A 144,179-nucleotide genomic window follows, 5' to 3' on the forward strand; every position below is an offset into this window, starting at 1 on the left:
CCAATTTTTCCCCTCCCAGATCCTCCCTAAATTTACATTATCTATGCCCTTGGCAGCATTCCCCTATATTACAACCTTTGTCATTTCTATCACTCTCAATGGCTGCATTTGCTCTTACCCCCTGGGGTTTTATTCTCATTTAACTTTGACACATGTCTTCATTATCTCACTGAGAGGAACTCCAGGGGCCTAGAAAGAACTGCTGGAAATGGCTCATACAGTTTCCCAGAGGTGGTAACAATTGAATGATGCAAATTTTACCAAGGAGAGAATTATTAGATCTTGAATGAGAACAGCTGTGAGGCACTCTGATACTCACTGATGAGAAGGAAGCCAGTTCTGGGCATAGATCAGGCCTGGGAGAAGTTGAGTTAACCCTAGGGGCCCACTATTGGGCTGACTATCTTCTGAAGGCCCAGTGTTTTGAGGTACATAACAACTCTACCTGATGCAATCTGGACTTTGATTTCAAAGATGTTCTATCCAAGAGGACAAATCTATGGACATTTCTTGGAAGGAGTTGGGTTGCAGTTATTACATAAGGTATCGATGGTACAGTGATGAACATGACATAAATCTCATGAGGCTCTCAGAAGGTCATGATTAGTCTCTATCTAAATAGCTATCCACAGGAATCCTGGTTTAAAAACTTTCTGGAAATGAATCCACATAAGTAGAGTTGTGTTCTATGTAGATATTTCAGAGAAGATGTTTATAAAAATGTCTATGTATTAATAGAAGATATTGAAAATAATTCAGATTATTATTGAATTTTCAAAATCCTTATAACAAAATACTTAATTTTACATTTTTAACTTAATTGGGTATTATTGGTCATTTTTAAAGGTAAGTATTATCTGACTCTTATTATAAACTACAGGTCCAGTGCACAAATTCATGCATGGGTGGGGTCAGGCTGGCCTGCCCTGATGGGGGCCCATCGATCAGCCGCCTCCTGCACACCCTCAAATGGGGATGTGCCCACAACTAAGGTATATGCCCTTGACCAGAATCAAACCTGGGACCTTTGAGTCTGCAGGCCAAAGCTCTATCCACTGAGCCAAATCAGTTTTGGCTTACTTTTTTATTATTAGTGTAGGTATAAATGACTTCAAATTACAGTGATTTTTGTCTTCTTATAAACAATTTCATTGTTTTACATATATGTATATATGTATATATGTATATACAGATACATGTATATGTTACAATAATATCATATCTGTTTACGTGTGTTTGTGCATGTATAATATATGGTGACAGTGACATATATATACTTTACCTTTTTCAGTTTGTAAAAATTGATGTATTCTCAATTTTGAGAGTCTTTAAATCTCTAAAGATCAATGCTTTTACTTAATGTTATAATTTTCAGTAAGTTTGTACAGTCAATATAATATTTTTTTTCCATAATGGGCAAGAGAAGGCCAGACCATCCAGTTACCCTGAAGAGTAGTTGGGGTGTGCACAGAGGAGCTGTTGTCACCCACCTTATCACTTTAAAAACAAATTTGAGTAGATTCTGTACCCAGTCTTTGGGAAAATAGACATAGTAGGGAAAGAATTCCCCTTACTGAATCTGAAATGGTGCTGATTATGAAGTTAGCAACACTCCAGACAACAACACCATATTGGCTTGGTGACAGTGCTTTTCATGGGGTTGAGGAGTTATGTGCTCTTGGATGATCCCACTTAACAACTCCTTGGGCACTGATTGGCCTTTGGATATAGAATAAAAGCAGTTGTCTGGGCATTTCAATATCATGTTTGCCTTGGGATCAAACACTATAAATTGGAGATATCCTGAGAGAGAAGTAATAAACTAAGAAGAATATTTACTGTTAGTTTACTTATACTCAAACTGAGATGGGAATTATAAGACCAAAACCAGAAGGATGTCTGGAGTTGGCATGGAGCAGGACCAGATAAACATTATACACAATATGAGTGGCAAGACTAGAACCAAAGAGTGACAACAGGAATAAACACTGGCTTTCTAGAAAGAGGATGCCAAGAACCAAGTGGAAACATACCAAAATTAGTATCAAGAAATAGAGCTAAGTTAGAAAGCTGAAGGGAACATGAGACTCGGGACATTAAATGGGAGCTATGGTGTTGGATTTCCTTAGAATATGACTCTTGGGCAACAGGCTTAAACCTGTCCTTCTCCATGCATGCCATTAACACTCCTTAACGTGTGGCACCAATAGAGTCCCATGTGGTATTTCTCTCACATCAGTAGATAGCAGCCTTTTCTGGAAGCCTTGTTAAAAAACATAAATGTCAGTGTCCAAAAGCTGATCTACTGGTTAGAGAAAACAAACCTACTAGTTTAGAGCCCTTTGTAGAAAAGGCCAATAGTAAATATTTTTGGCTTCAGGGACCATTTGATGGTCTCTGTCACAATTACTCATCTCTACCATTTTAGCATGAGTATAGCCATACATAATGCCTAAGTAAGTAAACATTACTGTGCCCTAACACTTTATTTTTTTATATAAAAACAATACAGGTGGTATGTTAGATAGTTTGGCCATGGATCATGGTTTCCTGATCCTAGTTTAGAGCATTGTTATTCCTTTCTCTATCTCAGTGGCCTAATGCATCTTGAAGCAAAAATTAGGAAAACAGAGGCCTTCTAAATAGAAACACAGATGTTTCTTTTAATAACTTACAGTTTTGCAGATAATGTTCTTCTTGCTGCTGAATTTCTCTGTGTATAAAGGTTGCTGAGATATGGATGTACAAAACTGTGCCAGCAAATATAGTTTCTTTCGGAAGCTACTGGAAAGGAATCTCATTTCCCCAAGTAACTCACTCGCTTGCTCTCATGTCAGAAATTCTACCTTCCGTAAATCAGTTCAATTCATAGCAGTGATATGTTTCTTGATACTGTATGCAAACTAAAGAAGAGAATAATTGTTCCTCCTCTCATGGGGGAAAAAAGCAAATTTTCTTTTGACAGCTTAAATACTCCCAAGAAGGTAAGAAATATTTATCTAGAGGAAAAATGGGTTGAAGACAGAAATATGAAGATTATTTTGACTTAGCATCAAGCATTAACAGCTAAGTGTGATTGTTTAAAAAATTGTGTGTGTGTGTGTGTGTGTGTGTGTGTGTGTGTGTGTGGTGTATAGGACATAGCTGGGAAGGCAGTGTTTCAATGCATGGAGAGCTTTGAAATGAGACATTTCCAAAGGCACTTAAGTTGAAACATGGGTCTTCCATTGAGGAATCAGCTCCTCTCTCACTGCCCAGTCGGGTGTAATCAGTTTCTTGCTTAGCATTTGCAGTCACAGGATTCAACGTTGCTTCTACAAGACTCTTTCAGGGGATCAGCTGAGAGGAAACTAAAGCCCCATTGCTGTCTGTTAGCCTCTGTTGGCCTGGGACTCCTGTGGATTTGCCAGTGTCAAAAGTAGAAAAATTACCAAGCTAATGTTTGCTTTTGGGAATTCTTAAGTCTAGTACTGTGACTTACCCTCTCTGTTCCTCTTGAGCTTTGTATATTTTGTGTCTTCTGCACTTTGGCCCTGTTCTGCCCAGAACTCCAGCCCTTGGTCAAGTCCCTCTTTTTCACTAAAACTTAAACTCAGTTTGTCTTTCATAGAAGGATATTGTGTCCTAAGGAGGGACTTAACTTCTGGGAATAGCAAATTTGCTAAATCAAATGAGGATAATACCTTTTCAAGTTATTTGCATTTCCTCCCAGTTAAGATATTTGCATTTTATTGGACGTTTCATACTCTTTCCTCAGAAGCATTTGCTGATTGGAAATTTCATTAGGAAATAGTCTTGTAACCACCTCTGATGGAAAGGTTTTGGTTTAGAATATATATTTAATTGAATACCAGGAGACCTAAGTTTTTGTCCTGTCTCAAATTGCTAAATTGCTTATAAAACTATGTTCCCATTTTGGATCTCAGTTTTCTCTTTCTATAAAATTATAGTTTGGAATTACATGATTACTGTTTAAAATTCCAGGATAAGCTAATTTACACTAACATATTAATAACTGACAGCAGTTTAATTCGTTCATTATCCAGGTACAGCAGAATTTTGAAAGCTCTTAGACACCAAAGGTTCTATAGCACTTTCATTTTAGACACCATTAACAATGTAGAGAACTTTCCAGTTTCCTTCAAACAACACCATGTAGGCTGCAGTAACAAATGAGTCAGACAGAAAGATGAAAGTGTTATTTTTTAAGGATGGATACTTGCTATGATTTCTGTGACTAACTAGGAAATATAGAGTAGGAAAAGACCTAGAACCAAAAGCATAATCAGGCATGCTTTACATGCTGAGATTTGGAGTGGGAAAGGGATGATACTTCTGAATGTATCCCCCAAAATTTCCACAATGAGAGAACTTACACTTGCTTGTTTATGGCACTTAGTTGCATGCAATCTAATCTGTACATTAATCTACATTCTCCTTCCCCTTGTTCTACAACCCAATAGGCTCGTGACTTACTGGATATATGTTTTAATTTTTTTTTTATAAACAATCATGCTTAGCTCTAATGTATGATGCAGGCATAGAATAATCTCCACCATTCTGTCTTGAGCCTATTTCTCCTCTCTATGTATGGCTTCCCACGTGAAGATAGGAATAATTTTTCTCTTCTTTAATTTTGCCTATAGTTATCTTCTCTGCTAAGACTCTTCACTGAAATGACTGTGTATTTTCTCTTAGTTGGAAGGTACACTTCTTACTGTGTTATTCAGGTTCATTGCAACCCTTGTCCTCATTCAACAGATAGTGGACAGCCATGCTAGTCCACCAAGTTCCCACCTCACAAGAGTCTGCATTTTGGCAGTGACAGACAGACAACTGACAAATAAAAACCCACATACCAAGAAAACCAGCCTACATATAGTGTGTCAGCTCATGTGAGTATGCTCTAGAGAAGAACAAAGCAGAGGAACGGACTAGAGAGCAATGAAAGGCGGATGCTGTTTTGATGGGGAGGCCAGAGGAAGCTGCACTGAGCAGGGGACATTTGATCAGATGTACTGAAAGTGAGCTGGGGCATCATGTGGGAACTGGACCAGAGAATTTCTGGCAGATATGATTTGTTCCCATGAACTGTTCCTAACTTAAAAAAAAAAAAAAAGTCCTCATCAGAGGATATTTTTCCATTGACTTTTAGAGAAAATGGAGGAGAGAGGAAAAGACAGAGAAGCATATTGATGTTAGAGAAACATGTTTGGCTGCCTCCTGCATGCACTCCAACAAAGGCCCAAGCAGGGAGGAACCTACAACCAAGTGCGTGCCCTTGACCAGTATTAAACCTGGGACCCACTGGTTCGCAGGGCAATGCTCTAAACACTGAGCAATGCTGGCTAGGGCCTGTTCTCAACTGTTAATGATCTTCCCTGTGTGATTTAGCTCTTCCTGCCTAGACATTCCTCTTTTTACTCATTTTAAGTATCCCCTCCTTGGTTTAGAGGCCCTTCCTGGTATTTACAGTTGATCCTCATTCTTTGCAGATTCTACATTTGCCGATTCTCCTACTTACTAAAATTATTTATAACTCCCAAGTCAATGCTCATGACGTTGTTTTGGTCATTCACAGACAGTTATATCGCAAAGTAGAGAAACATGTGCATCACCCTGTGGGCAAACTCTCAGCTAAGGCTGAACAACACAGAGGTCTACCTTCTCATTTCAGCTCATATGCTGTCAACAAGTGTCCTTTTCAGGGACTATTTATTATAACACTTTTACATTTTGTTGGTGACTTACTTGTCTAAAATGGTCCAAAGCATAGTGCTAAATCACTGTCTAGTCTAGAGTTGTTAAACAAGACAAATAAAAAGGCTGGCGGTGCCTCATGGAGAAAGTACATGTGCTACCTAAGCTACTATCATGCATGAATAATCATGCTGTTGGCTATGAGTTCAATGTTAATGAATCAACAATACTTACTAAATAAGGTGTTCTTAAATAAAAGCATATATAGCACGAGGTTTTTCATTGATTAGTTGATGAAAATGTTGTGACCAGAGGCTGGTGGTAACCTAACACTGTTTTTTCCCTGAGACCAATGGCTCAGTATTTGTCAAATCAGTGTTCATGATGACTTTTATGGAACATCATGACCACAAGTACTAATAAAATTCACCTGTAACTTCTAGGTCTTGGCTCTGTAGTGATTTCTTTTGGTGCACCTCATATTTTAGTGTCCATCTGTATGTATCTAATGCTGCATTATATTTGCTTTCACCCTTTTTACTATAATAATTCCTTTTTGCATTTCTTTGATCCATCTCTTTGGCCAGCTTACAATCATTGAGCATCTACTACATGCCCTGAATGGGTATGGAATTTTCATTGCAAAGACTCTGAAAAGTAAGCATTAGGAGACCCATTTTGCAAATTAAAACTGAGGCTCCAGAGGTTCTGTGATTTGTCCAAGGTCATGGTGCAAATAAAAGCTGAGGAGTCTGGATTTGTTCCAAGGTTGGCAGAATTGAAGCTTTTATGTCTCACCCAGTTCTGAGTGCCTGAGAGAATCTTGGTGAGCTGAAAGGAGCCTTACACTAAGAAGACAAAAGAAGGATGGGAAATCAAGGACAATTCCCGCTTTTGTGTTGGTTGGTAGCAAAGCTATTTTTCTGCCTGGAAGAAAGATGAAAGTTCTGATATTCACATGCTCACCCACCAGGCACCCTTAAGAATTCCCATCCATCAGTTGGCAAATGGACACATTTTAACGAGCACAATCTCAACCGAGCAAGTTCTGGCAACAAAATATGCCGCCACTAATGATATTCAATTGTTCTAAGAAGACAAAATGGTCTGAAGTGTAATGAGATGCCAAACACACAAACGCACAGAACAGGCTGCTCATATTTAAGTCCTTATGTTTCTTGAAGTGAAAACTCATTTTAAGAAGATTATGGTGCATATATTATAAAGTGGGATGATATTCCACATTCATGCCCCACTGGGGCCTTGACTGTATTAAAAAAAATGAAAACAAAACCAACAACAACATTTTGTTCCCACACAAGTACTTTGCTAATAGGACATGTGACACGGTAGTCATTTGTTTGGGTTATTTTTATTGCAGGCTTTATGGATGTGTTCACTCTTTTGATACACAAAGCAATCAGGAAATTTCTAAACCAAATCTCTGGAAGTGAGAATACCCTGGAAACAAGGGGCACAGAGTCAGGGCCATTGGATTATACATATGGCTGATGGGGGGGGGGGGGTTGGGGAGGGTTGAGAGAGCAAAGGGAGGACATTTGGGTTCTGGAGACATGTTCTCTCCACCTTGCGCTTAGAATAAAACAATTTCTACTGAGGCAAAGCCTGATTTTTATCCTTGACCAAGTTCTATTCAGCATATTTATTAGTAGTAAAGATGATTTTAAACATTTTAGTATAAGTACTTGTAAACGCCTTTGTTGTAATGAAACCCCTCTGAAAAATATAAAGAAAACATGAAACAAATAATAAAGGTTGAATTAATGGTGTGTTTTCCAAATAATTTAGATCCTCCTTTTCCTCCTTCCCCTTCTTTTTCATTCCCTTGTCCCTTTTCTTAGCGGCATCCCTGAGGAGGCTTTTGGAACCCCCCCAGACTCTAAGAAATTGTGTGAAAATCACTGATTCAGATTAAATGATAAGTTTAAATGTCCATGGAAGATGGACAGAATGATAAAAGAAAGGAAATGTCAGGCAGGGAAAAAGAAAATACTCTATATGTTTCAAAGAGAGAGAGTAAATGGGGCTGGTGAGATACCCCCGACATTAATAATTTTATGAAACACCAACTCTAGGGCTGGTGGAAGGAAAGAGGGGAAAGGGTGTTATCAGAGACTAAGCATAGACCACATAGTCAGTACCAGAACCCTGGGGAGGGCCTCATGTTTGAGAGCAAAGTCATAGCCACTTCCTTAGATGCCACTAGAGACGAAGGTGGAGCAAGGGAGAAAGGCTGCTTCTTCCACATCCCCATATCTGATCCCACCAATACCTCTTACTGGATAAACCTGGCAGTAAGTCTACTGGAAAAACAGACTCCTAGCTCTGGCATTACTGAACAGATCTGAGAAGAGCAAGTATGAGATTAAAGAGACAGGAGGTCGATAGCTGGCCCCGTCCACTTATTGGGCTATTCAGCATTCACCCATATCTATCTGCTCCTATTTGTACTTCTCATACCACATGCTTCTGCTTAATAAAATCCAATTCTCCATGGTATACAGGATGATGCTAATACTCTCTCCCAAAGTGAAGATACTGACTCCATCCATCAGTCTCTGTCTCTGCCCTGGATCAGTAATATTAGTTCCTCTTAATTTCAGTTACAAATCCCATCTAGATGCTATATCACTTAAAGACTAAAGTGAAACTATTATTCACATTCTATATAAAGTGTAATAAGGGGAAAGAGCAGACAAAATTGTGTGTTTATGTGTGTGTGTGTGTGTGTGTGTGTGTGTGTGTGTATGTGTGTGTGTTGTTTGGGATTTGGGTAAGTAACCATAGGGAAGGAAAAATGTTCTGCTATAGTCAGTGTTTCTTTATCTTATTATTATTTCATTGTTGGTGCTTACAGTTTCTTTCTTCCATTATCCATTCCAAGTTTCCCCTGTCCTAGTCATTATCTCAAGTGGTTGCAATGCTATACCTTTTGGGATAATTCAAATATTTCTTCCTGTAGTAGTTGAACTCTCTTAATTATCTTACCTATATTGAGGTCCTTTATTTTTTCATGACATTTTTTTTCCATTATTTTGAATTCTTTAGTGGTACCCCAGAGAGCCACTAGGTTCCAAACATAGTTTTTCCTTCCTCCTTTTTAAACAATGACCCCATTTCTTTTTATAATCACAACCAGGCCATAAGTAACTCTCTTATTTACCTCTTGAGTTAGGCATGAGAAACCCAAAATGGCCAGGTGGAAACTTCAACTTCTACTCCCAATGGATCACTGCCGTGCCAATTGATGGAAGCAGTCCTCTTAGAACACCATAGCATAGAGTTGCTGTGATGGGAAGCAAAATTCTTTGGGTGGTTTATTAGGCATAACAGTGAGATCATTAGTCCCCCTTCTGCTTCCTTCTTCATTTCCAAACTCACATACTGTCACTAGGAGAGAAAGAATATCACTTATTGGTCATTGGTTTAGAGGACCTATCACATTTTGAAAGTGCATTTGCACTTGGTCATTTTATCATTTTATGTTCACCAAATATATCGGGGGGAGAGAATATTGGCATAAAACCAGTATTTGTTATGAAATTAGCCCATTGTTATACTTTTATGTTAAAATTACTTGTTTGAGCCGGCACCGGTTTGGCTCAGTGGATAGAGCGTCAGATTCCGGACTTAAGGGTCCCAGGTTCGATTCCAGTCAAGGGCATGTACCTTGGTTGCGCATCCCCAGCAGGGGGTGTGCAAGAGGCAGCTGATCGATGATTCTCTTTTATCAATATTTCTGTCTCTCTATCCCTCTCTCTTCCTTTCTGTGAAAAATCAATAAAATATATTTAAAAAATTACTTGTTTGGTTGAAACTAAGGTATTTCATTAATCCATGGATTGTGGTACTAGGAAAAAGAAATGTTTTTAGCAGGAAGGAAATTTTTTTATTTTATTAGAATAACATTCTGTTCTCTTGAGGGCATGCCACTGTTCCCAATATTATAGAAAAATATCTGATATAATCATACTGCTGTCAGATGGCTGGGATGGTCCCCTTGAGAAATGATGACCTGATGGGCCTGTTGGAAGGTTAAGCACTCAGCAGTGATGGAAGCATTTTTATGTTTTTTTTTTTTTTTTTAGCGATATGAGAGCTCATGCTGTTGACCCACATATAACTTTCCATTTCTGCTGCTGAAGCTATTTCAATGGGGTACCATTGAATAAGCATCAGGGTGGCTGGGCAGAGACTGGCTCATATCCACAGGAAGGCTCATCTTGCCTACCGGATATGTGATAACTTTCTCTGCTCCAGGTACCCTTTGGTGATCAATCACATAGAACAAATATATCCTCTCTGCTCTGCTCATCCTGGGAGGTCACCCCATGCTTTCCCCCTGAACACCATATATCCTTGAATTTTTTTATTTTCCAACTACATACTTCTCAAGCCCAAATGTTATCTGTTGTTTGTGAATCAAATGTACATTCATACCTTTAGCCATATTTCCACCCAGATTAAGTAAATAATTATATATACTTCCGTAAGTTGGGCAAATGAGAATATTTTCTTTCACTGCTATCTTTCAGGGACATTCATAATCAGGACTGAAGTACAATAGTCACTTATGATTGATGACAGCCTATTATAGAAACATCTGTGAACTAGGCCTGAATTGTTTTTTCCCCTGTAGCCTGGTGGTTGGAAATAGCCATAAGTGTATAGGAGTTAAGTGAAGAAGTGATGACAGAGAGCACATTGTGTGGAAGTGCCAGGACATTCTGAGCCTCCTGCTTGTGTAATTTACTTGTACCTTCAGACCTACAACATCTCTCCTAGTATATAACGCATCTGCTTTATGTTAGAATGCTTGCTGTTCCTTATCCCTAAATTTATGAATTAGTAGACTGGAAAAAACCAAGCTCACGATCTAACTCAGGTTGCTAATTATACATATTTTTACGCACACTGTCAGAAAGACTTACTATCTCTACTATCAATTAAAGATTTAAGAACTCTAACATCAATTCTAGATTTTTTCCCTAGAGGCTAACAGCATCTTTACAAGTGTATATTATTTGTTCCAAAGCCCCAGGGAAACTACATTATGATTTGTCTATTGGTGCTTCCCAGAGAGTCATTCGGCATTTCTATTTGCCATAGTTATTCTTAGTTTCATTGGAAAGACTGGACACTAAGGACTAAACTGTAGAGCAGCATCCACTGTAACCTGGGTCAGGTTCAGAACTCACTCGTACCTGGAAGTCTTACAGCTAGTTAGCAAATGGGTTAAATCGTACCATCAAATGAGATGTAGGTTGACTACAAAGAAGCCAAACATGCATTGTGCTAGTTTCTTAGTGATAGGCAGTATAAAGAGAAACTCCACTTGACTCCTAGAAATGTCATTAGAGTTCTAAGTCCATATATTTTATGGGGTTTATCCTCTAACCTCTGATACATTTGAATGTTATTAAGACACCCATAGTACAGCAGGTTCTGGGATAATGTCCTTGCAATATAACATTGATGAGATGCCTTAGGAAACTTACTCTTCTTTATATCAAGATGGTAAAACTGACTTTGTTGTATTTTGTTTAGATTACAGTCAGAGAACATATTGAGGAATTAAAGTGAGGGCTTAATCTAGTTGCTTCTGCCTATTTATCAATCAGCCTGAGGTATCAACATAGTGGATCAGCATGACATTCCATGGTTTTCCCTGCAGGCTAGTTTATGACAGAGATCAGGTCTCAGAATTCTGGAGCAAGTCAATTGAAGAGTATTTGGCTAACCTGTCAGGGAAAAGCTTTCTGTTTCAGGTGAAAAAAAAAATATATATGATTTATATATATATATGTGTGTGTGATTTATATAATCATATATATATGATTTATAAATAGATGCATGCCCAGTGCCATGGAGATTGGAGGATTTTGTTTTGTATAGAGAAAGATAATACATCTGAAACATCAGTTGCTATCTGAGCTACCACCTGATTTATTTGTGGTAATCTACAGGCATTTCCCAAAATCTAGGCATCTTTTGTACAGCCAAAAATTAGTGGTTAAATAGTTAAAATAATTATATGATATAATCACAACTTTTGGAATTTTCAGGTCTCTTGGTACTAACTATATCAACCAAGGTCCACCCAAGATCATTGAGGTGACAGACATATACACTTCTACAGATGCTGCCAGAAGCCAAGTGGAAAAAAGTAAGAAAATTTTCTTCTCCCCTCTTCCCATGTTCAGATTTCTCACTAATGCTTCCTTGGGGAGACATAATGAATTGGCAAAGGAAACTGGAAATTTTAATTTATAGGCTCCTAGCATCATAGAGGATAGAAAAGTCAGTGTGGGGGTATGAAGTACTAGGTAAGTAACTGACAGTTAGTATTCACATAATAAATGAGTATTGGCATAGACCTTATGAAATAGTTATGTGACTTATAGGTGTCTCTGCTTTTCCTTATGGCATATGGTACAGAGAAAGAGGACAGTAAACATGATGAATTGTGCTGAAGGCTAAGGTGTGGTGAGAGAAGCTATAGTGCAGGTCCTGGCACATTGTCTCTTTCCTCAAACCCAGGCAGTTAGAACCATGTTACTACAATACATTGGTATTGATAACATTTGGTGACATGAGGTAGTTAAGATGAGATACATCCCAATATAAATGTGGGACTCTAGGAGGGGTCTTTAGTTGATGTGAGAAGTCATGCGTTGGCATCACTTCATTAAAAGAAGCAGGCCCAGCCAGCATGGCTCAGCGGTTGAGTGTTGACTTCTGAACCTGGAGGTAAAGGTTCAGTTGCTATTAGGGCACATGCTTGGGTTGTGGGCTCAATCCCCAGTGTGAGGTGTGCAAGAGGCAGCCAATCAATGATTCTCTCTCATCATTGATGTTTCTCTCTCTCTCTCTCCCTCTCCTATCTTTCTGGAAAAAAAAAAAAAGAATAATAATAATAAGAAGAAGCAGTGGTTTGAGTCAAGGCCAACCCAGTAGGAACCATCAGGATATTGTGGCTTAGAAAGAACTTATTCAGACAAAAATGATGTTTGTCAAGTAGTACTTCTCTATTATAATAAGACCAGTGACCTGTTGCAGGAATATTCCTGAAGACTTTCAGCCCACCGCTGTGACCTCTCCACCCCTCACCTCTTCCCCTGCGGTGGGCAGGGTGGGGTGAGGCGAGGCAGGCAGACGGGTGGAGCGTGCCTGTGGCCACCACCACCACAACCACCATTTCTGTGGTCATGCGCACCACCACTAATGCGTGCCTCACCCCGCACACCGACCCACCGAGCCCACCACCCCTGTGGCCTCTTGCCCCCACCTTTGTGGCCACGTGCCTCCTCTGTGGGCCTCTCCCTGCACTGCCCTACCTGCGCTGCCAGTGCTTTCCCTCCAGCAGCCACAGCCACCTTGCTTTCTACTTTGCCTCCCTCTTCCTTCTATGCTGTCTTCAGTCTTCATGCCTCCCTCCCTCCATTATGCAAATTAACTGCCATCTTTGTTGGGTTAATTTGCATGCTTGCTCTTATTGGCTGTTGGGTGTGGCTGTTGAGTGTAGTGGAGTTATGGTTAATTTGCATATTACTCTATTATTAGGTAGGATAGATTAGATCTGTCCTATCTTACTCATCAGTGACCTCCACACATTAAGAGCAAGATTTACAGGTACAGTTTACAAATGAACATGAGAATGGAAAAATGTATAGAAATCACCCAGCATATTACATGGTAAAAATGAAAAATATTTAGTTGGAGAAAGACTGAGGTTCATTTATTTATTCTTTTGTCTTGCATTTCATTTTTCCCCCCCTGATTTTTAGTCCAACTTTAATAATTTTTCCTCCAGGACTCTCTTTAATGTTTTCTTTAGAACACACAGGTGTTCATTAACAATTCTCTCAGTTTGTGTTTGATTGGACATCTCATTCTTTTTACTTTCACTTTTGGAGCTCATTTGCATTTGGTTTAGAATTTTATGTTGGCAGGTGTTTTCTTTTGGCACATCAATATCATATTATTACCTGGCTTCTGTACCTTCTAATGAAAAGCCAGTGTTCTCTCATAGTTTCTCATTTCACAGTGATGGCTTTTTTGTGTGTGTGGTTTCTTTGTAGTTTTTATTTTTATTATTTTTTGTTTTTTGTTTTCAAAGGTTTTACTATGACATGGAAAAGTATATATTTTTTTGTAGTTTTGTTTAGCATTTATAGAGCTTTTGAAATCAGTGGCCTCAAGATTTTTATAATTTTTGGAAAATTCTTGGATCTGATCTCTGCATTTCTTTTTACTTCATTCTATTTTATTTCTCTTTATAGCTTATAGTTACATATGGATTACAACTTTTTACCAGGACCAATCTCTCTCTTTCTAACATTTTCTATTCAGTTCTCTCTTTGTTGTAATTATTTCCTACTAATCTGTCTTTCACTTCATTAATCCTCTCATCAGCCATGATATAATGGCTATTAACCTCATCTATTGAGTTCTTAATTTCAGATATTGTAATTTTCCATTCTATATGCCCATGTGATTCTTTCTCATAGTTTCCAGTTCTATAGTAAAATGCTCTACCCTATCATCTACTTTCTGAATGAATCAATCAGTTATTATAGTTTAATAGCCACATCTGATCACTATAATACCTGGAATGTTTCCGAGTTTGTTACTATAGGCTCTTTTTCTTTATTTTCATTTATGTTTTGATTAAATGACAAAGTTTTTCTTTTAGTTAAAAAAAAAAGTATAAAGAGTTTGGCTAATTTTTCTTTTTATAGAGAAGATGACTTTTTGCATGGACAGGGAAGTCGGCATTAATAGTGAACAGTCTGAAAGCTGAACTTCAGAGTTTGTCTGTGCTGATTGATATCTCTCATCTGCTCTACTCCTAACTACAGTTCCTCAGGATTTGCCACTGAGATCCTGGGGTGATTGTCAGTGAACCTGTTCCTAGGAAGGTATGAACTCCATTTTGTTCTACAGAATTATGAGATCATTGAGTGTTCTGTTGAATTTTTTAGCTACTTTTCTGCTCATCTACTTGCAAATATAGAAGGTCATGCTCACTCTGCTCCATCTTGTTTTTCTCAAGGATCCTAGCCTTTGAGTCTAGCTGCCTTGACAGGTCCCATGTCTAATGTTGGTCTTTCCAGCTCTGTGAAGTGGCTGAAAGACCTGTGGGTTCCTTTTCTCTTCTAGACCAACTATGACTATATTCTCAGTATCTTACCTTTTACTACCTAACATCTGGCAAATTCCATGTGACCTTCTTCTAACCAGGACTTTGGCTCCTCATGTCCTGCCTAACACAGAAACTTTCCAATGTATTTGAATAGATTTTATTTGTTAACATTATATCCAGTTTTTTGTTTTGTTTTGTTTTGTTTTTTGGTTGCTTTCAGGAGAGTGTTGCCATGCTTCGAGATATCCTGTCATAGCTGGATGTAGAAACTGGTGTGAGGCTGTTTTGAGCAGATATAGGGAAAGCTGTGGCTTAGGCATAGTCCTGTTAGTTGCCGGATATGTCTGTGAAAGGACAAAAGACAGAAGGAACAGTTGGAGTATATTTTCACCTTCCATTATATTGAGAGAAATAATGCCTTTACCTTCCCATTAGATCTATGGTCTAGCTGAGGAGAAAAATATGAGTGTGCATAGCCATGTGTTCATAGAAGTCATACCTATTCTTTAAAAATTCTTGAGGCTTTTTGATGGCTTGGCTTATTACTATATTTTTGTAAATATTCAGTTAGTACTTAGAGCAAATATGTATGCAAATCTCTATAGATGGCCAATAGTTCAAAGTCATTAATTATATTGTTTTTAAATTTAAAATTGCTGTTTTATTTATCTGCTGTTCTATCAAATATTGAAAAGTGTGTATTGAATTTAATTATTTTCATGTTTATTAACATTAATATGTGTCCCTTCAATAATTTCTCTTTTTAAAAGTGTTATGTGAATCTTCTAATGGCTAAGACAAATGTGCTTTCACTTCTCTTAGTTTCCCTATTCTAACATCTATCTTATTGAACTTATCAAGGCCTTTAATTCTAGGTTATTACTGAGATTTTGCTTGTTTTCTAATTACTTTAAGAGCAAAACTCAATATCAATATATTTGATATATTATATTTATCACATCATATATCATATATTATATTATGACATATATCATAAAATATCTATATATAATATATGATACGTATCTTATATGTGTGTGAGTATAATATCATTACCTGGATTAATCTTTATTGTCATCTAAATTTTTTATCCTAAACTTTTTTCTATATAGCTCCTTGTGTGGCAAGCTTCTTAAACCTTCTATGCCTTACAGCTCCTATATTTGAACTAGAGGCCAGTGCATGAAATTGTACAGTTGGGGTGGGGTCCCTCAGCAAGGCCTGCACACTCTCATAGTCTAGGAGCCCTCAGGGGATGTCTGATTGCTGGCTTAGGACATTCTTAGCACTGGCTCAGAAGTGGGAGAGGATTCTGCCACCACTGCTGCATTTGCTAGCCATGGAACTGGCTTCTGCCTGAGAGACACTCCTCCTGTGGGAGCACACTGATCACCAGGGGACAGCTCCTGCGTTGAGTGTCTTCCACCTGGTGGCCAGTGCGCATCATAGCAACCAGTCCTTCTGCCTTTCAGTTGATTTGCATATCATTAGCCTTTTATTATATAGGATGGTAGTTCAGATGGATGGAAATTCTAGGTTTAAATGCTTTACTTTTTCTTTTTAAAAATGTTTTTATATTAATTTCAGAGAAATGAAGGGAGATAAAGAGAGAGATAAAAACATCAATTTTGAGAGAATCATTGATCAGCTGCCTCTGGGGGTCAAACCCAGACTGGGAATCTAATCCTGATTGGTTCATAGGTCAATACTCAACCACTGAGCAACACTGGCTGAGTTAAAATGTTTTTCTTATTGGAATTTCTGAATTTTATGATAAGAGAGGTTGGCATACACAAATGTTGATGTTGAATTAATTATAAATCAATATGTAAATGATAAAATTTCTTAAAGAATACACAGGGAAAATTATTGCTAACTTAGGGTAAGCAAAGACTTAAGACACAAAAATCTCAAAACTTGAGCAATTTTATAAAATAGATATAATCTATCTATTTGTTAACTATTAATGTCAATTGTGCTTTTTGAAATACACCTTTAAGTATTAGGGAATGAAGCAGTAAGCTGCAGACTAGAAGATTCACAATTTTTATATTAAAAAGGTACTCGTATCCTGAATATATAAATAATTCAAATAATCCAAGAAGATAAATAACCCAATTAAAAATGTGCAGAGGATTTGAAAAGACACTTCATAAAAGAATATATGAATGGCCAATAAGCATATGAAATGATGCTTAACATCCTTAGTCATCAGGGAAATGAAAATTTACAGCACAATGAGATAGCACTACAAATCCATTAGCATGGCTAAGATTTTTTTTTTTTTAAGTCTGATAATACCAAGTTTTGTTGAAGATTAGGTGCAACTGAAACTCTCATACATTGCTGGTGACAAGTGTTAAATGATACAACTCTTCTGGAAAATAATTAAGCAGCTTCTTAAAAGCTAAGCATTCACTATATGACTCCACAACTTTACTCCTTGGTATTGTCCCAAGAGAAATGAAAGGACATGCCTGCCCAAAGACTTGTGCATAAATGTTCATAGCAGCTTTACTCATAAGAATTCATTAAGATGTAAATGAATAAACACAATTCTGGTATAGTCATTGAATGGACTTCTACTCTGTAGTAAAAGGAACAGGCTCATGTTATATAATAAATGTAACAACATGGATACATCTCAAAAAATTATGCTGAGCAAATGAAGCCAGACACAAAACAGTATATACTGAGTGCTTTCATTTATGAATATAAATCTAAACTTATGTGATAGAAAACTGATAAGTAATTGCATGGATTAGGAGTAGGGATAAGATTTAACTGACAAGAGGTTCAAGACAACATTTAGGGGTAGAGAAATGTTGTGAATCTTGTCATGCTGGTTACATAAATGCATATGTTTGTTGAAACTCAGTGTACTATAAATTTGTATAAATTGTGCATTTTATATTATGGAGTTTCACTTCAATAAAGTTTATTTAAATAAAAAGTTCTTTGGCATGCCAATTGTATTTTTTTCCAAAGGAAATAATTATATAGAAAATAGAGATAAACATAGACTTTATTTATTCCATTATTCATATGAGAGATAAACCTTAAAAACAATATACATGATTAAAAATAGTGATTATTTTAGTAAGTTTGGCATATCAATATAATGCAATAAAAATGATAATGTAGATGTATGCTAATTGATATGCAAACTTACTCTGAACACTTTTATATTCATTATTTAATTTCAGCTTCATAAAAATAGGATGAATTTCTAAGTAAGTTTTTGGACATGCAAGAGAACTACAGCTTTGCCCTTGCCATTTGGCTCAGTGAATAGACCTTCAGCCCTTGGACTGAAGGGTCTCAGCTAAGATTCTGGTCAAGAGCATGTACCTTGGTTGGAGGTTCCCTGACCCTGATTGGGGTGCATGCAGGAGGCAACCAATCAATGTGTCTCTCTCATATCGATGTTTCTCTTTGTCTCTTCTACCTCTCCTTTTCACTCTCTCTAACAATCAATGGAAAAATAACCTCTGGTGAGGATCAACAACAACAAAAAAAGAACTATAACTCTGAGAAAGTGACTTGTTATATGGATTATAATTGAATGGAGTCAGAAATGAGTGGAAGAAAATAAGGGTGGAGAATAAGGGTCTAATAATCTTCCCCGTCTCTGGTGGTGTCAACTCCTCTATGCAGTTGACTGTAAGGGGCCTCAATTCCCTTCAGGACCCAGCTCAGGCTCAGGGACAGGCTGTCCTATCCATGGAAGAGGCCATTCCCCACCCAGTGAAAATGTTTCTACAGCAGGGCCGGACTTTCCTAGTTGCTCTCAGGAAAATGGGGGCTCTGAGATTAGACACAATTATCATTTACACTTCATGGCTGGAGGCGGAGCTGGGGGTAGAGCAGGCTGCAGGAATGATAGGAGATAGGGATGCAGCTATTCTAAATCTATAATACAACAATATTTTTGGACCTGTTTCACTAAGTATTTACATTTGAAATTTATTTGCTACTTTATTTTCTTTCTTTGGAAAAGTATTTTAAGTTCTCTGGATCTAATTTTCCTCATCAGCAATGAAAATGAAATAATAATGATAATAACTGTTACTGTATTTATTTCATAGGATTGTTCTGAAGATTAACTATGTTAAACACATTAAGACTTAGGGTAGTAATGCTGGAACCTAGTATTATCTCAAGGAAATGAAGCCACTGTTACCTTCCCTAACATTATTTTCCAGTGGGTGAAATGTTTGAATAAGCCTATGAATTAAATGCAGATAACAAAGAAGAGGTAAATCTGTAAGTTTAATATCATTATATGACTCTGTATCATTGTGGACAGAGCTGCATGTCTATAGATTATTATGCAGACTTGGTCATTGAGATTGAGAATAAGAATCCCCATACCTCCTCCACTGCCCCCCCCAACACCCCTCAGCCACACACACACACACACACACACACACACACACACATTCTTGACCTTGAGATGTTGGAGAAGAATCAGTACTTCAGAGAGTAGAACAATGTCTAAAGCATTCCTATCGAGGAGGTGACTGTATGAGAGGTACAGCCTATCCAATCTAGAAATTTCTATTGGCTGGAGACCCATATCTTCCAGTTACCCAGAAATTTTGCTGAAGCAATACTGGGATCCCAGTTAGGTTTCCACTCTACTTGCCTGTCTGTGTCCTAGAACTTCAGATAAGAAGTATTCTGCTTCCTAAGAGAAGTTTTTCAAACTAGGACAGCAAAAGCGTTTCCAGTATTGTGAGTGAGACTGCTCTGGTGCATGGTGCCCAGCACTTGCATTCCTGCCTCTTAGGTAGGATATAGGAGCACTGTGCCTCAGACTGAAAGACTCCCTTTCTCTCTTTCCCTCAAGAATTTATATTTCCTCACCTGGATTATTCCAGAGTCATCGTTCAGCCTTTCCTGTATGGTTCCAGGGGCCTTTGTGCCTGATCTGGTCTGAATAATGACATTTGGTACTTAGTATATTCAGTCTGGCTCTCCTTGCACTCCGTCTCTTTACACATGGAGATATTCAGGAGAATTATGTTCTTCAGGTGCATAATGCTAAGACTGTTGAGAGCTCCCCCAGAGCTCTCTGAGGGGAGCCCACCCATTACCTGACAAAATAGAGGAATGTTAACAGAGAGGAAGATGGGATAATGCAGCAGAGACTGGGGTGAGTGCTCATGCTTGCATGGAAATGGAAGCCACCTTATGCTCTCCCATCAGGAGTCCTGGAAATATGCCCCTAGCTAATTCCTGAGATGGCACTGTCACAGCTCCATGCTCCTGTCTTTTAATTTTTAACCCTGCTTTTTTTTCATTTGTGCATTACTTTAATCATCAGAGATTTATCAAAATGCTTTTTTTTTTTTTTACATAATGGTATCTAGTAAATGCAAAAAAACACACAAACCTTTAAAAAATAAGAGCATGCATTTTTAGTTGGAGGAGCTCACAGTCTGGTGAGAAATAAGTATTTTTTTATATTCAGAAGTAAAAAAATATAATTGATATAGGCTTTCTCATCAGTTACTTAAAGGGGTAATAGAAGGAAAGATTAATTCTGATGAAGAAAATCAGGAGAAACTTCAAAGAAATTAACCCTTTGATTGAGATTTAAAGAATGGATAGGGATTTTCTAGATGAACATGCACAGTAAAGGGAGATAGAGGGAAACCATTCAGGGCAGAAGGAACAAACAACATGTATCAAGATGATAAGACAAGAGACATCTGCTGAGTTAGAATGGCATGGTGTTGATAACCACCAGAACTGTGAATGATAATTTTATGTGTTAATTTGATCAAGCCATAGGGTGCCCAGATATTTGGTTAACATTACTCTGGATATTTTGGTGAGGGTGTTCCTGAAGGACATTAACAGTTGAATCAATATATTGAATAAAGATTGCCCTCGATAATATGGATTGGTTTATCCAAACTATTGAAGATCTTGATAGAATTAAAAGGGTGATCCCAGCCAGCATGGCTCAGTGGTTGAGCATCAACCAGAAGGTTGCAGTTCAATTCCCAGTCAGGGTATATGTCAGGGTTGTGGGCTTGATCCCCGATATAGGGAGTGCAGGAGGCAGTCAATCAATGATTCTCTCTCACCATTTGTTTCTATCTCTCTCCCTCTTCCTTTTCTTTTCCTGCTTTTAGATTCAAACCAGAACTTATGCCTTTAGTTCTCCTGGTTTATAGGGTTTCAGACCTGCACTGGAAGGGAAGGACACTATTATCTCTTCTGGGTCTCCAGATTGTTGACAGAAAGATCTTGGGACTCTCATGAGCCAGTTCCTGATAATAATAATAACCTAATCTCTCTTTGTATCTACACAATCTTGGTCCTGTTTCTCTGGAGAACATGGACTAATACAAGGACACTATGTGTCTTAGTCTTCTTGGATTGCTATAACAGAATACCCCAGACTAGGTGACTTAACAGAAATTTATTCTTTCACAGTTCTGGGAGCCAGAAAGTCTAAGATCAAAGTACAGACAAATTCAGTTTCTGGCTTCTTGGCTTATAGATGTCTTTATATGGTGTTTCCTCAGTGCATGATCATGGAGAGAGAGAGAGGAAGGAGAGAGAGAGAGAGAGAGAGAGAGAGAGAGAGAGAGAGAGAGAGAGAGAGAGAGAGAGAGAGAGAGAGAGAAAGAGAGAGAAAGAAGAGAGAAGAGAGAAGAGAGAAGAGAGAAGAGAGGTGTGTGAGCTCTCTGGTGTCTCTTCTTATAAGGACACTAACCCATTGAATCATGGCCTAATGCCTGTGATCTCATCTAATCCAAATTAGTTTCTTAGAGACTCTCATCTCCAAATATAGTAACACTGGGACTTAGGGCTTCAACATAGGAAATTTCAGGAGGACACAATTTAGTCCATAACACTGAATGAGGGTGGTGAGAGAAAAGTCTGCATAGGTAGGCCCAGAACAGAATGTGAAAGACTTTGAGGCTCATGCTAAGAAATTTTAATGGTTAGCTGTCAGTGATGGGGAGCTATTGAAGGGTTGTAATTGAGGAAAATAAATGATAAAACTTTTGTTTAAAAGAACATTGAGTGACTAGTCAACCCTGGATTATTCTGCGCACACTTGCCAATGAATATTTTATAAAAAGAAATTCAAAATGAGTGCTCATAACTGCTGGGAAGAACTAAGACAGTCATAAAGCCATTACCAAAATATTGGAGGCATTTTATTATCTATACAGTCCATGCAGTTGGACTGAAAAAAATTGTGGTCCATTCAGGTAGCACCACATGAATGAACATCTCAGTGCTGCTCATATGCTCCTGTCTAGGATTTTCTCTGTGGGCTCAAGACCTAATGTCTATAATACCAAATAGGACCTATGCTGGTCATAGAATGAGGAGATTAACCCCAACTCACTGCTTCAGTGCAGCATTTTACAGAAGACTTTGTTCCCCTTCATCTTTATTTTTTAAAAATTTTTATTGAATTATTACCTGGTACATATACCATTGCCCCCCCCCCCCCCAAATGCCCTCCCTTCCCAAAGTTTTGTGTCCATTGGTTGTACTTATATGGATATATACAAGTCCTTCGGGTGGTGAGCTGGTCCGGAGGTAGTGAGTTATCACAACATGGTCCCCTTCATCTTTAGATAACAGAGGAGAGTAGGGTAGTAGTAAAAAGAAAAAAAAAAGATAGCTTTAAAATTTTGTATTTTGATTGGTAAATCTCAAACATACAGTGGCAGAGAAAAATTCATAACAATGCACACTGGGTATTTTTATTGTTTATTGTTTTTAAATGTTTTATTTACTTATAACATATGATGTTGGTTTTAAGGCAAAAGGGTAAGATATTAATCATCTCAAAACATATCTTGCTGGAAGTTGGTTCCACATTTGACATTGTTGGATTGGATGTCAAATTGCCATCCAATTGGAGATTTGAAAAGGGATTTTGCTGTTCTTCTTCTTAGTTTTTTTAATAAGCACGAGGTGAATAGGGAGTAAGACTAATAGAAATTATACATCATGTCCCTTGAAAAGAGTTGGATTGAAGTAGACTCCATTCACTCAAGTTTGGAATAGCAAAAGAGAACACTAAATGCTTATGTTGACCTGGAGCAACTTGGCATCTATGAAGGCAAAAGCATATAAAATATTATCCTGAACTTTAATAGTAAACCAGAAAAATTCAGATAAACCCCTAACATGTTTAATAAAATATAAGACATAGCCTATATAAGATAAGTAAGAACCAAAAGGACTTAAAAGGATAAAATCAGATAAAAATAAATAACAACAAGCATAGGAAGGTAATTTGCATAAGCAAAGAAAGGTTGACCAAAAATTAGAAATTGCAGTGGCCTGTTGATGATAATGAAATGCAGGATTAGAAATTTCTTAATGAGTGATGGGAAAGATAAACTCAAAAACCTTTTTCTAAAATGTATGTTATCCTGTTTTGATAGCCATTTTGGAAGCCGATTTAAACACAAGGTACAGATACTCTACTGGATGGTATGGATGTATACATTTGTTTATAGTTTATGAAAATAAATAAACCAAATTTCAGTCACTGTGTCCCAGTGACAATCAAGATCACTTACATTTATTATTTAGGACAGTGATTCTCAATATGCGATTCCTGGACGAGCATGGGTAGCGTCCCTCACCTGAGCACTTGTTAGAGATGGGACTTCTCAAGCCCCACTCAACCTATTTAAATCAGAAACTCTGGGAATGAGGCCAGATAGTGGAAATTTTAACCAGTTATGCAGCAATGCTGATGCAGATCTGAGAATTGCTGGATTAGGAAAGTGACTGCATTCTTACCTGATGAAGTGCCCCCAGGCAGCTTCCCTGGTCACCTGTTAGCCCTTACCTGCTACTGCACCAAAGACATACAAAACCCAGAGAAGTCTGTAAAGTAAGGGTTCTGCTAGTGGGGGATCATGTGTACCTCAGATTCCCTGCTCCCAAATGAGAGAAACAAGAACAGTTACATAGATAACTGATTTTCCCAAAGAAGGTCATCAATTGAATGTCAAGTGCAATAAATAAATAAATACAAATAAATTAGAAGAGATATTTCCTAAAGTGAAGGAAGACCTGCATATGCAGATTGAAAGGGCTTTCTGCAGTACAGGCATAGTCAACCAGCAGACTCACAACTAATTAATTCTTGGGCAAAATAAGGTACATCAAGAAAAAAAAAAGGAGTGAATAATGGAATGAGAGAGTGTGGGAGCAGGGTAGGGAGAGAGGGGAGGTCTGTCTTCAAGATTAATGGGTCAGATCTAGTATTGAAATAAAAAGTTAGGTTTACATAGGAAAGATAGGCACCTCTCTCTCCAAAGCTGTCAGTAATGATATGCAAAAGATGCAAACTTAAATGAGATTAAGAATTTGTAAATCACAACCTATTTACATGGTTTATGCTCATTTAGTGTTAGCTCTTTATTTACTCACTAGAGGCCTGATGCACAGAATTTGTGCATGTGTAGGGTCCCTGGCTGGCTATCAGGGCTGATCTGTGAGGAACAGGCTCCCCATTGGCACCTGCCTTGTCTGGCCTGAGACCTGTGGATTAGGTGCATCTCCTGTGTTGAGCATCTGCCCCTGGTGATCAGTGCACATCATAGTGACTGGTTGTTTCACAGGTCATTTGGTCAATTTGCACATTAGGCTTTTATTATATAGAATTATCACAACACTAAGCACATGCATAGTGAATATCTGACTTCCCTGTGGAAGGAGTAACACTCCAGGGACTAGAGTCTGATTAACAAATGTTTACCCTGGAGAAAGAAAGCAAGATCTGAGAACATGTGCTAATGGTAAATGCCCTAACTGGTTTGGCTCAGTGGATAGAGTGTTGACCTATGGACTGAAGGGTCCAGGGTTTGATTCCAGTCAAGGGTACGTGCCCACTGTGAGGTAGAAACTTAGGAAGGCTCTCCAGAAAAGGGGTGTAGTCTAGAACTATAAAAGAGGAATAAGATAGGCAAAGAGCAGAATGGTAACACCATTTCAGGGAGGAAGAATCATACAGCTCTAACCAGTTTGGCTCAGTGGATAGAGCCTCGGCCTGCGAACTAAAAGGTTCTAGGTTTGATTCTGGTTAAAGGCATGTAACTTGGTTGTGGGCACATCCCCAATACGTGGTGTGCAGGAGGTAGCTGATCGATATTTCTAACTCTCTATCCCTCTCCCTTCCTCTCTATAAAAAAAATCAATAAAAAATATTTTTAAAAAAAGATCATGCAAGGAAAATCAAGCAGAGAACAGAGATTAAGTGTAGGGGGAAGCATTGAGGTTAAATGAAAATATTTTGTGTTTTGAAACTTATCCTATAGGCAATGTAGTACCATAGAAATTTAAAGATGCCCTTCTTTTTATAAATTTCCAATGATGGAATAGCAATTTAACAAGTTCTGTATCAAGTGATAGGCTCTCTCATAGCATTCTATATTTGAATATTATCCATTCAGCAAGACATGATTACACTCTTGCTGTTTCTGGAAGTTATACAATTACCTTGATATTTTTGTAGCATTAAATATATATTTAAACATCCTTGTTTTCTTTCTCTTCCCTTTTTGGGCCGCTTTTAGCAGTCTGAAAATCAGCTTTCATTTTGACTGCCGCTTAACAGAATTTGATTAAAAAAAGTAAACTAATTACAACGGAAATGCGGCCCTGCGAAGCTTTAAGAAAACACATTATTTTGTTTTAGGGTTCAGTTACTATACATTCATTTATCATCTTTATAAGAGATGTGCAGGCGATGATGAATAGGCTCTGGCTTTAAATCAGGAAATGTAAATTATCCTCTTTCTTTCCTTTCTCTCTCTCTCTCTCTTTAAACAAATAATGAATACTAGTAAATTTGAAGCTAACTGATGTGCCAAGAGCTCAACGATGATGTAATGCTATGAAAGTAATGCAAGGGCTACCCATCTGATAATCTGAAGCCAAGAGAACTCATGGTCCAGGAGATGCACTACCTACCTGGAGAAAGGGTTGTGTCTTGTGGTTGCACACAGTTTGGTCCAGTAGATGCCCACCCCCCATGCACTCCAATACAGACTTATGTGGTATTCTTCCCCTATCCACTTAGACCCAATTACAACTTCGAGGAACTTGGTAAAGGTACAGGTAGCTCTGCTATTGCTTTATAGTTGAGCCTCCCTCGTTCCAAGTAGCCTTGCCCTTGAAAAAATAGCAAGTTTATTCCTTAAGACTTCCCTCATCTGGACCTTATCTTTTTATCATAAGGATTTTTCCTTTTCCCCCATCCAAACAATATTTGTCCTTCACAAGCTACATTGTAAAGGCTTCCCTGATTGCTTTAGATCATTATCAAGGATATTTCGAATATTGCAAAAATTTAATATATGTATTGTGAGAAATGGGTGCACTTATATGCAATAAGCTCAATATTTTAGGCTGGCCAAAAAATAAAGTTTGGGTAGCATTTGAATGGGAGAGAAATGGGAAAGCATATTTCTAATAAAATATACACTGAGTGGCCAGATTATTATGATTTCTGAACACATAATAATCTGGCCACTCAGTATACATATATATATATTAGAGACCCGGTTCATGTATTCGTGCGTGGGTGAGGTCTGGCTAGCCTGGCCAGGAGGGGACATGAGTGGTTGATTGGCCTGCCTGCTGGTCGAACTCCTGGTCAAGGAGACAACTTACATATTAGTCTTTTATTATATAGGATATATAACGAGTGGCCAGATTATTATGTGTTCAGAGATTATAATATATGGCCATTCAGTGTATATAACACACACACACGCGCACACACACGCACACACACACAATCAAAACCCTCAAGTGTATAGTGATACTATGGACAAAGAGAGATCAATTCTGACTGATAGTCATTTTTATATGCATATAGGAGGGCAGATTTTTAAGAAAGATAAAGCTCAGGATACATCTCAAATTTACATTACACTTATTTGGTATAGAAAAACAAACCTTAGTTGAGAGAAAATAGCAATATGAGTGTTGGATTACTGGATGCAGAAAGTTATGCATACTTATTTATATTTTCAGGGGTTTTGCAGTATTTACACTAACTTGCATATAGGCTGTTTAAGTTATTTGCATGTATTCTGTAAATTAATTTAAAGTGCAATTTACTTACATTTGGGTGGCATTTATAGATAAAGACATTAACCATAGACTCACAGATAAAGTTATGTGTACATCATTAATTTCCATCATCAATTATTTATAAATTATGCCAATTTGTTTTTTATGCTAAAATTTCACACATATACTGCTTTCCTTTTTAGAAAAACACACAACAACCAAGTGTTTCCATTTGCCACAACACAGAGAACATATTTGCATACTTTCTTTTTAATTTCATTAACTTTTTTTTTTCTTCTCACAGTCTTTCCTTTGCTTTTCTTATATCGATACTTTCTATATGGTTGCTGAGGCAATGATTAGGCATATTGGCCTTGGAAAAATAAAGAGAAGAAAAATATGATGCTTTGTCACTTTAAAATGTAATCCATTTCCACCAACATATTAAAAGTCCAAATATTTTATTGCCTAGGCACAATCTCATTTTTATTGCCCCAATCACAGCTCATTGGCCAGGATATGCTGGGCTGAGGAGTGAGCTGGTCAGCTAATGGCCTCCCTGCTGCTAAAATTAACTAATTGTTAAAGTAATAACCATGGACCCTTATGGCCTATTTTAATAGTCAGTGGCAATCTGGGAAATTATTTTGCTGCTCTCATTTCAGTAAGTCCTCCTGTTGGCTATTTGTACCCTCTCTATTCTCTTAAATGTCCTCTTGGTGGGAAATATTTCAATGAGAATCTGCAGGGAGCTCTGGCTAGTTCCTCCAAGTTGCAATTGGGTCCCATTGTTTCTTCTGTGGATAGGGGAAGAATACCACATAAGTCTGTATTGGAGTGCATGGGGGGTGGGCATTTACTGCACCAAACTGTTTGTTCCAGTCTCATCTTCCCTCCTCTGTAACATGTGCCTCTCACATCAGTTTGTTTCACATCTTGCTCTGTCCTATCCAAATGCTATCCATGATTTTGCCTCCGCTTTTGATGGAAAATCCAGCCCTCATCCTATCTAATAAAAGAGTAATATGCAAATTGAGCATCACTCCAACACACAAGATGGCTGCCCCCATGTAGACACAAGATGGCTACCACAAGATAGCCAGTAGGGGAGGGCAGTTGGGAAGGACCTGGCCTGCAAGGGAGGGCAGTTGGAGGTGATGAGACCTTCAGGGAAGGGCAGTTGTGGGGGGCCAGGCCTGAAGGGGAGGGCAGTTGAAGGGAACCAGGCCTGCAAGAGAGGTCAGTTTGGGGCAACCAGGCCTGCAGGGGAGCAGTTAGTTGTCGATTAGGCTGACAGGGCAGTAGTTAGGGGGTGATCAGGCTCCAGGCAGAAGTGGTTAGGGGAAATCAGGCAGGCAAGCAGGCAGGCAAGCAGTTGGGAGCCAGCAGTCCTGGATTGTGAGAGGGATGTCCAACTGCCCTCGAGGAGTCCCAGATTGGAGAGGGTGCAGCCTGGGCTGAGGGACACCTTCCCCTATACATGAACTTCATGCACCAGGCCTCTATATAATCGCTCCTTTCCACATTGGAGGCCCAAGTAAGAGTTCACCCAGTCAGTGTCTCGGCACAATATTATTTTCAATATTGACCTCTCCTCTGATATTCAATATTGACCTCTCCTTTGATATTACAAGACATTTTAACAAGTTTTTGAACTTCACATTCTTCTTTCCCTGGTTGCTATTTCATGTGTACAACTCCTTTATTTTCAGCTAGGCTTACATGTAGAGATGATTCTGTACATGTTCCTGTATCTCACAGTATCCACAACTGTGTTGAATATATTACAAATGTTTAGTAAGCACACGTCGTATTAAATAAATTAGATGTGGGGATTTCAGAGTTATAGCTGCTATCCAAGTGTCCTCTGGGGATGTTTTAAATCCCTGTATCCTCAGAGGAAGAGATGCCTCCACTGAGAACTAAATCTTCATGAGCGTTGTCCTAAACACATAATTAAAATGACCCCATTGAATGGGAATTCTTTATGATAGAATTTTTAAAGGCCTTAGATAATAACACACACACACACACACACACACACACACACACACACACACAAAACAAAACAAAACTGTTCTAAAGGAACTTAGTCTTCAAAGAAGGTGGATGTTAGGCAGAATTCTAGGACAAACATGCTTAAATGTAGAATGGAGGGAAAGATAGCTGATTTAGGCAGTTCACCTATTTTGCCTAGATGGCCTGAATTAACTGCATGTTTGCTACTTCGTCACTGGAATATGTAAAACCTCTGCTGGCTGACTATGAGTTTGCATACTTGCAACATATTATAATATTTCATATACACTTAACCTAGTCACTAATTGGGGCTTTGGAAACCTTCTCACAGCTCTTTTTAGTTGTAGCATTGTGACAGTTTTTTATTTTATGACTACTGAGACATGATTATTGAAAGTTTTTATGTGTATTCATAATAGTATTATGTTGATGCTAATGTTTTCAGTACTTTACTTAGAAAAAGTCAAGTCAAACTGGAAACCAGTTATAGATTTAAGTTTCTATGCCAGTCATGGCATGGTCTGTTAAGGTATGAAAAGCTTCTTACGATTATACATTGGGTTAGTTATAGTTAACGATGGAATAGTCACATTGTAGATGAATGCCAGGTTCCAGTCAAGGTTGGTGCGCCTGCTTAAAAAAGTTCAGAATTCAAGTGTCACGATTCTTACATTTCACGAAAACATAAAATGAGGGTGTAGATTAGAGGTGTATTATTATTATTATTATTTGCAATTCCCAAAAAAGACCTCTTCATAGACTTGAAGGTTAATTTAATATTGAATTTCATTGAATGTGTTTGAAAAATCTTCTCAAAAATCACGGTTAGGAATTATACAAACTGAGATTTGTATCCTGACTTCTCCACTTATCAGCATTATTTCCTTGGAATATAATTACAAGTCCACCAACTTCATTTTTCAAAATGAAGGCTAAAATAGGAGTGGTTGTTCTTTCTGATCTGCTTTTGGAAATGACAAGAACAAACCATGAGGATATTTTGTAAAATAATCTATAGTCATGGAATGTGGACCTACATGCCTCTGCTCTGCAGCAAAGTATGTGCATCCGTGCATGGGATTTATGATATCTGTTTTGGTTGTTTACATGTCTTTTTTTTTCTTCTTTGTTAACTCCAACATTTCATCTGGGTTAAAACAATTGTGATGGAAAAACACCTATTCAGCATTTATTTCATATTATCATCTTCTTAGTATTCATATAGGGGACTCAGAGATTAAGAGCAGAAAGTTTCAAGTCAGTCAGAGCTGCTTTCAACCTTGCCACCATCAACTACACATTATATCACCTGGAAATTCTTAGCACCCTCTCTAAGCCTGGAGTCATTCATATGCAACATGGGAACGATAGAAATTCCTACTTCATAGGGCTGCCGTGGGGACTCTATGATGTCATGCTTCAGGGTATTCAGCACAGAGCATCACACATAATAACAACAGGTGCTTAAAAACACTAGCTATTATTCCAGAATTATTACTAAGGATGACTAAAACAAGTGACACTTTGGCACATGGCAGACATTCACTACGAATGTGTCCTGTGAGGCACTGCCACTCAGCAGGGACCTGATTAATGACCAGGTGGACCGTTATCAGAGGAAGGACAGAAGCCACCAAAAAAGGCTGCCCCCTGCCAGGAGCTGTGGCAATGAGCACTCTCCAGGAGAAATCATCACCAGCCTTCCTTTGGGAGCATCAGGGCCCTGTGAGAGGTTTAAGAGGGGAGCTGAGGAGCTTTGGGGGTGGAGGGGAGCTGGCTCGGGGATTTCAAGCCTCATCAAAGAAAACTGAGTTCTTCATATCCAGATATGAAGTCTTATGCTGAGGAAACTACAAACAGTTTCCTACAAACAGAGCCAGGCCTGAGATGTCTGCAGTGTGAACTCAGGAAATGTCAAACCAAATTCTTCTCCAACTTCTAGAGCCTGGAGAGCATTGTTGAGAGGCAGGACAGGACACCCCAAAATATCAAACAGTGGCATATTGATTACTTTGAATGAAAGTTAGTTGACCAGTAGTGGGTTCCAGAAGGCCAAGTGACCCTCTGTTGTCTCACACATGCAGCGAATAAATATCCCCCGTGAAAGGTGCCCTCCTTGCTCCAGGGGCTAAGAGACACCTCCTCTCACTTGTTTAGGAATCCAGGACCGAAAAGCTCAAGCCAAAATTTGTTTAGTTTCCTCACTATTAAATACCCAAACCTTGCTTATATTCCTTACTAATGAACACTATTTTTGTCCTGTCAATTCTTCATAAATTTATTTTCTTTATCTAAGAAGCATAAAAAGATGGCTCGTCCATCATTTCTCCGAGCATCATCTATGATCTCCCTTATGAATATAGTAAATTAGCTTTTCTCCTGTTAATATGCTCTTGTGTCAATTTTATTATTAGTTTAGCCATGAGAACTCAAAAATGGTAGAGAGGAAAATTTTCCCCTCCCCAACAGCACCCAATAGAATTCAGAGAGCACAGGTCAGCAATTCTAGGTCAAACGAGGCTTTCAGATTAGAAAAAAGACATTGTTGTGAGTATGTGAGTGAGTGTGTGAATTATATTAATTTTTTTCAAGGCCTTAATTAAGTCTTTCTTTCTCTATGATTTATTTTCCGGTAGATTGTTCTTATGTCTGCCCCACCAGTTTCTATAGTACTGATTGTCTATCACAGTCTGACCTCTCTCTAGGAGAGCTGAGCTGAATTGTTACTTTAAAATCTGTATTCTTTACTCACCTAGATGGTAAGTTCTCTCACATCTTTTCTTCACAAGTCCACCAGCTGTAGCTGACCACAACCGCCCAGCACCAAGCAGGGCCATAGACCCTTCTTATGTGCTCATTTCAGAAACAAGCAAACAAAGCAAAAAAGAAGAAAGGAAAAAAAAATTTGTGAAGCATGTGCTAAACCATCCATGTTGCTTATCCTTTTCTCTTTGAAGGTAAAGCTAACTTTGGGAGTTTGCGGGGGAAGGTGGCCCATCTGGTTCTGTGACATTTTTCTGGAAATACCATAAAAACGAAAGTGAGAAACGTGCTACAAACTGAACCGTCATGATCCCCTCTCACATCTGAAAGGGAGATTGCGAGAATAATGAGCATAAATCAAGGCTGAGCTTGTCCTGCCAGCATCGAAGCAAAACAGGTTTTCCTTTAAAAAAAAAAAAAACATCTGCCATAAGGGGATTTAAATTGGGTACTCCTGTTTTTAGAAAATCTCTATTTCCTTACAGGATGTCGGCTTTGATCACTAATCCCTGGAAAATGTCTTTAAGAACTACTCCAATTGGCAGAAGTACCAAAGAATGGGCGTGGGCAGGTGCAGGAAAGAATTGAGGGGGAAATAAAAACCTCTTTCCCAAGCTGATGTATTATTGTACAATAAAAAACAACAACAACTCCCAAAGGCTCTTGGCTGTAAGGATCCCCTCTGCGAATTCTGGAACAGTGTGGTCCAGGGACTCCTTTAGGAAATGTCTCTTTTGTGGGTCAGCAGTCTCCCATCCTCTCCTCTCCCTGGTCCATAACCTTAATTCGCATTTGCCACCCAGCAGCTCCGAGAGGCAAGCACATCATGTTACATTTTCCTTGCCTCTCAAACTGGGACTCCTACTTCTCCCCAGCTTTGTGTTGTCAGCAGAACGTAATGAGTTTACCATCGGTCTCTGGATCTGAGGTAATTATCTGCAGGAGAAGGAGCTGAGAACCTACCAGTAAAGAGAGAAGCCCATGTCCTGCAGGGTGGGCTGCTGTCTTAACAGAGCATCAGACTTGTCAAATCGGTGCAAATGAAATTGACACGGTGCTCTTCCAGGCATCCCCATGTTTTTTGACATCTTGGAGCTTTTTGGGGCAGTAAATACCTTTGGAGTTAAAAAAAAAAAAAAAAAAAGAAATGTGCCAAGGAAGCTCAAAGGAGCCAGGCACAAGGACAGGGAGGATCTCCAGGAGGAGCCATTAACACCAGCTCTGAGAATGCGAAGGTTATGTTATTACCAAAGTTCGGTTTTGGCCCTCTCTCAGCAATTTCTAGTTCTGTGCCACGGTGACAGAGGTGTCCCCAGGCCTTAGTCATGAGACCTTGGGAGCACTTTTTTTTTTCCCCTGCCTCCAGTTCCATTTGTTTATTTATTGTAACATTTATGAGCTCAGTCCAGGGAAGCTGCTGGGCACAGGAGCTTCAGCTGCAGCCTGAAGGGAGACAGAGGAATTCTAATCCTGACCTTTCCCTGATGGGCCCGGTGCCCTTGGCCAAGTCATTTAACCTCAACACACTGGGGCCGTTGTTTATAACTGAACAGGGGAGTGAATGAGCCCTGGATCACCTTGACAGCGCGTCAGGAGGAATAACTAATTAATGATTGTAAAGCACTTTGCAAACAGAAAGCGCTGTACAAAATGCTTAATATTAATAATAAAAGGCATTCGCTGCAAGCCTCTAGGCATGTGTACAGAAATAACGACAGCAATTAAAGGAACATGCTAACAAAACTCATTAACCCCCAAACCTCCTTCTCACTGAGCTTGCCTATTGGAGCTTCCTGGCTTTCTTACGACTGCCAAATGGTGCAAGGAAAAGGCTGCGTTGGAAAGGCAAGGAAGTGTGCTCCCCCTCTCCAGGCAGGTTAGCACATCCTCATTCTGGGGGCCATCAGTCCTGGAGCCTCTGTCTCCTTCTAGCCTTTCCTGCCACTGCTCCTTTGAGTAATTCACTTGGGTTGCCATGTTCTGGCTCCTACTTTCTATGCATGATGTATGCTAGATGGCTCTTCTCTCTGTTCTTTATGCTTTATTTTCTTCCATGTGTATGGCTTTTCTCTGCCTAGACGATATGCTGCTTGAGGGCAGCATTTCCCTTGCATTAAAACCTCTTAGTTCCTAAAGGGGAATAGTGCAAAGGGTGTGCCTTTATGTGGTCCATGGACCAAGGGACAGAGACCTTGACAACCCCCCCCCCCCCATTACTGATTAGGTAAGGGGCAGGGTATTATTTGAAGCAGGCCACAGACACTGATTATCTTGTACCTGGCAAGTTGGCAACTACTGCTAAGCATCTCAGTAGGTCTGGTAGGGAGGAAAAGGGTTATGACACTGGGGGGAAGAGTAGAATAGAGAAGAAAAGACTTCTGAATTAGTGGTTCAGAAAACCTACAGCTGAAAACGGGGAGGAAAAGAAAGCCAAGATTGGGAAAGTCATTTCAGGAAAAGAGGGAGGGGATGAATATGCTGTGCCTCTGACAGTGGAACACAGAGCCAGGCCTGAGGTGAGTCACAGCCATGAAGGGACAGAGAGTGGGAATGTCATGCTTGGCTGGAGAACTTGGAGTGTTGAGAGTGACACTGAGGACTTTGTGGAGACAGGCTGGGCAACTCATAAAAGAATAATTTATCTTTCTATTTTCTCTTTGTAAAAACAAAGGGCTAATTGAAAAAAAAAATAGGTCTTTCTCCTTCCCATCTTTTTTCTTCCTCTTTACTAAGCCACCATTTTGGTTTTAAAAGTTTCTCTTTAACTTTTAAATTTCATAATACACCTTGTCTAGAATGCTGGCGTGTGTCAGAAATTTTGTGCTACAATAGCATCTTTTGCAGAAAATAAAAGTGGTATGTAAACCACATTCCTGAGGCATTGTGAATCAAAAATTAATCTGATTCTATCTTGAGCACAATGTTGTAATACAGGGTTGTGATATGGAGTGCTAGATTGATAATTCAAATGTTTTCTATAAAAAGTTGCCACATATCTAAGAAATAGAGTCCAATTTACAAACTCCAAATGTTATGTGAAGCAACTAAGCAAAGAAAAAGTCAGACATTATATTCAACTTGTTTGTTTAAAAGAGATTCCCTGCAGAGAAACTTCTTCATAAGGAAGGGATGTGCATCTTAGAAGAAATAGCCCAGGCACTCCTGGGGAGGGGCTGTATGGCTCAGAGCTGGGGGGAGGAATTTGCTGTGAAAAGTCAAGTATATAGGGTACCATGCCTGTGAGCAAATGTTTATTCAAGGGAGAGAGAGGGAGGAGGCAGGAGGAGAGGGAGGCAGAAGATAGTTGCCCACTCACAGTGCTGAGTGACACAGGATATGGAGAAAAAGATCCAGTCAGAATCCTAATCAGCCGGCAGAGTTGGGAGAGTGGGGTCTGGAGAATCTATCCTGGTGAGGTATATTTTGAAGAATTGTCTTGATTTTTGGCAACCCCTCCACCATGATTCCCTCCTGTGGAGAGCTGGACTGATTGTGAACAAGCAGTTTGGGAGATTATTAGTCCGGAGATAACTTGGGGGGGGAAATCCTAAAATTACAAGAAAAAAAAGCCAAGGAATAATACTGAGGGAGCACAAACTTCTATTTCATGGCCAAATCAAAACCTACCTGACTAGGAAACTTATATCTTGCCTCAAAGTCTCTTTCTTGAAGGCTGGGCACAGCTTAGAGAGGAGATGGTGGAATGATGGTGCATTCTGGGATCTAGTTATGCCACATACTCATGGTGTGTCCTCAAGTAAATCACTTCACATCTGTCACATTTTTCATCTGTAAAGCTAAGCACATGAGTTAGTCTGTAAAATTCTTTCCACCTCTGATATCCAATGTAGTCTATGATGTTGACTATCCAAAGAACATGTCACACACCCACTTGCTCAGTTGCTGAGAAGCTGACTAGGGTGACATTTCTATTTCACTGAAACTATTATGAGTTTACTAAAATGTGTAACTTTAGGGTTTCACCCCCATGATATGGAGTGGTCACAGTCAAAATCCACTCAGCAACTTCTGTAAGCCCAGCCCGCTAAGTCCTGACAGAATGACCTTGTCCCTGCTCTTGAGGAGCTGGTAGTCCAATTGGGGAGTCACATATACACATAAAAAATGAGAAAAGATCAAAGAAATCATTGGACCCTTATGTTTCATTGCCAAATGAGAGCTGTAGACAAGAATGCTTTGAGTTTAATGGAGCATGAGCTTTCTGTGGGCTGAATGGCCAGAAGCAAGGGACAGGTATAAGTTGTGCCTTGGATAGTAAATATTCTATTCCCATCCCAATAGTCCCTTCCATTGGGGATGGAGCCTGCAACCCAGACATGTGCCCTGACTGGGAATTGAACCATGACTTCCTGATTCATAGGTCAATGATGTTCAACCACTGAGCCACACTGTCTGGGTGCTTCCTGACGCTTGATTGCTAGGTGATAGCTTAACAATATCACACATGTGCACACAAGGTCCAAAACTGATACAATGGGGCCCTTAGTGAATATTTGTTGATAATAAAAATAGTGGACATGAGGGATATGAGGAGTTCAAAGCCAGAAGCCACCAGTTTAGTGGGATACAACCTGTGAAAACATATTCCAAATCTCTGTTCTGTCATTTACCAAAACTCTGAATTTGAAAAAATCTTTTAGCTTGATTTGAATTTGGGGTTAGATTTATGCCTTCTCTACTATATTCTAGTAGACTATGGTTAAAAATAGCAAAGTTGGAGGGAAAATGAGGGACCAGCAAGAAGATTCTGTGTGTATAGGACATCACTGGCAGAAGAGATGCTTCAAAAAGGGTAACTGTTGGGTGTTGAACAGAGATTCTTGATTTATTCCACAATTTGAACTAGAGTTGGCCTTTCTGAAATATTCTTTCCACTTCAGGAAAATCTAGTTTTCCTAAATGGGACTATCTTTACTCCAATGTGCATTTCTGGCTCCTTTGTAAAAAATTATCTGTCCATATACATGTGATTTTATAGCTGAGTTCTCTATTCTGTTCCATTGAACTGTATACTGTTTCTCTGCCAATACCATACTCTTTTGGTTATCATAGCTCTGTAGTATATTTTGAAGTCAGGTAGCGTGATACTTCTAGCATCAATTTTTTCAGGATTGCTTTGACTATTTGGGTTTTTGGTGTGCCTCCATGCAAATATGATGATTTATTGTTCTATTTCCTTAAAAAATTACATTGGAATTTTGATGGGGATTGCTTTAAATCTATATATTGCCTTTGGTAAAATGGCCATTTAAACTACTATGTTGATTCTTCCAATCCATGAACACAGGATATTTTTCCATTTCATTGTCTTTTTAATATCTTTTAATAATGCTTTGTATCGATAATTTTCAGTATATAGGTCTTTCACAATATTTGTTAAGTTTATTCCTAGGTATATTATTATTTTGGTTGCTATCGCAGGAGGAATTATTTTCTCCATTTCTTTTTCTGAAGTTTTGTTGTTGGTATCCAAGAAGGAAATAAATTTTTGCACATTGATTTTGTATCCTGAAACTTGACTAAATGTGTTTATTTTTTCCATTAGTTTTTTTTTTTTTGATAGGAACTTTAGGGTTTTCTTTATACAACATTATGTTGTCCACAAAAAGTGATAGCTTGACTTCTTCCTTCCCTATTTCGATGCCTTTTATTTATTTCTCTTATCTTATTGCTCTGGCTAGAACTTCCAATGCTATTTTGAATATGAGTGTTGAGAGTGGGCATCCTTGTCGTGTTTTTAATCCTACAAATGAAACTGAATTGCAGTTTGTCCCCATGTACACAAATTAATTCAAAATGGATAAAAGAGTGAAACATATGACCTGAAACTATAAGTCACATAGAAAATATAGGTACCAAACATATGGACCTGGGTGAACATTTTATGGACTTGACCCCAAAGGAAAAGTAGGAAAAGGCAAAAATAAATGAATGAGACTATGTGAAACTGAAGAGCTTCTGCACAGCAAAAGAAACAGACAATGAAACAAACAGGCAGCCAACCAGATGGGAGATGATATTCACAAACAGTAGCTCTGACAAAGGTTTAATTTCCAAAATATGCAAAGAACTCCTAAAACTGAACACCAAACAAATAAACAATCTAATTAAAAAGTGGGCAGAAAACCTTAAAATACACTCCTCCCAAGAAGACATACAAACAGCGAATAGATATATGAAAAGATGTTCAACCTCATTGGCAACTAGGGAAATGCAAATTAAAACTACAACGAGATGCCGCCTTACCCCAGTTAAAGTGGCCATTATCAAGAAAAGCAACAAGTGTTGGAGAGGTTGTGGAAAAAAAGGGAATCGTCATTGACTGCTGGTAGGAATGTAGACTGGTACAACCACTATAATAGGCATTCTGATGATTCCTCAAAAAATTAAAAATAGAACTACCATATGACTCAACAATCTCACTCCTGGGTATATACATAGAAAACTCGAAATCATTTATACACAAAGATATATACACCCCTCTGTTCATTGCAGCGTTATTCTTGGTGGCCAAGACTTGGAAATAGCCAAAGTGCCCTGCGGTGGAGGACTGGATAAAGAAGATGTGGTATACGCACACAATGTAATACTACACAACCATAAGAAAGGATGGAATAGAGTCATTTATAACAAAATGGATGGACCTTGAGAACATTGTGCGAAGTGAAATAAGTCCAACAGAGAAAGCTAAGAACTATATGATTTGATTCATATGAGGAATATAAATTTAAACTTATGAACACAAACAGCAGTGTGGTTGTTGCCAGAAGGAGAGGAGGGGGTTAGGGGACAAAGGGGCCCTAATATGAGGTGACAGGAGATTTGACTTTGGGTGGTGGGCACATGGTCCTATATACAGTTTGTGTAACTTGGTAATCCACACATGAAACCTATATGTTCATGTTGACTAATGTCACCCCAATGAAATTTAATTTAAAGACAAAAGAAAATCTAGAGTTACTGCACTCCACTTTTTCAGCAAATACATTTCATCAGTAACTGTAATTACATTGTGCATAAGTACTAGACATAACAATGACAACATAATTTATGGCCCAAATCAGAAAACTATTGAGAATAAAAGAGGTGCTACTAATAATTGTAATGGATAACAGTTGAAAAATCAAGCTTGTTCTGAGGAGGCTGGGAGTATGATAACTCTGTTCATAAGATATTCTGTCTCCTCAACACATAATTCTTAGTTTTTCCAAATTAGGAAGCTGTATCCATGTACCCTCTCTAGATATTGAGGATTTTATTTAACAAAGAAACAAGCAAACAAAATATTTAAAAAGCCACCTTTTAGAAAACAGAATTCCTAGAAAACAAAGAATGCTAAAAGTCACAAACTTGAAGCTTAAAAAGTTATTATGAAGAAAGGTAATGAAGGACAAATGTATGCACTCATATACAGGAAGGAAAGTTTGTACACACACACACAGATACCTTTTTCAACATAAAATCTAAAACAATGTGGTGGTAAATTATAGCCTGTGTGTCTGTGTGAGTGTGTGTGCAGAAGCATGAATCTCTATCAGTCACCAGAGGAACGTGATTTCTAGATGATAGAGAGAAAAGGAAAGATTAAAGCTCTAGAGAGGCAGGGTAAGGAAGAGAGTTTGGCAATGCATGTGTAATTTAAAATTATAACCCAATACATGCAAAACAGGAAGTGGGCAGCATTTTAAAGAGGCAGGCAGATAGCATCAGCTCATTAGTGGTTCCATTGCAGTGTACATTGGTTTGCTTTCTCTGCTAACACACAAAAAGAAAAAGAAAAAGATAAAAAGAGTGTTATATGTGCATGTGGATATGGAGGAAGTAAATTAAATAAACAGAGCCCAAGTTATTTTTAGGGTATTCTGACCATTAACTCATCCTGGAAATTAGTGACAAGGATTATTAAATGTTTCCATCTTTGAAATTAGCCACTGAACTTCAAATATAATTGATTCCCAAGGTATCCCTTCAGTAGGTGAGGAGTGTGGTAGGGTCAGAGTGAAAGGAGTGAGAGCTCTTTGCAACAGCTGGATGGGTGACAGGAGGATCTATGATGTTAGCAGAGCACTAATGTCAGTGATCAGAGAATTTTGTTCCCTTTTGGAAATGATTAGGGCCCTATTGCTCCTGTCTTAGATATGAAAGACTTGAAATGCATCAGTTCTATGTAACTAAGATTGAATGACAACTCTACGCATGTAGTTAGCAAAGTTCATTGAGGAGGAGAGAAAGGCACCAAATTTCAGAAAATTTGAACCACAAGAATCAAGTACCTTGATTGCATTTGATAGCACTTAATGGGAAACTGTACTGAAATGGGGGGGGGGAGGGAAGGAAGAAAGAAAGAGAGAAATGCAATGAGAGTTGGTGAAAAGGATCAAACACAATAAAAAAATAAAATAAAAAACCTTGGAATTAAAATTTCCCATTTTATCCAGTTAATAGTAGAAATTATATAAGGAAAGACTATTTCAGAAATAGGGTGAAATTTTAGAAGTAGAATTAAAAGAGGAGAAAAGAGGGAAGATAATTTGCTTTTGTACTCTAAAATATTTCCAGCAATCTTTTCTTGGGGTCTATTTGATCTTTCCTTTCCTCCCTCTCCCTCTTCCTCTCCTTCCCCTTCCACCCTTCCCCTTCTTTCCCCTCCCCCTTCTCTTCTCTTCTCTTCTCTTCTCTTCTCTTCTCTTCTCTTCTCTTCTCTTCTCTTCTCTTCTCTTCTCTTCTCTGTTTATTAAAAGTGGAGCAGGATTTCCTAGGGAGGACTTCTCCATGGAGCTTGTGTTGTAATCACTGAATTGAGTAATATGAAGGGTAAATGAGTTGTGCTATTTGAGAGTCCCCCTGGATAGACTGGAAAATGGAATGAAAGGTCCTGGACCTGCCAGAAAGACTAGTAGGGGTCATGGGCCCTGGCAAGACTGGCAGGTCAGCCAAGAAGAAGGAAGTCTTTGTACAAAAAGCTCAGGACTACAAATGAATGTTGACTTTAAATGGCATTAGGGAAATGGGTTTTGGGTATCAGACCCCTCTTAGTGACCATAGCCTGAGTCCTACATGTCTACTGTGGACACATGTGGCATATGATGATGACAACCAAGGAGTAGCTATTGGACCTTGTTATCTAGTTCTGTTCCTCACCTCCCAGAAGTTTAATTTTTTTAAAACTATATATCTTTAAAAGGAGCATCCATTCTGCAGTGGAGTAGGGCTACCACTATCCCCCCTACTACCTAATATTGGACATAGATTTTCAATTTATAGAAGTTACTTAATTATTGACTCTTGTCTGGCCATGCACATGCAGTAAGGCCTCACTGCTTGGCTTTATGGAATGTTCTGGAGCACTTTTCTCCCTACTTCATTCATGATGATTTTTCTGAGAATGAAGAAAGGCAAAGGCCCAGAGTGATTCAATGAAGGTACATATGGTATTCATTCTGCCGAGAACAAATATGGAACAGGAGAAAAAGTGACAGTCGCACCATTTGCATTTGGTATGTAAATTCAAGATACATATTGATTTACATGTATAATTTAGCAACCAAAAGGAAAAAAAATAAAAAAGAAAAAAAAAAAACCCTCTAGAGAGCTAAGTAAACATGAATACCCACCCCAAGCTAAAGGCTGAGCTCATGGTGGTATTTGTGAATGGCACTGTGTGGCAGCGCATCTCAGCACACAAATGTGTACAAACTTCCAACTGTTGCTAGGTTAAACAGCACCTTTCCCAGGAAGCATGTTAATTTAGCAGCTTCCATTGGTCCCCAGGGCAGAAAACCCTTCTCACCACCTCGTAGGGAGGGTGCAATGCATGTTCTATTCCTGTTCTTTCCTTCATAAAATCTACTACCTTTAAGTCTTTTAAAAACATTTTCCCTTTTATTTTGTTGCCATGTATGAAGAACTTGAACATACATTTCCCCATAATCTTCAAGTATGGATCAAAATGCTTTAGTTGGCTCCAGTTTTGCCCAAACTTATTTCTTCTTCTCACCAAGCTTCCCCTTATTCCCAGCCCCTAAAACAGAACCTGTAGGGAGAATACTGCACTGTTCGGTGGATTCCTGAGTATTCCCACAACCATACTCTTGCTAAATCTGGAAGCATCTAAGAGAAAGTCCTTTTGTTCATCCATCAAATTCTATTAATTTCTCAAGCTTGACTTGGACTTGATCACTTCTGCCATGCCCTTATAAAAGTTGAAGCTGGGCTAATTTCTCCTTCCAATGACAAGTCATGGCACATGTGGGCTCAAGCTGTACTCTTAATCTCAGTCATACACAGTTGTTTGAGACACTTTAGTAACTTCTTAAGTGTTTTTTGGTTTCTCCACCAAAGATTATGTTACTGAGGGAAGGGATTTCATCTTATTTTTCACAACAGACTCCATGTGGTGCAAAGATGGGCATATTGATAATGATAATACAATGCTGCATTAAATTGGGAAAAAAAGTTCCTAATTTTTACTTCTTGTTTATCAGTACTTACAGTCCATAAGAGAAAACCTCAATCATTGACCATAGTTTTAAATGGTTTAGCAGTGGAATGTAAAGAGTACAAGAAGTATGTATGTTCAAGTGCGGATTCATGAGTTTATTTATTTATTTCTTGTTCTTACTATGCTGTAATGATTTTCATGAAGATCTATTATTTGTAATAAACAACAACATGTGTATATTCTAATCAGTGTACCTGAACCTTGACACTATTAAAACCTTGGGCAGGACAGTTCTCTGTTAAACAGGACCCTTTCTTGTATATTGTACAATTTTTAGAAGCAATGATGGCAGTAGTGTACCCAGCCCCCATGCCTCTGCCCCACAATAGTTTTAAATATCCAACAGCTTTCTTTCACCTCAACAACTTGCTTCTGAGTGAGCTCTTTCTACTGGATGGGATTTGGATGCACACCTGCACTAGATAAAGGGTTGTGGAGGGGTTTGCATCTGATATCTTGGGCCATGGAAAATAGTCAGTCTGTCATACCTGAATGAATCCCTCAGTTCTGTTTACCTATGGGAAAAGTCCAGACTGATTGGTGTTTTGTATTTTAAGCTAGTTCATACCATCAAGGTATTCCCCAGTTCAAAATCTCTAGTGGGTTTTTACTTCTAGTTGCACCGAGTCTAAGCTCCTTTGACAAGATATCAAGACCTTTAATTATATCACTATTCCCCCCATATTCTGTCTGCTTGTTATGGATCAACATCCTCACTTCCCTTTCCAATGTCCACATGTCCAGGTGCTCCAACTGTCCTTTTAAGGCACAGCACAAGTTTAACTCCTTCCCCTATCACTGAAACCCTCAGCTTATTTTTCCTGGACCCCTTTGGCATCTGTTTTATGTGCCATTCAAATCCACTTATGAGAAAAATTACACGTTCCGTGTTAATTTTTTTATGTTTATATTCATTTTCTCAACAAGATTATATAGGTTTTAAAAGATAAGAATGTGTCTTCTCATACATCTTGTCTCTGCATTAGGCACAGGTCATATACTCAACCAAGATGTTGACTTAATGGTAATTCATCATCAACCTTCATGCTCCTTTCACCATGAAGGGGCCAACCATTTCTGTTCTCACTACCAGTGGCTGCTAAATTTCTGCAAAATCCTCCAGTCCTTGACCTGTACTTTGTTTATGGTCAGAAGTGAGCTACAGGATACACATTAATAGTCACTATTCAAAAAACAAACAAACAAAAAACACACCAATTCCTTCAATAAGGTGAAGTAGCATGTCATATTCAGTCAGTATGATGCAATTTCTTAATTTCAAAGGAGGGCAAAGATTACAAATAATCATGTGCTCTTGAGAAATACACCATCAATGAGCACAAATTAATAGTTTGGCCTTGGTGTGGGTTTAGTTGGGCGACTGTATCAGAGACATGAGAGCACATGTTCTTGGGTAAAGTAGATTTAAGGATTTGTAAGAAATAACAAGTGTGAGAAGTGGTATATCCACATATTTAAACTAGTTTTTTATTGGATATTTGTTTTCCTTGGTGATGAGGATAGTAATATTTTCAGTGATCATAGAATTTTGACAGTTTTCAGTGCACTCTGTTGTGCTACATAAAATATTCAAAAAACAGAAGGTATTACTGCAGATCTATAAAACTATTGGAGTCCCAAGAAGATTTTTACTTAAGTATATAATGAGACCTTCATAAAATATTTTAAGTCTTTCTGATGCCCTTTAAGTCATTTTGATTTTAGAAGTCACATAATACAGATGAGAAGAAAAGCCCTGAATTCTACAGTTTGCCAAATTTATAGCATAGTAGTGAATTATTTATGAAAACTTTTAACATGAAACTGGATTTTTCTTTGCTTAGTATCAATTAATCAATTAAAATGATAAAAATATATTGAATATCTTATGCACTAGTCATGATAGGTGCATAGTTTCTTAGAGGATTTTAGAAATATCAACTTCACGTAAAAATTAACAAATGGAAGTTTTTGCATGAGAGATAAATCTAAAGGAAAAAAAACACTACAAAATTAAGTGGATATTGGTTTTGTACTATTTGGTTGTTTTTAATGATCTTATACATTATGAGTAGATAACATCATACTGCCCATTTTTATTTTTTATTTCTCTCATGGGTGGTAGAAATCATGTGTCTTCTTAATAACCTGATTCATTTGCTGTTCTGTTATTATCTTTCTGGAAATTTTCAGCTTTCTATACCTGGCAGAAACCTGTGACCCTGTTTACTTACAACTGACCTGTTACTCTCCATATTTCACAGTGACATTTTTGTTACTAATCAGTCCTTGTTAATGGAATTTGACCCATTTTTAGCATTAATGGATATAGTACTCACTGATTATTCTTGCTATTTTTTAAAATTAATTCCAACCACTTAGGATTTCCTGAATTCCAAATACCTTGCCCTTGGATAAACTTAAAATTAGGTGATTTTGGCTTGTCTCTCTTGCTCTAAGGGACCATCATTTGGTCCCTCACTCATCTTTCTCAGAAGTTGATTGTTCTATAAATGTAGATGAGAGTGTTCTAACAATAGGATGTAAGGAGATATCACTTACTTTTATTTTAGAAAGAAGATCATGTTAGGAGAGGTGAAACCTTTAGCAATCAAGGTCATCTGCTACACTTCAATTAGGTGCACTTCAATAATTGCCTCGAAGAGAAGTTTCTCTGCAAGAAAATTTAATTTAAAACAATTAGCAAAGGAGGTATGCTTGGTGGGTTTTTATTTTTCTGCTAGGGTTACATTTCCTCACCAAGGGTTCAGCATACATGTGGCCATCACTATAAGTCTGGCATCAAAACTTTGGAGCAGTGAGCATGATAGAGCAGCTCACATGAGGAGATGCCCCTGCTTGACTCTTGGCTGCCATTTAGGTCCCTACCACATCAAGATCATCTTAAATTAGAGGGAATAAGCACATCAAAACATTCATTTATTAATTCAAAAGTTATATGAGAAAGGGATCTATGGGGAATAGAATGATTCCTAATGCTAAGTCCCATTTCCCAAAGAGCTTTCAAAGAGGCCAACTCATATACTAGGAATCATGAGTTTCTCCAAGGTAAATTCTAATGTGTTAGAATTTTTATTAGCTTTGTGATTTGGGGACAGGTCTGAATCAGGGTTCATTGTTAAGCAGAACAGTCTTAAAATTTGGAGAGGACCATCAAATGACAATGAATGAGCTTGCTTATACTTCACCCTTTGCTAATTAATGAAATTTTTATTTATGTGTTTATATTAACAAAAAATGGAAGAAAGAAGAAACATTTGTTATCATGGGACTATGGTATATGGTGGATTATTTTTTGGTGTGTGTGTGTGAGGGTTTTTTTTTTTTTGTATTTTCTGAGTTCTTTTTGTGAATAGTTACTGTTTTTGGAATCTAGGGGAAAGTATGATTTTTAAAAAGACTTCCTTGAAGAAATAGAAATTCATGCCTGAGGCCATATGCTATGAGAAAGACATAGCTGATGCATTTCAGGATATTAAAGGTCTGAGAGACTTTGTGGTTTAGCTGTCCCACATACACCCTTACAAGAACAGTTTCCTCTTGTTTATTTCAGCCAATTTTTATGTGTCTAGCCCTGTACCAAGAACTATAGGTCTAATTAAAAACAGTGGAAGTTCTTGATCCTCATTCATGGGAAATCTCTAAAAGGAAAATGATGGGCATCCAGTAAAAATTGTGTTGCATTGCATGATAGCAGCAAATGCCAACTTTTGTGATGAGGTTCTATGGCTCAAAAAATACAGAGAAGCCAAAAGCAGACCGAGGTTGCTGAGCTCTGGTTGATAATATTGTTCCAGGGTAAACTCACCATTTAGGCTAATCAAACTAAGACGTTGCTCTCCTTTTATTCATTAATTTTTATTAAGTAAATTATGCATTGAGTATCAGGCACAATCCCCAGTTCCCTCCCTTTCTCCCTCTCTCCCTCTCTCTCTCTTTCTGTCTAAAAAAAAAAAAAATCAATGGAAAAAATATTCTCCAGTGAGGATTAACAAAAAAAAAGTGAACATGATGGAAATGCTATCTACCCTTCCAGAGATCACAGCTGACCTTTCTCTGTTTCTCTGTCTAGCTCTCCCTCTCTCCCCAAATTGTAGTGTGATGAAGTATAAAATAGTAAGGTGGCATATTCTGGGACAGAGGGTACAGATGTGTGCTGCATAATATTTGAATAGAAAAATGTTAAGTTTTCAGCCACTCATGGTCAGGTTTTCTTTATGTACTTTTAAGAAAAAAATATAGAATGCCATGCGAATGCTTAGTGAAAACATCACAGCTAAGCCCCATTTCCTAGGATACACGCTTCTGACTTTTATAACACAGGAGGAATATCAATGTCTTAAATCTTTAGAATTATTTTTTTCACTCCTCTCAAGGGGAAAGAGAAGGTAAATAGAAAGACTTGTTGGCTGCAGTGGCCACGACTGGAGATAGTAGGCTAATGTAGCCATGATATCCTGTAACTATGAAGTGCCAGAGTTCCTCCTAATAAGCTTTCACACATCCTACTGTCACTGTGTCTTCCCACATCAGTTACTGGAATGCAGGAAAACATAAGCTTCCTTTATATTCTTTTTACTCTGGTTCCTTCTCTATGTGCTTTGGTTTCCAGAACCAATGACTCTTTCTCTCTTGGTTCTGTTTCTCCTTCATAAAACCTGTTTCCCATGCTCTTTAGTCACTCTATCATTAGCACAGTCGGTGTCAGTTTGGAGTAATACATCCCAGGGAAAGGTGAATTTTAATTCTAACTAAATCCTTAAATTAAAGAAAAATCTTCCTGATTAAATAAAGAACCATGATTCCTAGGGCCCTTCTAGTATTGTGAGCATTGAGCTGCATAAAGCCAAAATGCTCTTGAAAGAGTCACATCTTAAAAGATGGTCCCCCCCCCCCCCCTTCAGATTTTGGAAATCATATGAGCTAATCCAGATCAGTCAAAATGTTATGATTTGGTCTGACTCGACCATTTTAGATTATTTTTCTTGGATCACATACTGAAAATAACTACTACTTCCAGACTTGACTGAGTCAATCCACCAGGAGTAATACTTATTAGTGATAGGCTGATAAATAGCCGAGTTCCTTTTTTCTAGAATAACTAAGATACTTTATCTTTCTTTTATTGCCTTTTGATAGTAGCTACCATATTTATTTGAGATTATTTATCAACGTCTCTTTTATTAATTTTGTGAAAATGTTTGACTAAAACAAGATTGAATTTGTTTTGATGTTATTTATTTTTTTATTCTTTAGTTCTTTATTTTGAATTGTTAATGGTACATAAAGAAAGAATTCAAAAACTGAAATTGTAACTTTAGAATATCAAAAACAAAATAGGAAAGGCCACACTAGACAAATGACTTCACCCAACACTTTGTTTTTTGCTTTTTCCTGAAAGCTATTCTTTAATCTATAGAAAGCACAGCCATGAATTGGTATCCAGATGGGCTCTAATTCAAGAGTTAACCAGGGAGAGGTCCAAGTATCCCAGAGCTATGGAATAACAACTTTTCTTGAACAGATGGCAGAGCCATAGACCTGGGAATTCCTAAAATGCAACCAAAAGGAACATTTTGTTTTAGTGCAAATGTGTTAAATATCAACATTATTATAGAGGATGCTCTTCAAAAGCTAGCTTCAACATTGATATGGTGTGGGAACAATTAGAACTCTTCATAATGCCTAATGCTCAAGTGAAAAGGTGTGTAAAGTGGTCTTTGAGGGGATAGCATTAGGCCTAAGATAGGAACAGGTGTATGAATAAACCAATATAATCATATTCTGACCACTTCAAGATCCTTGGTCATGGCCAAATACAAGCATAATCCTCAAGCAAAATATTGGGCTTGTGCTGCTCACCACCCCCCACTTCCCTCTGATGTACAGGCCAGCTCCTGAGTAAAGGATTAGGAGGTCAGAAAAGGTAAGGTCCAGGTTAAGGTCAGGCAACCCTCTTATTGGTTTAACAAATCATAACTTAGGTCTACATCTTTCTTAGGCAACAAATGATATGTTATTTACTAATCTACAAAGAAGTGTTTACAGAATGGCTTCTACCTCTTTTCTCATGCTAACACTTTAACTTCCCACACTTTTAAATCTCATTCATTAAAAACTCTCACAGTCTTTTAGATCTCTGAGAGAGACCTTTAAAAAAGCACAGAAATGTAAAGGAGGGGGGTACTATATCAACTAAAGGACTTGTATGCATGCATGTATGCCTAACCAATGGACACAGAAAACAGGGGGGGGGGTGAGGGCATGAGTGGGGGGAATGGAGGGACTTCAGGGGGGAAGATGACATTTATCTAATAATTTAATCAATAAAGACATTTTTAAAAGCACAGGAATGCTCTATTATCAATTCTTGTTTTACTTACTATCCATATAACTCACTGGGTACTTTTTCTTGTGCTATGAAAGTCCCATGTATGCTTTATCTGCACAAATCCATTTCTGGGCTCGTGAAGCCAAATGAACTCAGATGTATTTTTTTTGTCTTGGTTCCTTTCTTTCATCATGTAGCACAACAGGTTAACATATGTGTGTGTGTGTGTGTGTGTATTATATATGTATATTATGTATTATATATGTATATTATGTATTTATTACAAAACATACACATTTATTATTTATATCCATATAGATACAGAACATATATTCTTCAATAACCAGTAGGTATGCATTACAGGAAAGTCAATTATGTCTCAGTATGAAACTTTAGCAATTATGACAGTTCAATAATGAAATATAATTTTCTTTTCCAGGTTTTGGTGTATTCCATTCATCCATCCATCATTATGTTGACTTTCCCTAGAGATAATAAGATGGAACTGCCTGAAACAAGTGCATATTATTTCATCCTGGTCAGAGATTTTCCCTCTTACCAAGGTGAGTTGTACTAACTACCTGGAAGAGAACTTCAAAATTCCCTTTATTGCTTTATAAAGCTTAGAGCCTAAAAAATAGGTGAGTAGCTTGTTCCTTGTTTTCCTTTTTCTGATTTTCCTCACTGCCCTTTGACTTCTCTTAATTGTCTAGATCCCCAAAAAAGGTACACTAGAACTTGTCCCAGGGCCCCTAAGTTAGCATATCCAATGTCATTTACTGTGGAAAAGAGACACTAACAACATATTCTTCTAATACTTACCATTAGCTCTCATAAACATTTTGTTTTCCTCAGAAAATAACCTCTTTCATCCTCAGTTCTTGGATGTCCACATGTAGAGAAGAATGGGAGAAGCCTGCAATGTGCTTCCTCTTGTTCAAGTTATTCAAGTTTTTAGTAGTTATAAAGACTGATTCTCATTGACAATGAAGGTTCCTGGGGCATTACTAAACATGAAATTTTGGAGAGGAGTAGGATTTGTTTGGAATAAGGGAATTAATGCACATTTATAATGCATAATTATAAATTTCACTGGAAGTATTTAAGCACAAGTTTATATGGTGTGTGTGTGTGTGTGTGTGTGTGTGTGTGTGTGTGTCTAGGAAGGGGTTGATACATTGGTGGGAAAGTTGGAGAGAATGCATATTTTGTCCAATGGGAAATTATGTGTGTGGTCACTTTATTGCTCCTGATTCATATTTATTTAAATTTCACATCCCTATTTTCTATTGTATAGACATATTTATCTCATTTGACAGTGACTTTGACTTAAATTCATACTTTGTGAATCACCCATACTCATAAGGTTTGGTGTAATGACACAAAAAAAAATTTGAGTGGGCACAATTGCATATATTTAACTGGACATTTGGATTTTTCAATTGATTCTGCCATTCAATGGAAAGATCCAGCAAATGCCCCTAATTTGACATTGTTCATTTTGAGCTATTTTTTCCTCTTGTATCAACTATTGTGGCTAATTAGGCAATAGATTTGAATCTTCATGAATTTTTTAGGCTGATATGTATTCCTTCCCAGGGCTAATTTGCTATTATCAGAGAAATGATCCTGGTGTACATTGTTGGTAGTGTCTGACCTTATTCCCCTATTCAGATTGAAATTATTGAGGGATTGTGGCCAAGGAGATCATTTGGTAAATTATCTCTCAGAAAACAGGTCCACTTTAGGAAGGGCCTTCTTCTTGCTCCCCTTTATCGTAGCCTAGTTTTTGCCTCTGCAGGCAAAGGAATATGATCCAATGAATTTTTTACCCAGAATTTTAGAAATTTAAAACATTCAGTAGAACTCCTAGTTATAAAACTTGAGTAGAAGACTAGAATAACTCAATTCTATGAGTTTTCTGTATTAACAATGAGAGAGAGTTGGCATACACTAGTATAGGACAGATTTCTGTATAACTGAATGAGAAATAAGGAAAACTGCTTTATAATGTGATTTTCTGTAGGCATATTTGGGATGTTGGAAGCATATAGGTTTCCTTGGATGGCAAAATAAGGTCATCCCTTATTCTCTGAACATATGGGGGATAGGCAGAGTACTAACCCACCCCTGCAAGTTGTTTTCAATTATAGCTGATTAGTGGTTGGAATTATTAGGAAGAACCGTATAACTATGCCTGTTGAAAAGTCATTAGTACTAATTTCCATAAATTGGTTACAATTTCCAGTAAGAAAATACCAATTAATTCATTCACTAAAGATTGTAATGAGTTGGCCCAATGGAAACTGACATGGTGGTACGAGCAGAAACATAGTATTAAGCACTTCAAGGTTGTAGATTACTCCTGACAGTCCTCAGTACTTTGGATTTTCACAAAACCAGAATTAAGTAAATATTTATATGTAGAAAATATTCTTTATAAGACATTAAGAGAATGTCTCAAAAAAGATAGTATTAATCCCCATTTTTTCTTTTATCAACTTTTTTTTCTCTAACTTTTCCTTGGAAAGAAACAATTTGTTATTTACCCCCATTTCTCCCTCATGATTTACATACAATTAGGGGCTCAGAAATGTTATCTTTCCAAAAGAAGCTGCAATATGGGAATAAAAGGATCATTTCACTTATGGGTATACATACTTTTTAATTAAAATTATTTTATTGCTTTTGTTTAGTAATTAAAATTTACAAAGTTACTTATCACAAATATTTATTAATATTAAGTTGTTTTTGGCATACACCAGTAAATTGCAAGCAATTGCTTTACTCTGCATGTGTAATTAAAGTGACTAAGTAATTATATTTTTTCATTGAGTACAGTTGACACTATCACATTTTTCTAAGTTTTGGTTCATTTTTATTTCCATTAATGAATGCTTCATAGAAGCCAAGATAAGGGGTGTCATTTAGTAAGGTGGGAAGCTGCTTCTCTCTCTGTGCTTTTGAGAAATATAAATACTGTGGGCTATGTTTGCATTTTTAGAATCTTTGTTTCCCTAGATGTCTTTATTCTTCTTTTATCTACTGGCCCTGAACATGCCATTATTATCTGGAAGGTTATTTAAATATTTCTAGAATGCATATCTTAACTAAACTTCACTTTATATATTTAGAATTTTATTCAGATTAGAATAAATTTGTAATATGTCTATTCAATTACAACATTAACCCTGCAGAGTCCTTATCATATCTTTCTCTTTTGCTCTTCTTCTGATATTATCTATTCCTTTGCAGTGGTTCTAATCATCAGCAAATGACCCTTAAGAGTCCCCAGTGTGCAGACTCCTAGCCATGTGTGGGGACTTCTATGCATCTCAATTTATAGTTCTTACCTACTGATCAGATGGTAAGGGAAGGCTGAATCAACATAAATGTTTCTTCCCTCAATAAAGGAGAATGAAAAGCAAGTACAAAATAACACACCTTGGAGACATCTGTCATTAGGGTTCCTTGGTGAATTTCTTGGACAATGAAGGCAGAGCCCTGGTCTCCAGACTAAATATGTTCCTTGAAAAAACACTAGCAATCCTTCTCTTGGAACAAGAGAAATGGAGGGAGCTCTCCTGATGCTGTTTAGAATAAGTCTTTAGTATCAAGAAACTTGGGGGTAAACGAAGAATTACCTATAACCCAGACTCCTGTGGCTAAGATGGAGTAATAGGGGCCAGATTTTCCCCTCTTTCTGAACCAATCCCTTGGGGGGGAAAATGTCAAAATTTATAAAACAATGGTTTCTAAGAACCTGGACTTCTGACTATAGATAGTGATCCATAAAAATGGGAAACACATGAAGTAAGTCTTACAATTTCTCAAACTGACTGTCTTGAGAGAGTTCCAGGCCCTGGGATAGAGATGGGGAACCCAGATGGAGCCTAGTGGACAAATGAATTGAGAAAGTGGGTGGGATTTTGAGGAAGTCTAGGTGGCTAGAGTTTCATATAGGAGAGAGCTATGCAGGTAGAAGGATCTGGAAAGCCATAGAGGGTGACCCTGTGGGTTCAGCAGAACACAAGCTAGTATGTGCTGTAAGGAAAGTACTCTGGGCCAGGGAAAGAACCACAAGAAAGGATTATAGGATGGAGCACCTGGTGCTTTTACAGGTTTAGCATATTGTCTGTTCCCACCAGCCAGGCCAGAAACATCAGCAATGCCCTCTTTGGTCAAGTACTCAGAGGAGTCTTTTCTCTTTAGTGAGGAGGCAGCAGCCTCAGAGTAAATGCTGCTATGGCCATGCCTAGAAATTCTTAAAAGTCAATCTCAAAAGAATTAAGCTTTTTCAGGGAACATCATAATGCAGATTTGCAGGACCCTGGCTTTTGGTGAAGTGGGTAGAAAAAAAAATCTTCATTGTGGAAAGTTCTGCAGGGCTTTCTTTGATGACTGGTGAGACATAATGGCCATAATGGCAATGAGAATTCATACATGCAGGCCATCACTAGCCACAATGAGAATCCCTGCAAACTTTAACCTGCCACAAACAGGTGATCATGGAAAAACTTCCACATTCCAGGATGATTAATAAATATAAAGGTACATAGACTCACTCTTCAAAAAAACAAACAAAACAAAACAAAACATAAAACAAAACAAAACAAAAAAAAGGAACAACAAAAGTATACCTTGTGAGAGAACATGACCCAGAAAAAATTTGCCACAGTTCAGCTGGAAAATGTGATAGAACATAATACCAAGGATTTTTAGTAGAAAATAAATACATCTATCAAATAAAAATATAAGGTACACAAACTCAGAGGTATAAGAGGTCCTATAAGATATAGCATGGGATGGAAGGAGATGGTCTCAGGACTGGAACAACTTGGAAAAGGAAGAGAAAAAGAAAACCATCTCACAAAGGAGAAGAGACTATGAAGAAAACAAACAAACAAGCAAACAAATAAAAAACAACAACAGAAAGTGTTAAGAGTTTGAGAAAAACAATGATAAATTCAGTGAACAAAATCATAAACAATGAAATGGTAATATAGGTTACAAACAAGAGAGTTAAGCATAAGTCTGAAGAGTATACTAAAGGGAAGAAATACTATTGGGGAAAGTCTATTTAAATACTCAGGAGTCTTATCACAAAAGTTTTGAACCTTAGTCAATGGTTTTTTTACTTCTTTCAATACACAGGACAAGTTTGGTCTTCTCCAGAAAGGCTGAGTTTGACTAACTCCACACTGAACTTGCTGTATCCTAACAGCCCCAAATGGTATACATTGCAAAGCATCTTTCCTCCACTTATTACCCTGGTTTTGTTGTTGTTCTTAGCTTGGATAATTAAGCAATTTTATGAAGAATAGGGCTTCATCTTTCTCCTTTCATGTCCCCTTCTGCACTCTGCACAGACTCTTTGCAGAGTCAGTGCAATGTAAACAATGGAGTAAATACATAAAATGCAAATTTCCTTCATGCCTCAGTACAAGGGTCTCTAGGTGCTGATTTGACAGTTCAGTGCTGTTGCTGAGGGAATGCTGGTTAGCCCTCTCTTCCTGATTCTCTGTTGCTCTGTCACATGAATAACTGAAGAAGGGCAAATATTTGATCAAGACATCCATAGTTAAAATGTATTTTTTTTTCTTCATTGCCAACTATTCTGAGCCAGTTAAAGGTGCAGATACTGTGAAGAATGCTGGGTGAAGAGTGAGGACACTGGAGTTCCCGTGCAGAGCTGACCACTGGCTATGTGCCCTCAGATAAGTCACGTGCTCTTTGTTCTGTTGTATTTTGGGTCTAGAACACTTTCTTACTCATATTAGACACTTCCTAATTATATTTTGAAGGAAAGAATAATTAAGTCTCAGTTCACTTCTATGTAAAATGAGGGGCATACACACAATAGCATGTTCTCTAAAAGCTGTTTCCACTGGAAAACTACATACAACCTCTGATTGTGAGCATGTTTGCTGTGTATTCCCATTGCAGCAACTCTGCAGATGCTGCCTGTTTCTATGGAACATGTGTTTGTCCTCGCACATGCTGTTGACATATACCATGTCGTTTTTAATGTCCAGCTTCACCCACACCACTTGTGAGAACAAACAGCCAGACAAAAAATTCAGAGGGCACTCTGAAGGTTTCTTACAGGAAGCTTATAGCTTGTCTCCTTTGGCTAATTTGCAAAAGCAGTTTTTGATTTAAAACAGAAGGAGGGTGAATCCCTGGGAGAAAACTCACATCCACTAATGTTCCTTCTGGAGTGAATTATGAGAGGAAGCCTCAGATGGATTGCAGATGAAGGTTAAACTTTGAGACATTAATTTATTGAAAAGGTAAAGATAGTAAAAGCACAGAAAGTACCCTGAATGCTATGTCCGCACATCCTCTTTGCTCATGCCACATGAGTTCCAGTAATTTAAGTCCACTAGAAGGAAGATGTGCATTGGTAGAAGCAATGCCACCAAAATTCCTAAGTAAAATTGTTCCCCCTTAGAAACAATTGTATCAAAGCCCCTGGAGGTGTTCAGAAAAAATATTTTGTACAATGAATATAATGACATTTAATACTATATTTTACTTACCAATTTGAAGGTGTCCATTATTTTCACATTTCTGAAATCACTTTATAACCAACAAAATCTTACAGTTGGGTCCTGTTTTCATCATGTATACTCATGTGGACCTGTTTATTATTCCTGGTGGAGTAGTCTGGCAGCCATAACTTTATAATATTTCAATTGTTACACCTTGTAAGGACCATTGGAGGAAGGGATATTCACACAGATTCTTTTCTGAAAAAAACTTTTGTCAATACCATCAGGTAAGATAAAAAAGGCATCTTCATCTAAGCTTGCAGAATTGGGAGCAGAGGTTTGAAAGAATTCTCAATACAATAAGGGAATAGTCTTTTAAGAAGTGCTTGAGGAAGACAATGCAGAAGATAATAAATTAAAATCTTTATGTATTTTCTAAATATCAATAGTTTAACCTCTATTTTTGCTTTTCTTTCTTTCTCCCCAAATTCTTGGTATAAGGCATGTATGCACAGAGATCTTTTTAGTACTGTTGGTTTGAGTTCCTGGTGAGGAGGTTGTGATCACATGAACTTATAGAGTACAGTTTAAAAAAAATATTTATGGTCCTGACTGGTGTTGCTCAGTGGTAGAGTGTCAGCTTATGCACCATAAGGTGGCAGGCTCGATTCCCAATCAAGGGTACCTGCTTGGGATTCCCTGGCCCTGTTTGAGGTGTGTGGAGGAGGCAACCAATTGATATGTCTCTCTCAGATCTCTCTCTCTCTCTCTCTCTCTCTTTCTCTGTCTCTCTCTCTCCCCTCCCTGCCTTCCAGTCTCTCTAAAAAAACCAATAAAGAACATTAAAAACTGTTGAATAAAAAATATATAAAGGCAAAGAAACATCAAACAGACTGTCAAACTATAGGTGGAAGGTAGGGGAGGGGGGTAAGAGAGCAACTGAAGACTTGTATGCATGCATATAAGCACAACCAACATACACAAGACATTGCAGAGGGGTGATGTCAATTGTTGGGGATAAAGAAGGCCAGGAGGAGGTCAATAGGAAAAAATAGAGACATATGTACTACTATTTGTAATATCTTAAATAATAAAATAAAATAAAAAAATAAAAAAATAAATGGAAAAATATCTTGGGAGAAATAAAAAATCTTAATGGGATTCTTCAAAAAGTGTTTCTCTAAAAATGGGTTATGATAGAGGAATACATTACTGGCCTCCCTAGACAGTCTCTATATCCATACTATTTGCAAGGTTTAGGACTCTATTTATCTGCCTTTTAAATATGGGCTGTCCTTGTGACTGGCTTTAACCAAAGAAATAAAGTGGCAGTGATGGTTTGCCACTTCTGAGACTAATCCTTAAGAGGCCCTGTCCACTTATGCCCTCTCAGAATGCTGCCAATCACCACATAGACAAACTTGGGATGGTCTGATGGAAGATGAGGGACTGTGGAGGAGAGGCCAGTTGTCCTATCAAGAGCATCCTAGACTACCCTATAGCCAGCCAACTTTCCAGCATATGAGATAATTCAGCAAAAGGCAGCCTTTACCTTACCTTACATATAACTAACTATGGACTTAGCCAATAAGAAAATTGAGCCCAGCCAATAACAAAATTGCCTGACTGACTTATAAACTTATTAGCAATGAAAATTGTTTATTGTTTTAAACCAATAAGGTATGGGATAATTTGTTACACAGCAATAGCTCACTGATACATGAGGGGCAGCATATGCTTCATACTTAAAATCAGGTCATCCTGAAATTCTCATCAAGATGCTTTTTCTGAAGGCATTTTGAAGCTTTTGAAGCCCACATATCCATCTATTTCTGCATTTCCCAGGAGCAGAATCACTGAAATTCTGTATGATAGGCTGCTCTTGAGATATTTGCAACTTAGTTGGAATTAGGACTTGCCAGAAATGTTGCGAGACAGCTTGTTTAAGTGAGATTTCCTGCTCAGTTTCTTTTTTAAAAAAAGAGGGAGAAAAATAAAGAAAAAATCATGGTTTTTGGATGGAGTTTATCTGTGCTGGACACATTTGGACATGTAGCTAGCTGAGAGGAACCAATGTGTAAGAATCTTCAAGTTCTTTAAAAGCTTTGGCAGAGTCTTCATCCACTTGAGAATTCTCAAGTTTAAATGTTTGAAGTATCATTCTAAATTGATAACACTGACATCACAAATTGTGTCCACAAATCAAATTGATCTTTCACTCATCAAAAATGTTATGTTTACAGAATGCTCTGTCTTCAATGGCTGTTTTGTTTTTAAACTGGAAAATTTATTATACTTTCTTGCTTGTAAATTACTAGAAGATTGTCCTCATTTCTTTTCAGGCCTCACACTGAAAGGTGAGTTTTAGACACCTTCCTATTTGGTTAATATTTCACATTTCAATTTTCCAATTCAAACCAGGGAACCAGAGAAGGTTATGAATAAAACTTAAGCTATAGGTGCACATTTAGAAAAAAGAAAGAGCAAGTGATGAATATGTATGAAACTTATTTCAAATGCCATATTTATGAGGAGAAGAAAAATATTGGAGACTCTCTTTTCCTTTACATATTTTCACAACACCACATGGGATTGAGTGGGACCAAGTGAAAATTATAAAATTTGTTGAGTGTGGTGAATGTTGGAGTGTGGCAGTGCTGTCAAAAGTTGGCAATGTGAGTTATCTGGGCTTGTGGGTAGGAAGATACACAAGGCCTCAAGATTAAGGAGAAATAAGGGTTCTCCAAGTATATGATTTCCAATGGGACATTCTGCAGGATGCCCGCCCTCCTGCTGTGAGGCCCAGAATGTGAAGGCCACTAGTTGCTCCTCAGGGCCAGGACATGGACTTGTTTCTGCCTCTACAGCAGCCTCATTGCCTCTGTGCCTGCTCTGTACCTGTACCAAATCTAAGTGGTGATTACAACAATGCCAGCTTGATGCAACAGCCTGCAGTAGAGAAGAAAGAGCCAGAGGAAAGGGTCAACTCAAGGAGAGTCAGTTTGGTTGGCAATTATTTCATTCATTCTGTGCTCAGGCCTGTATTTGGCTCTAAGTGGTTGGAACACAAAGTGGAAGGGATAGGGCCTGCATTCTCTGACCCCGTGATGCCACTTAGTATTGGAACCCAAACTATGAAAAATCACATATGGGCAGAGAAGACATGAATGAAGGATCAGTATTCATGAAGAAAGTTCTGTTTAAATAAAGTTTGGATAGCTTTTTTTTGAGAGTCTGTGCAGCAGAAAACATGTGTAGTATAAAATCCATGTATTAGCATGGAGTTGATTTAAACAAACAACCCAAGTTATGATCTATGGTGTAATACTATTGGTATCATTATAAACCAACTAAACAAAACAATGTATTCCTATTTAAAGAGGATAAAAATGTATAGAAAGGATTGGCATGGCACACATAAATTAGTTACACCTGTGTAGTCACTGGGCTATGGGGAAGGGGCTGACCAGTAATTTTTTTTTAATCTCATTACTATAACATGTTGCATGCTAACTGAATTAAATAAGCAAAAATGCCTAAAGTAAGTGAATAATGAGCATAAATAAATAACCCTTTTTACCATAATTTCCCTTGTTCCATTGTATATATAAAGATAAAGGGATTGGTCTTTGGGTTCCTTATATTCTTTTTACTAAGACTTTTAGATATATTTCATATTTTAACAAAATGAGATATGCCCTTTCCTTGATTTCCATAAAAATTTTTTGAGGTACCTTCCTTTTCTTTTTCTTTTTTAATATTTTATTGATTTTTTTATAGAGAGGAAGAGAGAGGGATAGAGAGTTAGAAACACTGATGAGAGAAAATCATCGATCAGCTGCCTCTTGCACACCCCCTACTGGGGATGTGCCTGCAACCAAGGTACATGCCCTTGACCAGAATCAAACCTGGGACCTTTCAGTCTGCAGGCCGATGCTCTATCCACTGAGCCAAACCAGTTTCAGCTACCTCTCCTTTTCTATTCTCTCTCTTTTATTTAAAAATTCAAGGCTCAGTGACTGAATGTTGACCTATGAACCAGAAGGTCACGGTTTGATTCCCAGTCAGGGCAGATGATCAGGTTGTAAGCTTGATCCTCAGTGTGGGATGTGCAAGAGGCAACCAATCAATGATCTCTCTCATCATTGATGTTTCTATTTTTCTCTTTCTTCCTTCCTCTCTGAAATAAATCATATATATTTTTAAAAATCACATTTTATTGACAAATAATTGACATACATCACTGAATAAGTTTAAGGTTCACAGCATGATTATTTGATTTACATATTTTGTGAAATGACTACCACAGTTGGTTGAGTTAACATCCTCAATGTCATATAAATACAATACAAAGAAAAAGAAAAAGAAATTCTGTTTGTGATAAGAAAAATGATTAGGATCTAATATCTTCATAACCTTCCTGTACAACAATTGCACGATTATACTTTTTCACTCTCAATTATTAATCAATCACAAAGAACCTAACAAGTACTAACTTTACACTACGCCATGGGATATATTATAGACATAAAAAACATGAGCTCTTCTTTTGAGGGACGTACTAATGAAGAAAATTATCAATAATAAAATAAGTTGCTTAAAAATATCATGGTAGAATAAACTAAGCACAAAACATAGTGGGAACTAAATTCATGAAGCTTATCTTCTCTCTATTTCTACAAACATTAATTAAGTACCTACTGTCTGCCGGACACTAAACTGGAGCTGAGGACATGTTAAATAATGCCTTGATTTATGATACTTTCAAGTGTAGAGGAAAGAAATGCTATATATGGAAGTACAAAATTTAGATGCTATAAAAAATACACACACAACAACGTGTTGATAGGACAAAGACCTGGGGGTGAAATTTAGCTAGAAAGGTCAGGAAAGACCTCTCTGAAGAGTGGCTATTTGAGTAGAAACCTAATGTCAAAAAGGGCAAAAGGGGGAAATCTAGAGATAGGGAGTCACAGGATGGGCTTGCTCCAAGATCCAAGGCCCAAGACGGACATGAGCTTGGTGTCCTTGAGGAACTTCTGGATGAAAGGTGTTCCACAATGTTGAGAAAGAAATGGGGTTCATTGAATACCATGCTCACTGGTAATTTGATAGTTTGGAATCTAGGACAGGACCTGTTTGGATAGAGAAAGTACTTTTAGAGGGAAATTTCCTAAATGCTATCTCTGACACCCTGCTTTGAAGAGCAAACATCTCTTTCTGACTACACAGACTGTGAGAATCCCTCCAGAAGCCTTCCTCTGCCTCACCACATACATGTTCCCATGGAGTAGCATTTAAATCAGGTGGAGAAGCAGGGAAAAGAAGAAGGAATTTACCAGAGAAAGGAAAAGCTAAGTGAATCAACATTTTCCTAATTGGTTTTCAGAGGCATTTGTCTATGCGAGAATGATATGTTTGATATTCTAGTTGAGTAAGTTCTTGATTCCAGGTCATCAATTATGATAATAGAACAAATCAAAAAGTTTCCAACAAACAGAAATTCTTCATTTCCTGGCTTCTACTCAAGTTTATTGATTGGCCTATTGGGTAAAACTATAAATTTCATGTAGAAATGCTAGAAAAGCTCTTTCCAATCTCAGAAATGGTTTGACATGCCTATGAAAATTTGGGTCATTCATCCCACCTCTCCTCTGCTTATAGGCAGAGGCAGGTGCTTTATGGACAAAACTATCTTCACTCTTGTCATGGGAGGAATGGCTGGCTGTTTATATTAAATATGGAATTAAAGGTATCTACAACCTTCATTTTCTCCCTAAATTCTCTCTAGTTATCTTCTAAAATGCTAAAATTGTTGATCATTAGAATCCTATTACTTACTAGTAGAATTATAAAATGTAAGTCCTTCTAAAGTAAATATATGTTCCCAGGAGAAGAGAGAAGGTCTGGTTGTATGATTTATCTTTCTAAATAAGTACATATAAATATTCATACATTTATACATGGAGAGATAGTACAAAGTAATAAATATATAAGATTTGGCCTCCAAAGACCTAATTCAAATTGTAGCTCTTTGTTTCACTAGTTGTGCAACTTGGTAAATTGTTTAATTTCTATAAACCATAATTTTCCTGTCTTCTAAATATAAACTTCATCTGAGGTTTTCAAGGAGTATGTGCTGTATTTTTGTAAATGGTAAAGTTCTAAATAAATGTAAACTATTGTAAACGTTATTAATAGATTATTAGACATTTGTTTTTAAGATTGATTTTATCTTCTGGAAGGTACTGGAATTTTGAAAGGATTTTAAACAGAACAATCTTGTGAAAAATTGGGTATATTTGAAATGTACTTAAAAGAATACTATTTAATGATTACTTAGTAAGTGCCATATGTATATTCTAATTTCTTCTTCACAACAGCCAGTGAGGTATTTACCCTCAGAAAACAGTGAGAAATTAGGGTCATAAATGTTAGTGCATTTCCTTAAGCTCACATCTTAGTAACTAGGAGAGGTCTTCAAAGTGGAGTATGTAGTCATTGCTCTGCCTTCCACTCACCACAGTGCACCAATGCTGGTTTTTAGAGGGAAGACAGGATTTCAAATTATGAGAAATGAGAACTCAAGGCAAGAAGGTGATGGGAGATAGGAAAAAAGTGCTCACATAGAGAGCAAGTTTGAAACTATACTGACATTTCCCCCAATTTTGCTTGCAGTAACCACTTTGTAAATAAAGACATTTTTTCAGTTATAATATTCTTCTTATATTATGCATTTGGTATGAAGAAGAAATTATTCCTCCAAATATCCATTCTTTCCAATATAATTTTCTCTTGGACTCCATCTGTGACTTGAGCATGATGTACTTTATCACCTTCCCTCCCCTTCTTCTTTCATACTTTGCTTTATCTTTGAAACATCTACCTTACACTCTTAACATTTTAACCTTCCATTTACGGTAATAATTTTCATGAGAGCCAGAGTCATTATTTTTCACCTAAAATACTAGCTCAAGACTGGGAATACAGTAATTAATAGATAAATATTCATATATTTATTATACTAAAGGATTGGGGACAGAGTAAACATAAGTTAATCTTTATTTATACCAAATATTCCTTTTAATTTGGCACATTGGCTAAATTATTTCTCAACCATTTAGTCTTATAAATTTATATGTGTTGAATGGGATGGGGAGAAAATTAGGAAGAAAGGATTATCTGATATCTAAGATAGGGAGAGTCTTTGGACATCTTGAGTGAAGTATTCATCTTTGGATGACTGAGTGGAGAATACCTTCAAGAAAAGGTTCTTGGACAGGTGTCCTCTTACAAGTACCTTTTCCTTGAACTGTAAGGGTTGATGTCTGTCCCAGAAATCCTTCTTTAATACCTATAGCTGACACAAGTTCTCATTCAGGAAAATTCACCCCAGTATGGGTTGTCCCTTTTTTTCTGAAATCTGAAAGAATGGTATATTTTTTCTACTAATTATAATACCTGCTTGTGGAACCCTCTTCTTTAAATATGAGAACTCTACCACTTCTTCTATATGGAGTGTAAATTCCTGGGGTTAAGGATCATGTCTTATTTAGATCACTTTTCCAAAAAGTTTTCTAAATCCTGTTCATGTTCCTTTAGAAAGCTTGTTTTGAATACTCCTGCCCAAACACATACAACATACTTCTTTAACCCCATCTTATATTTTAAATTAGTATTATTTGCTCCATGGTCTTAATTTTTTGATGTGACTGTATTCCAAATAATCATTTCATATCCTTTATATAATATAAACAGCCACACATTGACTTTCTTTGCATTTGTTGCAATGCCTAGCCAAGGTGTAGGGGAAAAGTGTTCATTTTCCAGTAAATTATGATGAATGAATTACATGCATACATGCATGAATGAATGAATTTATCTCCTTATGACTGCAAAGCAGTATGGCATTTATAATTTCTCCCTTGGTATTTCAGTTGGCTTAGTGACTTTTTATTGGATAATTACTGCACAAATGATTTCTATATCTCTCAGCCACCATTTGAAAAGTAAAATTTAGAGAGCAGAATAACTATCTCTTTGCAGAAACATCTTTCCTTTTCACACAAACACACACACACACACACACACACACACACACACACACACACACACATACACAGCCTCTTACCTTCTACCTGTGCCTGAAAATCTGCTCTCTCTCACTAATAAAAATGATTGAAAAGCATCTTGAAAATACAAAGTGCCATATAAATGCTAACTGAGGCAATAATAAAACAGTAATAATAACTGTTTGCTGATAAACGTCACTTTCCAGCCCAGGGGAGACATTTCGCAGGGGAAAGCAGAATGGGCCCTGTGCTTGTCCCTAGGCAATGCCTGGCTCTGAATCACACTATTCTCCCTCTATTTGGACACCATCATTTGCAATGGTCATGAAATACTACTGGTATGTAAAATTATTACCATCACCCACATAATAAAAGGCAATGTGTAGCCAAGTAATCCATTCCCTGACAATTGCCAGGGTTACCTCACTCAAACTGGTCATTTGGAAAATAAATTGACTTAGGAGGGAGTGCACAAGGACTGCTCAGCTCATAGTGGCCACAGCTCAGCCCCTAACATAACTGCAGCATCAACTCCTGCTCAGCCCTAAACTGAGTATCAAAAAACTGAATCAGTGTGGACCCCGAGGAGTTATCAGCCAATATAATGGGATTTGAGAGGCTTTGTGGAGTCTCTTGGCATGGACTTCCTCTGTGTGTCTAGACTCCTTTCTCTACTGAAAAAAAATATGAAAGCAGGGAAAGAGAGGATGAGACTCAGGCACAGTTCAATTGGAGGTTAAGAAAAGAAAATAATCCAGAGTGAAAAATGCAGTCCTAAGAGTGAATCCTTATGAGAGTTGAAGAGTGTGTTCTAAGAGAAGCGTAACCCCCAGAACCTGGAGAGGAGGGGTGGAGAGCACTCTGACACACTGACTTTTGTCAACAGATAGAGAGGAAAGATACGTGAGGAAGGGAGATCCAGAAGTTATGATAAAGACAATATGGTCCATACTGATTGGATGGATGCTGTTGCCTCTCAACGAGCAATTATAATCAAACCAATCATTCTCATTCTCCTATCTGGGCACATCCTCCTCTGCTCAGGGCTCATGATACTCTATTGTCCTCTTCTCTCTACAGTAGGGGTGTCGAACTCAATCAGAGAAGGGGCCAAAATCTAAAGTCCAGCCTAAATCGCGGGCCGAATGGTTTACTGAACAGTCATAAACTGTCATTGTGATGGAAACGCAGCGGAGTGCAGTGATGACAGCGCGGTGCGGGCCACATTGCAAGGCCTGGCAGGACAGATTTGGCCCGCGGGCCTTGTGTTTGACACATGTGCTCTACAGAGTCCAAATGCATCTGTCTCTTTCTCTCTGTCTCCACAGCTACCACCACAGTTCATCTAGATACTCCACACGCAACTCCCTCTACTTATCCAAAAGGACTCAAAACCTTTGAATTTTCAATACCTTTGAACTAGTTCCTTAGCCAACTTTATTTCTGTAGTGACTGGTATCAACATTCCCTGACATTTTATGAGAATCTAGTTGTCATTTTCTCAGTCCTCCTTTTTCCTGCTTCCCACATCTAGACAGTGACAAAGACCTCTGATTTGTCTTCTGTGTTCAGCTCCTTTTCTCCATTCTCAGCATGACTCCCAAAGATCAACACTTGGAGGCAAAAGAACAGGAAATAGCCTGAGCTGAGTTGACCTTAAGGTCTGCATGCTGGGGAGAAGGACTGCTGTGATATTGGGACCTTCTGCATGGGACTCCTCTGAGGAGGAGTCTCAGAAAGAAGCCAAGTTTAAGTGAAGCCCCTTTTAAAGAATAAGGGACGAAAGCCAGCTTTCATTTATTACCACATAGAACTTTCAGGCCTGAGATCAAAGACATAAGGACTTTGTAATATATGATAACATTTATAGCTTTCAGTTGTTTATGGTTTTGATATCCCTGTATCTATTCCCCTGAATTATTAGCAATATAATCCTCATAAAGAAAGGACCTGAGTGCTTATTTATTATTATTTTTTTTGTGGTAGTAAAGAAGTGAGATGCTGGGAGGAATGTGGAAGATGCATGTCAGTCCTGGGGGGAGGGGAGAACCCTAAGGGATAGAGGGAGTTGTGGCAGCTACTAAGAGCAGAGATGACTAGAAACAGTCTGTATTGCTATTTTTCTCATTCTTTTGCCCCCATCAGGAATCACAGAGAACAGGGATAAGGCCCATGGGTTCTTAGGACAAGGTCACCATATATGATACATTATATGCACTGTGTCTGGTGTACATTTCAGGTATGCTTATTGTTACAGATAAGAAAACTGAGAATCAATGCTATAATGCACCTATTATTTTCCATGGCCAATATTACTTCCCACATTTCTATTCCTAGTAGAATTTTTCATATAGTGAGGCTATCAGTCACTGAGCCTGGCTTCTTCTGACCCAAATCAGGATATGTGATCCAAGCTCACAAGCAAAAATATACCATTCCTCGCTGAAGAGTCCAAAATTATTTGATTACTCAGGGATTGATGAAAGAGAAGGTATCTGTCCTCCTAAAATATGAGCTGGAAGACCATGCAGGCCCTGAAATTCTCATGGCTATCTTTGCGGCCACGTGGAATGAACCTGCTAATATTAAACTATAGAAAATAAAAAACAAAACAAAAGAAAGCCAAAGACATGATGGAGGTTATGGCAGAATGAAGACAATGATAGAGCTCCTTGAAGGCTTCATGTCTTGGTTTCCTTCCGACCTCCATCCAGACATCAACTTCCCTGACTACCTGGTAAAAATAACAACAACAACAACAACAACAACAACAACAAAACAACCACTTCTATCCTGCCCAACCCTATGCTATTCTTCTCCATAGCACTTATCACCATTGGTCATTTTATATATTTAGAGATTTTTTTATTTTATTCACTGCATTATCTTTCTCACCTAGGACAGCTCTTGACCCAAGGTTGACTTTCAACAAATATTTGTGGAACGTATAAATGAGTCATTTCAACTACTGGATCCTGCTCTGACTAAAACAGTCACATAAGCCACTATAGTCACTTTTCTATACATAGACAATTTGATTGAATATTTGTTACTTGGAAATAAGAGTCCTGACTAATAAGAAAGTGGTGTGCCATGCTCACCTCTCCATAGCTAGTATATGGTATGGCTAGAGGTAAACCCAGGTCTCACAGACTCATTGCTTTTCTAGATGCTAGTGTCCCACTGAGCCATAATCCATTTAATTGCTGACATTTCAGCCTGAGCAATTTTGAGAGATAATTTTCTGATAATTTTCTCCCAGAAGCTGATACATTGGGAAGCTGAAGAGAGGAAAAGGCTCAGAAGGAGCCTAGAAAGAACTCTACTCTGGGAAGGGTTGCAATGTGATGATTTCCCTTTGTACAATCTGGCCTAATAATTCACTCTTTCACCAGGACCAGCCCTCTTTATGGACATTTTATGATTTATTTAGATTCCTCTAAGCTTCAGCAGAGGCTAATACTGGGGGGGAAAAACACAGAAAAAAAAATTCACAGATCCCTGAGGCTAGGCAGGTCTATGATGACCAAGTGAAACTTTATGACCCCTCCCCTGAAGTAGAGGAGGATGCAGGTACAACCTAGTCTTGCTGTGGCTGGAGCTATGTGTTTATAGATAGATTATTCCATATACATTTGAAAGAAAATATATGACTAAACTAAATTTTAGTTATGGATATTGATTTTATTGACTAAAACCTCCTCCTTACAAACTCCTTGGTTTGTCTAACAGAAATGTTACCATTTGGCCAAGGTAAACAGAAATGAGCCTAGAGTTCCATGCAATGAATGAATAAAGAAGGCTGAAGACCTTTCTCCTGAGGAGGGGTGTACAGAATTAGTAAATCATTATAGTCTATCTTTTGTGTCCCTATGATTACTCCCTCTCTAGTTTCTATTTCCCCTTAGGTTCCTTATTCCCCTTACAGTACCTGCACTCAGATCCCTCATTTTAATAAACTATAAATGACCAAAGTCAGTCTATACCACAACTCCTCCAAGGAAGATTTACATTGTGATTTAAAAAGAGAACTCCAGTTGAGCTAAAAGTATTTGTTTTAATGAAAATTGCAGGTATAGTAACCACATGGGGAATACTGGGAGTCCTCAAAGTGTCCATATTGTTCTTGAGGTCTTCTTATGCAGCAGATATCAATCAGTTCATTACATTGGACATAGAAGTGTGGGTATTTCTCAGTTCAACTGGGACTACAGATAGTGCTTCAGCCACTTTGATACACATTAGCATTTAGGCTTCAAGGTACTTATAGTGAAACTTGAAGTTGTGGGAGGCCATTGGTGAAGTGTTAACCCACAATGGGGCAGGTAAACCTAGTAGGCTGAGAAGGCAAGGCTCTTTCAAGACAAGGCACAGTAGACTGAGATATCAAGGATTGGAGCCCTTGACCTGACCTCCCATTTGGAGAATCAATTTCTTTCCTGTTCAAGAACTCCCCACAACATGCAGATTACTCAGAGCATAGCAAATCTCCAATAATTTTTCTCTTGAGCCATCTTAATAGATTCCCTCTAGAACCACACCCTTGATCATATCAGATGCCCATACACACACTCTAGACAAATTGTGATTTCATGCATGTTTCTAAGGGCCTTTTCCACTGCTCCTGCTGCCTTGATTGACTACAGCATTCACCTCTCCCAGACCCATCAGCCTCGACCTATAAAACTCATTAAATCTCCTATATTTAGCCCTCCTATTTAACCTTTTTAATCTAGTTGTCTGAAACAAAGAAATACTAATAGGTAGAGCCTTCTATATAGATATTTTGTGAGGATTGAGTGACTTAATACAAATAGGTGAGATAAGAGTTCCTGCAGAGCCCTGGCTTCTTTATTTGAAGTGAGTACTCAGTAAGTGGGGGCTCCTAGTGGCAGGGATGGCGACTGTGATAGCAATAGCAGCTGGGACACATGGAAGATTCTGTCCCTCTTTTCATGCCCTCTGCATACTTCTCTCTCTCTCTCTCTCTCTCTCTCTCTCTCTCTCTCTCTCTCTCTATATATATATATATATATATATATATATATATATATATATATATATATATTTTTTTTTTCTTTTTTTCTTTATTGATTAAGGTATTATATATATGTCCTTATCCCCATATTGTCCCCCACACACACTCATGCCCGCCCACCCGCCTCCTGCTAGTGTCTGAGTCCATTAGTTAGGCTTATATGCACCCTCCCCTTCCTTCCCTCTGATCCATGCTTCTCTGTCTAGATCTGTTTTTGTTAATCAGTTTATGTTCTTTATATTCCACAAATGAGAGAGATCATGTGATATTTATCTTTTTCTGACTGGCTTATTTCACTTAGCTTAATGCTCTCCAATTCCATCCATGCTGTTGTAAATGGTAAGAATTCCTTCTTTTTTAATCTGTCATTGACAGCTGGATCAGCCTAGAGCATGTGGAGTGTCAGATTACTATACTAAGTTTTTATTTTTTCCTTAGTCTTTACTTCTCATGCCTGGGCAGTCTTATCTCTTAAGGAAAGCATTTCTCTTCCATTTCTTTTAAGTGAAGATTTGAGTAGATAATTTAGTCAGGATGTGCTCTATAAAGCTGGAAATTGGTCTTACTTTCTTTGTTCCTTGCAAGCAAGCCTGAACCTACTTGCCCCAAGCTTTGGGGCTGGGAAGGGGCACAGGAGGAGTTCTCTTGAACTTTCATCTACCTTTCACCAGACAGGTTTATGGTGAGAGCTCGGCTCTTAATAAATGGTTAATTTTCAGCATATTGTGAAATTGTTCCTACAGTGTCTGGATCTCCTGACTGCTCAGTGAGAAGATAAATCTTATTTAATTTAAATTCTGATTGGCTATTTTTGTGTGCATGTTATATCACTCAAACTTAATGCTTTAACCTTTATTTCTTCTACAGTTACTATTCCAGCCATACCATACCAGACCCCCAAATAATTCCCTGTTTTAGCTTTTCTTATATATACTATTAGTACATAGCTAATGTACTGTTTAATCTAGAAATAAATAATTCTTTTTAAAAAATGCTCATCCCTAAATGTGTGTGCGTGTTTATGTCCATGCCTATTCATGTATAGGCATGTACTCTTTCATAATATCCCACCATTGTACTATGAAGATGTCTAACCTATATTTTTAAATTATAGACAAGCCATGTTATGCCTTCTCATATGCATCATTGCCTTTGTGCTCAATAAGTTGGGAAGCAAATTTGTTTTTTCTTCATTTTCCTTTTCTATATACTTATTTATTTATGGAAGATTAGTTCTGAATAATGGCCATACTGATAACATATCTCTAATTAAACATTCAGTGCTCTTTACTTTCTTGGCAAGTATCATACTTTTGATGTATTAATAATTTAAATGTAATATGTAATCTGATTTAATAAGTCTGATATATTTATATTTTCTTTCATTAGCCAGCCATTGATTTTTTAGTTGGTCAATATCAGCATTTATTAAGTTGTAGTTATTGTTCACCAGTCACCTATAGCCTTACAAATTAAGGCATTTACATATATTAACTATAGATGTGTTCACACATTGAACTTTATTTGATTAGCTATGTATTAAAACAGAATTCATGTTCAGTCTCCCAAACCAGAAACATTTATTCAACATGTTCTCTAAACTCATAGATTACCTTACTCAATATTAACAATGTCTTCTTGTAAAGAAACATTTCATAGTATTATCTTAGCACATTTTGCTAAAGTATGTTGGAGACCCCCTGGGCCTGGTTCTATCTTCCTGTGGATGTGTGACAGGCAGCCCACCTATTTCTGATTGTTTGACAAATTTGCACAGGCTTCTGGAGCCAAAAATATCTTCTCCTTGGCTGATAGTCATGTTGCCTGAAATTGACAGAGATTCACAAATGTAGGGAATCCTTTGGGACTGAAATTGACAGAGATTCACAAGTGTGGGGATTCCCTTGAGGTAATCCCTTTGAAGGTTCACCTGAGTGCTGGAATTCTTTCTACAATATACCTACCCCAGATCTTATAAGAACATTCTTATGTGTATTGGACCTAGATTTGTCACCAATAAATAACTTCTATGCAGTGGTGATGCTTGTACCTTCTAGAACTTGCTCCCTTTAGACATTTGAATTATTATCTTACTGCCACACCCGTCCAGCATTAGAACTTCATTACTTGGAATTTCTTTCCCTTAAGTTCTCTTTCAAAAAGCAAATAGATGTATGAGATTCATTGGAACAACTTTCCATGAACTGTGTAATGCCACAAGAAACTGAGAATGTTTTTCTTGACAGAGATATCTTTCCAATTACTGGAACACTGCTGCATAGAAAGAAGGATGACAGAAGGACATGACAATGTTCTTTCAGCCTAGTTATAAGAATTTACTAACCACCACTGTCCCCATAATCAACTAACAAAATCACAGCATTCAGAAAGTAGGGACATTATAAGTATATCTAAAATGTTATAGGATGTACAATATTGTGATCCACCAAACTAGCTATAAAATTGATGAAAAAGCCGCAATTTTAATTATTTTCTAACAGTGAAATATAAATGTTTTATCCATATGGAAACCAAAAACAAAAACAAAATACTAGAGTTCTTCTACTAAGGGACATACAAGTTCTACCTGAACTTCACCAATTTAGTTTTTCTGCTTATTTTGGTAAGGGTAGAGTCTTATATTACAGAATGATATTGCAATAAAGCCCATCTCTACTCCCAGCAGTTACTGCTATGTCTCTATGCTGCCAATGTGGTCTATGAATAACAATAAAACAAAAGGAAGTATAGAAAGTTCAGAGTGGGACAGATTTTACCCTGGAAACAAATGTTTCATGGATAACAGAGGAGAATAAAAGAGTGCAGTATTTAGCATTATCACCATCATTACCACTTCCACCTTAGTTTTTTTCTTCCTTAAGTCTGGCCAACCTTCTTTTGTAATATTCCTTTATACTGCCTTCTTCTGTTCTAGAAAAATGCTCCACCAATCTCCAATGCCATCAGGTTTATCCTGCCCCAATTTTACTCCCTTTTTTTATATCCAGATCAAAACCAATTCCCTCTCCTTTAACTTATCACTGATAGTCCCAACTCATGGGGTACCCTCTCTCCCTTCAATTTTATGTCATATTTATGCCTTGCACAATATACTTCCAAATATATTTTACTTACTGTGCAAATAACTTATTTACTCATTGGACTGTGGGTGCCTATGTTTCTGGGGATGGTGCTGCTGAACAAGGCAATAGATTTATAGAAACCACAGTCTCTCATGAGTGGGGGTGTCCTAAATAAAATCTAAGTGTGATTAAGAGAATTCTGGGGTCCTAGCTTGTGTGGCTCAGAGGCTAGACCATTTGTCCTATATACCAAAGGCTCACAAGTTTGATTCCTGGTCAAGGGAATGCTCCTGGGTTGCAGGATCCCCAGCCCCAGCCTATTTGGGGCCCTTTATCAATATGTCTCTCTTACAATGATGATTCTCTCTCTCTCCCTCCCTCCCTCCCTCCCTCCCTCCCTCCCTCCCTCCCTCCCTCCCTCCCTCCCTTCCTTCCTTCCTTCCTTCCTTCCTTCCTTCCTTCCTTCCTTCCTTCCTTCCTTCCTTCCTTCCTTCCCTTTTTCCCTTTCACTCTCTCTAAAAAAATATGGAACTGATTGAAACATTTGTTCAGACTTAATGATTAGTACATGTGGAAATGTCATTAGAACTATGTCAGGGGAGGAGGCTCTATTGGGCTCTAGAGGTCCTAGAAGAAGCTAGTGAAATGAAAGTTATTTTACTGTGACCAGTTTGTGTCCACAGACTGTTGATGCCTATGAATGCTATTTTATGATGATTTGTTTACACTATTATGTACTAGAAATTTTAAAAGCACATTTTTTGATATTACAAATAAAAAATTTTTCTAAAAGCATTCAGTTTAGTGATATTATTTGCATTTTACATAGAAATAAATCACCAAGGCTAAGAGAAGTTAAGAATATTACCAAGGGCACACAGGTCATAGGACATGTGGTTAGATCTTGATCTGGGGCCTAAGCCTCTTTGTATCCTCATCACTCTGCCCCACTTTGGAGTCTTTGAATGATTAAACACTGAAGGTTAAGCTAAGATTTTGAGGTAGGGTACTAACCATGTTAGATGCCTCCCTTTAGGATACAACCTAACATTGCAATGATATCACATATAATTGTTATGAGATTTTTAGGTTTATAAAGTCTACAACCATATTAATGATGGGGATATTGCATGAAGAAATCAGCTTTTTATATACATAATTGATATTTTAAAAGGACAGTATGATCACTCTTCTTTATTAGCAAGATTAGACCAAGTGCCCTGCTGTTTCTCTCCCTTTGCAACAAAAAGAAAGCTCCTTCAAGGCCATATGATTCAGGGTGCATCAGGGGACAATATTCTTATTACTCAATATTTAAAAGCAGTAATTTCAGTAGACTTAACCTCCTGAATTTTCTCATACAGTAAAATTAAATAAAAACACCCTAAATGCCACTGGTATAACCCCTTCATGTGCAATTAGCAAATATTAAATAGAAACTTTAATATTAGCACTATTCTTTATGCCCCAGTGAGTGAGATATTATTTAAATTGATATGACATAAGAGGATATAAATAATTCCTAAGTGTAGATTTAAGCTGAAATTTCCGTCAGAGTTTGAAATCAGTAAGTATTATCAATTCCCTATTTCCCAGTGTATCATTTATTACCAGCCTGAAGATTTTTTTCAAAGAGATTAAATTAACATTAGGGCAATGATAAACATTATAAATAAACACAAAAATTGCTTTTCTGAAAATCCAGTTGAAAAGAAAGTAAATGAATTGGTGTGGTATCAAATTCCATCTTCCTGGAAGAGCTCAGACGCAGTTCTAAGCATAAGTAATCCTCTATAACTTCTTTTGCAATAAAAAAATGAAATATATTAAGACCTGAAAGTATAATTTCATTATCTTCTATTTTAGATACATAAACTAAGATTCATAAATAGCTGTGGTATGAAGAGAATTCTGATTAGCTTCACACCACTGGTTGGTCAAGGCAGAGAAAAAGCCAGCTCTACTGAAATCTGAGTTGTTTTTCATGCCTGACAGCCTCTTTTGCTTCTGTGTGGATAGGGGTGGTGGTGTGGAGGGAGAGCTAAAGGTGACAATGGTAAACCCTCTCCTTCCCAGACAATTTTCTTTTGAAGTGTGTCTGAATTTCTCAGAATACAGCGTAGGTTTGTATCATCTGCTAGTGGCATTGAGCTTTTTTTAGTCTTAGTTGTGTCCTGGAGTAGTTTTTGGAAAAGCAAAGAACCGGTAAGTCGTACACTCTTTTCATATTGAAGATACTCAGTGCAGAACAGTGACCAGGTGAGGCTCCACTGAGTCAAATGCATATGGAAAATTAACATGTCTTGTGCTATGTTGAGGGTCATGTTGATTTCATGCCTAGGCATAAAGGAGAGCCACCCATCTCACATTATTTGAAGATTATCAAGAAAAACATTCCCAATCTAAAATATCTATGGGGTGTTACAATGTCCAGAATGTCCACTGCTAACATTTCACTTGTTTTTTAATGTTATCTTTCAAGATTTTAGTCCTAGGGCTTAGTCTTGTCACCTAATTTGATGTGACAGGAGCCAACCACTGAATACCCCACTGCTGCATATTCCTCTATAGATAGATCATATTCCTTAGTCCCTATCCATTGTAGTCCTAGCTTGCTTCCAAACCACCTATAATACTTCCAAATGAAACAAAATTGAGGAATAATAGACACCACTTTAATACATGATATCATTTGTTCTACCTCCCTTCTTAAAATATAAGTACCTGAAAGACTAATGGGGAGAGGGACAACCTTGTAAGTTATATAAATTTCTAACCACTAAGTTGTATACCTGAAACTAATATAATATTGAATGTCCACTGTAATTGAAATTCTAAAAAAAAAAAATTGTTTAAATCAAATAAAAATATAAGTACCCTGAGAAGATAAACATGCCACAATTTATTTTCAGCAAAAATAAAACACACAATAGGTGTTAGCCAATGGACACCTGTCCTAGGAAAGATGGCAGAAAATTCTAGTTTTCAGAAATCTGACTGATTTCAGTGTTTCCTGATAACTTTAGAACTGTATTTCTTTTTTCCTTATTATTTTTAAACTTTCCACCATCACATATGGTAGAATTCTACCATAGGCTCCAGGCCTCCCATTTAACCTCAAAAATGAAGAGAAAGCAATTCAGTAGGTGGTTAAGAATATGTCATAGGCACAAACTCAGCTTAAGGCATTATGAATTTTCTGTAGAGAAAATGCATTTATTCATTCTGCTCTAAGTCAAGATGGCTGAAACCTATTATCTCAAACTTTGAAAAAAAAAATCCCCGTTGGGATGTGAGTAGCCTATGAAATATTTCAGTCAAAAGTGAAGTTTTTGGCGAAAGTGAGGGTCCAGTTGAAACTGTGCAGGCTTGCAATCATCAAAGATTAAAACAGGGCATGGAGAGTTAATGGGTGATATTATCCTAATTATTATTGTATAGCATAAGGAGGCCAATCTATTTCTGTAGAATAATAGAGCTAGGATGAGATTCGACAGCATCTGTCACAATAAATGCAAATATATAGAGAATTGACAATGAGCCATGATCTCATAAATGATTCTATTTTCCATCTGAATAATGACAATGCTGCATTTCAAGCTCACATGACAGATATCTTTGAGGCTCTCTAGGGTTGGCCCTGGAGGCCCTTTCTAATACATTTGGCAAGGGTGAGTGTATATGGACTTGGGGTTTTCTAAAGCTCTTTATGTCCATAGAGAATTTTGTAGGTATTTTTTTTCTTAGCTTAGGTCTTAAAATAATCCTTTTCACAGGTGTTTATTAATTAGTTTTTATGTGCTCACTTTTGAGCTAGCAACTTAAGTAAATACAGAAGAGACGCATTCCGCCCCACAGGAGCTACATCTTATCGGAGGAGACATGGGTAAATCTGATCATATAATCCCAATGCAAGACAGGTATTACATGCAAAATTGTGCTCTCTGCAGTAGGTGCTGCCTACAGAAGGTCATGTCTAAGAAGTGCTGACTGCTGAGGAATTCATAGAGAAGGGCACACACAAACTCTGCCGTGTAGGACAGAAAGGGCTGAGACAGAGAGGTAAGAATAAAGAAGTGAGAGGACTTGAATAAGGCCCCAAGTAGAAGATGCAGAGCAGTGAAAAGGCATGTGTGAATGGAGCATACTAAGTGGCTGGCATTGCTGGGCTGGCTAGGACATCCAAACCAGCCTGTCTTGTACTTTCATCAGTTATGAAATGCCTTCATCTCCATCCTCTTGCCTCCATCATGACTGACATGGGTTGTGATCAGGGCCTTCCTTGAGAGCCAGTGGATTAAGCATCAGCAGACTCTTCCCATAACATTTCAAATTAACAGAGGCAGAAGACTGAGCAGAAATGCCCACGTGCCATTTAGTCTCTCCTTATATTTCTCGATGGGAGGAAGGTTTGGGACAAGGGGCCACTTCTTTGTATCCAATAGCACAATGACTAATGTTATATGTTAAATCAACCCACAAACTTACATCTTCTTCCCACACCCACAAAATGTTAATTAAATATTAATTAAACATCCCCTTCTCTGACCCCATTAGGTCACAAGTGTTCAACCAGCTTACCTCTCTTTTCTGTCTTCTTAGAAAAATGTCAAGCAGATTTCTACCACACTTCCCACCCTCTAAAACTAGCATTCCTTGTTATCCCTAAATAAACAGATCGTCTTGTTTTACACTTATTTACTATATATTAATAATGGTAATAAAAATAGTTCTCATTTTATTTATCTACCACTCTCTAAGCCCTAAGATAAGCATATATCATGCATTATTATTAGCCCATTGAATTCTGTACAAAACTTATGAGAGGATGTTGCGAGATCTGTTTTTAAAAGGTGAGTGACTCTCTTGAGGTTACATAGCTAATAAGTGCGAGAAGGCAGACTGTGAACTACAAATGGGTGTTCTATCTACACACTCCACATTCACAGGGGAAACAATTTTGGCAGCACTGGGTCAGTTAAAATTTTGGCTACCAAAAATATACAAGGCAATTGGCTATTTCTTATAATCAATAAATGGGTGAAGTATATTTACTCAATTTCAATAGGATGTAAGAATTACACATAGCCTGGAATATGGGCTGCTTCTATGTGAAGTTACTGGGCATGTAACTCTGCTTTATTCCCTAGTCAGTGTTCTCTCACACTTCAATTCCATTCAAAAAAACAAGGCTCAGTTGAGATGAGTGGATGATATGGTTATTTCCTTGTGGTGGGGGTGAGATGGACTAAAATTTAATAATAACAGAGAGGTGACTTTCTGAAGGAAATGACAACAGACCTTGTCTTTTACAGGAACCCTATCTACAGACTTGTTGGCCTTGTACCCAGCTTTCTGGCAACTCTAAAAGTCTCTAGTCTGTTGATTTTTCAGCCAGAACCTGTCTCTCCCTTTTCTGAGGATGAACCCTGGAGTATCCCATCTAGTCCCACTGTATCCAATCTGTATTCATTAGATATAGACTTTTTGGGTCATGCTCTTGGATATATTCCCCTCAGAAAAGGAGGAAAATTTTTATCCACTCATAGAAGTCATCCTTTGAGTTCTAGACTGTTCAGTGGAGATCTTACATTGCATCTTTTACTTACCCAAGAATTATTGTTCATTCTGGCCCCAAACTCACTTCTTTCTTTCCTGACCCATTTCTTTTGGCCTGAAATACATCCACCAGCTTGGTTTTTTTTTTGTTTTGTTTTGTTTTGTTTAAAAAAAAAAGACAAAAAACACAAAAAACAAAAACAACATATGGGAATCTTAAATCAGTGTCCCAAAATTACATACTTAGTTCAAATCTTCCAGGGTCTGTTAATAGATGTTACATTAAGAAGAAGGTTCTATGCTTGGGAAATTCTGTATCCATCAGATAGCTGGGACGAGGGGATCAGCACTAACATCAATGTTGTCATTACTCTAAAAGAGGGTAGAATAATTTAAAGCTTTAATTACTTAGAAAATATTTTTTTTTCTTAGAAAAGATGTTAAGCAACAATGCAGCATTAATCTGTTTAATCTGAGTGGTGAGTTTATAGATGTTCATTTTATTATATGTTTTTAGTATGTTTCTAATATTTTATAATTGAAAACTAAGTCCAGGTGCACAAAATTCTTGCATGGGCATGTTCAGTGGAGACCTGCACCCTCTCCAATTAGGGACCCCTCAAGGGAAGTCCAACTGCCCATTTAGAAAATGGGCAGTTGTACATACTTCTTACAATCCAGGACTGCTGGCTCCCAACTGCTCCCCTGCCTGCCTTCCTGATTGCCCCTAACCACTTCTACCTGCCAGACTGATTACCCCCTAACCACTACCCTGCCAGCCTGATTGATGCCTAACTGCTCCCCTGCCAGCCTAATTGCCTCCAACTGCACTCCCCTGCAGGCCTGGCCACCCCTAACTGCCCTCCCCTGCAGGCCTGATTACCCTCAACTGCCCTTCCCTGCAGGCCTGGTAGCCTCCAACTTCCTTCCTCAGCCCAACCTGCCCCCTCTCACATACTAGGAGCCCCCAGGGGATGCCCTATTGATGGCTTAGGCCCACTCCCCATTGGGAGCAGATCTAAGCCTCAGTCTGGCCTCCCTTTAGGGGAGACAACCAGGCTGATTAAGGGAAGGCACCAATCCCATCACCCCACTGCTGCAGCCACTGCCAGTCACCACAGCCACCAAGGTATTTTCATCAACATAAACTCCATTCCCTTCACCATGAAAAAATGACAACTTTCTTTAGGCTATGATATGACATATAGGATATGGCATTTCTTTCTTTATTTTTTCTTTTTATCCTCACCTGAAAATATGTTTCCATTGATTTTTCCCCCTTCCCTCTGATCCCAGGCTTGGCCCCTGACCAAGCCTAAAGCCTCTGCCTCAGGCTTTAGGCTTGGGAAGGTAGTCCCTGCCTCTCTGATGGCTGGCTGGGAGTGTCCTGGGTGCCTAGGAGGTTCCAAGAACATAATGCAAATTAACCACCATCTTTGTTGGGTTTATTTGCATACTCATTGTGATTAGCTGTGGGCAAAGTGGAGTTATGGTCAATTTACATCTTTCTCTATTATTAGGTAAGATAGTTAAAGCTATTTGAGATTTATTTTTCTTTTTTTGCAGGACTTCTAAATTACTATGTTGGTTTGCATTTTGTATTTTTAGGAGGAGACTATAATACCAGATATTTCTCAATACATAATTTGACAAAGAAACCTTTTAGGAAGGGGCTTCCTTCTGCACTGTTATCTCTGGGACACACTTTAGAAAGTGCCATCTTAGAAGACACCAGTTTTTCTCACCTATTTTTCTGAAACCTATTTTTAGTGTCATCGTTGGCACCAGGGCCCTAAAGCTGGGAAATATCTTTTCATAAGAAACTATACTACCTATTAGCTAGGTTCCTACCAAGATTAGCACATAATATTCACTATTTCCAGTTCCAAATGGCTCTCTTTCTCTCTCTTCCACTCAAATCATCATTACTTTGTGACAATCCCCAGTTTTAGATTATTTTCAGCTGATTGACTGGCATATCCAAAATTCAATGAATAATCTATTCCCCCCTCAACTTCCCCCTTCTCTCCAAAAACTCCTTGAATCATTACTTAGGTTGAGAACTCATACCCACTTCCCTCCTTTCTAGGGAAGATGTTTTATAATTGCAACATATTTTAAGTATGTAGACTCTATAATAACCTCCATCTTCTAGAATGGAAGTAAAGGAATATATGTATTTTTAGAGTAAGTTTCTTTCTGTTTCCTGTTTTATATTGAAATTATATTAGTCATCAGCAAATGAGTTTGGAGGCATGGTTTGGCTTCCACAAGGGAAAAAAAAGTGCTGATGAGGTTATGGAGATAAGTTCTGGTATGTAATGTAGGAAATAAATGAACAGGCTACTAGTGCCATGTGAGTTTAACATATCAGGCTAGGCACACAGGAGAGGTACAATGCACCAGAAATAACATAAGGTTAGGCTTGCAATGTTGATTGGACTGGGAGGCTAACTTGCTGTATGATTTTAATAATTCACTTTCTTTCTCTGCACTTGAGTTTACTATTTTGTTTTGTTTTTTAAACTTCATACTATTGAGAAAAAAATACAGTAAAATGTCAGAAATGTTCTTAAATAGAGATGGGACAAATGCTTACTATTACATTTTCTTAAGATTATTAAGTTGGATAGATGTTGACCAAAATCAGTAGACTGAATAGTTCTGAAATAAAAGGCAGGGTATAAAATTTGGTAAAAGGTCTTTGTTTGGTCCATAGTTTATTCAAATTCTCAGCTGAATTAAGACATGATTGAGAGGGCAGTAACAGAGCAACAATGTAGTCTTTAGTAAAGGGTTTGTGAGTTCAGGTGCTTAACAGCGTATGAAATATGGATTCTGTTCAAGTCAGTTATCAAGTTAATTAAATCCTGTCTGTCTGTATTTCTAAAAGTACCTAGAACAGCCTTACAAAAACAATTCTTGTCTACCACTATGCCAGGTTGATCTGTTCAGTCAGGAATGAATGAAGTGAGCTTTGGTGTGAGGTCTACAGAAGCAGGTTAGAGATGAGAAGCAAGAAGGTGAAGATGTTTCTCCACACCTGCCTCTCTCCATTGCATTATATAGTATCAATTTATGATCCATCATAATATTGATACAATTTTTACAATAGTTATATTTACAAATATGGAAAATAAGGAGATATCTGAGTATTTTAAGAATGAGAAATAACATATTAATAGGAATGAAGATAAGGAAAGAAGAAAGAGAGAGAGAGAGAGAGAGAGAGAGAGAGAGAGAGAGAGAGAGAGAGGAGACTATAGAAAAATAAAAAAGGGGAAAAGATGGAATGAGTCCTAGAGAAATGTAGGCTAAAAGTGAGCTTTAGAAAGAATCATGACAAAGTAATGGGTGAAGAACAAACAGAGAGGAGAGACATGTGCATTGGCATTGTTCCACATGGAGTTAAATAGTTAGTTCTGGACTCTTCCTTGAGTTTCAAATTCCATTTTTAGTGGACCCGTCACTGTGGACATGACATGGCACCAAAGCTATTTGGGAATTCTAGAACTTGGGCAATTGCAGACTACATAATTTCTCCAGTATCAGGTCTCAAAAAACAATTAAAAACCATTTAGTATTGTTTTGCCTTTCTCAATCTTTTTTCTCCTGGTATGCTCAAATATCGATAGCAAGGAAGATCAATTGGACCAATGCTATCTGTCTCCTGATAAGGAATTATCTTGGAGTCCTAGACTGGGTTGGGGCTTATTTTAGATAGAGCGATGCTGCTCATTGATTTAACTTCTAGGACCTCTAGCCTAGCATTAGATTCAAAGCTTTCTATCTCTGTCCCAATAGCACCCAAGTTTGTCTTCCATTTTCTCTTCCAGAAAGTTTATACCTTGCCTGGATTGTGGTTCTCAGTGTGTCCTTCACACACTGCTGGTCCTTAGTCATTCATTAAATTTGATTCAATGTTTCTCTCTATCATCAACTTTTTAACTTTGTTTGGATTACTTCATGGATATTTAAAGGTATTAGATATTTGTTATTGCCATTCTAATAATTCAAAAGCTTTTATATACAGATTTCATTCCTTCAAATCATTCTGAATCAGTGAGACTTCACAGTATTAGCTTGAGTGTCTATTCTGCCAAGATACTCAACAGTATTTAAATCCCTTTTAGAGAAGCAATTCAGAATATTTTAAGTATGAGAAGTAAAATAAAAATAAATACATTCAATTCTTTCTATTGCTTACCTTATGGCCTATACTGGTATGTTAATCACCCCAAAGGTCCATACACATATAAGAAAACAAGTACTTATTTAAAATCAAAGTTGTTTGAATTGCAGATGGTTCAAAATATGTCTTAATCTATCTTGAGAAAGTCCCCTACTTCTGCAGGAACAAATGGCAGAATGTTATTAAAATGTTAATTAGTTAAATTTAATCCCCACAGTGTAAAGAACACAACACTGCAACTACATTTTTGTATTTTTACTGATGGGGAAAGTATATTCTGACAAATAAAGAAATTAGGTTATTTTAGGAAGAAGAAATGCATAATGTGCGTTTTAGATTAGGATATCCAGGGATGTAATGCATGTCTGAACAAAATTATTGGGGTATATTTCGAACAGATTATATTAAGCTGTTTTCAAAATAAGCTATTTTTTATCTTGTATCATATCATGAGTTCTTTCTTTATTAAAGTGGAAATTGAAGAGATAGAAATGCCAGTTAGTGATGAAGCTATTAATTTTGCACAACTTTAGGGGCCCTAACTTGCAGAAGAGCCTCCAAAGGCACTCTACCTAGTTTGTACTTGAATTTTTATATTCTTTACAATTTAAAGCAATTGTATACACTTCAGGTATCACAGATTCTAATTCATTCCTATGTTTGTCATAGCGGAGGGATACAAACTTGTGGGTCATAGTCCTTTCTGTAAAAATCTAAAAGGCTTGTGAAGTGACTTAAATACTTTAATATTCACACAAAAATGATAAGATATTCATTGCTGTGGAAAGGCCAAAGGAAGTGGCAAGTAAACATAGTGAGACTCCTTTCATTTGGGGTGCAATATTGACGTCATGAAGGAAAAGACTTTGGAGTTTGAAGAATGAAAATATTATGTAAACCATGTTGGCTATTCCAGGCAAAGGAGTTGAAAGGGTAGGTTAGGGCACATTCATTGAAAGTATTTTGTTTTTTGATTTTTACTTGTTATATTAAAGAAAAATTTAAATATATATAAAAGTAGAAAGAATAGTGTCAGGCAGCATCTAAACTGCCTATTATCCCAATATTTGACCCGTAAGTTTCTATGTCATTGTACCAGCTGATATATTCAAGCAAAAAAAAGAAACATCATCTTTTCTAATTGCTCTATGCTAAAAATTACTTTGAATTACAGAAAGCAGAAGTCTGGGAAACAATTTTTATGTGAAAAACCACATACAACAAATTCCGCATACATTTTACCTAAGATCATACCGCAGGAAAGAGTCAAAGCAGGTGGGACAGTATGGTAACTGATTTAGTAATTGGAAATGACATGGTTTGAATCCCATCACAAATTTTTAATAACTGGAGTCCTTGTGGAAATTACTTATTTCTCCAAGTATGAAAATATAATGCAGAAAGTGATGTCAACTTTCTCAGATAGCGATGGCCTAATAAGAAGAGCTTGCATGATTTAAACTATGGGGCAAGTACTATTAAATACTTTTCATGCATTATCTCATTTGCTTTTTGCAAACTTTCTGAGGTAACGAATATGTTCGAGGTAACATTTCAGATTAAGTATCTTGTACAAAGATGCTTAGTAATCAACAAAACGAGCAAAAGCAAGTCCAAAGATTAAGTCCATGTGTGCATTTGGGTTTAGCTGGAATTCTTCACTATGTGCTAGACTGCTTTGCCAATAACAATTTCAGATGTATATATTTTTTCTCTCCAAGTCACACATATTTAGCTCGTTTGCTTTGTGTGTCTCACGTGCTTCACAAAATTGTACTCTAAGTAAAATTATTATACTCTTCACTCAATCCTGATAATTAACCTTTTAAACTTATTATTTGACCATCCTTATGGAATTTTCACAAGTTATTCAATTTCCTAAGAAATTTTGAAAACTACAAAAATGGCTAGTATACATTTAAAACACACACACACAAAACAAACTTCAATTGATAAGAGATATATTTGCAGTATTGTTGTTGTTTGTTTTTGGGTCTGGTTTATCATCTTAAACCCTGTCTCATAGCAAACCAATATCTTTATAATGAAACTTGGGTTTTATGGGTTTTTCCTACTTTCCTCAATAAAAGCTAGGGCTTTTTTATTTCTCATTTTTTAACCTTAAAACTGACATTAGCTGGGACTGACTTAGTTTTGTATTTTTACTGACAAATCCATATTAATAACAACATCAATACTGTATTAAACCTGAACTATGGGAATAATTTTAATCATGCCAAAATTAATAACATTGTGTATCACCCAGAGAGCCTCTCAGGGAGGAGAGTGAAATTGTTATTAACTTGGGTTATTATTGCAGCATTATGGACATTTAAATAGGCTATAATTCTAGAAATTTAAAGGTCAGTTAGATTTATTCAATTTAGTTCATCGTATGTTTGGAAAAATAATTAAAATCACCAACAACATGGTTACAGCACTTTTGATGGCAAGTCAGAAGCCTGTATTTTGAGACACAATAAGTAATCATTTTACTGGACATGCTAGACTTTCTTTGCAAGTAAAAGAGAATTTATTTCATTCCCATGATTGGGTATAGGAAGGCAAGTTCTGTGGGACCCTCTTTTTCTAGGTGCATGAACTTCTAGGTGATATAACACTGTTCTTCAAATTCTACTGTGGCTATGGGACTGGCATTAGAGAGAATAGAATACAGTGGGTTTTTCCCATATGATTTAAATTCCAAAAATAATGTCTCAGACCAAAATATTTCCATCTTCATCTGTTTCAATGTCTCATATTTCTTCTCACTATAAATATATTCTTCTGTTTTAAATAATTTCAGTTTGGAGGAGATTGATATTGCAAATGTCCCTGAAAGAGTAACATCGTGAGTTGTGTTTATTTTATGACAAAGTTTTATTTAAAAAGGAAATAATATGGGTCAATGAAGTCTGAAAATATAGAGAATAGAAGATGAATGCAGGAAGTTGAAAGTGAGAAGATGACAAAAATATATATAATAAATGGTTCCTGCCAGAGTAAATCAGGAATGAAAAAAGGAAGTATTATTTTTCCCCCAACTAGTATTAAAATGGAGCATTATATGTGCCTCTTTTTAATGTAGTATGTACCTATAGTTTTAGAGAGAACAATTCAGACATGGCTATTAGCATCAATGACAAAAAAGAAATATTGTAGATGAAATGCCAGTATAATTAAAGGGCAATACATAAAGAAAATGTGAGCCAGGTCTTTGGACCATCAAAACAGATATGACTGGAAGGAAATGAACTAATGGATTTGAGATAAACTTTCAAGGTACCCTCAACATTTAGCTGCCTACATGACTATAATTATCAAGCTATATCTTATAGCCAAAGTAGCTTCTAAGAAGTCCTTAAATTATTTGAATGAAAACTTTACAATCTCCAAAGCAGGAACTTCAGCTATCATAATACCTACCTATGTTATATTGACTGCTTAGTGTCAAGAAAGAACTGATAAAGAGTGGGAAAGATGAAGATGAACACAGAAAAGCAGTAGACCATTGGGCTACTAACCACTGTCCCAAAATGGTACCTGTGATAATTAAACATAGTACCTCCAGAATTTATCCTGGCTGAGAATAAACCCATCACTGCTTTCTTAGCCATTATTATGTGTTCCATTTGATGTGGCTGAAATATTTTTAAGTATTTATAAAAAGTGCCTTTGATCCACAAACTAATTAAACCATGTAGTATGTCAGCAGAAGAAATGGTTGTATAAAAGAAGATGACAAATTCTTAAATTTAGAGATCTTAATCTAAATGCAGAGAAAAATAAATAGATGGAGATAAGAATTAGGCAGTAAAATTAGGTATTCTCTAATAAAAGTTTCATTCCAAATGTACAGGAGTAAAAATATTACATAAAAATCATATTGCTAGGGGTAAGAAATGGTATAACTTATTTGAGATCAATTGGAAAAGTTAAAGTAAGAGGCATAATGATACAATAGTTTACCCTTTTTGAAAACATCTTCCCAGATACGAAGTAAAAAAATAAATAAAATCCATAACTGGAAATTAAATGGTAGATTCTATAAAGGCAAAATCCATAATTATTGAAGTTATATAAAAATAAATGTAAACTGAATTTATGGGAATATTTTTGGGGAAAATAACCAAATATCCAAAACATCCGAATCGCAGATGCCACCACCTATAGATAGAATGGTAGAAGAGGCAAATAGTTACTCATCAGTTGTTTACCACATATTTGTATACATTCAGAGTACACATGATCATGTCTGGCTACCCTTTAGAAGCTTATGATGAAAGGTACACTAAATACCAAATTGTTAAAAGTGCAAAAGTGGTGGATATGTCATAAGGTATCCATATTAAAAAAGTCAAGAAAAAACAGTTGGGGAACAGGAGAAGGACAAGTTGACTGCTCTGCACTATACTTGCCTGAGAGAAATTTATGATTAAAAAAAAAGGGTTTTGAGTTGGGCCTTGAAGGATAGTTAGGGTTAAGGCAGTTAGGGTTAAGGCAACTCAAGGCAGTATGTGCAAGAGGTAGTTAGTTAGCATGGGCCAATTGTGAGATTCCATAATGCAGGAATTCTGCACCATAGTTCTTTTCCACCATATTAATAAGTGTCATAGTGTGATATTGTCTATTGCAATACAGAATTGTTTAAAGTTACTCAGAAAATGTGGTTTATATTAATGTAATATCCTTTGATTTACCTGTTACTAACACCTGCCTTCAGGTCTTTTGGTTGAATTTCTAGTGTAGCCATATCACAATGTATATAGGTTAGGACTGGTTCACTCCAAAATGGACTATCAGTGTTGCACATTTGAAGTGGGTAAGTGTGTTTTCAAGCTGTATCAGAAAACATATTACCCTAAATTGAGGGTACACACGTTACCCTAAAAGTGTTATATTCTAGGTACTGAAACATTCTGACCTCTAAGTGATTTGATTACAAATTATATATATATATATATATATATATATATATATATATATATATATATATATATATATGTATATATCGTGTATAATAAAAGCCTAATATGCTGCTAAGTGTCTGGTTGTCCACTCAACTAATCAAAGTATAATATGCTAAGACCACTCAACAGCTCACTGTAACGTGTACTGATCACCAGATGGGCAGACACTCTGACCAGTAGGTCATCTTGCTGCTGGGCTCTGGCCAATCAGGACTGAGTGAGATAGGCTGGACATTCCTTGGGCTCTTCCGCAGTCTCTCTGCAGCTGGCCAACCTCCCATGTCCCTCCCTGGCCCTGATCGTGCACTGATGAGGTCCCTTGCCCTGGCCTGCACCCTCTTGCAACACAGAATGCCTTGGGGAATGTCAGAAAGCCAGTTTTGGCTGGATACTTGATTTTGCAGGCCAGGCTGAGGACCCCACTGGTGCATGATTTGTGCACCAGTATATATATATATATTGAATGACCAAATTATTTATTATTATCCCTGAACACATGATAATCTGGCCACTCAGTGTGTGTGTGTGTGTGTGTGTGTGTATGTGTGTGTGTGTGTATGTGTGTGTGTGTGTGTGTGTGAAATCACCTTTTCACTCTGGACTTTTGGGGTAAAGAAATCATCTGTTTCAATCCAATCAACATAGGATCTTATAAAAGTAGTTGGTAAACTAATATAAATCTTAGGTTAATCTAGTACATTTCCTCCAAAATTGGTAACTTCTGCCATAAGAATGAGTTAAATACATGAGCATGTAAAGAAATTTGAAAATTTGAAAAGTTTATGAGTTCTCCCAAACATAGCTCTTTCTATTGTCTAATCAAGAACTTTTGTTCAAGCTGGTTTGGCTCAGTGGATAGGGCATAGGCCTGTGGTATTAATTCTGGTCAAGGGCACATATCTGGTTTGTGAGCTTGATCCCCAGTAAGGGGCATGCAGGAGGCAGCCAATCAATGATTCTTTCTCAACACTGATGTTTCTGTCTCTCCCTTTCCCTTCCTCTATGGATTAAATAAAAATATATTTATAGCCGAAACTGGTTTGACTCAGTAGGTAGAGCATGGGCCTATGGACTAAAAGATCCCAGGTTTGAGTCCTGTCAAGGCCATGTACCTTGGTTGCGGGCTACAAGAGGTAGCTGATCGATGTTTCTAGCTTTCTATACCTCTCTTTTTCTCTCTGTAAAAACTCAATAAAATATATTTATTTTTATTTGATTATATATTTATTATATATTTATAAAAATAAAATGAACTTTTTTATTTATGTCAAAGTTATTATGATAGTAGAAGCATTGAGGTTATTTGTGTGTACATGGCAAATTGAGGATGTTTTGAAAAATATAGACTTTCTAGAAATGACAGAAAAGTGATGGGGGAGGGGGAGATGCTTTTTGTGGAAGAGAATATATACCATGTCAAATGAAATAGAGTCAGGAAATCACATTTTGAAGGAAAACAGGAACCGAGGACATGCCTAAGAAACACTGTTTTAAAGGTTAGGACTTGCATATATGGTGCCTTGTTCCCAGAGGTGGTGATAGCAAGGAAAAGGAGAACATAACAAACTCTTGGTGGTGCCTAATGTTCCTCACACTTCTGTAAATTGCCCCTTTAAATTATACCTTATTTTTACTCAAAAGGAATCCTAATTAATAGATTTGTATCCAGAAGATCATTCCCCATTATGCTAAAACATGAAATCTGGAATATAATTGCTCACATTTTTTGAATAACATACAGATACTCTCCATGAGGACACTGATAATCCATGATTACAGTTATTAAAATTATCACCAAAGAAGATATAGAGTGAATTACAGGTGAGGGCAAAGTAAAGGGAGATCAAGTGGTTGAGGTACTTAATTGCTATGATGATAATGGTGATTACATAGGATTTGATGTTGGGGCAACTGCTCTAACTGTATTGAGGAGCTTACAAAAAGAATAAAAGTAGAAGCTTAGGGATTTATCCTCTTAACTCAATGCATGGACAGAGAACCAGGAAGCTTCTAAGGTGACCTTCAGGAAAACCCTTCTTTCTTTTAGCCACAGAGAAGGCATGGATAAAAATCAGACAAAAGGCCTGGCTGGTGTGGCTCAATTGGTTGGAATATTGTCCCATGCACCAAAAAGGGATGTCAGTTTGATTCCTGACCTGGGCACATACCTAGTTTGTGTGTTTGATCTCCAGTTGGGGCATGGGCAATGTTTCTCTCTCACAATGATGTTTCTCTCTCCTTCTCTCACTATCCCTCTCTCTAAAATCAGTAAAACATATCCTCAGGTGAGGATTAAAGAAAAATGTAGATCTAAGGTCTCGAGGTACACTTTTCTGAGTTGCAATAGATACCATATCAAGCTCCTATGCTAAAATAAGGTATTGCTGGGAAAAAGAATAATTGGAAATCTTGCATGAAAACATTTGGGCAAAGAGGAATCTGAGAATTCTGATTCTCTTATATCTTTGGAAGAAGTTCTTAAAATCTGAGAGATCAAGCCTTCCTTTATGGAACAAGAACATTTAAAATTTAGTGAAATCAATTGGAGTTGAATCTCTCGTACTACTTCCCAGTTCCTCTAGCAACACAAGAAGATAAATTCTAAATGCAGAAGTAAACTAATGATGTAGGAAGGGATAATAATGTATACCAAAAGTGTTTCAGGATTGTTTAAATTAGATTCCCTTAAAGGGCTGGATCAGGTCAAATATATAGGTGTGTTCCCCAAAATGTATATTCACTTTGCATAATTGGTATACTCATTTTGCATAATTATTAAGGCAATGCTTAATAAAATAAATTTCATTTTCAAAATTGAGATATCTGCTGTTAAAGTGTGCATACATTTTTTTGATACCCTGTATACATGCCCTTAAGATTACATATTTACTATATAAGCTCAAGTACTATCAGCCTGAGAGAGTTGTTAATTGCTGCTGAGTTGTTTACTTAGAGCCTGAATTCAATAATAGTCCATAGCCCCACTAGTGTGGCTCAGTAGGTGAGCATTGACCCAAGAACCAAGGGGTCCCCAGTATGATTGCCTGTCAGGCACTGGTTTCAGGCTTGATCCCCAGTAAAGGGGCATGCAGGAGGCAGGCGATCAATATCTCTATCATTGATGTTTCTATCTCTCTATCCCTATCCCTTTCTCTCTCTCTCAAAAAAAAGATAGTGACCCACAGTCATTAAGGCTGAGGAGATGCCAGAACATATGTGGAGAGCCTAAAGACTTAAAGAGGTGGGATGTTGGAATGCAATTTGTCACCTCTCCTTTGTGGTGTTGTTTTTATTCAAGTGTTTGATGACTCTAAATTGTACTATCATGATTTTATTTGACATTTCCTATTGAAGAATAGATCAGTGTGAGTTTTGAAAGGAAACCATTTCATACTCACAAAGAAATTACCTGAAGAAAAAGCTAATTTTTATAGGCATGTGGGCAGAATCAGGGATATCAACAAAGGATGTTGAGACACCCAGCAGTCCACAATAGCAGGGAAGCATAACAGCGCTCAGCCTGAAAAGTCAGTAGAAAATATTGTGTCTGGTCTCTGATAATGAATAAGGTCAAGGCAAAATAATTCAGTGGTGGTGGCCAAACAGGGGAGCAGACAACATAGAACTGTAGCAAAACAAGGAAGACATGGGGAATAAATGCCCCTACCTTTCTCCTCCTTCACTCCAATCTGCTGCCAATATCTCACATTTGATTAACTTAGAAGCTGGGGGCCTGGGAGGCCAAGTGACTTAGGTCATTAAGGTGAGTCTCTCAAGGCATAAGGTGTCACTAAGAAAAGTTAGGACCAGGCATGGAAAAAAATGAATAATCAGAACAGTCCACCCCTTTTCTCACTCATGTCTGAATAAACTTTTAGAAGTTAATGTTATTTACATCATGTTTTCTGACAACCTTTTAAGAACAATTATCAACTCATATTTTTAGCCCAATAAAAATGAATATATCTAGAAATTAAAACACCAAACATCTGTAAGCACATGCATACATATAAAAATTCAAAGATGCACCTTTAAATAACACTTATTATAGAGTAAATGAAAATGGAAATTGCAAACTATTTATAATTAATGATGTGAGTCCAATATATTAAAACATGTAGAAAGCAGTTAAAAAGATACTTGAGGAAAAATTAAAGATTTAAATGAATTTGTTGGAAAGAAATAATGAAATCAGGAGAAAATTAAAATGTCATTATTGTTGGATAATATGCTTATTATTATGAAAAACCAATAAAACTAGTAGATGAAAATATTGATATTTTAAAGAAAGTTCAGCAATGTTTATTATACATTAAATAAAATTTAAGTGCTAGTAAAATTTAACACCAAAAATTTAATAATCACCTAGAAATTATAAGTGAAAAGTAAAACATAATTCATAATATCAACAAAACTATAATGTATGTGAGAATTAACTTAATAAAAATAATGAGACGTCTTATAAGAAAAGTTTATTAAGGAAAGTACACAGAGATAGTTTAAATAAATGAAAAGTCTATGTTCTTAGATGAGATGATTAAATGTTATTTGGATGCAAATTATCTCTCTCTTTCATTTATAATTTCAATGTGATTCCACTTTTTAGTTAGATTTATTGTTTAACTCAGTACATTTAATATAAAATTTACATCAAAGAATAAAAGTCTAGAAATACTGAGCACATTTATAAAAGAAAATTAAAGTTTGTGGGAGGGGGTTCATACCCATATGTGGAATTAAGTGGGACACAAAGCTATAGTAAAATAATGATATAAAACAGTATAGTTTTCTAATAAAGACTGAGAAATAGATCAATAAAACATCATAAGTAATAGAGATTCTGACTCATATACTTGAGAGCATAATATACAATAAAGGTAGCAGCAGAAATCAGTGGGGAGAAACAAATTCTTAGACAGTTTTGGAAAACTGGTTTATGATTTAGGGACTAATAACAGTAGATCACTGTCTAACACCACATCCAAAGATGTATTTCAGATTAAAATTCTACATATAAAAGTAAAAGCATTAAGGCTTTAGAAATGTGTAGGAGTACAGTGTCTCTGTGATGTATGGTTGATAGAGACTTCAAAAATAAAAATTTAAAAGCAGAAGCCATAAGGGATGAAAATATATAGCAATATAATAAAGGATATTACATTTGACCAAGGGAAGTTTATTCTTGGAATATAGTGCTGGTTTAACATCCAAAATCAAACAACATAATTCAACATTAATGAAACAAAAGCGATAAAAATATATGATCTTAATAGATACAGAAAAACATTTGACAAACCTCAACATACATTCATGTTTGTTTGTTTGGTTTTTTTTAATCTCAGTAAGATAGGATTTGAAGGGAATTTCCTCAACCTGATAACATCTACAGGTAATATTTAATAGTAAAACTGAATGTCACTTCCCTGGGATTAAGCAAAGTAAAGTTGTCTGTTCTCACCACTTGAATTTTACACTGAAGTCTTTTAGTGTTAATGACTTTTATTCTGTTTTCATTCATTCTTTGGTGTGTGTATCTTTTTAAAAAAGAGTGAAATTCTTCTGAGGGACGTTTCACTCTATTTCTGTTGAGAACAATGCTCCGTTGTTGTACCAGGAGATAAATATTGGGCTGCCTTTACTCTAATTTAAAGAAGTAAAAGGCTAGAAATGATGGGGACAGGGGTGGCAATGGCACCTGGTTCAATTGCTCTAGTCACAGAACTTTAATTGGCCCCTTTGTTAACAGCCCTGTCTTTCACACCTTCTATCTAGCCTCTGTGCCTCTACTGAGCCCAACGCTCCTCCATTGAGGATTCTGAAAGGCAGACCATGCTCCATGAAATCCACAGCCCTGTCTGGATTCTTCCAGGTTTTTCCTCTGATATTATCTGCTAACATGTTTCTACTCACATTCATTGGACCCAAATCCCTGTACTCTCTCATTTTTGGTGCTGTCCTTTCTCATCTGTATTATTGGATTATTCCTTGTCATACCTCAAAGCTTTCATTTTGGTATTTCAGTAGAGATTTCAGAGACTCCTGAAGGGAGAACCTGCTGAGTGTGCAAACTGGAAATCTAGTTTTATTATATATATGGTGAGGTAGTTTCTAGTGAAATATTTGTTTTTTAATTTGCTTTGACTATTTCCTATTATTTGTCCACATGGAGTTTGTTTAAAATATATTTTTATTGGTTTCAAAGAGGAAGGGGGAAGGTGAGAAAGAAACATCAATGATGAGAGAGAATCATTGATTGGTTGCCTCCTCCACGACCTCACTGGGGATTGAATCAGCAACCTGGGTCTGTGATCTAACTGGGAATCAAACTGTGATCTCCTGGTTCATAGGTCAATGCTCAACCACTGAGCCATGTTGGTCGGAGCATCCATCCACATGGAGTTTTGAATCATGTTGTCAAGTTCAAAGGAAAGAAAATCCTATTGGAATTTTAATTGAAAGTGCATTACATTGATTGACTTTGGAATGATTGCATCTTACTTTTGATTAAATTTCCAAGCGCTGTTTTTTTGGTTTTTTGTTTTTTAATTTATTGCTTTTTTAACTTTTTTAATTTTTATGTTTTTTGTCAGAACCTGATCTCTACAATTTATCCTTTTCCAAAGCAATAGTGTAGTAAATGTGTTGTTCTTGGTATCACCTGGCCCAGTGCTTCTCAACAGCATCAGTAACAACTAGGAACCATTGGAAATGCAAATTATAAGACTCTCACCTAGACCTTTGTATCAGACACTGAGCATGACTCTCAGCAAACCCACCAGCAGTCTTTGATGCATACTAAAGTTTGAGAACTTTATCATCTGACTAGCATGGAACCTTTGGAAAAGTGCTTAACTTAACTCTAATTATCCAGATATGTAAAATGGAGACGCTATAACTACATAAACTTCACAGCATTATTATTGGGAATAAATGCACTAATACATGTGAATCATTTAATATATTTCCTGACATGTTGTGGATATGGAAAGATTATTAGTGATTATCAGTTGCTTTGTTATAATTGTATTTTGTCCATTACAAATCTGAACTTTTCTCTAACATTAACAATTTTGTTGTGAAAATGAGTATCCCCCTTTTGTGTGTATGAGATTTTTGATGATGTTATAAAAACAGATGTTACATTTTTTAGATCTTATGTATACTTATTTCTATTTATTATTTTGCCCATTATATCTAAAATATTGTACATTTTGTTAAACTGCCCCAAGACTGTTGCATTTCTATAAAATAGTTCTTGAAGTTTGAATATTTAGTTAATATGTGTCAATGGCCTGTGATACTGCATACAAATGCCCCTCAGATTATTTTTATTATTAACTAGTGGCCCAGTGCACAAAATTCATACATAGGGTGGGGTGTCCCTCAGCCAAGGATGCACACTCTCCAATCTTGAACCCTTTGGGGAATGTCAGATTGTCTATGGGATCAGGCCTAAACTGGCAGTCGGACATCCCTCTCACAATCCGTGATTGCTGCACCCCCAGCCAGACTGCCTCTGGGCTGGGCAGTATAACATGCCTGCTCACGACCCTGGCTGGGAGGCTTCTAGGCTGGGTGGTGCCACAGGCCTGTGTACAACTCCACCAGTGGCTGCTTCTGCTGGGAGCTGCTTCCGCTAGGGCCTGCTTCCACCGGGGGCTGCTCCTGGGCCACACCTGACCGGTTGTGACTATTACATGCCTGCCTGGTTGTGACTATTATGGTGTCTGGGCTAGTTAGCATATCACTCCAATATGATATAGGATTATTATATAGGATGATATTTTTATTATTATGAAATCCTTTGGTTATGGGACTTTCATTATTATTGTCATCCTGTGTTTACTTTGATTAAAATTCAATATATATTTCTATACTCTTTTAATTTTAAGCATTCTCTTGTCTTTTTAACATTAAAGTATCTCTTATAAGCATCCTATAGTTGTTTTTTAAAGCATATCTATATCTATATATGCCTGTATATTTTATTAGAGGCCCAGTGCACGATATTGTGCATGGGTGGAGTCCAGTCTCTTGCCCTGATGGGTGAGGGTCAGCTCAGGGGAAGGGCTGTGGGGGGGTTGGCCAGCTGCTTCACCTTCAATCATGGCGGGAGAGGCTAATCAGGGGTGGGTAACTGGGAAGCAGGTCCTCGGGAGTTTGGCCTGCCAGCTCCACTCCCAATCTGGCTGGTTTGCTGGCCGCAACGGGTGTAATAGAGACCTGTTATTTTGGTCATTACAGCGTTCAGGTCACTGGCTTTATATATATATATATGTGTGTGTGTGTGTGTGTGTGTGTGTGTAGATTATGTTTGCTTAACCCCCATTAGAACTATAATGGTGTAGTTATTCTATATGCATCTATTTTTATTTTTATGTCTCTGGTCTATCTATATCTATCTATCTATCTATCTATCTATCTAACTATCAATCATCTATCTATTGACATACTGCAATGATATTCTGGTTTGATTCCAAACCATCACAATAAAATAAGTAGCAATCAGTAATCATTTTGCTGAGGGCAGCTCTTTTATTTAAAAACACACTTCTGTAAAGCTCAATAAGGCAAAGTGCAATAAAATGAGGTGTGCTACTATCTATCTATCTATCTATCTATTTTCTATTCTTATGGGTTTTTTTTTTAACTTTTGCTATAGGCACGGTGTTATCTTTATTTGCACATAATGTGGGAGGTTTTATTCATAGTTACTCTTACATGTTTCAAAACTTTTACTAATCAATGTTTCTCTAATTTTCAATGTTGAAAATATCACTTGTATGACTTCCCATTTATGGGCTATAGAATACAGTATTCTTTTAATGTTCTCATGCATTCATATTCAGTATAATTTTTACACTACTGTGGGGTAAATTGTATACTCCCAAATTCAAATGTTGAAGCCATATCCATCAGTGTGACTGTGTTTAGAGATAAGGCATTTAGGAGATAATTAAAGTTAAATTTGGTCATCGGGTAAGGTTTTATCCTATGGGATTTCTTGCCTGATAAGAAAAGAAAGAGAGAGAGATCCCTCTCTCCAAATGCTTGCCCCAAATAAAAGCCAAGTGAGCACATAGTGAGAAGGTGGCCAGCTGCAAGCCAGGAAGAGAATTGTCACCACAATTTGACCATGTTGGCACCCTCACCTCGTCCTCCAGCCTCCAGGATTGTTGGTTAAGCCACCCAGTCTATGGTATTTTGTTATGGCAGCCTAAGCAGACTAATAGATTAACAAATTATTGTTAGTAAATTATCTTTTTTGAACTGTCTATCTTGTTTCTAGAGAAGTTATTGATATTTGGGTTCTGTTTTGCAACTGTTTACAATCCTTGACTTAATTTCATGTCTTTACCATTTGTTTTAGATGGGTATCTCTAAAAAAACTGAACATATAGGTAGATATACATATACAGAATGAGATTTAATTGAGCGTTTGGCTCATGTGATTATGGAAGCTGAGAAGTCCCATAATTTTCCCTCTTTAAGCTGGAGGTTCCAAGACCCTGTGGTACAGTTCTGGCCAAAACTCAAGGCCGAGTACTAGCAGCACTGAAATACAAGGGTAGAAAAAGATAAATATTTCAGCTCAAATGGAGAGAAAAACCTATCCTTTCTTTGCTTTTTTTTTTTTTTTTAAATATATTTTATTGATTTTGTACAGAGAGGAAGTGAGAGAGATAGAGAGTTAGAAACATCAATGAGAGAGAGTCATCGATCAGCTGCCTCTTGCACACCCCACCCCCTACTGTAGATATGCCCACAACTAAGGTACATGCCCTTGACCGGAATTGAACCCAGATTCCTTCAGTCCCCAAGCGGACGCTCTATCCATTGAGTCAAACCGGTCTTGGCCTTTCTTTGCTTTTTTGTTCTTTTCAAACCTTCAAAGGATTGAATGTTGCTTACTCACCTGAATAAGGGTAATATTCTAAGTATTCAAATGCTAAATTATTCTGGAATTACCCTCACAGACACACCCAGAAACTATATCCTACCAGCTACCAGGAATCCCTTAGCGCAGTCACCCTGACACATACAATTAACCATCACACCATTATTTCCACTATTCATTATCATTGTAGGTTGCATTATATTTGCAAATGATGTTTTTCTCCTTAAGAAGATAGCTGAGATCTTCACAAATGGAAGACGACTTGGACAAGTATAAAGTTCTTCTTTCTCAAATATTTTTTCTTTAAACTATGTTGTACATTTGTATTACCATATATTCATCTTTCTGCTTTACAAATGTGAGTTTGGATGGCAATATAATTTATATGCCTTTGAACATTGCCTGCTCATTCTTCCAGTTTGATATTTTTCTTAGTTTTGTGATTACAATGAAAATTGCCAGACATGGATCTCCATGGTATTTTCTTTTCATCGATTTTGCCCTAAAATTGTAGATCTTTCAATCCGTATACACCTTTGAGGGCTGCAGAAAAGCTTATCTTCCAAAAGATCTTTAATGTTTTCCTCTGCTTTTCTCTTTTTTTAAGAAACACTTTTTATCTGAAGTCTTCTCCCATTTTGGATTCTCTATGTGAGTTATGATCTTTTTTCGGGACTTTGATCTTTGCTTTCTATGATAGTTTTCTCAAGTTTGTCCTTCAGATCAGTTATGGAATCTCTTGTCATTTAAAATAAATTCTTTTTATATACTCCAGTAGGTTTTTGAATTTTATTTTTATTTCTTTATGTCCATTCATGATATCAATCTTTTTCTTTCATTTTGTAGAATTTGCATTTTAGCCTGGTAAGCTTCTCCTTATGATCCTCTGTTGGTTTTAGAAAAGGCCATGGATTCTATCATCCAGCTGAGAAAGCCAATATTTTGAAATTTGAAGGAGACAATTTCTAGAGGTTTTTCTTGCCTATACTGCAGGTTTCTGCTACAGAATCTGAATTTGCTCCTGCCCATGCTGGCTTAATGATACTCCTAATAGAAAGACGGACAAAAACAACAACAACAAAAACAGAAGTGCCCAGCAGGCATGGCTCAGTGGTTGTGTTGACCCATGAACTAGGAGGTCAGAGTTCAATTCCTGTCAGGGCCCATTCCCAGGTTGCAGCTTGATATCCAGTTGGGGGTGGTGGGTGTAGGAAGCAGTGATAAATGATATCGCTCTCTCCCTCTCCCTTTCTCTCTGAAATCAATAAAAATATTTTTTAAAAAGAAGGAATTGGAAATGTACTCATTAATCCAGGTCCTTCTGATATTCTCCCTGACTGCCCTCAAATCACCGTGCCCTGTGACGCATGATTTTCTATTTGCGGAGAACCCTATTTTTCATGCTAAAATGTGTACACATAAAGGCTTAATCGTGTTATAAGGATTTCTGACTTCCACGGGAAACAATAATTGATGGGTGGGGGAACACAGCGTCATAAATGACTGGAAAGCCAGTCAGAGTGAATAAAAGCACTGATTACACAGTCCTCTCATTTTTTTAATGAGTCTTGGCCCTATGAGGGCTGAAGGTTGAGGTGACTTTTTGTCTATATACAGATGATTTTTATTTCACAATTGAAAGCTTGCCATGCCCTCAGTTGATGCCTGGGCAAGTTTTTCCTGTTGTCAACATTTTAAAGAAGGAAAGTGGGCCCAGAGAGGTTAACTAACTTTATCAAGGTCACACAGCTAATAGTAGATTTGAGGGAAAGCATCAGGTGCATAGCACACTCTTTCTTAGAACATCACACTGTCTTTCCTAAGATAAATTTGTTTGCTGATAAACTTAAGAAGAACCTGGTGATCTGAAGATTCTTCAACAGCTCTGAAGAACCTTTTTTTGTGCAAAAAATAATGCTTAAGTTTTATCCTGAATCTTAAAATAGCAGCATGATTCAATTAATGCTTACTCACATGTCATTTGTCAACTTGAACTTCATTGCAATAGATTTTTAGCTCCTCCTAATGCTGTCCTTAATTGTACTAACTCATGTAATTTTCTCCTTTCCTGCCTTGTGTTGTTCAATATTGCCTTTGCTTTCCAATATACTGCACTGCATACTGTGGGTCTTTTCTTGAGCCTTGTCTTCCCAGATGGTACCAGCCATGTTTTATTCATTGTTCTCCAATGTCATCTAGCATAAAACTAGGCCCACAGGAAGTGTTTACCCAGTAGCCTAGTCTAGGGTACAATGCTAAAATAGCATGTTTCTCTGGAGACTACTTACAGAAAAATTAAAATTTAATTAATTATCTAATAGTACCTACTTTTCTTTTAAGTTGGACCAAAATAGCTTTTGTTTACCTTTTTTATTTTGTTTCACCCCTTCCACAGACAATTTTTCATAGATATTAAGATGTCTTGCTCAGCAAACATTTCACAATGGTTTCCTATGTGCTGGGCATGATGCCATTGTTCTGGGGGGAAAAATAAATGAATAAGATACAGTCTCACTTGCAAACACTCACTGTCTGATGAGCAAAACAGACATGTATGTAAATGATCTCAGTCAAATTTGGGAAGTGCTCCAATAAAGTTATGCACTGGAGGAGAAGAGATCAACTAATTTACCTTGAAAGAGTATCAGGCTCTCTAGCTTATTCTTTTCATAATAAAATCCAGCAAAAGAGCCCAATCCCAATATATCAATAAAACCATGGTTCTCTGGAGACAGGGATATATTGAACAAACCTCGCCTAATCCTGTCAATGGTGCTATCTGTGATTCTAAGGGCATAGAGACCTCAAAAGAACACCAGTAGACCGTGACCAGCAGCCTAAGAAATAATGAACATTTTTACAATGATGAAAAAATAAATCCCTTTCCTGTGTCCTTCTAAATTTACTTTGACTAGCTATTGAACAGGCGTTTCAAAGATTCAATCCATCACAACATATTAAGTGCTGCTCAGCTCCCGCCACTTCGGCTGCCCTGCTGTGGACCGTCTCTGTCTGTTTGCATCTTGCCCGTCCTCTGTGCATATAAAACTAAGTGTCTCCATTTCTGCTCTCAGAGTGTACCATGCCATACAACTGAGATTTCAAGAACAAATATCAACAGTGGCTAAGCCAAACATATCTTGTCAAGAGAGTGCCACTGCAGTGTAAAGATTGATTTGTCGAGGGAGGTCTTGCATATAAGTAGATGTGAAGGCAAGGACTGAGGTTAACAAGTTTCCTCTGTGGGAGTTTATTTATAACAAAATAACAAAAGGAGAGTTCTGCCTCTGCCAGTTATTTTTTATCTCCTCCTGTATCCATGGGTGTAGCAGCTTTATTCATCACTGGAAATCAGCTCTTCCAGTGCAAATCCTAGAGAACAAACAATTGACCTCAAGACTTGTGTTTTCACATAGATTAGGCTCATTTCATGCCAGTTAGTACAGTTTGGGTCTGCTCTCTGTGCCTAGCTCAGTGCTTACAATGCACAGAAGGAATAAAGAGAATAAGACTTCACTTTGCATGTGAGGTGCTCACAGAGGCCAGACCCACCACAGACATTACACAGGAGAAGGTGTGATTAAGAGTTAGTTGCATATATTCTGAGCACTGAGTATTGGGCATCAGAGAAGGAGACATCATTTTGGCTTACAGTAGTCAGCTTGGATCAACAGATGAGGTGGTTGAGTTGCTACTTGAAGAAGGGTAGGTTGAGAGCAGATTGTGGTCAGTTACATAGTTATAAGTAGATGGTAATGTGTCTGGTCATCTTTAATCTTGGTAAACTGATAGAATCAGGGTCAGGACAAGATGGCTGGATGCATACACAAAGTAGGCAGGCATGGAAGTGTTTGATTTGAGTACCTACCCACTCAACAAATATGGAATGCAGGCCCTAGGAGCTATGGACTTAACAATGTAAAATATTCAATGTCTATCCAAAAGTAGCTCACAACTTAGTGGAAAATAGAGCTAGTAAGAAGCACATAGACAATTATAAGAAGACATAAACTTATTGTAATATCATATAAATTGGGGATCATATAAATTGGATTTGGATGAAAGGTAAGGCTTTCCACAGAATTTGATATCTGAACTGAGAGAATGTGGGGTGTAGGAAATGGGCTACACTGATTCAATATTTCTGTCTTCTACAGGCCAAAAAGGCAATTCTGCAATTAAACACACTTTTTCTTACACACTGTTCTCAACAAGCTCTTTTTCTAAAGCTGCTCTTCCCAAAATGGTAGCAGGTCATGGCCATGACTAGAATCAACCAAAGTACCAATTGTAGTTGGCCTCTTCTATTCAAGAACGGGAGTTCAGAGTGTACCACAAGAGACTTTCAAGTCCTTAGGTTAAAATCTGCAGCCAGCTCATGGCCAGTTAACTCAGAAAAACAAAATAATTGTTTGGGAAGCACCATGACTAGATAATTTTACATTATTCCCCAGGGGGGAGAATTGGGGGAGATGAACCTAACCCTGGGAAGAGGCTGTCCCCTAACCTTGGCCTCAAACTAATCTTATGCATCTAAAGACTGATTATGTCAATCATGGCCAATTAATTATTTAAAATGTGTCCTTGGACATGAGGGGAATGAGGAACATTTGTGGGTAACATCTATTTAGATTGTACAATGGAAGAGACAAAGCTAAGTTATAAATTGTTGTGGAATTGCACTTCAAGCAGTGAATTTTAGGGATTCCCCCCCCCCCCCGCCCCAGCCCAATATTTTCATTATCTGGAATGTACCATAGTTGCCTTTAAATTTTTCTTTCTCTGAAGAACCAACTCATGACCCTTGTTCTTCCTCCAACTTCACCTTCCTCAAATCTACTCTGCATTATTACACCTGGCCACCCTAAGGGTAGATCCTGTTTCTTCTCCTGAATCAATTAAGCACCCAAAATTCCAGGCCCATCAAGGTTGGAATCTTGTGTTGTCTTCTGGACTAGCAATGTCATCACACTTTAATTTCTAATAACATTCTTTGTTTAGAATGACCACCATTAATGACTTGGCAAGGTGGCAAGCTAATTTCCGAAACAAGTGATTTTTTAAAGTTTTTCAAAGTTCAATAGCACCCAACTTTTAAACTACACTCTATATAAGAGACGACTCATGATGAAACCAAAAATGGATGTATGGAAAGCATGCAAGTGTAACTGAGCCCTGAAATTTATGGAAGAAAATGGCAAGTTTTAATGTATATATTATATAAGCACATATAATGTAATAATTTAATATAGCATATTAAATTCTTTTGATCTGTCTCCATTATGAAAATATCTATGATACATAAATTACATTTCCCAAAAATGTATAGAATAATGTTAAAAATAAATCCTTAATTTACCAGAATTTTAAAAATAGTGTAAAGGGTTTGATGATTATATTGCTAAAATGTTTTATTTTTCTGATTTCTTAAACAGAGTATACAAAATATTTTTTAAATTATTATTGTTCTCTACTTCATGCAGTTTGTAATTTGCTTCTAGAATTAATGAACCCAGAGATGTGCTTTTGGAATTCTTGTGAAAATTTCTAAAATTTTCTCTTTTATTACTCTGAGGCTCTCAGCAGGACCTTCTGCTTTGAGTGATTTCATGGAACTGTATTTCCCTCTCAGTCTGATGATTTCAGTGTGATTTGGGATTGGAGAGTTAAATGTTACCTTTCTAAGATTTAGTCATGAAGTAAGTGCCAGTGGGTCATGATGACCTAAGCTAGGAGTTAAGATCTGAAATCCAATTTCAGCAATTGCTGTTGAACAAAATGAGTCACCTTTTAATTCCAGATTTTTATTTCTGCTCTTACCATTCTAAGTTGCCATAAGATTCATATCAATGTTTTAACATGAAGCTTTATTGATTTAGAAGAGATGCAAAATTATAAAATCTAGAGCCAGAAGGAACCTAAGTTTTAAAGGAATAACCCATCTGCTTGGAGTTCAGTTACCCTCAGAATATAAAATGAAGATGAAACAGAAACCAACGGGCAACCTACTTCATTAATTTATGACAGGGTGGTGGTGAAAGGTGTAGAGAATAATGTTTTAAGTTACTTTTTCAAATTACATCCATTTTCCATGCTGAAGCTTGTAGACTGGTTAGAGAGATTAGCTTTGCCAATGGGGCCATTTGGACTGTTTGTCTTTCAAAGGCTCTGAAAATGAATGTTCAAACAGTAACAGTTAAAAAAAAAAAAGAGAATACTATCTAAGTCTGTATTTGGTTGTATAGGAATTAGACTAGAGCAGATTTTATTTCAACCAAAGCAGGTAAAGTACATCACATTCTCAATTAATGCATTTTTGTAGTGTAGTAGGTTTTCAGTCTTGAGGTCACTAGTACACAGTGAGATCTCAGTCTAAAAAAAGAGTTCAGTTTGAGTTGAGAATACTACACTTAGTCCTGCCAATAAACACCAAACTCTAGAAGTCATCACAAATTCCCAAAAAGAAAGGATGGAGGAAAAGAAAGAGATGGGGACATGGCTTTGGGATTTGGCATCACATTCCCTTTGTTTTTAGGCTAAGTGCTCTTCCTTTATTCCTTTCTTACATTTTGGTGCTCTTCCTTTATTCCTACCTTACATTTTTTTTTTTGGGGGGGGGAGAATTCTACAAACATACAATTCTGCCCCTACACAAAACACCTAGCATCCTTCCCTCATAGGGCTGACAATTTAGCTTATTCCCTTTGCATTATGTTGTTGAAATTCTGCCTTCAGCCTACTGGTACCTTTCAGAGAGCTTTCCACAGAGAATTCCACAAGAAATGGGAAATACAAGTAGATCATTGTCACTGAATTTAATGACTTCTTTTTACCACTTATCAATCATCTGCATTTACTGAAAAGTTATTTTAGGAAAGGGGCATAAGAACAGATGAATTCACATTCCTTCTTTCAGAGCACTCCAAATCTCATTATTCTGGGGTGAGAAATGATTGGTGGTTAATATTCATCCACACAAAATAGACCATGAACCAAAGGCAAAGTTTCCATGTGACCTTATTACCTGGTTGATTGTGCCCCAATTTTTTTTCTTTTTAGTATTCACTCATACATACGTCCATTCAGTCATTCAATGAACAAGAATCGGGCACTCATTACAGGCAAGGCACTTAAATGTGCAATATGTTTTAATTGATAGGAAACAGATCAAGGACAGCACTGGAAAGCCTCCATAGACTCCATAAACTACTGCCAGACATTTTAGAACAAAAGGCTTGACCTGTGCCACTTGCCCCAGGAGGCCCTAATAGCCAATGGGCTAAGTCCATTACATTTGGTTTGGGTTAGCAGTTTTCTTCATCTTCTCCCTCACCACATAGCACCTCCTCCTTTCTACCATTTAAATAAAACACATATGGAATCTCTCACCAAGAAAAGCATAGCACATAATTGGGTAATTCCTAATCTTGTTCCTAGATCTTGTAGTCATTAATAGTTTCTGAGGGGCTAGTGGGAACCTGTATTTTCATTTTGGGGCATCTCTTTATATATATATATATATATATATATATATATATATATATATATATATATATATATATATATGAGTTCTAGAAATGCTTAGGAGAGAAGGAAGAATGTGTGTTCATTTTTTAAAATATTTTTCTTAGCCTGTTATTTTTTTACAACCAAATAAAATAAAGTCTGAGCAAAGTTTATAATGATTATTTTTTCAAACATACTATTATCTGAACACATCCTAATATTTTTGTTATAACTGGAAATGAAGAAGTCAACAATCATGCATTATTGCTAAGTTCTAGTTGCCTGTAAACTGGGAGCATGTATTTTTACTAAACTTTACTCATCAAGATAACCTGCCTTAAAAAATCACAATTCAGCTCCTTATAGTGGCCCACTGAAGTTTCTCTTGCCTCCATTCATACTGCAAAGTTAATTATATTCACATATTTGCCATATAGTTTTGCTTCAGCTTTAACAACTGTAATTATGAAAAGAAATGGAAACTCTTGGCTATTATTATTATTATTTTTTTTATCTTAGTGAAGATCCTATTCAAATCGCGTTTCCCATGTATAGCTCCTCTACTGAATTCTGTTTCTCTGGATGTTTTAATTTACATTCTCTTCTATTATAGAAATTATGATAGCCTTTCCTTTTTCTTGAGCTAGTAAGTCCCAGCATATTCTTCATAGGTATAATTTAATTGAAACATGGCTTTCCCTGGAATTGAATCTCTTTTAAGTAATAGAGACATTATCATGGTGTGGAGATGGCAAATATTCTGGGGTGAGAAATGATTGGTGGTTAACGTGAAAGTTCTATCATCTTTGAACACTATCTCACAACAACATTTGAAACAGTCCATTGTTTTAGTGGATTTTTGCAGTGCTTATATTCTGTTCTAAAGGTATTTTTCCCTTATCAGGGTCTAGTTTTATGTGTTAGCATGTTCCCTGCCCCCAGTGAGGGATGTGCAAGGGGAAGCTGATCGATTCTCTCTCATTGATGTTTCTAACTCTCTATTCCTCTCTCTTCCTTTTTGTAAAAAATCAATAAAATATATATTTTTAAAAAAAGAGAGAGAGAAAAAAAAAGAAGTGACCATGTCTGCAGAGGAGAGAAGTTGGGGTGACCAGGCCTGCAGGGGAGAGCAGTTGGGGGTGACCAGCCTGCAGGGGAGGGTAATTAGGAGTGACCAGGCCAGGCATGCAGGGGAGGGCAGTTAGAGGCAATCAGGCTGGCAGGGAAGTGGGTAAGGGATGATCAAGCTGGCAAGCAGAAGCAGTTAAGGGCAATCAGGAAGGCAGGCAAACAGTTGGGAACCAGTACTCCTGGATTGTGAGAGGGATGTCTGACTGACCTCAAATGTCCTAGATTGGAAAGGGTGCAGTCTGGGCTGAAAGACAACCCCCCAGTGTGCAAATTTCATGCACTGGGCCTCTAGTAAATTAATAAAATAGAAATAGAATCAGATATAGATAACAGAATGACAGCGATCATGGGAGAAGGATGTAAAGCTCAATGAAAATGGTGAAGGGGTTAAGCAAAAACTAAAAACAAAAACAAAACATAGCTTATGGACATAGACAATAGGTAATAGTATAGTGATTACCAATTGAGAAAGGAGGGTGAGGGCAGTAGTATAGGGTAAGAGGCATAAATGTTGAGTTGGGGTAATGAACTTACAATACAATATATAAATGATGTATTAAGAATTGTCCACCTGAAACTATTTCTAATCAATATCACCCAAATAAATTCAATAGAAAAAATTAATATGAATATTTCCAGGGATTATATGATACTTTCACTCTTCCCCCTTCTCTTTCTTGAAGCTAAAATCACTTCTCTGCATTTTGCCTCTCTCCTATGCTTATATATTGTGTGTATATATATTGGCAATGCATACACATGTAGCCTTAACCAAATATTGCTTAGTTTGCCTGGCTTTGAGCTTTAAAACATATTGAATGTGTTCTTCTGTGACTTCATTTGTTCCATATTATATTTATTAGCTACATCCATAATGTTGCTTGGAGATGTAATTCATTTATTTCCACTTATTGTATAGCTTTTGTTCTGCTATTACAAAAATGTTGTATGGCTGTTCTCATGCATAACTCTTGGTATATGTGTGCAATTTCTCTGAGTTACTCGCCTAAGAATGAAATTGTTTGCTCATAGAGTAGACACAAGTTTAAAGATAATGCCAAGTTGTTTCCCAAATTGGTGGTAGAAATTTATACTCCCTCCAGCAATGGTTTCTAGAACAATTTCAGTTGCTTAGATACAGGCACTAACTGGGCAGAGGGATAGATTTAGCCAGATTGAGGGATTGCTCAATGAATGTGATAAAAGGGGGAAGGTAATCAAGATTTTATCAAAGGAGTGATTAAAACATGCTTCATGGAAATTAAGCTGACTAGAGTACGAAGTTTAAGGATCTAAATGAGAGATGTATGATATGGTTTTGCCATAAAATCTATGAATTGGAGGTCCTGTCAGTTGTACTGCAGAAAGGTAGGTGGGGAAGGTTAGTTGCAGCCTTGGGCAGAGAATAAAAACCTTTAGGAAATTTTAAAATAGAAGCTTTAGACTTCAGACAAAGGGAGAAGAGATTATGTATATAGAATTGTGAAGAAGGAGCAAAAACTTCTCTTTATATCTATTCTACTACATATTTTTGTTCTTTATTCAGAAACTATTCTGAGGAAGTACAAAAACAGTGGAATCTAATGAGTTAAACTTTGCATTCAGGTACATTTGACCAGAGTGAAGGGGAGTCATTATCAGTATAAACCCATTAACTTCTTTGGGATTTAAAGGAAACTATGGTCTCTTGAGAATAAGAGTAGATTTCTATAAGCACTGCAATTGGCACATCATTTCAAGGAGTTCAGAGACTATGAAACTCTACTGTTGGGTGCCTCCTGGGCCAAGGACAGAAGCACCACAGAGGGTATCATGTAAGCTGTATGTCCCAGAGGAAGAGACCAAGGCTGGCAGCAAGGTGGGCACTGAAGTTCTGCTGATCCTCCATTCACCAGGCTGGATGTTGGTAAACAACTCTATTCAAAGATGGAGAAAGGTGCTTTTTCTTAATTTATCTGCCCACAAAAATATACTTTCTTGTAATCCCCAAAAAGATGTGTTAGGGGCAAACCTAGGTTAGATATCTTATTTTAAATTGTCTCAGTGATTCATTTAATCATTCCATATTTTAACTTCTTTTTCATTAGGTTTGGCAGTTAGATTATTTGAAAATTAACATATACAAGCAGCCTCCTGTCCACTGTATCATTCCCCCGGGTTGTGCTTGCTAGTACCTGAAGGGCATGGATGATACTTGCATCTTCCCCAGGATGCAGTAAGTTATTGTACACTAACTTACTCAAACAATATTTGATGCTTGTTTGATTACTGATTGGTAGATGAAGTAAATCTAAAAATAAGTTTTAAATATAACTGATGGCTTAACAGAGTCTCAAAGTATCAATGTTTTGCATTTTATTTAAAAACTTCTTGTAGGTGCGGTAGACACAGCTCCAGGCTGAACAGAAGGAACTATGCCCAGCTCCTTTGTTGCATCTAACCCATTCTTGCTGCTGGGGTAAGGAGCAAGGGATTAGAAAAGAGTAATTTGGAAACTAGAAAGGATTGTGACCAGCAAGTAGTGCACATGAATTATGCCATTGAAGAGAATCAGAAAGGTCGAATTCCATTTCCACCAGACACTTAAATACACTCTTAAAAGGGGAGTTTTCTCTAAATTGAAAGTGATAGAAGCAGAATCGGAGATATGCAGGGAGATAAATGAGTGGGAGAGATTTATTGATGAAGCATGTATAGAACTAAATGTGGAAGTTAAAACAGCAGAAAATGAGGTCCAGGAGAGGAAATTGAGGGAAGAAGCAGCATGTGTCAGGGGAGTAGGAGCTGTAGGGAACATAAAGTAAAGGCAGAACTGTGGTAAGAGTCATAGCATGAAGGGATTTAATAAAACAAACAAAAAAACAATCCTCTGGCATAGGAACACATACCTGGATCTTGATTTCAGGCATGAGATGTGGATCTCATAAATTACCTCTGGGGAAGTACAAACCTATGTAAGCTTTTATCTCATTTTTGTCAACTCTAATTTCTAAATATTTATGTGTCTAATGAGTGCCCAAATAAATGAGTAGGTACAAGAAAGGTTTGTCTGTAGGTCATGTGAAAATGAGCCTCAGGGTGCAGACTTAACTGAAAGACTTGTTCTGTGTTCATTCTCAGAGAGTTAAAACAAGTCTGAGATTATAACAATGACAGAGGGAGATGAATTACAGAAGATTACACTCTAACCATTTTGCATTTTACAATTTAGTTTTTACTCAAAACAGCTTTGGCTCCGTTAGTTCAGTGGAACTCATACCTATTGAGGGAAGTAGGGCCTGGAGGGCTGGAACATAGAGGGACATGTGGACCAAGTTCTGCATCAGATGAGTGCATGGCCCACTCTGCTGCATAATTTTTGCTTCAATGATCTAATTCTGTATAATAAGTCATTCAAAAGTTTGTGGCTTAGAAAATATGAACTCACCTATATGGTTGCAATCAGGTGAGATATAGGATAGTAGGCAAGTACAAGATGACTCCTCTCACATTTCTGGGGCTTTGTCAACAGGCTTTTATTTCCATTAAGTCTCTTATTATTCAGTGATTCAGGCTTGGCCTTTTCACAGGGAGGCAGTATCACTCCAAGAGTGGAAGCTGTAACTGCTTACAACCTAGATTCCAAAACTCACATAATCACATTCCACCCCACTTGTTCGGACAAAGAAAGTTCCAGAGCAAGGCCAGGGCAAGGACTGGGTAAATGAACTCTACCTCCAATGGAAAGTGACAAAACACAGTAGCCAGAATTTTCAATCTACCACAATTGTCACCTAAGGTCTGTAACCTACAGTTTATGGGCTTTTAAAATGTAACTACAGTAACTTCTCACTTAATGTCATTGGTAGGTTCTTGGAACTGTGGCAAAATGATGTATAATGAAAATAATTTTACCAAAACTGAATTTTGGGTCTTGGTTGGGAAACTGCATTTGGGAATACAAAAATATTGTTTCTGTCTGTGGTTGTTTGAATCTATGGATGCGAAACCCTTGGATAGAAAGGGTTACTGTATTTGTTTGAAAAAGATCCAGTACAGTGCTAGTTGGTTTGGATCAGTGGACAGAGAATCTTCTCATGGACTGAGGGTCCTGGGTTTGATTCTGGTCAAAGACAAGTTTGACCCCCAGTCCTGGGGGCACATACAGGAGGCATCCAATCTATGTGTGTCTCTCACATTGATGTCTCTCTTATTTCTATCTCTCACTCTCCCTTCCACTATCTCCTCTTAAAACTAATGGAAAAATAACCTTTGGTGAGGGCTAACAACAACAACAACAAAATCTGGTACAACTGTGTTGGTGCTGCAAGGTTCAGGAAGCCCCAGTTTGGGACACCAGTAATGCTGGGGTTCTTCTTCTGGCATTAAGAAGGGTTCAGCAATCAGGAGAAAGGCTGTGTGTAACTGAAGTAAGAGACCAGAGATGAAATATAATTTTGAAAGGCATTGGGGGTCAGAGGAGCCTAGCAAAAGGAGCTAAGTTCTTCTTGTCTCAGGACCCCTTGCTTTTTGTTAACACAAATTGTCCTAAGGCAAGGTGAAGATATACACTTCAAAGAGTAAGGTTTCCTCAAAAGAGTGCATTGTCAGAATGGGGAATAGCCTGTGGCTGTTCAGGTGTTTGGCCAGTAGGAGGCAATAACATGTAGATTAAGATGCCCTGAGCTGTCTGGCAGCAAACAATCATCCCTTTCAGGTTTGGGGAAATGACTTTAGCCATTCCCAACAGGTGACAACATTTGTGACTCAGCCCTGTTGAGTTCCCAAGTTCCATCAACCTTTTGATGAAAATCTTGCAATTATGTCATGCTGGAACTGGCTTTTAGCACAACTGGACCCACAGATTTCAAACCTTATATTGTTCAAGGGCCAAGTCTACATTTGAAATATCTGACATATAGTAGATGCTCAATAGTTATTTGTTGAAGGAATTGATTTGACTTGTTTACTTTTTAAAGCATGTAGAATTCTCTCCTATCATTTAGTAAATGTTGAACACAAGTTAGTTACTATTTTAAAATAGTATCCATGTTACCTGTTTCAAATATTCTCTTTTAAAGTTGCTTTTCTCCACAGTTTTCTGTGTTTTGGAATTTGGTCTTGCAACTTCTGGTAGCTTCTGACTCCCTGAACCTCAGTCCCTGTCTCAGCTCAGTGAGACAGCATGTCCTGCTTGGAAGTCATCCCCCTTCCCAATGTTCCTCCCAGAACAGAGTTTGACATAAAAGCACAAATGGAGATAAATACATCATTTGTCAAAATATTTAAAGGTTATAAATCAAGCTAAGAAAATGTTAAATAAGATAAATTCTATCAATTTAACAAAAAGAGCTAAATAAAAATATGAAAGGTCAGTTTCAAACTTGGAATTCTCAGACTCCTTAAATTTACAACTTAGCCTGTTCTTTTGTTCTATCCAGTCATTCATGTTGAACAACCTCTTACATAGGCCTGTCTAAGCTCTGCAAGCAAGCCTATGGATGTACACCACGGTCTTGTCTTTTCTCATGCATGGAGTGGTCCTACAGTAGTTATAAATAAAAGTCAGGTTTTTACTTTTTTATTTTGTAACTGTATACTAACTATGATTTAAAAGTTTTGTAAGAATAGTGTTTTTTATTTCTTGTGAAATCATATGTGTTAGGTCAAGGCAGGGAGGAAGCCCAGAGCCGATACAAGAACCTCCTCCCTTTTAATGGCCTGGATTCCGTGTCTTGCTTCTGCGTCGCAAACCTCTCAGCTAGGACCTTACAATATGTATGGGTAGATATATTCACATGTGTAAAAACCTTCTTCACAAGTGTAAATTATGAAATTATTTTGAATGTATAACTAAACTACTTCATTTTTCTCTCTTTAGTAGACCATTTAGTAAACTTAATCCAAACTAATGTAAATTGTTTACATGTGTGTATATGTGTGTGAGTGTGTGTGTGTGTGTGTGTGTGTGTGTGAGAGAGAGAGAGAGAGAGAGAGAGAGAGAGAGAGAGAGAGAGAGAGTGAGTGGGGGAGAAGGAAGTGGTGGGATTCATATAAGAATATTATTAGACTTTTTAAAAAATATATTTTATTGATTTTTCTTACAGAGAGGAAGGGAGAGGGATAGAGAGCTAGAAATGCCGATGAAAGAGAAACATCAACCAGCTGCCTCTTGCACACCCCCTACTGGGGATGTGCCCACAACCAATGTACATGCCCTTGACCAGAATCGAACCTGGGACCTTTTAGTCCGCAGACAAATGCTCTATCGCTGAGCCAAACCGGTTTTGGCTTATTCTGCTTTTGAGTCTATTTTACTAACCTTTATTCATTAAAATACTGTTTGGTGGGAAAAGTTAGATTTGACATAGAACTGTCCTTGAACCAAATTAAATAAATCAAATATTTGCAGCATCTGATTTTTATTACAATAGCTACTCAATAATGTTGGATTTTTACTTATCCTACTCTCTCACTTTTTCAGGTATATATTAACTAGAAGCCAGGTGCATAAAATTCTTGCATGGGGGGTTCCCTCAGCCCAGCCTGCACCCTCTCCAATAGGGGACACCTTAGGGGATGTCTAACTGAAACATCCCTCTTGCAATCTGGAACTGCTGACTCCTAACTGCTCACTTGCCTGCCTGCCTGATCACCCCTAACTGCTTCTGCCTGCCTGCTTTATTGACCCTGTTCTCCCCAGGTGGCCTGATCACCCCTAACTTCTCTCCCCTGCTGTCCTGATTGCCCCCAACTGCCCTCCCTTGCAGGCTTGATCTTGACTCTTAACTACCCTCCCTTGCCTGCCAGTTTGCTCCCAATGGCCCTCCCCTGCTGGCATGGTCATACCCAACTGCCCTGCCCTGTAGGCTTGGTAGCCCCAACTGCCCTCCCCTGCTGGCCTGATCTTGCACCCAACTGTCAATGACCTCACCATGCTCACCTTGCCCCGCCCACCCCACCTTGCTGTCCCACTCACCGACTAGCCTCCAGCCTTGCTGTGATAGGAGCATGTGGGTCATGGGGGAAGGACCTAGAGGTGTTTCATGAACTTTCTGGTGACTGGTTATCTATCTGGTCATTTGGATTGTGATGGCCCCTGGCCTTTTATAATGTAGATGGTAATCTCCTGGAGCAATTTCTTAATTTTTGTAGTCTAGGGTGGGTACTAGTGACTCAAAAGGGAGACATTTTGAATCTATTAGGGATTGAGAATGTTAACAAAAACTAAATGTGCCAATAGCTAGAGTCTCAAGTCAGATTATGTGTGTTTTGACTTTGCTTTTGCTCTATAAGTTAGTGTTATTCAGAAAAATAGGTATGAAAACCAGACTATTAAATTCAGAATCTGTGACCTGTGCAAACAAAAAAGAAAGAGATATATGTATCACTATATGTAATAAACAATAAAATGAAATTTAAAATAAATAAAATCAAATGAAAAGAAACTAACCAACCAATCAAACAAACAAAAAACAAGCAAAATGGGAATCATGGCTAAAGATAATTCTTCATAAAAGAGCTAAACTGCAATTATTTAGCTCCCACCTGATGTTATAGCAATAGGCTTTAGGTTGGAATGGAAGGATTTTAAATATATTTTTTGTTGATTTCCGAGAAGAAGGGAGAGTGAGAGAGAGGTAGAAACATCAATGATGAGAGAGAATCATTGGTTGGCTGCCTTCTGCATGCCCCCTACTTGGGATAAAGCCAGCGACCTGGGCATGTACCCTGACCAGGAATAGAACCATGGCCTTTTGGTTCATAGGTTGATGCTCAACCACTAAGCCATGTGGGCTGGAATGGAAGGATTTGATGTAGCCTCAGGATCCCCATTCTGCCTTTCTTCTGGTGAATCTGATCTGATATCCCAATAGCCCTAGGTCTCCAGACAAATTTAAAGAGATTTTCTAAGATGGTAACAAAACAATGATGTGCATTTTTCTCAGGGACACCCTACAGATATATCTATTCATGGGTTGGATTGAATGTGGGTCTTTTCCAAGGTACAGGAGCAGCAACTTTTTGTTTTTGCAGTTTTTTTGGGCTTGATGACTCTCAACCTCTGATCCCCTCCTTCTCTGTGCTGATCAATGTCTGTGCCCCTTGAATGTCAGGGCTTCTGCAGACAGCCCCGATTAAGGTCTCCTTGTCAGAGGCTGTTATCCGCTACAGAGCCCCTAATACCATTAGCAAGAAAATGAAAGAAGCTTCCAAACAACCATCAGATCGATGCTAACGTTATAACTTCCAACAGCTGCTGCTCAGCTTCTTTATTTGTTAGGACCTCCTCCTGTGTGGAACTTTCTTGATGCAAGTCTAATTCTGTCAACTTGACAAAGATCTTTCTTGCAAGATGTTTTGTATCCAGGCCTGAGCAGAGCATAGGATAGGGAGGATTCTTTCCATCAAGGTAATAAGCATCTAAGTGGAGAGAAATCACAAGGCATTTACAAGATTGTGTATGGCCAAGCTGATTTCCATAATAACATGTAAGTTTGGAAGGTGGCCTGAGGAGGAATATTCACACTGGTACTGCTGGAAGAAGGAAGATGAGGAAGTGGGGTAGAGAGGAGGTTTCTTCTCCATGGCATAATAGCCTGTGGAACACAGGATTGTTATTTCTTGCGTCTATGATATAAAATACAGCAATTTTTATGGCATTGATTTCCAGCTCCTTTTTTTTTTTTTTTTTTTTTTTTTTTTTTTAAGACTCAGCACAGAAATAACATAAAAACTCCCATGGAGCAATTCTGATTCTACTTGAGGGTACTTCAATTTCTTGCACTGAAGGGAGGAAAGAGAAAGGGGTAAAAGGTTTCTGATGGTTATTTCCCTTCTTTTATGAAAAAACAGAGTAATGGAAATGTGGCCTTCTTCTACCTGCTTATGAAGTTCTAAAACAGAATCTCTTCTGCATTGATATAAAAAATATTATGCAGGGATTTCAGCCAATGAGCAGCGCCTCTTTACACAAATAGGCAGTGGTTCTGGAATCCTGTCTGCCTAACCTTCCCTTGAGAACCAACCTTGACTAATGCTTTCAAGGTCTTTGGACCCTGAGAAAACTTCTTGGTGAAAAGTCAAATTACAGAGCAGCTCATTCAAAACACTCAACAATCTGAGCCATACTTACCCAGTCTTCTCTTCTTTCTCTGTTGTATTCACATCTTTTATTACTGACATACTCATCTCCAAAGCTTCTTTTGTACACACCAAGACCTTTAAATACTCACTATTTCCCTACATTGAAGGTTCTTTCTTAGTGTTTTCTTATCTCTAAACCTATCACTTTATCCGTAGGCCAGTACAATATAAACGTGTTCTACCAAGACTTTGCTGGCTACTCCCACATACACTGCATCTAATTTCTCTGAAATTCTGCATCCCTGACTTTTTGAACCATTTATTTGGTACTTATCTAGTACCTTCTGGCATTTCTTTTGTGGCTTGCACCCATATTTAATTTTCTAGGTAGAAATATCCTTCCACTTATGTTAACCTAATTTCTCTTATTAGAACATAAATTTTGTGTATGGAACATTTATTTTTGTCCTATGTAAACATATTACACTGCTTCATCAGTCTTTATTGAATTAAAAATAGTATAAGAAACTCACAGGAAAACTTTTTCTAATGTAAAGGAATTCCTCAGTAAACATACATTTTACAATTTCTGCTTCTTTTAGATAACCTAGACTACTGCAGGTATAATTTTTCTGGAACTTATGCAATTTTTTAATGTCTTACAGGTCCTGCTACTCATATGCTTTGCTTCCTACTAGGTGACTACTGTGTTTCAACTGTATGTGTTTTTCTCAATTCACACCTCCATTATTTTCTAACTCTACTTATCACCCAGGTAATTTAAACCAGTCTCACGTCTTTAAGTACAATCTCTACACTATTGACTTTCAGCTATATGTCTCCAATCCAGACTTCATCTGTGAACTACACATCTGAAAATGGATATTGAGTAAATAGCAAAAATTTAACATGTACAAAATTGATTTTAGCTCAACCACCTGCATAATCTACTTCTTTTTAGTCTTCCAAATATCATATTCATTTCACTTGCTCATATAAAATTTTCTGAAAGCATTAAAAAAATAAATGTCTGATTACTGTAGATTTCAAATATATATAAACAAAATAATATAATGAGCCCCTTCTATCGAACCCTTAGTTTCAATGACTATCAATGTATTGTTCTTAACTTTTCACATCCCCCACTTTATTACTTTTCCACTTTTATTTTCTAGGAAAAATGGATGTACATGAAATGCAAAATTTTTAAGTGTACAATTTTTGATTAATAGATACATCTGTATAAATATCACAATAATCTAGATTAGTAACATTATCAACACAAAAAGCTCCATCTTGTTTTTAAAAAAAATTAATCCCTTATATCATATAAAGGCCACCACTAATCTGAGATTCATCCATAACTTTGCCTCTATCAGTTCATTCTTTTAATTGCTGAGTATTTGTTGTATAAATATAGCACAATTTTTTCTTTATAAATTCTTCTCTCGATATTTATTTATATTATTTAGAATGTTTGGAAAATATGAACTAATTTCCTATGAAAAATCTAGTCTTTTGGGGATCATTTGTTTTTATTAATCTTGGCAAAATATCTAAGAGCAGAAAAACTAGATTATAAATAGGTAGATGTTTAACTTCATAAATGCCTTTCATACTTTTTTATAAACTTGTTGACCAACTTAATATATGACCATTTAAGTTATTCCATGTCTGTGTCAACTTTTATCATAATCAATTGTATAATATTAGCCATTCTAGTAGGTATTTTGTAGAATCTCATTGTGGTTTTAATTTATATTTCCATAATGAGCATTTTTCATGTATTTATCAGACATTAGGATACATTTTCTTCATAGTATCTGGTCCAAGTCCTTTGCCCTTTTTAAAGATTTGATAGTTTGTCATTTTAAAGTTGAGTTTGGTATGTTATTTATATGTACTGTATGAAAGTTCTTTGTCAGATAAATATTTTTTCCCAGGATGTGGTTTGCATATTCGTCTTCTTAACATGATAGAAGCCTTTTGAGAAATAGCTTTAATTAAGATAAACTTCTTAATTTTTTTTCCACTGGTGCTTATTGCTTTCTGGATCCTATATAGAAAATCTTCCCCTACCCCCAGCACATAAAAATTCTCTTCTGTATTTTCTTTTGAATGCTTTATAAACATTTTAACTCCTATGTGTAGGTCTTTTTTTATGTTTCAAGGTAGAGATTAAGGTTTGTTTGTTTGTTTGTTTTTCTTTCATATGTAATCACTTGTTGCAAGACCCTTTGATTTTCCTTTTCTTTGTAAACTGCTTTGAAAATTTAGTTAAACATCAATTGTATAGTTATGCCAGTGTCATACTGTCTTTCACACTTTAATCTGTACTAATAAAAGAGAAAAATGCTAATTGACCATACCTTTGCTATGCCTACAACCAATCAGGAGTGATATGCAAATTAAGCCAACAAAGATGGCATGTAAATTTGCATATGCAGGCAGGTTGGACAGTGCCAGATGCTGTCCAGGTTGTGATTAGGGACCTGGGCAGGCAGGGTTGGCCAGTTTCTCTGGGATCACTGTCTGCCCCCAGGCTGCCTGCAGACACTGGTGGAGCAGGCCCAGGTTGAACATTTTAATGAAAATGGAATGCTTGTGTCCTGCTCCACCACACCCCATCCCTGGCCCAGAGAGGGCAGTGGGAAGTTAGCAGGCACTGGAGCTTAGAAGGGACTGGGAGCAACCTGAAGGCATGCTACCAGGAAGAGGTGCTGAACCATGAGGACACAGAGGACTGGCTGATGGAGGCATGTAAAGGTGCAGACAAGGTGGCCTGCACTGACCTCGAAAAGTGCATCTACAGCCTGATGGACTGAAGAAGGTGCATGAAGAGGAGATTGCCTGACTGCAGGCACAGATCCAGTATGATCAAATCTCCTTGGAGATGGACATGTTCTCTAAGTGCGACTTCTCAGCCGGGCTCAATGACATCCCTGCCCAAAAACCTGGCTGCCAAGAACATGCAGAATGCCAAAGAATGGTACAAGAGCTACTTCACCATGCTGACCGAGAGCACTGCCAAGAAAACCTACAGGGTGCGTGCTGCCAAGGATGAGATGTCCGAGAGTCATCGCCTGCTCAAGGCCAAAACCCTGGAGATGAAAGCATGCTGGGGCATGAACGAAGCGTTGGGAAAGCAGCTGTGAGAGCTGAAAGATAAGCAGAGCTCTGACATAAGTGCTATGCAGGACACAGTCAACAAATTAGAAAACTACAAAGAGTGAAATAGCAGGATATTTAAAAGAATACCAGGACCTCCTAAATTTGAATATGGCTTTGGACATTGACATTGCAGCTTATAGGAAACTCTTGGAAGGTGAGGAGACCCAGCTGTTTCACCAGCATTGGAAGCATAGCCAGTGGCTACTCCCAGAGTTCCCAGGTCTTTGGTTGATGTGCCCATGGTGGTTTACAGACCAGCTCCTACTTGATGTCTGCTCGTTCCTTCCTTTCTTAATACACAAGCCACATCTAGGAGGAGCAGGTTGAGGTGCAGACCATTGAGGCTGTAAAAGCTGAGGAAGCTAAGGATGAACTCCCCTCTGAAGGAGAAGCTGAAGAGGAGGAGAAGGAGAAGGAAGTGGCTGAGAAAGAGGAAGGAGAGGAAGAGGAAGATTGTGCAAAGGACGAATCTGAGGATGCAAAGGAGGAAGAAGAAGGAGGTGAAGGTGAAGGTGAAGAAGAAGATGCCCAAGAAGCTGATGATGAGAAGAAAGATGAAGGTTCTGGGGAGGAGCAAGCAACCAAGAAGAAAGATTGAGCCCCACCTTTCCTTAATTATTTCAGGAACAATCCTCCTGAAACGAGGTCAACTCCATCACCAACCAAGCAGTTGAGTTCCCGATACTATATGAATTAAGAAGTCAATATAGATAGCATTCTGAGATGACTCATGTTGGAATTAGATGTTTTGCTATGACTTTTCTCCTTATGCAGAGTATCTGTTTGCTTGCATAGTGGCTTCCTGGCTTGCTGCCAGCCTGTGCATGATCCATGCTTATGACTTCAGGATCTATGACAATGTGAATTATTCAAATGTTTACAATAAAAACACATGACTGCATGAATTCAATGATGTTAATGTTAATCTTCATGGGAAAAATTGTCATTTGAATCTTTGGTGGTTAGAAATTAAAGACTTCAAATCATGTGTAATAAATAGTAAATAAAGTTACACTGAATGACAAAAAAAATACACAAGGGGTCAGGAAACATTCAAAGAACTGGGGAACCATTCCCAAATCAGGAAGGGAAGTGACAGGATGCATATTATTGCTATGAATACAGTATTTCCTACTACTTACAACATATACAATGTAATGTATTAGATACCTTCCTATCGCATGAAGAATGTAATCTCATAGAGTAATACTGATAGATATGTTATAGTTATGGAAGTATGTCATATTATATCTATATCAATAAAAATGGTAATATGCTAATTAGACCACGAGACCTTCCAGATGTCCTTCCAAACAAAACCATGGTGCTGGGCCGAGGCAGAGGTGGTTAGGGGTGATCAGGCTGGTGGGTATGGGACAGTTGGGGCGAACAGGCTGGCAGAAGGGACCAGTTGGGAGTGAGCAGTGCAGTTGGGGGCAAGCAGGCCAGCAGGCAGAGTGGTTAGGGGAGATCAAGCAGGCAGGCAGGTGAACAATTAGGAACCAGCAGTCCTGGATTGCAAGGGGGTTGTCCGACTGCCAGTTTAGGCCTGATCCTACAGGGGTCCCAGATTGGAGAGGATGCAGGTCAGGCTGAGGGATACCCTCCCACTCCCAGTGCATGAATTTTGTGTACTGGGCCACTACTTTTCTAATAACTCTTGATATCATGTACATTAAGTGCTGAAATATATTTTTTTCTTTATCAAAATTATATGGCAATCCTATCTCTTTCATATTTCCATATATATAGTGAAGAATTATTCTGTAAGCTTCTGTACAAAGTCTGATGGGATTAGGATTAAAACTGCTTTGAATCTGTTGACCAATTGGAGGAAATTTGACATGATAAAGCATAAATTCTTAAGCCATAGCCTTACATTCTATGAATATGGTATAACTTTTCATTTATTTAGATACTTGAGGCCTCGTACACGAAATCATGCATGGGTAGGGTCCCTAGGCCTAGCCTGTGATTAGGGCCATCTACTGCCTGCTCACCAGTCCCTAGTTCTGCCCTGCCACCACTCATACTGTTTCCAGTTCCCTGTGGTTCCCTGTTTGCCATCCAGCAATCTGAGCCTGTGGGCCACGGGGAGGGACCAAGAGGTCTGCCTTCCACCTGCTTACCAGTCCCCAGTTCCATCTCACCACCACCCACCCCAGTTACCCATAGTTTCCCATTGGACAGCCAGAAATCTGAGCCTGTGGGCCGGGGTAGGGACCAAGAGGTCTGCCTTCCACCCAGTTGCCAGTCCCCAGTCTTGCCCCGCCACCACCCAACCCCGTTCCCTGTGGTCCCCGTTTGCTATCCAGTCATCAGAGCCAGTGGGCTGGTGGGAGAGACTGAGAGGTGATCAATGCACCTCATAGCAACTGCTCGATGAGTCATTCTGGTCATTATGCTGTTATGGTCGCTGGCCTTTTATTATATAGGATTTCATTTCTATCATCAATTTGTTGTAGTTTTTAATATACAGGCTTTGAACAGTGTTTATTAAAGTGTGTTTGAGTATTTTTATGTCAATATAAATTAAATTTTTATCTTAAATCTCAACTGCTGCTTTTAATACATAGAAATGTAATCAACATTTGTATATTAATTCTGTAACCCGAAATCCTGCAACACACTCACAATTCTAATATTTTATTGCTCCCTTAATATTTTCTTTTTAAAAACTGTATGCCATCTGTATGTAAAAACAGTTTACATCTCCCTTTGCCAATTTTACAACTTTTACTTATGCTTCTTGCCTGATTATATTAGCCAGGAACTGCACTATAATGCTGAATGGAAGGGGTGAAAATAAAAAGCTTTGCTTTATTCTTGATTTTATGGAAAAATAATTAACTATTTTGTTATTAAGCCTGCATGATTTTGTAGTTGCCCTTCAGTAGTTTTAAAAAGTTCTCAAAATCTAGTTTTCATATCAAATATAATAAAGAGGTAATATGCAAATTGACCATCACACCCTCATACAAGATGGCTGCCCCATGTGGTCATAAGATGGCCAGCAAGGGAGGACAGTTGTGGGTGATCAGACAAGCAGGGGAGGGCAGTTTGGTGAGGCCAGGCTGGCAGGGGAGAGCACTTGGGGGCAATCAGGTTGATAGGGGAGCAGTTAGGCATCAATCAGGCTGGCAGAATAGTGGTTAAGGGTGATCAGGCTGGCAGGCAGAAGCGGTTAGGAGTAATCAGGCAGGCAGGCAGGCAAGCAGCTGAGAGCCAGCAGTCCCAGATTTTGAGAGGGATGTCTGACTGCCTGTTTAGGCCCCACTCCACTAAACCAGCAGATGGATATCCCCCAAGGGATTAGAGAGGATGCAGGCTGGGCTGAATTTCATGTATTGGGCCTCTAGTATATTATAATTGTGTTTAATTTTGTCAAAACTTGTTTCTGTATCTATTGAATTTTATATATAATTTATTTATTATGTTAAAATTAACATTATATTAATTGTAACAACATTGCATTTCTGAAGTAAACTTCACCTGTTAAAGGTATATTAACTTTTATATATTGCTGAGTTCAATTTGATATTATTTTATTGAACTTTTTTTAATGTTGATGTTCTTGAGTAATGTCTGCATTTCATTTTTTTTTATATACCTTTTTCATATTTTGGAATCATAATTATGCTGGCTTCACAAAATGGATTGAAAGTTTTTAATTATTACTCTATTTTCTAAAAGACATTTCTTTTCACCCTAACCAGTTTGGCTCAGTGGATAGAGCATCAGCCTGCAGATTGAAAGGTCCCTGGTTTGATTCTGGTCAAGGGCATGTAAATTGGTTGTGGGCATAACCTTAGTAGGAGGTGTGCAAGAGGCAGCTAATCAATGTTTCTCTCTCATCAATGTTTCTCTCTCCCTTTCTCTCTAAAATCAATAAATATATTTTTAAAAATCAATAAAATATATTTTAAAAAGTAAATAAATAAAAGACATTTCTCTGCAATTAAATTTTTGGTAAAATTCTCTAGTGAAATGATGGGATTTGGATTTCGGTATATGTGTGTATGTGTTTTGTTAAAAATTATTTTAACATTTGTTTTATTAAAAATTCATTTTCTGGGATACATAAGGGACAATGAAAATTCTCTATTTTATCTCATTTCAATTTTGGTAGGTTGTTTTCCAATATGTTATTTTATTTTATCCAAAAAATCAACTGTTTTGTTCTAGTGTCACTCCAATATTTTATTTTCCTTGTAATATCTCTAAGATTTGTAGTGCCAACCACAGATATTAGCAACTGATATTTTATTTTTTCTACTAATCTGTCTTGCTAGAAGTTTGATTTTTATAGGTCCTTTCAAATACATAGTTTTTATATTTACAAATTTTCTCTATTTTTGTTTGCATTATTTTTCTTGAATTCCTGTTTTTGTTTTACTATTTTCTTTTGTTACTATTTCTGCCTTTAATTTTGAAATTATGTTGGTTTTTATCTACTCCTTTTTCATATACTCCCTTAGTTTATGAAGATTTAAATTTAGATAAGCGATTTTAAATGTTTCTTGTTTTCTAAGCCCTGTGTTACTAGCATCCTGTAAATTTATGCAATGTATTTTCATTACCATTCCTTTAAAAAAATAATTTCTATTTAATTATCCTCCCCTTCCTTCTTTCTTTTGCTCAAATGTAATTTCAAAGTGTGCTAATTTTCAGATATGCATTGCTTTCCATATATACTTCATTTTTAAATTAACTACTGATTCTGTAATATATCAGACTTTTGTTACTTATTAGCTCTAGTGTTGTTTTTTTTTAAAATATATTTTATTGATTTTGTACAGAGAGGAAGGGAGAGAGATAGAGAGCTAGAAACATCGATGAGAGAGAGTCATCAATCAGCTGCCTCTTGCACACCCCCTACTGGAGATATGCCCGCAACCAAGGTACATGCCCTTGACCGGAATTGAACCCGGGTCCCTTCAGTCCCCAAGCTGATGCTCTATCCATTGAGCCAAACCGGTCTCGGCAGCTCTAGTGTTTTGTTGTTGTTGTTCAACATGTTCTATCCTATTGAATATTTTGAGTGACTTTAAAAGGTATTTATACTCTTTCTTTGTCTAGTTTAGTATTTTATATATAAATTTGATTAAGATCATTAAATGTGATTGTTTAGATCCTATGTACCTTTGATGATATTTTATCTAGTTATATTATTTACTGAGAGATAGATATTAAATTGCTGCTATAATGTGGATTTTTTTCCTATTTGTCCCTTCAATTTTTAGTTTTCCATTTAATTACTCTCTATATTTTTTTCTTTATTGATTAAGGTATTACATATGTGTCCTTATCTCCCCAATGCCCCCACCCCACTCCCCCAACCGTGCCCTTAACTCCCTGGGTTCTGTGTCCATTGGTTAGGCTCATATGCATGCATGCAAGTCGTTTGGTTGATCTCTCCCCCTTACTCACACCCTCCCCTACCTTCCCTCTAAGGTTTGATGGTCTGATTGATGCTTCTCTGGATCTATTTTTGTTTATCAGTTTATGTTGTTCATTATATTCCATAAATGAGTAAATGAGTGAGATCATGTGGTATTTATCTTTCTCTGACTGGCTTATTTCATTTAGCATAATGATCTCCAGGTCCATCCATGCTTTTGCAAATGGTAAGAGGTCTTTCTTTTTTACAGCAGTCTAGTACTCCATTGTGTTGATGTACCACCATTTTTTTAATCCACTCATCTGCTGATGGGTACTTAGGCTGTTTCCAAATCTTAGCTATGGTAAATTGTGCTGCTATGAACATAGGGGTAGATATATCCTTTGTTACTGATGTTTCTAGTTTCTTGGGATATATTCCTAAAAGTGGGATCACTGGGTCAAATGGGAGTTCCATTTTTAGTTTTGTTTTTTTTTTGTTTTTGTTTTTTTTTTTTAGGAAACTCCATACTGTTCTTCACAGCAGCTGCACCAGTTTGCATTCCCACTATATAACTTTGCATTTTTTTAAATTTTTTATTATTTATTTTTTATATGTTTATAAAAGTGACACTGGTTGACAAAATTATACAGTTTTCAAGTTCACAATTCCACAACAAATCTGTTGTACATTGTATTGTGTGTTCACCACCCCAAGTCTTGCATTAATGTTTTAGTAATATCTGTTGGAATTACACTTTGATGATGTTATTCTTTTGTTGTTAATTGTCACCCAAGGATATTTTTCCATTGATTTTTAGAGAGAGTGGAAGGTGGAAGGAGAGGGAAAGACAAAGAGAATCATCAATGTGACAGAGACACATTAGTTGCCTTCTACACATACCCAACCTGAGCCAGGGAACAAGCCTGCAGCCAAGATATATGCCCTTGACCAGAATCAAACCTAGGAAATTCAGTCTGCATGCCAATGCTTTATCCACTGAACCAAACTGGCCAAGGATGATGATGTCATTCATGATGTTCCTTACCTCTTCAACTAATTCTGTTAATTTATTAAACCAGCTACACTCTAGCCATCTCAAGTTAGGTCATCATGCTCTTTCACTTCCGTTATTGTGAAACCCGACAAGATTATTCATTTGTCTCCATTCTTGCTCCTTTTTAGTCTATCCCAAACACAACCATTAGAGCCAGATTTTGTTTAGCTGTGAGATCACATCATTTGTCTGTTTCTTACTATATTCAGCATAAAAGCTGATGTCCTATAGCTACTTCACCTCCATCTAATGAGTGCTTTGTGCTCACTTTTTATAAGGTCCTAAGAAAATAGGGATTCTTGCCTTAACATATAAAGGCTTCTACAGCAGGGCCTTTCATTTACTATTCCCTTTCCTAGATGCTCCAGAGTTCCTTAAGTTATTTCGCTCCTTCTTATTTTTACTAAAATTTCATCTCAGTTTTTTCTTCTTTTTTTTCCCCCTTGTTAAGATTATCTAAAAATGCTACTCCTCTTACCCAATCATCTTTCTGGCTTTAGTTTTCTCCTTAGCACTTATAACTATTTAACATGGCCTTTTCATTTTATGTACTTATTTTGTTTATTGTGGACTGTATTCAAACCCCCTCTCCCTCCATTAGATTGCAAACTTTTTGAGAATAGAGTTGTTGTTTGGGTTACTGTTCCATCCCTGGTGCCTAGACTAATGCCTGACTTTCTACTAATGACACAACTTGTGGTGTCAGATCATCTCAGGCCAGGACATTCCTTTTTCATTTTTCAGTGGTCCTGACTTAATAATCTTTTAATCTTTCTTCATGAATGGTGAGTTAATCTTATCTTGAGTACCCTTAAGTGAAGGTGATTTTGCTTCCTCCCCTGGGTACCTTGTTTCTAGAGTCCTAACTGTTCTAATAGTTACAAAATTTTTCCTAATAACTAACCTACATTCTCTTTCTGTTGAAACAGAAGTCCCATTAGCTCCTACTCTGTCCTTGTTGACTAATGAAAATGAATGGTCTCTGTCCTTTTCTAGACTTGTCTTTTTGTACTGCTGGATAGTCATTGGTCAAGGAATTGTGTCAGCAGGATGGCCACATGGGGACCAGCCAGGCCCAGAGCAGGCATCAGCAGCTCACCACTCCACAACAGGAATGAATAAAAATTGTTTAAATAGACAGTGAGATTATGTGGTGAAGAGGGCTCCTAAATGGGGTTGAATTTAGATTTTCTATTGATAGACACATTTACAGAAACTTATAGCCACTGAGCTGACTTGAAGCTTCATCTTTGACAATTAAGATGATAATAAAACCTTTTTTGATGATGCTATCCTTTCTTCATAACCGGTGCTTTCTGGTGTCAATCTTTAGAGATGCTTCTGTAACTCTTACTGCTGCTTCTAGCTTCCTTGTTCAAAGGACATCTCTAAAGTATCCTGTGTTTACTAGAATTTTGTGGAAAATTCTTTGAGTTTGCATTTCATTTAATTTGTTATTTACTTTTTGGCTTAAATAAGGATATATCTTCTGAAGCCAGTTGCTTTCTCATAATTTTTCACCATTGCATCTTCATTTTCACCATAAAGTTGCCTAGTTATTTATAAGTATGACCAAAGATAATACAGAGAAAACAATTTTGTTTAATTAGCTGAATCATCATACAATGGAAGGATAGTGTGATAAATAGAAGGAACCCTGACTCAGTTGGGAGATACTAGTTGAAATTCCACCTCTTTCACTTAATAGCAATGTGGCCCTTGGGAAAATTTGAGTTACTGAGCTAGGTTTGTTCATGTTTAAATGAGGTTTTAGAGCACATTAATGCTAAAGTTCTTTATAGTCTTTTAGTTTTATAATTCTATAAGGGAGAACAACTCCAAAATTCTATTACCATAATGTTAAGATTATTATCCATGCATTTAATGTTAATTAACAACATCAGTGGAGAGCTATTGTGGACTAGTGTTCACAATAGTGTGTACTAGAAAGCATCCCTTCAAAAAACTGTGAGTGAAACTAATTCATATTAACTTTTTGTTCCTTCCAAGATGACACCTAGATCATTTTTATTATGTGTTAATGAAATATGTATTGAAGACATGTTGACATTTCTTTGGTTCTCTGTGTTCCAAGGTTTTGTCTTAAAGTAGCCAGTGAAGAAGCAGCTGGTGTTTTGTCTCAGGTCAAGATTTCTGGTCCTGTCAAATATATCATGGGACCAACTTCACAGTTACAGATGCTTATCATTTATAACTTGTCACCCAAGATTAACATCACTGACTAAGACTACAAAGGTGACATGTTATAAAAACTTATGTTGGTGCTTATTGTAAATCCAAAGTCATAGCTGGTCCACCTTTCTGAGTCTTGTTTCCTCTTGCTGCAATACTTTTCTATCAGCCATGCCATCTTTTTTTAATATATTTTATTGATTTTTACAGAGAGGAAGAGAGAGGAATAGAGAGTTAGAAACATCAATAAGAGAGAATCATGGATCAGCTGCCTCTTGCACACCCTCTACTGGGGATGTGCCCGCAACCAAGGAACATAACCTTGATCGGAATCGAACCCAGGACCTTTCAGTCCACAGACCGAAGCTCTGCCACTGAGCCAAACTGGTTTCGGCAGCCATGCCATCTTATTTGAGAACAGCAAATGTGGGAAAAGAATATGAAATGCTTAGTTTTGGACATTGTGAGTTTGAGATTATTAATAGACATCCATGTAGAAATGCCTGGAAGCAAGTTAAATATTTGAAATAGGATTTCAGGAGGAAGTCTACATATAATAGATCCCAAGTGCTATCTTCACTCAGTTTTGAAGTCCTAGGTAATATATATATATATATATATATATATATATATATATATATATATATATATATGAATCTGTACATCTTGCTCTAGCCAGTTTTGCTCAGTGGATAGAGCATAGACCTGTGAACCAAAGGTTCCTTGGTTCAATTCAGGTCAAGGGCACATATCTTATTTGCAGGTTCCTCCCTGGCACATGCAGGAGGGAACCAATTAATGTGTTTCTCTTACATTGATATTTCTCTCTGTCTTTCCCTCTATTAAAAAAATCATGAAAAAATATAATTGAGTAAGGATTTTTAAAAAAAGAATCTCTACATCTTGTAAAATAAGGTTACGACTAGAATTATAAATTTGGAAATCTCTGATACCAAACGCTGTGTGTGGCACACTGAAAGAGATAATTAGAAAAGCATTGGATCTTTATGTTGCAATATTGCTGCCATAGCCCTGGATAGCTACACTGTTGATATCACTTGAATCTTCCATTTAAGAAGCATATCCTGGCTTTATGAAATGCATACCAGCTTGGAGACCTCAAAGTGACTATTGACATCATTGCTCTTTCACCCCTTATGGTTCTTCTGCCACAGAGGACAACATGATGGGAAAAGTCATAGGATTTGCTAACATGACTGATAAGGATCAGAAAATCAAACTGTTGACCTCAGTGTACTAAGGAATACCAACCAGGCTCTAGCAAAGAAAATCAATTCTAAAACATGTAGCAGATAGACCGATAACCACAGGTAGAGCTCTTGGGTAAAATATTAACTGACTTCACTTAGCTATATATAAAATCTGGTGCCTTTGAATAGAAGGTAATCAAAAGGAAAATGTTGGAAACAGTAAAGTTCCAGTAGTGTACTCCATAAAAGGCTTAGACAATGAGAAAAGAGTTCAGTCTGACTCTCATCCACATAAAATCTTTGCTTCCATACACATCATACTTGTATCAGTTTCAGCTTTATCTTTTTTTTTCTTTCTCTGATTGTAGAGATATAGGAAAACTTTTAACAGCTCTTTCATCCCAGTGAGCTGTTGACAACATAAGCTCTAGAGAAATTGCAGTTAGGTGACATACTTATCTTCTTAGTCATACCCAGAAAAATTGGATATATTAAAGCTTTTTAGATTAATTTGAAGCTTGACTATTGATTAATTTCCCATTGGCCTTTCTGTTTACTTTTTTTTCTATGCTATATCTGGAGTAATTAGTTCTATCAACTATTTAATGGATATATCTTCTCTTTAGTAAAGCCTCCTCTCTCTTTTCTGCTTATTCATATAGTGCCAAGTATTTGAGATCAAATTCATCATACTTCTTCTTCCATACACTTCTTGTTATAATGCTAACTTGGCACTTGTGAACTTTGAACTTAAACATCAGGGAGATAATCCCCAGCCTTATTCGAGGAGGAAACATAAGGAATGCCAACATAATGTGGTCCTGTTCACAGGACATTTGCAGTTTAGATAGGTAGTTAAGAATAAGACATAAAATGAAATATGAGAGGCTGGGTGACACAAAATGATGCATAAATAATGTGTATTTGTACTATATAATATTCCAATATTGGGACTGATTCTGGCTTTTAAGGAGTGGGTGAGTACTGTTTTTGGTCAGTGTATGAGAAAAGATGATTGTGTACTCTCATTTCATTTAGATATTGAACCTCGGAGGAATCTCATATCACAAAATAGCTTCCTTGGCAGGGGCGTATCCCATACACAGGCCCCATCTCTGGGGTCTCCCAAGATGAGAAGCCCATGCAGGATGGCATTTCCATTCTTGCTAATGCCCTTCTGGGGCCTTCCATGGATTCTCCTATTTCTCTGCCTTTTCTTCACTTTGCCCTTCTTTTCTCTTTGTCTTTCTTGCCTTTGTTCTCTTTCTCTGAGGACTCTTCTGTCTGACACTGATTTCCATTGACTTTCTGAGTTTAATTTTCATTTCCTGAAACTCATTCATCTCCTAATAATTCATATTGAAGATTGGGGGCCAGGGTATAAAAGAATCCCATCAAGACTTGCTAAAAGAAAGAGGCTGTGTATTCATTATCTCCCAATGGCTCCACTTGCCTTAGCAAGTTGCATTATTTGGCAGTCCTGTGACACAGGGGAGTTGACATTTACGAGTGGAAATGAGCCATTTTTCATCAACACCACTTCTGCCTTCCTAGGCAGGGATGTAGCTAGAACAATGGGTCTGAAGAGACCCACTCAACAGATCAGATGCTACTTTTCTAGGTTCAGAGCATTTAGACAAAGAAAGTCATAGCCCTTCATTTTAGATTCTGCCTCTTCAATTCTAGTTTAATTCTTAGTCAAAATACCTGCTTAATATTGGGATTTTAAGGATGCCATGATAAAGCTCTTCTCAATTTATAACTCCATTCTGTATCTGATCATGAATGACTGGAACTTTTAAGGATAGAACAGACTTTAATTCCTCAATTAGAGAGAAGAGATTTGAGCAACTATGCCTGGAGGAGCAAAGACACTTCCCTAAATCCCTAGTATAAAACCAATGTCATGCATTCAAATTCTTTCTAAGAAAATTTGAAAAGATTAGGGATGAGAATATTGTGGTAAAAGGTGCTTGAAAGGAAAAAAGAGTGAAAATGAATTTGGAGAAAAAACCCCTCAAATTCTTCATAAAATACAGTCCTGTCTGACTTCACAAATTTGCTAAGCACAGGCAGCTCTTGAAAGCCACATAGTGTTCTTACATGTTATGAAATTGGGACGCACTTTATAGAAAGTGTATGCAATCAAAAGTATTCTTGCCCTAGCCAGCTTGGCTCAATGGATAGAGTGTCAGCCCACAGACTGAAGGGTCCCAGGTTTGATTCCGGTGAAGGGCATGTACCTCTGTTGCTGGCTTGATCCCTGGTCGGGATATGTGCTGGAGGCAAACCAATTGATGTGTCTCTCAAACTAATGTTTCTTTTTCTCTTTATCTCCCTCTCTTTCCCTTCCAATCTTTCTAAAAATTAATGGAAAAATATCCTTGGGTAAGGATTAGTCCCCCCCCCCCCCCCCCGCAAAAAAAAATATTGTTGTGGACAATTACACATGCACACTTTATACACACCCATTTACACACACACACATACACACACACACACACAGAAACATGCACACATAGGGAGACACAGACGCTCAAATTTAGGATGAATAGTCAGATGACTGGGCAGTGCTCATTAATCTTTTTTTTTTTTTTTTTGTAAGGTCAGTGACTGAACTCTATTTCATCATAAACAATTACTATTTATTTTGTTAGAGAATGAAATTGTTATAAAACCCTCTACTTCTAGACCCATTTAGTTGTGACTTCTACTAATTGTTTCTAGTTCACATAAAATAAAATATTGGTTCTTCTTAACTTTAGATATTCCTTTTCAATTTCTTTAAAGCCAACCAACATGCTTCACCTAACTCCTTTTTGTTTGGCCTAAGATCTTTTGCTTTTCTGCCTTTAAATATTAACAAAAGATCCTCAGAATGAGGCAAAATTCACTATATACATGAAGAACAACATGATAGTGAGTTCAGAGAGCTCATTTCTAATAAAAAATTTTATATTTTATGACATATGCAACATTTTCTAAGAATCCATTTGTGCATATGACCTGTCCTTTCATATTTCTGCCCTCTGCTCTCAGTTTTATGTGGGTGTTGGGTATTTAACTGAGACCTGTGTTTCACTTTGTGTTTGCCTTTACTACAACTTTCCATTTGATTCTATTGGGTAAGTAGATACATCTACCACCTAGCACAATACTTACCATATCCCTTCTGTGCCTCTATCTCCACATACATCCATTTTTATTTCCTGGGCTTCTCTCATCAAGCTTGTTTAGAAGTGTGCTAAAGTCTCACTATAAAACTACTGGATATTAAAATATATTCCACTATTAAACAAAATATGAACTAAATTAGCTGAGTCCAACTCAAGAAGCTAAGAGGAAAAACAAAAACAGATAAAATGAACACACAAAGAAAGAAAGAGCAATTCAAATGAAATAAAGAAAAGCAACCAGCAAAACTGAAAATCTTGTCTTGACAAGCATGTGAAACAAAGATGCTCAACATCATATGTCATTAGAGAATTTCAAATTAAAACAATGAGCTCTGACTGCGCATCTACTAGAGTGGCTACAATCCATGACACTGACAACTCCACATGCTGCCTAGGAACTTTAATTCCTCATGGGTGGAAGTGCAGAATGGTACAGCCACTTCAGAGGACAGTGGGGCAGTTTCTTACAAAAATAAACATGGTCTCATCATATGACCCAGCAGTTGCACTCCTTTATATTTACCCGAAGAGTTGAGAATATATCCACACAATACTTACCTCTTATGTACCTCTATCCCTTCGTACCACACAAAAATCTGCACATGAATCTTTATAGTTGCTTTATTTATAATTGCAAAAAATTGAAAATGTCCAAGTTGTCTTTGAGTAGGTAAGTGGATAAACGAGCTGTGGTACATTCATACCATGGAATATTATTTAATGATAAAAGGAAATGAGCTATGGAGCTACAAAAAATTGAGGAACCTTAAATACTTATTGCTGAGTTAAAGAAGCTACTTTGAAAAAGCCACATACTGTATGATTTCAGCTGTTTAGCCAGAGGAAAAGGCAAATCTACAGAGACAGCGAAAAAATCTGGTTTGAGGGAAGAAGGGAGACAAGAAAAGGTGTAGCACAGGGAAGTTTAGGGGAAATAATATTATTCTGTACAATACTGCAGTTATGTATGCACCATTATAATTGTCATGTTAACACAATACACATACAATATCATATATGACATTAGACATTGGTCAAAACCTATAGAACTGTATCAAAAAAGTGAACCCAAGGACTTCAGGTAATATTATTGTATAATACACCGATATTTATCAATTGTAATAGAGTAACACAAGATGTTAATAACAGGGAACATTGTATGGGGATAGAAGGAGAGCAGTTTTTACTTTCTGTTCAATTCTTCTGTAAACCTAAAATAGCTCTGACTGCGCATCTACTAGAGTGGCTACAATCCATGACAATGACAACTCCACATTTTTTAGAGGAAATATCTGTTAAGTAAAAAAAAAATCTGTTTTGAAAAAAAAAGAATAACATATAAAAATAATTGTCAAGACTAAGAAAATCATGGAAAAATGAATGTATAATTTTAAATATTAAAATGGAGTACAATTGCAGCTATACAGATGATCATTTTTTAATTACTTTTTTCTTTTTAGTTAAATAATCTAGGTAAAATAGGTATTTTCCTAAAAAGTAAAAATAACTCAAAAATGTATAAGATTAAATAAAATAAAAAACTTTTAGAGATATTTACATAAAGTTTAAATCCTTTTTTCTCCTAAACTCCCAAAGCTTAGATAATTTTAAAAGCAAATTTTACCAACATTGAAGGAGAAAATAATTTTATCTTATTTTTGATAGCTCAGATATTTAAAAATTAGGAAAATTCACATTGTTCATTTTGAGCTTTCATAGCATTGTAATAAAAAATGGAAAGTAAACAATCCAGTAAAAATTTAAAAGTTTACTAAATAAAAAAGCTCAGTAAATCTTAAATGAAATAAATCTTTGTAATCAAATACAATAGAATATATCTCCCAGAAACATAAAACACATTGTAAATATTACAATATCACTTTAGTTGAGACTTGAAAAGTATTCCCATTAAAAATTCCGGAACAAGTCAATGAAAACTTCTGTTCAAAAATTTGTAAAAAGCATTAGAAAAACATACAGAAAAAAGTATATAGTGGGGGAAAAATCTCAAAATTTACATGATTGCTAATCTATATGATTGCTTCATGAAAAGAAAATTGCCAATATAAAATCACCATTTAGTTGGGGTAGTAGTTTTTAAGGGAATAATAAACCCAAATCTAATCTTTAGCCCAAATGCAAAGCAGTTTTGTTTCTATAAAATAAACAAACAAAAATGTAGGCTTATCATATAAAACTAGAGACCTGGTGAATGAAATTCGTGCACAGAGGGGGGTGTCCCTCAGCCCAGCCTGCACCCTCTCCAATCTGGGATCCCTCAAAGGATGTCCTGCTGCCAGTTTATAGGAATCTGGCCTAAACCGGCAGTCAGACATCCCTCTCACAATCCAGGACTGCTTGTTCCTAGCCACACACCTGCCTGCCTGCCTGCCTAATTGCCCCTAACCACTTTGCCTGCCAGCCTACTCACCTCAAACAGCCCCCCTTCGCTGGCCTGCTTGCCCCTAAATGATCCCCCCACTAGCCCGGTTACCCTCAACAGCACCCCCTCTTAGTCTGCTCGCCCCCACCTTCACTTTCCACTGGCCTGCTTGCTCCTAACAGCCCCTGTACTGGCCTGCTCACTCCCAACTGCTCTCTCCCCCCACTCCAGCTGTCCTGGCCAGGCCATGGGACCACACTGGTGCATGAATCTGTGCACTGGGCCTCTAGTTCAGATAAAAGCAGGAGAATTTGTATAATCTTGGGTTTGGTGATGAGTTTGTAGTTGTAATATCTAAAAATATCCAAATTAATAAATATTACTTTGGGGAAAACATAATTAAAAAATAACACATAGAATGGCATAATATATTTTAAAGATTATATATGGTAATAACTTATGTCAGGAATATATAAAGAACTCCTGAAACTCAAAAATAAAAAATATATACAATCTAATACAAAAAATGGGCAAACGATCTGACCAAATATTTTACATACAAAAAGTGTATATGTAGCAAAATGTATATATTCCTTACGGGAATGAGGAAAATAAGACTGATGCATAGGATCCATATTTCATGGTTTGATTTGCAAAGAAGCTTATTAAAAATGCTTACCATCACCCAGGTGGTGTGGGGCAGTGGTTGAGTGCCAATCCATAAACCAGGAGGCTAAGGTTCAAATCCCAGCCATGGAACCTACCCACATTGTGGGCTGGATCCACTCTGGGGAATGTAGGAGGCAGCTGATCAGTGATTGACTCTCATCATTGATGTTTCTATTTCTTTCTCCCTCTCCCTTCCTCTCTGAAATCAATAAAATATATATTTTTAAAAATGCTCACCATCTTTAACTAGTCCTTGTAAAAAACACAATTTATAATCACTATGAAAGAATGCTGCACACCTATTAAAATTATTATAATAAAAAAACAAAATGTAACATTTTATTTTTACTTTTCATTATAGTTTTTAAATTAAGTTTATTGGGGTCACATTGGCAGTGTTGGGTAAGTTTGAAGTGTAAAATATTATAAATACATCACTTGAAATAGATATAACAAACTCTTGAGTGATAAAATGCTCAACCCACTGCTGGTGACAGTTGTTGCTTATGAAGTTAAACATACACTTCTCATGCAACCCAACAGTCACCTTCTTAGCCCTTAACTGAAGTGAATTGAAAACTTTTGTCCATACTAAAACTTGTATGTTAATGTATATAACAACTTTATTCATAACTGACAAAAGCACAGAAACAATCCAAATGTCCTTCAACAGATTAATATCTAAACAAATGTGTTTCATCCATAAAATTGAGTAGCATTCAGAAATTAAACAGAACAAACTATTGATTGATGCAACAGTATGAATGAATCTTAGTAAGTGCATTTTGTTAGCTGAAGTAAGACAGATGCATAGGATCCATATTTCATGGTTTGATTTATATGACATTCTTCAAAAAGGCAAAACTATAGGGTTAGAAAATAGATCAGTTGTTGCCTGTGGTTGGTAGAGGGGAGAGTGACTAAAAAGGAACTGTCTAAGACATGTTAAAGTGATGAAACTTTAAAAAATACATCCATGACTGTGATGGCAGATATATGACTCAAAGCATTTGTCAAAATTTATAGAACTATACACATCAAATATTGAACTTTATAAAAATTGAAAAAAATTGTCTAGGTTATCCAGCGATCCTGGGATGAAATATAGACTGTACCAAATGAATCTAACTATATTAGAAATGTATAGCACAACATAGCCAAAGGGGGTAGGTAGAAAACTCAACTTAGAACTTTGAAAAGCAATGATTTGCTAAATCCTATGAGGCTAAAGAGAAAAACTATACATAAGTATTATACTGTAGTTGGGCACTTTGTTTCTCACAGGAATATGGGAGTATGCTTAATTCTTCAACTGCTTTACAGGGGTGCTATGGTTGAACAAATAACTAAAATGTAAAAAATGAGAGCCAGTTTCTCACTACTAGGGTTAAAAGCTACAAATAAACAGGGGTGGAGGTTAGAAAGAACTCTGATCTGCTTGGTCAGAGTTGGAGATATTAGATGTGTGTGTGTGTGTGTGTGTGTAACCATACACATATGTGTATGTATATTTACAGATACATATACAGATACAGATACATACATTCCAAAATAAATATAGATATGTATATTTATATTTATACATCTAATATATATTTATATGTATTTATATTCTATAAACAGAGATGCACTGTACCCAAAAGCACACTTAGAACTCTGCCTAGTTTCTAATAACTTTCTCCATAAAGGGATTCAAGGCTCCTAGGAGAAATGACTGATTGCAAGTCTGGCCCAGGGAAGCGCATATGTGCCTAGAGTGTCTTGTGATGCCAGAAAGAGAGAAAGTGAGACAAAAAAGATGTAGGCATGCCACAGGTCCCAGGGATTAATCTGAAAGAGTCAAAGCAAAAAACCATTTGAGCAACAATGATATATGTATGTAACCCAAAATAAGAAATAAAGACCCCCAAAATGGATACATGTTCCTCAGATAATTGCTTATAGGAATGAGAGAAATAGAATATCACTGTTTGAGTACCACCACGATAATAACTGCTGCAGGGAAAATCCACAGTTAAAATTAATAGGTGAAACTTTAAGAAAGAACAAGAGAATGGTAGAGCTGAAATATCTCCCCTAACATATACTGGGATGATTTTAACAAATGTCCAAAATTACTGGATGCTCCATTCTGTAGGTGGAGTTTAATTTCCCTCTTTGCTGTGATTGGCTGGACCTAGTAACTCCCTTTTAATGAATAACATTTGGAAAAAGAAAAACAGAGGAGAATTTCACAGTGATAGACACCATCTTAATCAAGTGATCAAGTTTGACATCATGCATAACAAATCATATTAATATCATGTTGCTCTGATGTGATAAGGAGGGCATCTCACTTTCATGGTATTTTTAATATTCATGACCTATGGATAATATACAAACTAAAACTGAGAGATATTTGATAAATGCCAAGGTCATGAAGATGAAGGAAATACTAAGAAAGTGTCAAACTAGAAGTTACTAAGGAGACATGATGACTAAATGCAATGTTGTATCCTATTTTGGATCCTGAAATAAAAGGGTATTAGTGTGTATAGAAACTGATGCAATCTGAATAAAGTATGTGATTTACTTAACACATCTTTACCAATATTGGTTTCTTAGATGTCATAAATATATCATGGTTAGGTAAGAGTTAACATTTGTGGAAGCTGGGTAGAGGACATACAGGAACTTCCTGCACTATTTTTATAACTCTGTAAATCAAATTATTTCAAGATAAAAATTATACATTTATATTTTTTCATCTATTCTAGTTTTTCTTAGTAAACCATATTGACTTATTTTTCTTTATAGAAAGATTTTTATCTGCTGATTTATTTCATGCAGATAGAATAGCTGTTTTGAGTTCATTTCAATGTGTTATTTTTCTGAAAATGTGTCTGTTTTCAGGTTTATCAAAATAAAGCTATTCTTTATATTTCATTAATTTTTAAAAAAAATCTTAGCAGCACCTGTCATTCAAGTAATTAAAGCAATGGAACGTTATTTATTTATGGGATTGTTCTTTGCTCTTGATTAGCAGCCTCATCAGAAGGTTCTATCTTATTGTCTTTTAAAAACACCCACCTCTGCTCCCCTCCATGCTTCCACACATGCACACACACACACAGGAGTATTTTTGGATCCTCTCTACTGCATCATTGTTTTCCATTTAATTAATTTCTGTTTCTTAAAAAAGTACATCTTTGTTCTATTCTCTTTAGAGTTCCCTTTCTTTTAATGTGCTTATCTTACTGTTTTAGCTTTCTTTTCAAAATAAGCATTTAAAGCTGTACATTTTCTCATAAGTACAAATTTGTGTAATTCTGTCCTATAATTTTAAAGATATTTTTAAAAATATATATTTCTTTATTGATTTCAGAGAACAAGGGAGGATAGAGAGAGAGAAACATCAATGATGAGAGAGAATCATTGATTGGTTGCCTCCTGCACACACACTACTGGGGATTGAACCTAAACCCAGGCATGTGCCCTTGGCCGACATCAAACCTGAACCTGAGACCCTTCAGTCTGCAGGCTGATGCTCTATCCACTGAGCCAAGCCAGGCAGAGCTGTCCTATAATTTTAGATATGGATAAGCTATCAACATTTCCTAGTATCCAATATTATTCATTTTTTGACCCATGAGTCATTTTGAATAGGTTTCTTAGTTTCTACATATATGTGATTTTTCTGTTAGCTTTAGTTTGTTATTGATTTCTAAGGCACGTGTACTGTGGCAGTGAATGTGGCTTTTATTATATCAATCATTCTAAATTTGTGGAAACTTCCTTCACTGCCAAGTATGTGGTCAATGTTTATAAATGCTCCATATGTGCTAGAGAAGTACATTTCCATTGGTTATTCAGCATGCTGCTCTATATATGCCCATTAGATCAATCTTGCTAATGTGTAGTTCAAATCCTCTCTATCCTTTCTGATTGATCTATTAATTACTGAGAGTGTTGTGTTAAAATCTCCTATAATTTTGGTAGACTTTAATTTTTTTTTCTAATTCTTCTGCCAAGATATATTTACTCTCAGTGACTACATTCATAGATATTTAGAATTTTTTATTCTCTGATAAATTAATGATATTATCATTAGGTATGAATTCTCTTACCTCTTTGCCTGTACATTCATGTTGCCTAATATTATTATTACCACACTCTTTTTCTTCTTTAACTTTCTCTCTTATTCTGTGTGATTTGTGAATATTTTAAATTGTTTATAAGTAAATTTTAATTTAATTTTAGTGTAATACATTGAGTTTATTCTGTACTAGTGTTCTATAGTTTGAAATTAAACTAAAATTTTATTTACCATTTATTTTTTATTTTCAACTTATTCCATAATTTCTATACTATTCTTTCTCATTGTTAGTTTTTTAATTGATTATTTTGCTCCAAAAATTTGGAAATTACATACTGTAGTTATATTCTTCATTTGTTGATGGTGGAAATGTAAACTTTTTAACTTAAAGTCTAAAATATTCATATTATTTCATAAAAATATAAAGACTTTAGATCATACCTCATATCACTGCATTCTCACTAACCCACATATGATCTAAGTACAATAGCTAAATTTTTAAAATTTTATTCTGTGTAGTGCTATTATTTTTGACCAGGCCAATATTTGTTTATACTACACACACATATACACACACATACAACGCACAGCACACACACACACACACACACACACACACACTCACACATTTTTTAAATTGATTTCAGAGAGGAAAAGAGAAGGAAAGAAAAATAAAAACATCAATGATTAGAGAGAGTCATTGATTGGCTACCTCCAGCATGTCCCTACTGGGGACTGAGTCTGCAACCTCGACATATGCCCTTGGCGATAATCAAACCCAAGACCTTTCAGTCCACAGGCAGAAGCTCTGTTGGCTGAGCAAAACTGGCTATGGCCCAAGTACATCCTTGAGAATTTCCTTCAGCAGGTGTAGCATGTTTTCCCAAATTCTGTTTTTATGAAAATGTCATGTGCTTTATATATAGTTTCATTTCATATACATTCTAGGTTGACAGTTATATTCCTTTTGCTAATCTAATTTTTTTTCTCTTCAAAATCTACTAATTTCCATTGTTTCTCTTGAAAAGCCAGCCTTGGTTTAACTATTACTGCTTTCAGTGTTCTCTACTCTTTTTTAAAAAATATTTTTATTGATTTCAGAGAGGAAAGAAGAGGGTGAGAGAGATAAAAAACATCCACCATGAGAGAGAATCATGAATCAGCTGCCTCCTGCAAGTCCTCCACTGGGGATTGAGCCCACAACCAAGGCATGTACCTTTGACTGGAATCGAACCTAGGATTTTTCAGTTCACAGGCCAATGCTCTATCTACTGAGCCAAGTGTTCTCTACTCTTTATCACTGGCTATTTTTAACTGTCATTTGAGAGACTTTTATAGCTTCTTTGTTATATTTAACTAGAGGCCCAATGCATGAAAATCCATGCAAGTGTAGACCTTCCTCCCCCCTGCTACAGGCACCGGCTCCCTCCAGCACCTGGGACCCAGGCCGCTTCCCTCCAGCAACCAGCAGGCACCCCGGATCTGGGTGGCTTTGCTAGATCTGTCCTTCAGTCCCAGCTTTGTCTAGAAGGACATCCAGTCTAATAAGCAGATTACGCTTTTATTATTATAGATGGTGTGGATTTTTGAATTTTCATTTATCTTGTTTCATATAATTTGAGCTTTATAACCTTATTTTTTGGCAGATGAATAGCCAAAATTTTAAGGATCATTTCTTTAAAAGACTATCTTTTCTCCATCTAGTTGCTTTTGGATGTTTGACAAAATAAATTTACTAGACATGTGTGTGTGTGTGTGTGTGTGTGTGTGTGTGTGTGTGTCTAATGTGGCTTTCCAATCTGTTTCATGTATGTATCCATTCTTTTGTCAATACTGTATGTATTTATTAATGTAGCTTTATAAGATTCCTTGCAATTCAGTTTTCTGAATTCTCTAACGTTGTGTTTCCTTTACAAAATTTTTAAGTATATTTGCTTTTATATGTGCATTTGAGAATCTTCTTTTCCGTATCTTCAAAAATGTTGCTGAGAGTTTGATTGAATTTAGATCAAATCGGGGAAAACTTACATCTTAACCATAATGAGTATTCCAATCAATGAATTACAACTACATTAATGCTAGCTCTCTCAATATATTTAGATTTTCTCTGATTGCTTATATCAGTATTTTATATTTTTATTTATTGGCATACAGATTCTAAACACACTTTTCTACTTTATATCAAATATTTAAAGTTTATAAATGTGTCCAGGATTAGTATTATTGACCCCTTGTTTGTTCCTGATGTTAGTTATTTTGTGTCCTCTCTTTTTCCCTTGGTTAGTCTATCTAGTAATCTATGATTATTATTCATTTTTTCAAAGAATAAGACTTTGGCTTCCTAAATCCAAGGAATGAACTACATGAAACTATTAGAGAGAATGGTTCCTAGAGATAAGACAGAGCTGAGCATAGTTCTAGGTCTTTCTAATCAGAAATAAAATTCATAATTCACAGGGCAAGAGATTGAGTTCTCAACAGACTTTTGCCTGTTGTGAAGATCTGAAGTGAAGCAAAATTAATTCTAGAAACAGTGTTGTCCTGGTCCTGTCCAACAAAGCTTAAAGTAAGATCTGAAAGGATTCACCTCTTTCCAAGTAACTTAACTGAAAAACTTTCATGACTGTTTACAGAAATAAGAAAATATCAATGCTCAAAAAGTAAAACTCATGTCTGACACAAAGTAAAAATATCAAGCATGGAAAAAAATGGATAATATGACAAAAAAGAGGAGGAAAGGTAATCAATGCAAACAGGCCCAAGATTGACAGAGATAACAGAATTTGTAGACAAGGTCATTTATAATTATATAATAAATTCTATATATTCAAGAATGTACAAAGAGAAATGACTGGTCCTATAAAAAATATGAGCATGATACAAAAATGACCCAAATGATGCTCCAGTCAGTTTGGCTCAATGGATAGAATGTCAGCCTGCAAACTAAAGGGTCCTGGGTCCGATTCTGGTCAAGGGCGTGTACCTCAATTGCAGGCTCCTCCCTAGCCCCCTTCCTGATCAAGGCTTGTATAGGGGGCAACCAGTTGATGTGATTCTCTCATATTTACATTTCTCTCTATGTTTCCCCCTCTCTTCCACTCTCTCTCTACAAATCAATAAAAAAATATTCTCAGGTGAAGATTAAAAAAAAAATGACCCAAATTAAATTTATTAAAAGGAAAACGGCAATGTCTAATTTCAAAATAAACTGGATAAGATTACTAGATTGGATATTGCAGAAGAAAATATCAGTGAAATTCAGAGCATAGCAATAGAAACTTTACAAAATTAAACATAGAAAGAAAAAGACAGAAATCAGTAAAAAAGAATATTATTGAACTGTGGAGAAGCTTTGGATGGCCTTAGTGGATTCCCCAAAAAGAGGAGAGAGAAATGATGATTGAGGAAAATATTTGAAAATATAATGGCTGAAAAATACTTAAATGTATGAACACTATACACTAACAAGTCTAAGGAGCTTAAGAAACCCCCATAATAACATCAACTAAGATATGTCATGGATCATGGTTAAATGACTTAAAACCAAAGGCAAAAGAAAATCTTTTAAAGCAACTAGAGAAAATAGTCAGGTTTATACACAGAGGAAACAAATGTGTGAATGTTGGAAGACTGTCTAAAAATGCAAACCAGAAGAAAGTGATGCAACATATTTGAAATGAAAAACAAACAAACAAACAAACTTTTAAAAATGAATGTTAAGTAAAGGATTTTAAAAATACAAAATAGTGAAAATAATACATAATCAGGAAATATAGACTGCAAGAATATTTAAATAAAGTCCTTTGGGCAGTAGGGATATGATATCATGGGAGAAAGGCAGTGTTAGTGACTCAATGAGTGTAAATATATTTTTTCTTCTTGTTAAAACTCTTGAAAAGACAATTGTATATTTAGAGAAAAAAAGAATAACAATGTATCATAGGTTTACACTTTAATGCAAAATAAAGTATGTAAGAGCACTATAATAAATTTCTAAAAGGGAAAAATAGATGTATACTACTATAACATTTTGGCACTGCATATAAGTGGTATAATATCCCTTGAATGTAAACTTTAGTATCTAAAAAATGTAATCCATAGATTTCAAAGCAATATATATCTATATATCTATATATATATATATCTATATATATAGTATATTTATATATATATAATACTATATATATAGTATACTATATATATACTATATATACTATATATAAATACTATATATATATATAGTATATTTCAGTTAAAATTCTTCCCCTGAAAAAAAAAATCCAGGCCCAGATAACTTATTAAATACATGATAATGCAAATGCTACACAAACTTTTCCAAAAATTGAAGAAGGAACACATGCCAACTGATTATATCTGACCAGGTTACAATGATACAAAACAAACAGTTACCTTTTGCAAGAAAACTACAGATCAATATAGGGATGGGAAAAAGGAGGTTTATAGCTGTGAGTATTGAAAACAGAGTTTATTTCTGTATCATTTATTAATTATTATATGATTTTCCTTGTGAACAACTGTAAACCTACTTTTGCCCTCTCCCTGTATTTTCATAAATATCAATACAAAAATTTCATACAATTTTTTAAATAACTTGATCCCAACAACATATAAAAAGCATAATACATCTTGACAAAATTGCACCCATACAAGAAACTTATGGTTAATTTAATATTTGAAAATAAATCAATGTATCTCATCATATTAAAAGGCCAAAAGCAACAACAACAAAATCACCTTAATAAATGCAAAGAAAGAACTGAACAGAATCCAAATGATATACATATATATATATATATATATATATATATATATATATATATATCTCCCTGATATAGAAGAAAAATAGAATTTTCAACAATTGTGATTAGAAAAAAAGCTTCCCCACCCTGAAAGAGGGCATCTCTGAACAAAATCTATGGATAACTTCACATTTAATGGTGAAGGGATGATTGCTTTTTGCCTAAGAATAGCAAGGTAAGAATGTCTACTGTTAACACTTTTATTCAATAAAAAACTGAAGATTTTAGCCAGTGTAATTAGCAATAGAAGAAATAAAAAGCATCCAAAATAAAAAGGCATAAAACTCTCTTTATTTAGAAAATCCTGTGGACTCTGCAAGAAGCTAGAAAAAAGTGAGGTAAGGTCATTTGTGGTATCTAAAAAAAATCAACTGCATCTCTTTATACAGCAGTGCACAATCAGACATTGGAATAAAAAAGTACTATTTTTAAAGGCATCATACATGAAATACTTAATAATGAATGTGATAAAAAGTCTGCAAAATCTGTACATTAAAAATTATAAAATATTTCAGAGAGAAGTTAAAAGGATCAAATAAACAGAAAGTGATATTTTATTACATCAGAAAACTCAACATTGAGATGTTAACTCTTTATAAATTGTCCTGTTTATTCAATGAAATTCCAAACAATGTCTGTTAATTTGAGTCTACCACCCTTGGAATGGGATCAAAGCTTGTGAAAATGTTTTAACAAGAGAAGGGGTAACTAGTAAATCTAGAGCTACTTACAGATCTAAGTCAGGACCCTGTTGTAAAAGGCCTCTAGGTACATATGCAGGATTTATCCTGAAAAGGAAAATCTTATCAAGTGTTCTGAGGTATAAATATTGAAAAGCTTCATAAAAGGTTAAACTCTGTTAGATATCAAGATGTTCTTTTCAAGATTCAGCTATAAGCAAATTGCCTGTGAATGTGAAAAGAGGAGCACAGCCTAATAGAAAAATAACAGAAAACCTTCAAACATTTTCTTTGTCTCTTCAATTATATATATATATAGTAGAAGCACTTATGCCTCCATAAAGTAATGCTTATATTATACCCATTTCTGTCTTCAGTTGTGATTTACTCTGAACCCTGCCGCACTTGCTGTCCATCAGTAACACCTCGGTGAAATCTCCTTAAAGAAAAGCATTCTTGCACCTAGGCTGTTGCTCTGAAAGCTGCCATCTGGTCTAATTCAACTCTATTTTAAGCTCTTGAATCACATGACTTAAATCCACATAAGTGTTGATTGTACATGATTGCCTTTATTGATTTCTGCTTGGGACTAAACTTATTTCAGAGTCTCCATCCAACTTTAGCAAGAATTCTTGAATATTTTTTTTATTCTTTTTATCTTGGGGTTCATTAATACTGAATATTTACCTCTTATTTTCTAACTAGTGGCCCAGTGCATGAATTCGTGCACATTGATAGGAGATTAAATAGAAGAAATATTTTAATATCACTATTTGCCAAATCCTAAGTGGGAGTATCTGGCTCCCTCCTCCCTCCTATCCGAGTCTGGGTCTGCACCCGTGGGGACACAACATCAAGTTTGCCGGTGATGGGAGACCCAGAATCAAGTCCTAGCCCACTTGTGCATGCCTTGCTGCTCACACAGCTCCACCCACCCAAACACACCTTGCCAAGCACGCAGTCCCACCCACCTGTATGCACCTCAAAATCGCTGAGAACCAAACCTGCCAGCAGCCACGGGGATCCAGCATCAAGCACCCACCAGCACTATGCAGGACTCCCCCGAGTCCCAGAGTCCCTCATGGTGTGGCCAGTAGCATGAGAGACTCCCCCAATTCCTAGCACGTGGCAAGCCCCATGGGACTCCCCCATACACCTGGTTAAGTCCCTGCTGGTACCCGCGGGCACATTAGCATCAAGTCCCTGCCCACCCACATGCTCCTGCCGTGCTTGCAGCCTCCTGGTGATGGGTCATTAAGGCGTGAGGGGGTCATGACCACAGACTTTTTATAATATAGGATGCTATGTCTACAAAGATATGAAGAGTTGAGTCAGGTGATGACTACCTTTGAAATCTGGTTTCCTCAAACTCCAGCATGTCTAAATCCATCTCTTATTGCTGTCTTAACTGCCTATCAACTGCATCATTACTATTCCTATCTCTTAAGATTTGAATTAATAACATTGACCATTTGGGGTTTCTATCAGACATAGATCTTTGTCCATTTTTCCTTCATGCTTTTTATGTCTATCTTTCTTTTGCTATTCAATTTTCTGCTTCCTCCAAGTTAAGGTTACCTTCCTATCATAGCTGGATATTTCTATAGCCCACCTTCTAGCCAGGCTCTGAGTCAGAAAATCCTGAGTGAACCTAGCTACCTAGTTTTATTAATTAACTAGAGGACCCATGCATGAAATTTGTGTAAGGGGCACAGCCCTTGCAGCTACAGCAGCTTGCCTCAGCCCTCACAG

At 37.0% G+C, this 144,179-nt stretch overlaps 1 pseudogene; it reads left to right on the top strand.

The window, feature by feature from the left end:
• Positions 1-7,883: 7,883 nt before the first annotated feature.
• On the top strand, positions 7,884-117,503 carry LOC123651532 (annotated as a pseudogene).
• The last annotated feature ends 26,676 nt before the right edge of the window (positions 117,504-144,179 follow it).

This window comes from Pipistrellus kuhlii, unplaced genomic scaffold, assembly GCF_014108245.1.
Source record: "Pipistrellus kuhlii isolate mPipKuh1 unplaced genomic scaffold, mPipKuh1.p scaffold_m20_p_6, whole genome shotgun sequence".
Lineage (NCBI taxonomy): Eukaryota > Metazoa > Chordata > Mammalia > Chiroptera > Vespertilionidae > Pipistrellus > Pipistrellus kuhlii.